The 111315-nt window shown below is 43.1% G+C and overlaps 2 protein-coding genes, 2 non-coding genes and 2 pseudogenes across 5 annotated transcripts; 1 reads left to right on the top strand and 5 right to left on the bottom strand.

The window, feature by feature from the left end:
- Window positions 1-5584: 5584 nt before the first annotated feature.
- trnar-ucu (transfer RNA arginine (anticodon UCU)) lies at window positions 5585-5670 on the bottom strand. Its single transcript is given in 2 exon segments — window positions 5585-5620; window positions 5634-5670. It is a non-coding gene; the product is annotated as a tRNA-Arg (tRNA).
- A 6177-nt stretch (window positions 5671-11847) lies between these two features.
- trnar-ucu (transfer RNA arginine (anticodon UCU)) lies at window positions 11848-11939 on the top strand. The gene is given in 2 exon segments: window positions 11848-11884; window positions 11904-11939. It is a non-coding gene; the product is annotated as a tRNA-Arg (tRNA).
- A 15158-nt stretch (window positions 11940-27097) lies between these two features.
- gpr171 (G protein-coupled receptor 171) lies at window positions 27098-34084 on the bottom strand. Of its 2 annotated transcripts, none has more exons than XM_030745098.1 (5): window positions 33951-34084; window positions 29281-29538; window positions 28722-28931; window positions 28205-28333; window positions 27098-27748 (listed from the first exon to the last, which is right to left on the bottom strand). In XM_030745098.1, exons 2-5 carry the CDS (start codon window positions 29446-29448, stop codon window positions 27221-27223), a joined length of 1035 nt encoding a protein of 344 aa, XP_030600958.1. In that variant the 5' UTR covers window positions 29449-29538; window positions 33951-34084; the 3' UTR covers window positions 27098-27220. The 2 variants fall into 2 exon arrangements, with proteins under 2 accessions (XP_030600958.1, XP_030600959.1); XM_030745099.1 differs by having other exon boundaries at window positions 28722-28928.
- Window positions 34085-43741: 9657 nt separating this feature from the next.
- Window positions 43742-44809, bottom strand: LOC115790095 (transmembrane protein 69-like; annotated as a pseudogene).
- Window positions 44731-59734, bottom strand: LOC115790094 (RAC-gamma serine/threonine-protein kinase-like). Its single transcript, XM_030743764.1, has 13 exons — window positions 59645-59734; window positions 58343-58403; window positions 57608-57736; window positions 57368-57473; window positions 56897-57047; window positions 53957-54025; window positions 53690-53812; window positions 50248-50376; window positions 49845-49953; window positions 49377-49470; window positions 48387-48474; window positions 44996-45098; window positions 44731-44895 (listed from the first exon to the last, which is right to left on the bottom strand). The coding sequence occupies exons 1-13, from the start codon at window positions 59732-59734 to the stop codon at window positions 44816-44818; spliced, it is 1332 nt and encodes a 443-aa protein (XP_030599624.1). The 3' UTR covers window positions 44731-44815.
- Window positions 59735-81373: 21639 nt separating this feature from the next.
- On the bottom strand, window positions 81374-93137 carry LOC115791086 (E3 ubiquitin-protein ligase Mdm2-like; annotated as a pseudogene).
- Between the last annotated feature and the right edge of the window lie 18178 nt (window positions 93138-111315).

Genomic DNA, 111315 nt, shown 5'->3' with positions numbered 1-111315 from the left:
AAGACAGGAGAGGATGGTATTCAGACAACGTCCCCAGCTGGATTTGAACCAGGAACCTCGCTGTGGTTACGTGGTGACGTCTGCCTGAAGGGGAAGCTCAGTCTTTACCTGCAGCCTCACTAGGTCATCATGGTGGCTCCTGAAGAACGATGTCTGTCAGGAGTGTTTGAGTTTCTTCTTGTTTTTTCAGATCTGTGATCACAGTTCGTCTCTTGGTTTCATGTCTTGGCAGCTTCCTGCATGCCGGATCAGCTAACAGCCTCGCATGAAGTCACCGGAGCTCGTGTGGATATTCCATCTCTAATAACCAACCACATTTCCACTGCTAATGACACGGCAGCAGCCATTTTGGCTCTGCGTGCCGTCTCATTACAGGCTGAGAAACCGATGGCGGCGTGGCGGCACGGCCGACCTGCATGTGTGTTTTAGCTTGTGTCTCAGTGTGTTTGTGTTTATGTGTCAGAGAGAACACAGACACATCAAGAGGAAGTGCGAGGTCAGAGGTCATTGGAGGAATGCTTATGTGTGTGTGCGTGTGTTTGTGGAGGACAGAGGGAGTTTTAGAGCAGGAAGGAGTATTAAAGGCTGCAGGTGGTTTTGGTAAGAAAGAGAGATGAATATTTTCTATCTCATCCTTCAAGATTTCACCCTTGTGATGATTTGAGCTTAAAATCTTTCTGTGAATGCTTTAGTGACATGGACACCACAGAATCTACACCCACAATTTCTTCTGTAACTGCCAACACCACTCGAGCAGGAAAGGCAAAAAAGTAGGGAGAAAAAAAAAAACCCCAATCCTGCGGAGATGATGGGATTTAGTCACGTGAAGAAAGAACATTTTTCACAGACTGTCTGCAGGTCTGTGAAAAACTGAGTCCACCCCTGATTCAGCAGCTCGTAGAACCTCCTTTAGCAGCAATAAGTTGTAGTGATGGTTCTCTGTGTGACTTTATCAGCCTCTCACTTCACTGAGGAGGAACTTTGGCTCTTCTTCGACTTCTTCTTCTTCTCTTCTTCACAGCATAGCTTCAGTTTCAGGTTTGCAGCTCTCTGAAGGTCCTCCACAGCATCTCAGTCAGGCTGAGGTCTGGACTCTGACTGGGCCGCTGCAGAACTTTGATTCTTTCCTTTTTTCAGCTGTTCTTTTGGAGATTTGCTGCTGTACTTGGGATCATTGTGCTGTTGATGACCCAGTTTGGTCCAAGCTTCAGCTGCGGGACAGATCGGCTCACATCTGACTAGAATACTTTGGTCTACAGAGGAGTTCATGATCCATTCAATGACTGTGTGGAGCCCAAATACCTCAGCCCCCCTCCACCGTGCCGACAGCTGGTCTGAGGTGTTTGTGCTGCTCTGCATTACAGACAAACATCTCCTCTTTGGTCTCGTCTGTCCAAAGGACTTTGTGCCAGAAGAGGTTTGTTCAGATGTAGCTTTCCCAGATTTCAAGATTTATTTATTTGTCACATACACGGTACAACTGGCAGTGAAATGCTTTAGTGACTGCTCCATCACACTAATTACAAAAACTACAAAGTAGTTGAAAATATATTATACAGAAATAGAATGTGTTTAAAGTAAGAGTATAGAAATATTAGAAAAATTTAACAATATAATTTAAAAGAGCAATTTAAATTAAGTAAACATTGAAGGCTTAACAATATAATTACAAAGGGCAATTTAAAATGAACTAGTGTGTAAAGCGACGGTAATGCAAAGACTGTGCAACATGATGCTACATAATGCTATACAGATGTGATAAATAATAAATACACAAGTACTAATCTATACATATACATACATATACACAGAAAAACAGTATACATGCATATACTTATATAACCATACATATGTCCACATATATACACATACATATACATACAAATCAGACGTTGTGTCAATTAGCCCTAAATGCTATGTTCGTTGAGGACTCGAATAGCTTGTGGGAAAAAGCTTCTTCTCATCCTCTCTGTTTTGGCTTTTAGAGTACGAAACCGCTTCCCAGATCGTAACAAAGAAAACAGTCCGTTACTGGGATGACTGGGGTCCTTTAATATCCTCCTGGCCCTTGTCCAGCACCGTTTCCTGTATATGGACTGCAGGTCAGGAAGCTCAGTCCGGATTATGCGCTCAGCTGAACGCACCACCCTTTGTAGAGCCTGCCTATCCTGCTTGGTGCTGTTTCCGAACCAGGTCGTGATGTTTCCCGTAATGATCGATTCAATGGTGCAGGTGTAGAAGTTACGAAGCACCTTGGATGATAGCTTGAAGTCCCTTAAGCGTCTAAGGTGATAAAGACGCTGACGGGCCTTCTTTGCCAATGCAGTGGTGTGGCAAGACCATGACAGGTCCTTCCTAACCTCAGCCATTCAGCCGTGTTCTTTTCAGGGAGGAGAGACTTTCTCCTGCTGCCCTTCCAAACAAGCCATACCTGTGCAGTCTGTATCTAGTTGTTCTAATCAAGTGCATTAGATCAGCAGCACCTGGCTGCTAGCAATAAGGGTAGACTCAGCTCTTCACAGGACTTTAGCTAGCTGCAGCTCAACTACATTTTGGTAGCAGATTTGTTGTTATTATGCTGATACTCAGGTACGCAGTATACTCCTGTGTTAGTACATTGTTCTTGACACACACTGTAAATTACAGTTTTTCTCAACCGCTTTGGTGCAGCTCTCACACCATAAAGGTCATTCTCCAAACAGTAACGCATTTCCTCGCCCACATCAGCCTTTCTCGTTGTTTTTGTGCACACTGCTATTGTGCATGCGTCACTACTAAAGATATTTATTATTGTGTTGTTGCACTTCTCATCTGAATCTCACAACTCATCAAAACAGTTTGTTCTTTTGTCAGTCACAGCTCTCGATGTCTCTTTTTCCTGAACACTGTCCAGCATTGCGTTCGTGTTTTCAGTGTCTTGAACTTCTTTCATGAAAGCGTGAGGCCGTCTGTCTCTGTCAGCAGCAGCAGTGAAGCCGTCCTTCCACTGAAAGCAAATACTAACACATGTTCTCAGAAGAGGTTTCATTGCAACAAAAAGAAATACATACTCCTGTCACAGGTGCACATCATGGCACTGCTGATTACCCACAAGCATATACTATGTACTCAGTGACCATGTTCTTAGGTACAGCTTCCTAGTACCGGGTTGGACCCCATTTTGCCTTCACAGCTGCCTTAATTCTTTGTGGCACAGATTCAACAAGGTGCTGAAAACATTCCTCAGAGATTTTGCTCCATACTGACACGACAGCATCACACAGTTGCTGCAGATTTGTCAGCTGCTCATCCAAATTTCAGCCTTCCACCACATCCCAACGGTGCTCTGCTGGACTGAGATCTGCTGACTGTGGAGGTCACTGGAGTACAGTGTTATTCCCATCTTCTGTTGTCCAGTTTTGCTGAGTGTGTGTGCTGTGTTGTGCATTCAGAGATGCTCTTCAGCATATCTTTTTTGTAACGAGTGGTTGATTGAGGTACCGTTGCCTTCCGATCAGCTCAAAGCAGTCTGGTCATTCTCCTCTGACCTCTGACCTCTGACATCAACAGGCCATGTTCACCTTGGGAACTGCTGCTCAGTGGCTATTTTCTGGTTTGGGGCCATCCTCTGTAAACCCTGTTGAAGGTTGTGTGGAGAAATCCCAGCAGATCATTAGAAACACTCAGACCAGCCTGTCCGGCATCCACAGTCAGAATCAATCACCTTTCTTCATGCTCTCAGCTTCATCTTCAGCAGGCTGTCTCGATCGTGTCTACGTGCTTAAATGCTTTGAGATGCTGACGTGTGACTGGCTGATTACATATTTCCAAAGCCAGTCAGGTTTTGATAAAAGTAAATAAAGCATTTGGTGTTGAAACAGTGGTGAAAGGTTTTAATTCACTCATCACAGAGTTGAAGTGATCGACCGACTTCACGTTTTGACTCGTGAGAAAGGTTTTGACAGCTGTAGTGTCTTTTGCACAGGTGAGTGTGTGTCATGGAAAACTGTTAACTGTGGTGAGAACGACGGTCCTGATGTGAGAATTGCACCAAAGCGATCGTGGAAAACTGTAATCGCAGCATTTTCACACAGATTATGAACAGAACCTTAATTTTGCATGAAGAAATGTTGATCAGCTCTTCAGACCTAAACACTCTGAACCACTGGAGCTCCTGGACCTGCGACCTCCGTGCCTGCCACACGTTACAGCTCACCTGTTGCTCACTGCAGATGTCGGATTGTTAACAACCTGATGTTTTCTCCCAGCAGTGACTGATGAGCTCCAGTTGATGTTTTTGGACCGTTTTCCTCATATTTGTTGGTGAAACAGCAGATTTTGTTCATTATATCTGAATTCTGCTCAGATCGTTTTATGGCCTTTAATTAGCAGAGGAGTGGAGAGGCTTTCTAACCCTGCTGCTTATTACAGACTCACACTGAACACATATGTGTGTGACTGTGGATTTGGCCTAATCTTTCAGCATCTTTGCCAATAAGCACTTACAGCTGTGGTATGTAGAGTCTGTGTCCTTGTGAGGACCAGGCTGACTTCAAGACCTTGGTTATGGAACAGTTTGTCACAGACGTTTGGAGGGCTGCTCGAGAGTTAAGGGGAGGTTCAGGTTAAGGTTTGTAATACAGTAAGGTACCTGGGAACACGTTATGTCAGTGTGGGTCCTCACAAAGACAGCAATACAAACATATATGTGTGTGCTTGTGACCTAAATGCTGGTTGCGTTGTGGTTGCTGGACCTCTTCGAGGGTGCGCGAGCCTCGACGCCACAAGCACACAAGCAGCGCCTCGGCCAAGAGAGAGAGACAGAGAGGGAGAAGATGGTCGCCAGGAAGAAAGAAGCTTTTCAGAGACTGTTTGCGTTGCTCACATGGGCGAAAAGAAAGAGAAAAGAAAGGAGAAGATAAGTGGCGGTGAGAGAAAAGGGCAAAAGTTAAAGACAATGTGGAATAGAGGATGAAAAAGCAAGAAGAGGAGGTGAAAGAACTAATGTGAGGAGAAGGGAAGGCAAAAACAGAGGAAAATGAAACAGGAGAGCAAGTTAGAGAAGAAGAAGAAAGCAAGAAAAAAAAACAAGCAAGTTTTCAGGGAAATGAAGACATAAATAAGGTAAACCAGAGGAACAAGTAAAAAAGTTTAATGTACATGTGAAGAAAGTGATTGATGGAGCTTCAATGATCAGGAAATATTTGCATGGCTGATTTATAACCTCATGTTTTAGACTGTGCTCGCTTTAGAATGCTTTCTTATTTTTTTCTCTCATGTAAACGACAGAAAAATTATTATTCAGAAACAATCTAAACTGACCCCACGCTGCACCCGCTGACATGAAGCTAAATGATTTTTTTAAGTGAAATGATTATAATCAGGACTCTACTGCAGTTTTTAGGTCAGCACGGGTGTGATAAATCATGTGTTTGTGAGGCTTGGTTATGCTTTTATTGATGCTTCAGCCCAGTCCTGGACCTGCTTCCTCTCTGCAGTGTTTATCTGCTCCCTTTGATTTTAAAAGGGTGACTCAACTTCATGCAGGACAACTGAGACTTCTCCCACTGAAGAAGTTAAACACACTTTGAATTCTTCAAGAGGTTGACTCTGGTGGGACTCGAACCCACAACCTTTGAATTACATCCTTCAGCTAGAAGTCCAACGCGCTGTCCATTGCGCCACAGAGCCGCACACTGCAATGTGTGTAGACAAAAATAATAACGTCGCAAAGAAAGTGCAGCTTTTCTTGCTTTCACTCACTGAAACTTTATTAGGTGCACTTCGATGGTACCAGGATGAACCCTCGTTTTCTTTCAGAACTGCTTTATTTCTTCATGGCACAGATTCAACAAAGTGCTGGAAACATTCCTCATGCTGATGTGACAGCATCACAGATCAGATGCATCCATGAATCTCCTGCTCCACCACATCCCAAAGGTGCTCCACTGGACTGAGATCTGGACAGCGGAGGCTGTTTGAGGACAGTCGTGTTCAAGGAACCAGTTTGAGATGATCTGAGAACTTGGTGCATTAAAGTTCTTTCACATAGAAAGTGGTATGTGCTGCGCTGACCACTAGGTTGAGCGATTGCAGCTGTGCACTCTGTCATCTTTTTGCACCTGTTCATGCTCTTTATGTGTACTACACTCCCTGCCATTCTTCATTTCTATTGGTCACATGAATGCACATCACACCAGAAGATCTCCAACAACAACATTCAGCCAATCAGCTTCAAGGTTCAATGTGGGGTAAATTCAGAGACACGCTCTTCTGCGTACTTTGGTTGTAATGAGTGGTTAGATTAGATTAGATTAAACTTTATTAATCCCTTTGGGAGGGTTCCATCAGGGAAATAAAGTTATCTGAGTTACTGTTGCCTTCTGATGAGCTTGAGCCATTCTGACCTCTGACATCAACAAAGCATTTTCTCCCAGCTGCTCACTGGATATTTTCCTTTTCTCGGACCATTCTCCTTAAACCCCAGAGATGGATGTGCGGGAAAATCCCAGCAGATCAGCAGTTTCTGAAATCCTCAGACCGGCTCGTCTGGTACCAACACGTCACCTTCAGAGCTCTTAAATCAGCTTTCTTCATCATTCTGATGCTCAGTTTGAACTTCAACAGGTCCTCTTGACCTTGTCTACATGCCTAAATGCACTGAGCTCCCTCCATATGATTGGCTAGTTAGATATTCGTATTAATGAGCATTAATTAATGAGTTGAAGAGGTGTACCTATAAGTATATTTAACCTCCTAACAGCCACCAGCAGCTCTCCAGTGACTATAGTTAGGGCCCGGTTTTCCCTTTCTTCTCCTCCATGTCCTGTCTTGCTTACATCATAATTTTGTTTTTAAGTCCAAAATTATTTCATCCTTATTAAGGAGGCGCATTTTAGAAAGTAGAAGATATTGGTTAACTAAGCCTCATACCTTTAGTTCCCCTGTTAAAAGCTTTTCTTTTTAGGTGTTCCAAAGAACCTGTAAACAGGGCTGAATGTTAACTTCTCTCTCTGTGTCTTTCTTGGCGTTTCTCTGTTCTAACCCATCTGTTTTTCTGCTTCCTGTCCCTCGCCTCTCCTCTCAGTCCTCTCTTGCTTATGTTAAAATTTTCTTTTCAAGCCCAAAATGATTTCTCTGTCCCTCATCCACTGATTTGGCTCCCAGCCTTTCTCCATCTTGCCTCAGCACAGCGGGCGTCCACCCTTCACCTCTGACCCTCTTTAATGTGTCAATGACCAGGAAGACGAGAGGAAGTGACCTCAACCCGCATGGTGTGAAACATGAGTGTTCAGCACCCTTAAAGGGTCACGTCTGGTGAGAAAAGTGGTTTGTTTCTATTTTTTGTTAAAGAGGCATTTGTTTCGAGTGCATAGCTCAGGCTGCAGTCTTCCTCAGATTTACCTTAAACAAACATAAGCAAAGACATGCATTTCTGGTTTGAGTCTGCACAAGAATTATTTTAAAAAGAAGTCATCTAGTTACCCTATCTGCAGTGATCAGATCTAAACACTGAATGGATCAAATAACAGTGCAGCACTCGTATTTAGATGGAAACATGTAATTAAATCAGTTTCAAGTCAGCCGAGCGTGCAAGACTTCAGGCTGCAGTGTCTGAACATCCTGGGCAGAAAACCCTGCAGTTCCTCTGCAGTCCAGCAGAGGCTCCGCAGTGAGTCAGTCCCATAGACTCCCATGTTAAAATGTTATGGAAGAAATAAACATGTTTACAGCCTGATACACAAACTGCTTTAGTCTCTATATATTATTTCCCCTTCATAACAGCTGTGCATGGGGAGGATGTTTTTATAACTGACATGTTTACATTGGATTAAAGATTAAAGTTTGCATTATTAGGGGCGTCACCTCTTTGATTGACAGGTGGATGGTGACACAGACGGCTGTAGCTGTTAGTTGTCTGCTAGGCTTTACCTCAGCTAACTGGAGTCCCTCAACTGGACCTGTGGACCTTGTTTGTGCTGTTGGAGTCTTTTGGAGCATTTTTAATGCAAATATCTGACCAATAATATGACTGCTGTGTGCTTCAGTGGACTAACAGACCGTCCAAGAAGGTTTGGTGAGTAAAATTCTAGGAGAGAGTTGAGGTGATTCAGGCATCTGTCCAGGAGGCCTCCTGGGTAGCTTCTGGATGAGGTGTTCTAGGCATGTCCTACTGGGAGGAGGCCCCTGGGCAGACCCAGAACAAGCTGGAGAGATAAAGTGTCTCAGGTGGCCTGGGAATGCCTCGGTGTTCCCCCGGACGAGCTGGAGGAGGTGGTTTGGGAGGTCAGGGCTTCTTTGCTTGTGCTGCTGCCCCCATGACCAGAAAATGGATCGATGGTTTGAACTTCTAATCTAACATCTCCTCCCAACAAAGATGGCAACAACAACAACAACAACAGCATCAAAATATTCGGGAGATATAAAAAATAAAAAAAGACAGAAACAGACTAAAATTTTAGTGTTCGTTGCCTCAAATGAAAAACAATGACAGCTGAGCTGAAGAATGAGCCTCACACTCTGCACAAACAGCCGGAGTTTATTTACGATCGTGGAACATTAGAGATTCTTAGAAGCTCCTGCAGTGGTTATTAATGCTATCACTAACCGCTAATCTGAGATAATCACAGCCTCTGCTTCCGAGCAATGCTCTTAGAACATAGGCACGTTAACTGCTCTGTTGTTGTGTGTGTGTGTGTGTGTGTGTGTGTGTGTGTGTGTGTGTGTGTGTGTGTGTGTGTGTGTGTGTGTGTGTGTGTGTGTGTGTGCAAAAGCAATTAGGTGGTTTTCGTTGAGTCAGTCTTGTTGTGTGTAATGTGTTCATACTCCAAAGTGTGACATCATGGTTGGGTATGTCTGTGTGTGTGTGTGTGTGTGTGTGTGTGTGCGCGCCCATCATATTGTAAGAACATAAATCTGGTTACACACACTCATATTTGTGGACAAAAAGCAAGTCCCCATAACGTAAATCATTTAATTTTATGGTGAAGGCTGGTATTTAAAATGAAGGTAAGGGTCAGAGTTATGGTTATGATTAATGCAAGTCTCCAGGAAATGAGTGGAAATACGACTGTTTATGATCATCTTGTGTTTATTCATGTCTCCTGTTTCAGCCTTGGGGGGGCACGCGCACACACACATAGATGCACACAAACCCAAAGCAGTGCCAGTCATCTGCAACAAGTGGTTCAACACAAAAATGAGGTAAAGCACACAAACATGTGGTGTGATGAGCGAGCGGTGCACCGAAGGATGTTCACATTCTAACGACCGCGTGGCAGCCGCGGCCTGGACCGTCCTCTGCGCTTCGTCCTGTTTGACTCTAATAGTAACCATAAGTTGCATTTTGCAGGTTGATTTTTGTCTGAATTCACATCTAATATTTCTTGGAAATTAGTGGTTTAAAAATAAATGCATCAGTTTATATGTTTTGTGAGATATAAAGGCTGAAATTCAGATGAAAGCCTGCAGTCTCATAGAGTGCACTGGACCAACAAGTAACCATCTCAGAAGTTATTCAAAGCTTTTGGCTCCAGCGGCAGACACTTGATGCTCCTGCTGTTTAGCCATGTTGAACTTCTTCAAGTTTCAGTTGTTGTGCCCCGATGTGCCAACTATATTAGTTAATTATGCACTGATGCATGCACACATTAAAGGTTTATGATTGGACACTTGAAGTTTGGTTCCTGCTGTTTAATAAGTAAAGTAAGTTCAGTTTCATGTGACCAAACAGACGTTATCAGCAGAAGAACTTCTCACTGTTTCTGTGGGGAGAAAATGGGGGTCTTGATGGCGCCTCACTCTGTCGGCCAGTTATCGCTGAATTTCCCAACAGCAGTTGCCTCACGGGGATTTATACTGGCAGGTAAAGACTCTTCAACATTGTGGCTTCAGTCCAAGCACAGAAGGGTGGCTTTAATGCAACACCCAGAAAGTTTAAAAGCTCTGAAGTATAAAGATAATGCTTTAAATACTGAGCTGTTTACTGGTTTACCGGCTCAGTTTGAGCCACCACAGGCAAACAAAAGCTGCTGTTTCAACTGAAAAAGGAAAGAAAAGGATGCAGCTTTTTTTAAGATATTCATTTATCTCCACTCGTGTCCCAACAAAGAAACAGCATCAAGAAGACATAAAAATAGAAAAGAAAAATATAGACATAAACATTTTCAGTGTTTGTTGCCTCAAAAAAGCCAATGACAGCAGCGTGACTTCAACACGTTTCCACACGAGTGAAGCTGAAGAAGAGAGGCGAACACGGCAGACTGAGGAGTTTCTGACTCAGGACTGAAACTGCTGTGAGACTTTCTGGGCTAAAGAATGAGCCTCACGCTCTGCGTAAACACCACAAACGTGGAACATTAGAGATTCTTAGAAATGTCTCTGATATTTATAATGTGTCATACATATTTTTGGTCCATTTACACAAAAATATCAGTGCTGTTACATCACTGAACAAACCTTTCACTGACTGCTAATCCGAGATAATCATAACCTGCTTCTGAGCAATGCGTGCGTGTGTGTGTGTGTGTGTGTGTGTGTGTGTGTGTGTGTGTGTGTGTGTGTGAGAGAGAGATGGTTTTTGTTGAGTCAGCCTTGTGTGTAATGAGTTCATATTCCAAAGTGTGAAGTCATTGTTGGCGGTGTGTGTGTGTGTGGGAACATAAATGTGGTTACACACATTCACAGCTGAGCACAGAAAGCCTGCAGTCTCTTTATCATAAATCATTTTAATTTACGGTGACGACTTGTATTTAAAGTTCAGGTGAGGCTCAGACTTACAGTGTGATTAATGCAAGTCTCCAGGACTCACAACTGTTTATGATCATCCTGTGCTTATTCATGTCTGCTGTTTCAGCCTTGGGGGCAAACACACATATAGACACACACACACACACACAAGCTCAGAGCAGTGCCAGCCATCCGCAACAAGAGATTCAACACAAAAATGTGATAAAGCACACACATTAGTGCTCCCTGCTTTATGTTTTGGAACCAGGCGTGATGAGCGAGGGGTGCATCTGTCTGAGAAGCAGAAGGATGCTGCACGCTCACAGGCCCACCCCAAATCATCCCTGCTTTCTCGACCTTTTTGATCCTAATAATGACCATAATTTCCAAAACTAATATCATGCTGTACTCAGTAACACAAATGTGGTTTATGCAGGAAAAATGAACAAAGTGGATGCTACCAAAGCAGACCCTCATTAATCCTACAACAAGCTCACCAGCAGCTTTGATAAAGCATTAATAATCCCAGGAATGACAACAGACTGTAAGGGACAAAAGAAAGTCGTGTTTAGGCATTAAAAGCTACTTGGACAGCTAATCCTGGCAGTTTAATAGTGTTGACCTTGGTCCTTACATGCATCGTGGGCCTCTGTGGTACAGTAGATAGTCCAGTGTTACAGTCATGACTAAAGGTTTTAGAAACTTTGTTGTTGTAGACTGTTTAAAGCACCTTGAGGTGACTGTTATTGTATTTTGGTGATATATAAATCAAATGTAATTGAATGTTCCTTTGGAGAACTGAAAAACCAGACAGTATGTTACCAGCAGAGTGGGTCCTTTCTGTGAGAAGTTTATTTGCCTCTTTGACTTTCACTTGCAGCTTCTGTTTAGGCACTAAATAAATGCTTGGGCCGGTTAAGGAAAAAATCCTGCTTTGGGATTAAATGCACTCCATCACAACAGTAACCCCGCAGGGTGAGAAGTGGGAGCTGCAGAACCGTCTCACTAAACCCAGAACCCGCTTCTCGATGCTGCGCTGCCGAAGGATCGCCTGAGAGTGACTGTGCAGCTCTGGCAGCCGGGCAGGAGCCAGGCGCAAAGAAACTCCTTCATCAGTCATCAGAGCCCTTTGCTGCCGGTGGCTCTGTGGCACAATGGATAGTGCGTTGGACTTCTAGGCTAATACAGGTGAAGCAATTCAAAGGTTGTGGGTTCAAGTCCCACCAGAGTCAGACTTTAGCACTCTCTGTGAGCAAAGACTTTAAGCTAAGGTTCCCTTGGCAACAGAACTAAACAGGTACCACCCCCCCCCCCCCCCCCCCCCCATAGATACAGAAATCCATCACAGTGAGGCTTTAAATAAAGGCTGTGTCAGCAATAATGACAGGAGGACGGTGTAATTAAACTTTCTTCCTCAGCACATTGATATGAAAAAATGAACAGTATCCAAGTTACCACTGTTACCACAGAGACAGTAATGACAGGCAGCCAGGTAAGCTGCAAGGTGATTGGCTGAAAGGATCAGACTGGTTTCTAATCACACATGTACAGATTATAGAGCAGCAGCAGCTAACGTGTCTCGGTGTTTGTGTCGATGCCTCAGTGCTGACTTTATAATGGGCGATGATCACAAAGTTCACACAGCACGATCAGCACTGTGACATAATAACACACAGGACTGATTTTTACTCACATTCACCTGAAGTCCAGTAGCCACACAGCCATTCAGCACAGGTCAGGGACGTGGTCCAAGTCTGCTGGCGGCTTTCTGTGTGAAAAAGATGCATTAGAGTCTTGTTAGTGGCGCTGTTTGTCATTCAGATTTTGATGTGTTGCCCCTCACTGCACCACTTCACCAATACTAAGCAGTTATGGGAGCTACCCACTGGGAAGAAGCCTGGGAACAATCCACCCTGCACAAACCCACTTAAAATATGTCAAAAAGACGATGTTGAAATGAGATGTAAACAATGCTGAGATTTGGTTTCAATTTAGCTGAAAAGATAAAATGATAAACGTCCATTTCAACACCCCAACAAACTCCTCTCAGGACCAGCAAAAGAATATTTCAGTGACCACGTGGAATATAATATGGATGTTGTGGCCGACAGCTTTAATAAATTCTTTGTAACTGATGGACGAGCTTTAGTCACTGATCCTGGGACAGCGGAGGGAAAACTGGATAGCCAAAAACCAACAACATGTGGCTGGGTTATTCATAAACATAAGAAAGGCATTAGATACAATAGATCATGATCTATTAATTAATTAAAAAAAACTAGAATGTTATGGTATTTGGTGGGGAGTTATTTAAAACAGGCAGCAGTTTGTGAAGCTGATTGATTGTTGCTCCTTATGTATGGACACTGGTTGTGGTGTACCTCAGGGGTCAGTGCTGGGACCCTAAATTGTTTAATTTATACATAAATGACATGTGTAATGTCTCCAAAGTGTTAAAAATTATGCTGTTTGCTGATGATACTTATATATTTTCTGCTCTTATTTATTGGATGAGATGAATTCTGAAATATTTAAATTGAAGACTTGGCCAAACAAATTATTATTAAATTTGAATAAAACTAGAAGTAAAGATTGAAATAAATGGGTTCATTACTGAAAGAGTCAATGAAACCAGATGGTAATAACAGATGAGAGACTCAGAAATCACACATTAAATATACTCATTCCAAAGTATCAAGAAGCACGGCAGCACTAAACAAGGCAAAGCAGGCATTAGATCATACATACCTCCATATTCTCAACTGTTCACTGAGTTCACTACGTTTCAGTCATTCTGCAGAGGTCTGGGGCAATAACTATCAACATTCACTTTTTATTCTTCAAAAAAAAAAAAAAAGCAGTTTGCATCATTCACAATGCAGGTCACAGGAATCACACAAACTCGCTGTTCTTACAGCGTCAAATACTAAAATCTGCAGAAGCTGTGGAGCAGTTTGAGCGTGGAGTTGAAGCAATGTCCAAACATAGAGCAGTTCAAGAAAAGGTCTAAAGACATGATGTCCATGAGATGCAAAGAAGAGGAACATGTTGAATTTCAGTGACTGTCTGTTTAATAAGTTGCTGCTTCATCCTTATTCAGATTTTACAGTTAACATTCCAAAACGCTGATGTGTGGAGGTAAAGTTATGGAGCTGCAAAAAATATGATGATAATTTGTATGTTATGTAAGGTATACAGTCTAACCCTAACCCTCTGTGTGCTGACCGGGCAGGCAGTATTCATCTTCATTACTGAGGTTCAAAATAATAAAGCTTATTAGTTATGGTGGTAAAATAAACCCTGCTGTCCACTTACAGTTTCTCTTCATCCACTTTTACCATCACTGAAGCTTTCAGCATCTCTGAAATACAGTTAATTAATGAGAATCCCAAAACCTCCATAAATCGAGGCCATGAGGCACCCTCCAGCCTGCACTTTAAGGATTTCAATAAAGCTAATTTAGTTTATTCATAGAGCACTTTTCTATGTTACAAAGTGCTTTTCACAGGGAAGCAAAAATAAGAAGAAGCACATTTTAATAAAGCAGAGTAACGTTCACGGTTTATCTCTGAGAGATTATGGCAGGAGGGGGAAAACAATCAGTTATGTTGTTTTTGAATGACAGTCAATAGTTCATCATTTGTCTCCTTTCCATTTTATAAAGGATGCTCAAACGCATCCTCCACTGAAAGGAGGTAATAAAGGAAGCATTGAAGGATCCTTGCTGTTTAGAGAATCTGTATTACGGCTGCCACACAGAAACTTCTGGGTCACTTCAGAAGAATCGAAGCTCTTCTCGTGCTGAGAAAGTGTCATAGACGGTAAAGATGGACGGTCACCTCGTTCCAAAGCCTCGAGATCACCATTTTTCCATTGCCACCTTCATGTTTTGAAACCAGATGTGATGAGTTGGGGGGGTGACTCATCAATCAGAAGTTCTTAGCTGGTGAGAATACCCCGGGCGAGCATCCTTTCCTAAACTTAAAAAGACCCAAATTAAGAGATGAACATCATATTTCCTTCAGTATGACCCAAAATATAAACTCATCAGGAAACTGTTTACAGAGATCAGGGCTGAGGGCTGTTTTCCCATAATCTTATATGGGACAGGAAGTCTTTCTGCAGCCACACCTACCACCCCCTAGAGGCCATCAGAAGGAATGCAGGTTTAATGCACTCTGCTTTGACTGTTCACAAGCTGCGTCCATCTTTTATAGTCTCTGAAAAGTGTCTGTTCTATAGCAGGAAGCAACAAAAAAAAACCCTAAAAAAGGAGTTCCAAGAAGCACGATTGTCCCCAGTTCCTGCAATGCTGACACAGAAGAAAGGACGCACTTCCTCCAGCAGTTACAAGAACTAAAGATCCCGCCGTCCAAAGTGCCCTGAGGTAAGTGAGTCCTTTCAATCACAGCAAACAGATCAGGAGCAAAAGCTTCTTAAAATACAGCAGGGTCGCTCATAAACGGGGCCACATGTACATCTCAGGACGATGACTAACAGCAGCAGCTATCTGTCTGTTACTCTGTCTGTGGTTTACTCAGACGACTGGGTACTCAAGACAAACACACACTCAAGCATTTTCCATTTCAGTGGTTTAATATTTCTCAGGCTTTTTATAGAAAACGACTGATTCGCTGTGAAGCCCTCTCATTCTCTCTCTTATCTCTCTGTCCTCTCCTCCAGCCTCCATCTCTTTCTCCTTCCTCCATCGACCCTCTGTCACCATTTTAAGCCCCACTTGGAATGATTTATATCAGAGAGGTGAGCTTGTTTTTGTGACATGTGAAATGTCACACTGAGTGATTTTTATTGCATGATTTTCTTTTCCCATGACAGGAAACAACAGCTACAAATGCCAACAAGTGTCTCGAACTCAACTTTCCTTTGGAAACAAGCACATTCTCTTCAAACCAATCTGCACAGCAAATGCAGATCTACAGTCAGCATCCAGACAGCCCTGACAAAACCTACCAGCTCCTCCAGAGATCATCACCAGACGAGTGTCTTTGATAACTGAACAGACCAGAAACAGCAGCCCAGGGGATCAAAGCCTGAGCTCAGAGTGAGTGCCTGCATGTCTCCTTCAGTCAATAAAGATCCACAAAGAGGGACTAAGCAGCAAACAGGGAGCTCCACAAATACATGCAAAGAAACACAATGAGAGACAAAATGAGACTTACTCAACTCTCAACTCAACTCAACTCAACTTTATTTATAAAGCACTTTAAAATCAATGCCATTTGCCAAAGTGCTGTACACAAGTAAGAGCAAACAGGTTTAAAACACATATATAAAAACTAAAACCACAATTAAAACAATAAAGAGTAAGTCAGCCTGCCTGATATGCAGAGGGAGATCATTCCACAGTTTTGGGGCAGCGACTGAAAAAGCACAGTCACCTCTCATCTTCCTGTTTGTCTTTGGGATAACCAACAGTGACAGATCAGCTGACCTGAGGGAGCGTGCAGGGACGTATAGGTGGAGAAGGTCAGACAGATATGGTGGGGCAAGGCCATGAAGACATTTAAAAACAAATAAAAGAATAAAAGATAAAAATGCTGCTCTAATAAAAGAAAAGGAGACTTAAAAGGTCCAGAACTATCACAATCACATCCCAACTGACCACAAAGTTCATAAAAATATCAAATATGCAAAGAACAAAGAAAAAGGCTGCAAAGAAAAATATGAAAAGCAAACAGCTTAAAACAGACTGAAAATAAACACAAATATGTAAATAAATGACAGCAAAGAGACTGAAAAGGATCTCAAAATAACCACAAACAGCTGCAAGACAACCTCAAAAAGCAACCACAAAGAGAGGACGGATACACACCCCAGGTCACTGAAAAGAGCCATAAAACAGCCCACCGAGGCCTTTGTGTGTGGATGTTCTCCCTGTGCCCTGGAAGGTCTTCAGACCCTGCAGTCTGAAGACACGTTAGCTTAACTGGTGATTCTAAGCTGGCCGTTTGCCCGGGCTGTGCTCCCTATAGGTCCATATTAGGGATTTCCTCTCTTACTGACATCAAACAGATCCAAGAGTAGAAAAACCTGAGGCCTGAGGCTCACAGGAATTACTGTGAGCTCATTATTAGAAACTTTTGCCACATTTAATATCAACATCCACCACTGGAACAGGAGACATATGACAGGAAAACTTTAATGAGGAGATACCATCAGTTTAAAAAATCACAGCAAGGCTGGCTGTAACCAGGAATCAATTTCATTGATACTCATTGATTACTATTTACATATTGATTCCAAATCAATTGTATATTGATTACTTTCACAATCAACATTATAATTTTTGACACCCTGGGCTGCGTAATACTTGGTGTATACAGTATTATGTGACATCCACTCTCAGGAGTCTTTAAACATTTCTGTGCTCAAATGTTCCTTCAGCCTTCAGATATCTGCTGATATCTGGGCTGTGGTCACACGGTGAGGTTTTAAAAACTGAGATTAAAGACGTGCCTCACATGAACAGTGCTGATAAAAAGCTGGAGAATGAAAACAACAACGAGATAAAGAAAAGCAAGCGTCTCATCGAGCTCAGGAGAAGGACCTGAAGCCCAGTCAGCAGTGCTGAACACGCAGACTGCTTATGTGTGGTGTATGGTTTCTCCTTCATATCTCTGCCATTGCAAGAATTTACAACTGTGATTTCCCAATCTGATGCTGTGATCATCTCAGGAGATAAAAATGCTGCTCTAATGTTTCCTCAAGATAACATAGTTTAAATATGAAATCATCAGCCTGATCCGGGGCTTGAGGATCATGAGCGCCGATTGATATCCAAGCACGAAAAACACACAAAGATGCTGTTTCATAAATAAGTGGAGGGGAAAGGGGGGGGGGGGGGTGAGTGTGTCAGTGCGTCTGGGGGGAGGGCTGAAACGCGACTGACCTCGAGTGAAAAATTGAAACCAGTTGTGTTTCTGTGTGTTTGTGATGTGATGTGAGAGGAGGTCTGTATTTTTTTAAAGCTGTTCCCACGACACCAAACGACCTCCGGCTCTCCCTCTCTCTCTCTCTATAAATGGCTCGTCTGGTGGCGTTTTGGTGACCAGTCGGACTTAAAAAGGACAGAGAGACGGAGAGGGAGCGAGGCAGGGGAAATACCAAGAAAAGCATAATGGGAAAAAAATATTCTGGGAATGAGAGCGAGGAGGCGAAAGCGGGTGTTCGACTGAATTTAAAGGAAGTGAGAACATAAACTTTCTTTCCAGAGAGTTCAGAATGATTTCAGTCTCATGTCTGTGGGCAGGCCTGCAGACAGGAGGGGGTTAGCTTAGCTAGCTTAGCATAAAGACTACTGTTGGGGTAAACAGCTGGCCTGCTTCTGTTCAACACCTGGAAAGGTTCCTCAACATGCTGGACCTGCTTTACTTTGTATGCTTTTGAAACACGTGTTGACTCAGACGTGTGTTTGTTCATTTGTGGCACATTTTAGCTGACAAACCAGAAGTTAAAGCCCCACACGTCTAAGACTTATCAGCCATCAACAAAACCACAAAAAAAATGTTTATAACATAATATGTGATAACTTGTTTCCTCAGTAGGAAAAATAGCATCTAAGTTCCCATGTATTCATGTATTCGTTCTCTACAAAAGCAGGCCAGTCATCTGATTGTTGAACATGTGATTATTATGCAGGAACCAAACTGTCTAAAGCAGTGTTTCTCAAACTGTGTGGCACGCCCCACTGGTGGAGCGCAGGGTCATGTCAGCTGGGCCGCAAACGACCTTGGAGAAAAGTCTCATCGAGCAAATGTTGAACATCGGATTCATTCTCGCAGCAGAACAAGGAAACGTTAGCACAGCGACCAGCGAAACTCTCCACCAAGGGGCATGACAACATTTCAACTGGCAAAGTGGGGCACGATGAAAAAGTATGAGAACCACTGGGCGTAGTCCTGTACTGGGAAACCAGCTGTTCACCCACATCTACTTAGAGCCTCTAAAAAACTTGAAAATAGAAAAAAAGGTATCTGAGCTACTGTACACCCAAAATGGACCAAACAGGTAGAAGTTGGTTTAACAAATGAAAACGGAAACAAGAAAAATGAGCAGATGGAGGCGATCCTTACCCACCTCTTTATGCAAACTGCCAGCTGATGGTTGCTGTGTTTGTTTTTGTTCTGTTTGTTAATATTAGACAAAATACTGAGTAAATACAGTTTTTAATGATGACTTTATTTATTAAGGAAACAAAGCCATCAATCCTAGCTGGCCCTGTGTGAAAAAGTAATTGCGCTTCTTGTTAAATCATGAATTTTTTTTCCAAATCTTTTGGAAAGCTGAGTTCAATTTAACTAGCTACACCCAGGCCTGATTACTGCCAGACATGATGAATCAAGAAATCACTTAAGTAGAGCCTGTCTGACAAAGTGAAGCAGGCTAAAATAGCTTAGAAAGCAACACATCATGCCACGATCCAAAGAAACTTGAGAAAAGATGAGGAGACATTTCTAAGGCTTCAGGACTCCAGAGAACCACAGTGAGAGCCATTATCCATTTGAAACAGTGGTGAACCTTCCCAGGGTTATTACCTCTACCAAAATTACTTCAACATTACATCAACGACTCATCCAGGAGGTCACAGAAGAACCCAGAACAACGTCTAAAGAACTGCAGGCCTCACTTGGCTTAGTTAAGGTCAGAGTTCATGATTCAACAATCAGAAACTTCTGCTGACCAAAAGGAACAGAAAGGCTCATCGCACATCTGCCAAAAAAAATATTGGGAAAATATTCTGTGGACTGACGAGACAGAAGCTGAACTTTCTGGAAGGTTTGAGTCCTGTCACATCTGCATGAACTAACACAGCATTTCATAAAAGAACATCACACCCACAGTCAAACATGGTGGTGGTGGTTTGATGGTCTGGGGCTGCTCTGCTGCTTCAGGGCGACCTGCCGTAACTGATGGAACCATGAATTCTGCTCTCCACCAGAAAATCTCAAAGGAGAACGTCCAGCCATCAGTTTGTGCCCTGAAGCTCAAGAGCACTCGGGTTATGCAGCAGGAAATGCTCTGATACACAGCAGCAAGTCCACCTCTGAAAGGCTCAAACAAAACGAAGGTTTTGGAGCGACCGAGTCAAAGTCTGGACTTACATCACACTGAGACGCTTTGACATGACTGTAAAATGGTCATTCATGCTGGAAAACCCTCCAATGTGGCTGAATTCAAACAACTGTGTAAAGAAGAGTGGGCCTAAGTTCCTCCACATGTGAAAGACTCATTGCCAGTTATTATGAACACTTACAGTTCTTGCTGCCAAGGGAGGCACAACCAGCTGTTAGGTTTAAGGGCCAATTACTTTCTCACACAGGGCCAGATAGGTCTGATGGCTTTGATCCCTGAATAAATGAAATCATCATTTAAAAGCTGCATTTTGTATTTATAGGTTATATTTGTCTAATGCTAAAATTTGGTTGATGATCTGAAACATGTAAGTGTGACAAATATGTGGAAAACTAGGAGATCCTGAAAGGGGCAAATACCTTTTCACAGCACTGTCTCATTACTGAAGAAAGGGGAAAAAAGCCTGACCATTAAAATCAAGTTGGCTTTGGTCCATCGAACATTTGTGCCCAGGGGTTTGTAACTGGATGATCCAGGCATGGCTAAATGCATGGAACAAAGATTTGGAAACTGAAATCTGACCACAGACCAAGTGTTACACACTGGATGAGACAAACAGCTTCAAACATTCCAGTAGAAAAAAATCTATTCTGAAGAGCAGGTTTGGATTTCAGTCTGAGTAGCTGATTAATGTGAATCATGCTGTAAATCACTGAGATTCAACTTTGCTTTGGTTCTTTTTCCCATCCAGGTCATCCTGGCTCTGTGCCAGTGCAGCTCAGCCTCTGGTTCTCCAAGTGGTACCAGTACACAGACAGCTGCGCACCAGTCATCACTCCTATTGTCCTTTTCATAAGTCCACCTGGAGTCCGCTTCAGGGGCACATTTGTAGAGCCATTCATGTCTTGGAGGACATGTGGACGTCCACTTTGAGCTTCACATTTACCCTGTGATTTTTTTTTACATCGTGCTTTTTGAGGTGTTTTAATACAATCATCTGACAAATAATTTGAATGTGTTACTTTGTTTTTACTGTACTTCTATTGATTTTTGTTTTTGTCAAGTACTGATGGATACATCTGTGGGGAGAAGCGTTCACCCAAGAGAAGAGCTTTTTCATTGAAATGGAGCAAATCTGGAAGATACTGCCCTGATCCTGCTGAGATACAGAGGGGTTTTCTCGGTTGCCGTGCTGGTGCAAAAGTGAGGGCTTGGAGGTGGAGATATAAGTCCTTTCTGCCAACGGTCATCATCGGAAACGTCAGTTCTCTGCCCAAGAAAAGTGATGAGCTGGAGATATTGGTGAAGACTCAGAAAGTATACCAGATGCTAAAGCAAGAAAAAAGGTGGGGGTCCGGCTTTGTTTGTGGCGGTGTAATCCTGCACATGTCACTGTCAGGTTATACTTATTCTTCTTATTCTTAGTTTTGGTGAGTGAAACTCGAGGATTTTATTAGTCTGTTATTTAGCACTAATTAGCAGGTAACTCTGTCTATAATCTTATTAGGGGATAATTCCACCCTCATGTGCAAATATGGTCACTTATGGCTCCAAACAAACATTATCCTTTAAAATGAGGAGTCCAGATGCAACCAGATGTTATTGTGGTGGCTGTGTCCATCGTTCATATACATTCTACTGTATCTAACAATTGTACTATTCCCACAGCGCACAACACCTCTCCTCCTCTGTCCTCCTCCCTGTTGCTCAGATGATGTCAGTGATGGGGGGGGTGACTGGTCTCTCTGTTTCAGAACAAAAACCCAGCTGATTCATCACACAACCTTCACCATATATGTGTGTGTGTGTGTGTTTAGCTCCATATCTGGGAAGTGAACTAATATCAGTCTTCAGGGTCTAATTTTAGAGCGGTGTGTGTTTTATTGCAACACCAAGGACGCAGTGAGCACACACAGCCTCCCTCTCACACTCACTCCAGATGTTTCCTATTGGGCAGGTCCAGGGAGACCGAAGCTGGGCTGCAGTCAGCCAGCTGGACCCAGAAAGCTACGACACCAAGAATCATCCGCGGGCTGATGATGCCAGCAGTTTCAGCGAGCAGCTCCGCCTCCATCACGGAGGAATATGGAGGAATTAGTTAGATGTTTGCCACCTTTGTGTGCCTAGCTTAGCTTAGACAAGGAGAAACTACAAACCTACAGTGAAGAGTAAACCTTAAAAAGCACAAATACCAAACAATGCCACAACATGTGACGCGTGGGTTTACCTACAATGCCTAAAAAAAAGAAAGCTTCCTCTGGTTATCAATGACATGGGTGATGTAATCTCCACATACAAAAGTGTTTGGTGCTTCTCCTATTTCCACCACACAGCCAAGCTGATAACCAGTGAAGGGACAGGAGCCTTTTAACTGTTTTGACACCATCTGGTCCTTGTAGTGCGCTTCATGTGGCCCTATGAGCTCAGCTATGTGCTCCAATAATTCACCACGGTCCCTGCAGTCCAGTCCTCTCCTTCACACTACCTTTCCTTTGCTCTTTTGTACCCACAGCACCTGTAGTGAGGCAGGTGTGGCTGAGACAAACACCTGCTGTCCATTCGTTTATTTTCCACAATATTTAAGGACCGGCACATCGTTCAGCTGCTTTCAGTGATGAGTTCCTCTGTGTTCGTCTGCTACCTTCATGCCCTCATACTCCATCGTCTCCTCTTTCGGGAACCTTTCGGTGCGTTGCCTACGATCAACTGCAAACCCCAAATTCTGGATTTTCTCACTCTTGGCATCATATTCTCCCTCTGCTGTATTCTGTACCCACTTACTTGCATGCCTGCCCACTCCTCCGTGCATGCTGCAGTTACCAGTTTAATTGTGCTGTCTGATTAAATAAACTGGTCTGGGTCGGCTCTCTGGTCCTTCTGTGTGACACATGAGACACGGCAGTTGTCCTTCTCGTGGGTGGTTTGCCAGCTATTTTTTACCTTTTAATATTTTTATATTTTTCTGACCTAATTAAAGCCCAGTGCTTATGCATATAGAAATGTGAAGCCTCCTTTTAAAACAAACTGGACTTTGGGTGGATGGACAAGAAACAGAAATGAGAATAAATGATTGTTATTTTATCAGATGAGAGTTTGGTTCTTATGTCTTACACTGAAGAGACTAAACATGACCAGAGAAGTTGGCACATGTGATAATTTTGCTATAATACGTGCATGAAAACGAGTCTCACTGCTCAAAGGTTCAGCTCAGCCTCCCTCTGAGGCCTCTCACCAACCAGGAGAAAACTGTGAGGTTTATTTCATTTAATGACCATCCCAACTGGCAGCAGCTGCAGCTCCAAGTGCAAACAGCAGGACGCTGTCATCAGGGCAGGTCCGCATCGTCACATACCCCGTTACCAAACCTCAGTGCAACTGTTTGCCCCAGTCTCAGTCCAAGTCCACACAGTGCATATTTCAAATAGTGGGGCAGGGAGGAGCGCGGTGCAACACATGGCTGTGCACACTCTGCTATGAGTTCATAATAAATAACCCTTTCAGCTTGGAGCCTCTGGATTTGGGTGAACTGCCTTCAGAAAGCTTTAAATTGATTCCTTTGACTCGACTGCAGGATCAAATATGAACAAAGGAGCTGCAGTTCCTCTAACAGCCACTTGAGACAGCAGCCGGCCAGTCCTCATGGAGGTTTATGTTAAAGTGTCCAACATTAGAGCTCTGGGCTGCACTTTCCCATACTGTCAAACTCAGTTCCAATCATTTTCTTGCTGCCTTCTGCAAATCAGTCAGCCTCGGTTCCCTGTGCTTTAAATCTCAGCTGTATTTCAGTCTTTCGTGTGACTCCAGGTGAGCCCCTTCCTGCTTCCTCTGACCTCTGCTCTGCTGCATTGCTTCATCACAGTCTAGTCACCAAATACTTTATTACTCAGACTCTGTACGCCAATTAATTATGTTCATTTTTTTTAGATGATCTCTCCTTATCAAACTACCATCGTCATAATGGAGACAGGGCTGCATCCATCCTGTCTCCATTATTCTTTCTGGTTGCCCTCAACACCAAGTGACAAGCAGCCCACGTTTGAGGTGACGCCTGCAGACGAGCCCACGCTGTCTGCGCAACCTTGACCTCTGACTTTTCCGTGATTCAAGAGAAATTTCAGAGGTGAAATCAGCTCATATTTTGTGACATTTTACAATGACATGGTTACTCAAGTGCTGAACTGGAAAAGCCTCAGCTGTTTCCAGAACGCTGACAAATCTCCCGCTGTGGCCTCTTCACCTCTATAACACCTGCAGCGATCCACACGAGCCAAACCTGGAAAACAAGGTCGCTGCCTTTGATTGGTGTTCGATGGGTGACACAGATTCAGCAATCTGTAAATTAATAAAGTTTAAATCAAATCAAATCAGATTAAATCTGGTGTATGCCAAGTGGCAGCAGCTTTTTAATCCCTTTGTTCAGGAATTTCCCAACTTTGGGATAAATAAAGTCCATCTGTTCATCATTTTTCTCTCCTGCTTATCGATTTCATGGTCAGAGGGCTGCTGGAGCCCATCCCAGCTGTTACTGGGAGAGAGGCGAGGTGCACCCTGGACAGGTCATCAGTCCATGACAGGGCCCATAGATGAAGGATGCAAAAAAAAAAAAAGCACCTTCCAAAACCTCAAAACAGGTATTTATTTGTTTTTTAAACAAAATTAGTTAATGAATTAAAGATGTAAATGGGAATAAAAGACAGCTGCAGTGCTGCAGAATTGTTGCTGGAGGCAGATAATATCAGCAATCATAACTTATTAAGAGGACTTTAACGGCGTGTTAACTCCCATGTATTACGTGTTTGTTTCAAGTATCAGCGTTACCCTCAGCATCTTAGTGCCAGGGCATTTAATGACGCCTCCGTGCAGCAGCTCAGCCCGCGTGTTTTCATGTGCTGCACGTCTTCTGTGTCTCCTGGGTATTTTCTGTGGTCGGGGGGGTTTACAGTTTAAATGACATGATCTGATTATGTTGTTCAGTTCGGTTCGTACGCTACGTCTCCCAACAGAAATGCAGAAGAGATTTCTCAGATAGAAGCTGAGTTTCTTTGTTCACAGGAGAACTTTCCGACTATAATTTGCATTGGCCAACATGAGGCATGTTTAACCATTATTACAAGCTGCTGTGGATAATTTCATACGTGCAGTCTAACAGTCAGAAGGTCAGGTCCTGGATCTGTATACACTCCATTAGGTCAGGAATGTGATTGGTTAAAGAAGCTCCAAACTTTCAGTAAAATGTCTCTTTAACATCACTGAATCATTTCATCGTCTTTTATCAAGAAAGTTGTTTCTATCCTCAGCTACATGTAACCTTTATTTGTTCAAAGAACACTAATTAGAGGCACTCACTGAAGAGAGGGCTGTATGTACCAATCAGCAACCTCGGGGCTGAAAAATGACATCAACACTGCAGTTCCTCTAATGTCCACTTGAGGCTCTAAAAGGGAGAAACTTTACAGCAGAAATAAACGTGTTCATCACCTCACATAACCGGAGCCCCAGGCCTGGTGTTGGAGCCTTTTGGAACATTTTAATGTAATTATCTGACCAATAGTGTGGCTGCTGCGCACTTCATTGGATGAACAGACCGTCCAAGAAGGCGGAGCTCCAGGTGACATTCTCTGATTTTATTTGGATGTCAGTGACTGATCAGCATTCACCTGTGTCTGTAAACACAGCTTGTTAGCCAGGCTAAGTTGCACGAGCACTCCCCCATCTCATCTCAAACCAGTTACTGTCACCGAGTCTGTGGCAGCAGCTCCAAACACTGAGGTTCATTCAAGTGACCTGAGTTAATACTTTAATACTTCCTTTAAGACTGTACTTTGGAGAGAGCCTGTTGTCATTCTACTTCACAGCATCTTTATTGTTATTCATGTGTAGCATAAATTTAAGCTAACGATTTAAAAAATGCCAGCGTGCTTAATTTTAACATTTTAGAGTCACTGCCTGCACGACTGAACTTCAGTGTGGAGATGAGCTCAACATTCAAGACTTTCTGATGGAGCTTTTCTGCTTATTTTGAGCCCCATATTTTAATTCCTCGACTCTCCTAGAGCAGATTTGCAGATTTACAGTTGAACATAATCCTGTTTATTGTGGTGCAGAGTTCAGTTCATCCCCTCATTTGAGTTCTTTCCCTTTCTGATTTGCTGTCCCCTACAAACAGAAGGTTTGAGCAGCAGGTGGGTGGGGCTTCTGTTCCTGAGATGACCATATTAGGGATATCCCCTCTCTACAACAACATACAGATCCAAAAGTGGAAGTCCAGGCTGAAGTTGGAGTTTTGGGCCCTTATTTCAAGCTTTGTTTGTGTTTAATGTGAATATCCACCACTGGAGCAGGATGAATATGACAGGAAATAAGGAAAACATAAGCAGTTCGCTTTAACTACCGCCCTCATGTTGTGGAGGGGCTCATCTCACCATCCTGCTGCCTGAAGTTTGGTGCATTTTTATCATCTTCTTCCTGTTGTCCTCTTCCTGAGAAACCAGCACTCTGACCTGACCTCTGTAAACTTTATGAGGTCAGTCACCCATCTCGGCTCTAAGCATTATCTAGTATTTGACCAGTGGCTACCGACTTGTGATTGATTGTGTCAGCCAGTGAGTTTGCAGTCCCAGATCCAGCTCGTCTTCATGGACGTGGGAAGGTTAAACTTTATTGTAACGTGTGGGAGAACAGCCTCACTGATCATTTCATCTATTTTGGACTGATTTTAGACACATAACTGCACCACTGTTGATCTGGAAGCTGAAGGAACATCTGGGCTCGAGGGGATCCGTTGGATTCATCATCATGGTGCGCCACAGCGTTGTGGCTTGTTTTCTGCTGTCCTTGTTGTTGTTGCATTCATCTTATATTTCATAATTCATGCACTCTGCTTCAAGAGAAACGAACAGTTTGTGCATGTCACGAATACACAATCTGTACTTACTAAATCCCACAATCTGAATTAATGTGTACTTTATAAATAAAGCTGTGTGCAGTACAGGGTACATGCAGTATAGGGAGGAGTGCGGGTAATGCTGGTCACTGCTGCCCTCTGCTGGTGACCCGCGGTGCTACACTGACGAGAGTCAATCAGATTCGTTTTCTTTGTTACATCTGAATCATCATGTGAGCTCAAAATTAAAAATATTCAGAAAGGTTGAAGAACCTTTAACAGCATCAGGCAGTTTGAATCAATCCTCCTGTTCGTCCTCATTTTATTAACAGACACAAAACAGCTGTGCAGGTAATAAACAAATAGTAAATAATAACTGATTAGCACAAGTTTAATGATAATGATCATCTTGAATCCTGTTGAGTCTTTGGTCCGTGTTTGTAGTTATTGAAGAGTCTATGAAGTCTATGAAGAGTCAGGCTAACAGTTTCCGTATACTACCAGTCACCTGGACCCTGTCAGGTGCCAGGTGTGCACTCAGTATGCGGCCTCCTGCTGTGCAGAGGCTGCTGGCTGCAGCCTTTCCTCCACCGCCTCTTCCTCTGCGGCACTGATGGCCTGGTTTCTGCTGCAGGGGAGCATCTTCCTGATGGTGTGCCTGAACGGGGCGCTGAGGTAGAAGAAGATGAGCGGGTCGAAGCACAGATGGAGCACGCTGAGCAGCAGCGTGGACTCCTTCCCCAGAAACAGCTGCTTTTTGGTTTCACAGTCCCTGATGACTTTGGTCTGGGCGAGCGTGTACGGGGTGCGGACGACGTGGTAGGGCACGAAGCTGAGTATGTAGGCCGATGCCACGGCCGCCACGCTAACCGCCACCCGCCTGGCGGTGGCCCAGAGTTTGGGGTCACTGCGGCTGCGCAGGAGCTTTTTGACAACCAGGCTGCTGGAGATGAGCACGGCGGCGGAGGCGTTGAGAAACAGAGCCGTGCAGAGGAAGACGGTGAGGGCGTGCCAGTGCAGGCTGATGTCCTGCTTCAGTGAGGAACAGCTGAGGTAGGACCGCGCCTGCAGGCAGCAGCAGAAAGGTTGGGGTGAGAACCCGGAGCAGAGCTTTGTGGCTCAGCCTCACAGAAGATATATCAGGCAAAGTTTTAAAAACTATAAAATAACCTATCATATACGTTCACAAACATATGTTTTACACTGGTTTATAGCTGGGGAAGTGTCATTGACATCAGCAGATTTGTTTCATGGTTTTGCTCATTTGCACTCATTCTGACTTGCTTTATGATAGCAATTACTATTATTGCATTAGTGTAACACAAAATTATGTCCTTGACTCACCTGCAGGCCTCACAAAAAGAGTTGGCCTGCAGGATGAACTTTGGTCACGCAGAATCCTGCTGAGCATGTTTGATTTAAGTTCCACCACTCAAGCTTGTTTCTGATTGGCAAAATTATAAGTAAACAAATGAATCATCCACTTCCACATTTGGACATTTGTCAGCAGTGTCACAGTACCTCGATCTGTTTGATGGGCAGAGCCATGTTGGGCACCATGATGAGCAGCAGCAGCAGCCAGACGACCAGCGACAGCAGCCGGGCGAAGCCGACCTCCTGCAGCCGCAGAGAGCGCACAGTGTGGCATTCCTGCAGGACGACACGCACATACTCGGTGATTGGTTCAGACATCCTGACTCACCCCAACCAGCCGTGGCAGATGGTGGAGGTTTCTTCCTGTTGGAAGGGAGTTTTTCCTTTCCACTGTCGCCAACTGTTTGCTCACAGGGGGTCATTTTGATTGTTGGGTTTTCTCTGTGTTATTGAAGGTTTTTTACCTTACACTGTAAAGTGCTTTGAGGCGACTGTCGTGATTTGGCTCGGTATAAATAAAACTGAATTGAACTGAGTCGCTGCGTCTCTGAAAATACTTCAGGTTCAATTCAATCTTCTCACCTTCTCCATAATAAACACTGACACATAAGAATGACATACAGTAGAAATGTCTGTTAACAGTTCAGAAGGCAGGAAATGCTACCTGCAGGTAGCGGTCAGTGATGATGAAGGCGAGGAAGGCGATGGATGCGTAGAGGCTGATGTAGATGGTGACGGCGCTGGCCTGGCAGTGAAACACCATGAGTTCCCACGGCGCCGCCCCGAGGTCCTTGATGATCTTGAAGGGCAGCGCGAGCAGCAGCAGCAGGTCGGCCACCAGCAGGTTAACCAGGTAGATGCTGGCGCTCTGCTGCTGAAGGGACACAAGCAAAAACATCTAAACAGGTAGACTGAGTCATATCATGAGCTTCTCTTCTGTATGTTAACAGTATGAGCAGAGCGACACTAAGAACACGTTTAAAAATCTAGTTTGCGGTCAAAGAGAAACTTAATGTGAGTCACGGGGTCAGAAAAATCTTCATTCCAGCTAATTTCACCGTAACTGACCACAATCCTCACATCACTTCTTCTCTTATCTGATATGTGCTCTTTTAGTATCTTTACATCATCACGTGACACCACAGCACATTCCACTTCGTCTCACTTCATCTTTTTATCTCACATTTCACTTCAAATATTCCCTCAGGTTATTTTGGGCCTACCTTGGCTTTGGGGCTGCGAATGAAGGCCCACGCTGACACCAGATTTCCAGGCAGGCTGATGATGAAGATGAGGATGTAGAGGACGGTGAAGGGTCCCATGTGGTCGTTGACGATGCAAAGCTTCTCCTCCCCGGCTCCACTGGAGCTGAGATTGGTGGAAGGAGTCATGCTGAGGCGATCTGGTGCCGGAAACAGGAAAACGAGCCGAATCGACAGATCCTCTCTGGATGCTCTGGTTTGTGCTGCTGAGGAGCGTCGCTGCAAAAATGTTGTGGAAACTAATTTGGGTCGTGCTCTTCTTATGCAGCGCTGAACACTCAGAAACCTTTACGTGCATGTCTGCACATTTGCAGCTGCGTGTTGTGTTTGGGTCAGAGCTGTATCAGACTGCTGAGGCTGATTTAGCAGAAAGTGGCCTGATGTTACTAAGAATACAGATGTTGGCGTAAGCAGGTTGTGTTATGCAGTCTTATCTGATCTTGATCGAAGCGTGTCAGTAATTTTCTGGTGTTTCTGTGTCACAGATCTCGTGGCGCTTGCATTAAAGATGTGTTTTTAACCAAAAATTGTGCCTACTCGTTTTTTTCCTTTGAAATAACTCGAGCAGAAATCCTGATGGTGTTACAGGATCTGGAAACTTTTTCAGTTTTATTTAAACAGACTGAAAGAGGGCCTGACACAAACACGCAGCAGCTGCAGTAAATTTCCTCTGAGTGGAAATCCATCGCCTACAATTATGGATTTACGTCAGTTAGTAAAATATAAATGTTGTCTTGAAATCAGAGAAATCACCAAGCATCTGGTTCACTTCAAATTTCTTCAAATCCTTTAAACCTTGAAAGTCCAGAAAACAAGCAGCAGCTGCTGAATCCTCCTGATGGGCCCACAAACCTGCTTTTATCTGCTAACAAACTCCTCGAACTAATCATTAAAATATTTTTATCGTGAATAGATTCATGTTCTCAGGTTTCTACGTCAGTGAGAGCACCTGAGAAAACGCAGATTTGATGAAAACAGACACAAACATCTAAATAACATTAAATCCAAACATCTGAAGCAGGAGCTGCCACAGCGATGTGAACCAGTTACGCACAGACGTGGACAAAAACCCTCCTGTTAAAGAAAGAAAAACCCACAAAGGTCACTGAAATAACCCGAAACTGACAAAAGCAATAAATAAAAATTTACTGAAAATTAACTCATGAAAATGAGACATCGTGAGCAAACTGCTCCAGCTGTCTCAGGTTTGAAGGGTGCCTTCTCCAGCCTGCATGTTTCAGCTGCTTCCACAGATGTTCAGCAGGATTTAGATCAGGGCTCATCTTCAGAACAGTCCAGTGTTTTGTTCTGTTTTAGTTGTGTTTGGGTCATTATCCTGTTGGAGGACCCATGACCTGCGACTGAGACAAAGCTCTCTCACACTGAGCAGCACGTTTCTCTCCAGAATGCCTTGATAGTCTTCAGGTTTCATTGAACCCGCACAGATTCAAGACACCCGGTGCCAGATGCAGCAAAGCAGCCCCAGAACATGACCGAGCCTCCTCCAGGTTTCACAGTAGGTCCAGTGTTCTTAACTTTGTGTGTCTGTGAACATAAAGCTGATGTGATTTACCAAAAAGCTCCAGTTTAGTCTCTTTCTCATCAGTTTTCTTCTTGAGCTCACGTCCACGGAGGTTGGCTTCAGTCCCGTGGACCTTAACCTTCTGAATAATCTGTGCAGCTGCAGTCACAGGAACATCCAGCTGCTTGGAGACGGTCTTGTAGCCTTTACACTTAACATGTTTGTTCACAATTGTCTGTCTCACGTCCTGAGAGAGCTCTCTGCTTAGCTTTCTTTGGTCCGTGTTCAGTGTGGTTCACACCATGATACCAAACAGCACAGTGATGACTTTCCACCTGTAAACAGGCACCGACAGTTTTGTCCACGTCTGTGTGTAACTGTAATGCAAACAGCTGCTTTCTGTTTACACCCTCTCATCTGTGCGGCGTTTCTCTTCGTGTGTTTTTAAAAGGAGCAGCAGAACCTGAGGTGAGAGACAGGAGATGGCTGAGCTGCTGTGCAGGATGTAAAATCAGCCCTGCGGTCACACACAAACCTGTGCAAAGCAGGAAGTCCTAAGTAAGAAGGTTGTCTATCATAGCAGCTCACAGTCATCTCTGACAAAAACACGATGATGGAGATTTTCTGATGATGCAAACTACCGCAGGTAGAGTTATCCTCTCTGGTTAATACTGGTGTCTCAGAGCAGGACAACAGACATGCTGCGTGTTTTACTGGTGAGAACATTTCTTATTCAGCCCATGGACAGTCAAGGGTTAAAAATCACCCCCCCAAAAAAATCAAATAAAACAATTAAACATCCAAACATCCAGAACTGATCTCAGTGAGATTTTACACTTCTGAGGACACAGAAGGTAAGGCCCCGTCCAGCCGTGAGGCGACCACTGCAGCGGCGAGCCGCCTCAGAAAAGGAGCAGATGCTATTAAACTGTTATTTCCATCTGCTTCCAGACAAAAACCCATATTTTATTTTTACAAATCCACCATTTTTTTTTTTTTTTTTTTTTTTTACCAAAGCTGATTTTGCCTAAAACATTAGCGTCCTGCATGCTGATTGGTTGGTTAAGGATTACAGACGTCCTCCCACCGTGGTTTCTAGTGCAGAGAAGCAGCTGGTTGTGGCGGTTGAGCCTGCTGCTACAAATTCTCTACAGCTGCTCGCATCATGCCCCAAATCAAAATGGAGGATGCCATAAAATGCCCTATGACGTCCTCATGAACACAGAATGGTGTTTTACTGCAACTGAAACAACAACAAAAACTCTTAAAATCAAACTTTGTCTACTGTTGTTACCCCTGCTATCTAAAACACGATGAAACTGTTGATCCCACAGGGTCACCTTCCTTCTGAGAGAGCTTCTGACTGTGGAACAGGAAGCTCTCAGAGTTCTCAGCCCAAACCAAGAAAATGTGGCTTCAGACACGTTCTGACTTCCCCTCTCTGCCTGTGGCTTCACCTGAAGACTTTAACATCTCACATGTACAGTTTCATTTTTTAAAGCCTCAGAAATGTCTCTGAGCAGCTGCTCGCTGTCCATATTTTCAGGATTATTATCAGCAGTGGATTAATCCACATTCTGTGAATATTTGTGGCAGGAGGACCACATGGGCAGGCCCGAGTGAAAATAAACTGCATCAGCATGAGCAGCAGTGGGGCTTAGTGGACCACAAACAGTCATGTTTCATCCAAATATGGACAATAAACCAGGAATCTTTAGGCAGGAGAAATCCTCTGTACTGAGTAACAGAAACCGGCTTCACAGAAAGTGACATCACGGGTTTAGCTTTCTTTGAAAACGAAGCAGAGGAGGTAGAAATGTCCAAACTGGTGTCCGGACCACGGCCTCAGACGCGTGAGGATACGAACACTGGAGGAGAGAACCACAGTTCCCAAGATGCATCTCAGCGTTCAGCACAGAAGATGTGGCATTATCAAGAAACTAAACATGCTGAGAAATCTGCAGAATAAATGTTCATATTTAGGAATAAATTCAGTGGCAAAAGCAACGTGTTTTTATTTTTTCCCTTGAACTTCAAAAAGGGACAGCCTGTATATAAAAGATGGACATGGCTACAATAGCAGGGATATCCATTGTCTGATAATGCTACTGTATGGTTGGTGAGTGGAGACTGCACGGGAGCATCACACAGACACAGATAGCTGCTAATGACTGCGCACTAATATCCCAATAAAATCTGAGAATTTCACTCCCGAAAACGTCTCGGACGGCCTGTTAGTCCAGTGAAGCCACAGCAGACATATTATTGGTCAGATAGTTGCATTAAAAAGGCTCCAACAGCACAAACGGGGTCCAGAGGTCCAGTTCAGGGACTCCAGTTAGCTGAGGTGAAGCCTGGAAGACAGCTAGCAGCTACAGCCACCTGTGTTGCCATCCACCTGTTAGTCAAATAGGCCACGCCTCTAATAATGCAAACTTTATTTAAACAGGTGAGTTATAGAAATATCCTCCCCCTGTACAGCTGTTATAAGGGGGAAATTACCACTTTGCTTCACAAAGCAGACGAGGATGATTGGTATCAGTATTTAGAAGCATCTTTCTTAAAGACAGCCAAAGGGACAAAAGGGGGGGGGGGGGGGGGGGGTGACATATTGAGGAGGCGAGGTCAGAAACTAAACCTACACACTGTGAAAGTCATGGAAAGATTACTAAATTAGTTTAATTGAGGTGACAGGTTAATCCAAAAACCCCCAAAGTCATGCAGCCCCAGTGCGAAAGGATGTAAAACCACCAGAAAGTCACAAAAACAACCATAAACATGTGAAATGAACAGACACAATCTAACCAAAGGAGAGGTGGGAGAAAAGACAGCGGGAAGAAAAGAAACACAAACTGATTATTTCAAACTGCTTTCTTAGTTCATTTCTGTCTGTTTCAGTGTGAGGAGCTGCGAGCCCTCATAAATCTGATCCCTGGAAAGGAGGAAAAGAGCAGTTCCTGCCAGTCTGTTATGAACCTGATCAGGATGATGTCTCATCTATTTAGGTAACACACAGACCATCTCCATACTGTCCCATGTTGGTCTGGTGATGAACACACAGCATCTTATATCATCATCATCTTTTCCATTTATGGAAGTAAAAACAAACCTCTGCCCTCGCGTCTTCTGTCGTCCCCTCACAGACTCTCGGACCACGTGTTGGATCCCAAAGAGACTGACCGGGGCCTCCGGCTTCTCCTCAGGTCCTCAGGGTGCGTTTGATTCGGTGTGTTAGTGCAGATCATGTGCTCAGGGCTGCGGAAGCTGCAGACAGATGGAAGGTGTTTTCCTGCCTGTTAGCAGCACATTGCTGTCGTCAGTGTGACCACAAGCCACACCTCCATGACACACACACACACACACACACACAAACACATATACATGTTGAAGGTGTTTCCAGCAACTGAGTTGTGAGTAATGTCTCTTTACAGTGAAACGCAGATATATTTAGAGACTTCTGGTTTATCTAGAGAGCCTGATATCGATCACGCTTATCAGCTTTTAGCACACGTGGAAAAAAAAAACTTTCACAGAAGAAAGGAATGAGAAGCTGATCTGCAGACAAAACATCATTACTTCACTTTAACAGTAAATGCTTTAGTGGACTAAAAGTATATTCTAAAAAAAACGCTAACACATCACAAACTTGGAGTTAAATTATTCATATTTGACTTGTTTATTGTCTGACATCACAGCAGAAACATCCCGGCAGGACGTCCACAGTTCAGTTTTAAACACAAAGAACGAGCTGCAGTTAGACCCACAGTGCAGATCTCATTGAACGTTCTCCTTCCCTAAACACACTTTTGCACAGATTGTGATGCTTATAGTCTGACCACAGGAAGTACAAGTTACACACAAGTACAGCACAGATGTAATTCATAAACACAGCAGTTCAAAATCACACAGGCAGACAGGGTTTCTGTTCAAGTTATTTAAACATTAATTAATTAATTAGCATGAACATTTAGGTCCAGCACATGAATGTGCAGGATATAGACGCGCAGGCTCATTTTCATCTGCAGCCCCTGCAGGTGTGCAGAAGTTAAAGACACGAGAAGTAAATTAAAGACGCAAAAGCATCAAAACATAGACAAGAGCAGGAAACATCTGAATGATAAGACAAAGATGTAGCCAAACAGCATATTAAGGAGTTAAGCTTGCAGGCAAAGACAAAAACATCAGAGTTCAGACTGAGTGTTTCAGGTTTGTGCTGCTGCATTAGAAAAGGCCGAGAGCCTCAAACCACTCTTTCACAGCTCCCCCAGAAAAAGGTCCGGACAGCACTGCAACACTGTCAAAATATCATTTTTAAATGTAGCTTTTTCAGAAACTTTGTTTATGCACATGCATGTAACTCTATGTACATGGATTATAAGAAAATGAATAATAACCATAATCCAGAGCTGAACAGCTCTGAAAATCCAAGTTTATTTTCTCCAAAACTCAACCATGAGCGAGCAGACCGGAGGCTGCATTCAGGACTTTCTCACACTGGTACATGGAGAACATGCAGTCTTGTATCACATTGTTTTGTTACAGTACAGTAACGCAGAAATGAGAAGTGCACACAGTTACACAGAACAGACATGAAGGCCAGGACTACACAGGTGAGGAGGATCAGGCAGAGAGGAAGCAAAATCTAAAGCCACACACACACACACACAGGAGAAAATTAACTACCAAAATAAAACAGGAAATAAAAACCAATAAAGGAACAGGTAAACACTCAGCTTTCTGTAAAAGTTACTGCGCAAAAGTGGGGACAGACTGTACCACAGCTGCCGGTAACACACACGCAGCTTACGTTACTGTGTTCTGTGGTTCTGCTTCTCAGAAAAGCCTCTAAGGTTCCCATAAAGACGTGTGTGTATGTGTGTGTGTGTGTGGGGGGGGGGGGGGGGGGGGGAGGAGACACAGGAAACAGACTCAAATCCTGCAGTGTGGACTCCAGCTTTCAGTACATGGGTCACCTGCTCAGCCAGGTGAGCACAGCAGCACTGGCTAATCAGAGTCTGACAGTCAGTTTGAAGAAGAGGAACAAAACAAGCCTGTCAGCAGCCAGCAAGGGCGGAAATATGGATGTCAAAAACTAGTGACACTGAATCTCCTTCATGCCAAAGGAATGAGCCACTGCAAACCCTCCATCACCTGCAGACAGAGCTTTGTGAGCAGATCTGAGACACCTGGTGTCATGTCGGGCTGTGTGGCTGGAGGGGTTGGACCCAAAATGCAGGACTCAGCAGGGGTTAACTTACAGTGGTTTATTATGATGAGACAGAAAACAAAAACAAACCTACACTGGGACCAGCGCTCGATCGAAACTGGGGAGGAACAGAGAGACACACAGAATAGGAAGCAATGATGACAACAGACAGATGAAAACTGAGGGCTTAAATACACAATAGGTAATCAGGGCAAGAGGAGACAGCAGGGCACAGCAGGTGAAGCAAATGAGACTAACAACATAGGGGAAGCAAAACTAAACACAAAGCACAGGGAACACAAGACTGGCAAAATAAAACAGGAAGTGACTAACCTAGGTACACTCAGACTACATACGGGGAACTGGCACACAGACATGGGACAGAGACGCAGACTAGTCACAACACGAGGAAAAACTCAACATGAAAACACAGGAGGTCAGGGCCAAGACAAAATGACAAAACAGACAAGACCATGAAGCAGGGGAGACAGAGACAAAGGGAACAAAAGAATAAAAAAAATGGGAAACAACAAAACTCAGGGAAAATAAAACTGAACACAAAACGCCGGGCAGACGGCCCAGGACCATGACACCTGGGGGCTTGAATGAGTTAACACCTGATAAACGTCTTTAATGTAGTTTTTTTTTTTTTTTGCCACATTGCATTTATTTATTTCATTGGTTTACTTATTTTCTCAAACGTATTGCCTTAAAATAGTAAATTTTAAAAAGGTAAATATAACATTATTTTTTATGATTAGATATGAATTTAATTCCTGTTCTACTTTGCCGTCACTAGATGGCGCTGAGGAGAAATGAGGCTACAGATAAAACCTTTCAGGGGGTTTTAAGCTGGTGCATCCAGGTTAGTGCCGTAGTTACCTGATAAGAGCGCAGTGAATCGGGGGGGAGGGGGGTGCTTAAATGTGTAGCACTGAATGAAAATCACGATGTGATAAATGAACTGTGAATAAATGAGACCTGTGAATTTAAAGAGATCATGGAAATAACACCTGAAGTGCTCACGCTGCTCTAAAACTGAGGTTTGACTGAGGACCACACATCTGTCACAGGCGTCTGTCACATGCTTCATTTTAGGAAACCGCACGTGTCCCACAGACTTTTCATGCCAGCAGCACAGTAACCTACAAACCATACAGACAAGCAAATATAGCCGTGGAACAAATAGGCCACCACACACCAACTCAACCATTAGTAAAACCAAAGCTGTCCTGATTTGAAAACATATAACAGTGATACCTGCTGCACACTGTAAAGCTTTATTCAAGCTGTGCATGATGCTGATACCAGGACAGCAGGTTCAGACTGTAAACTCAAGAGTTTCCATTTCCAGAAAGTACCGCGTGTGAACCACTGATACTATGATTCACCATGGCAACAGCCAGAAAAAGTGAAAAGTAAATGTGAAAGACAGATATCTCACTTTGATGTGAATTAAAGCCACCAACTCCACCGCTGACTGAGGCTGACTGAGAACGCTGAACACGGCCCACGAGGGACCACTTCAGAGTCAGCCCCCACCACCACCACCACAGGACATGAAATACAATCGAAGCATTGATTTCACATTTTATGTTAAATGTGGTTAAATTCTGGTTAAATGTGTTGCGTCATAAATGATCTCAGCAGTGCAGCTGATATTTATAATATCTTTGTGACTGAGCTGGTTCACAGTAATGCTGTGCTGAGACATGCATGTCTGCATTTACTGCAGAAGCAGTGAAAGCGACGCAGCTCCGGTCCTAAAGCCTCCTGATGATAATGTCACATCAGTCAGGCGTCTGCTCGGAGTCCCGGGCAGAGGTCGAGGGTCCCGATCCAGCTGTAGCCCTTCTGTCGAAACACTTCATAAATCAAGTTTTTAAAAGTGTTGCATGAATCCATCCACTTTTGTCTAATCCCCATGATTTTTGTTCTGCTTTCACTGCCTCCTCTTCAACCTTCCATCGCTCTTCTCTTTTGATTTAACTTCCTGTTATACCCCTGGGGTTATCTGAGTTCTTCCAGTACAGAAGGCCAAGTTAGGAAAAATCAAATAGTGACACGGAACAAAGAACGGTTTCTCTGAGCTTCGGCATTGTTCTCTTTCCTTCTTGTGTGAATAACACAAGTTATTAGAAATACACGTCCCTCTGCTGCTCAAAGCCACCTGTGGATTTACCTTCAGAGTTTAAGAGTTTTTGAACACTTGTCCACATTTGGGCGCATGGCCGTCAATCATCAATTCTTCACCCACTTATTTTCCAGCATCCTTCAAAGCAACCTCCCACTTCACCCAGCGGTGAGCTGTTACCTCGGCCCCCGGAAATCCCACATCTGCGAGCTCCACTGCCCCACTCGGCACCTCCTGCAAGGACAGCAAGGGAAGGAGGCAGAGGAAACACATGCACGTAACAGGAAACTGAATTGAAGAGGAAGTGTGAGACACTGGTATGTGAAGAAAGATGTGACGGGTACAACCGATTTACAGTTTCCTTAGAGAATCCCAGCCATTCAAGTATTTGTCAGCAATCTAGCAATTTAGTTACCGGGGGTGAAATATTAGTTGCACCTGATTTCCCTTCATCACCTGTACTCTGCAATAATCAGACGGTGGATGAACTGAGGGGTCGCACAAACGTAGAATAAATAAGGATTATTTTGAACTGGCAGTTATGCAAAGCTACTCAAGGTGAGTCCAGGAACAAAATCATGGAGCTGGAGTTGACCATAACAGGTTCCTAGTTTTCCTCTTTAGGACTCAGACTGCAGGCAGTACAGCCTCTGAGAGAATTTCATAAGAAACCTGTTTTTTCAACCTATCAGTAACATCTGAATCTTTTTGCACTGGCAGTTTTCAAAAGCACTTTATCTGACAAGCCTGGTTCAGCTTTTAATTGGAAAATAAAATGAACTTGGCTTAAAATCTGCACTACAGGCTCTTCAGCTCTGGCATCATTATGGTAAATTTTATTAAGGAAAAGAAAATGGCCAGAGCCCCCAGGAAAGTGAGGTTTGAGACTACTGCTTTAAATCTTTGCCTCCACTTTCAACGACCTCCATCAATTTGACCATAGATGGCCAAGTTATTGGAGCTGTGACCACATAGAGGAAATCTCCACAGAGCCACTGATAAGCTTGTCTATTCCTTGTTTATGTCTCCTTGATTCAAAGTCAAGAGTCCTACTTCCAGGTATGTTTGTGCATACTGGTCACTTCTGCCGGGTTTCTACGTGTTCACATCAGGCAAACGATTCTCTTGGATGGGCTTCGGACTGTTCAATAAAACACTTCCACGTCACAGATATACAAGACAAACATAAGCAAACCTTGTAACGTAAACCGCTGCACAGTATCGCACCACCATGCTGGGGCTCCAGGGACTGTAACATTCAGAGCATGCAACACTGAAGAAGGGGCCTCTGCAGAGTAACCACATCCTTTCAGGAAGTCCAGGGTCAGAGTTCGGGGTGAACGACCACTGAGGACGCAGAGAGAGGCTCAGCGTACTGTTGGCTGTGTGGGGAATAATAAGGAAAGCAACAAAGGGTTCTCCGCTATCCCTCTGATCTGTCCGGTGTTTCTGCTGCAGAACAAACAGAACGCATCTCCACTGGGGCCCCACAGCTGCATGGTTTCTCTCCACTGTGGATAAGCTGGTTTGTTTTTAAGCTTCCAGCCCAGGTGAAAGACTTTCCACACAGCTCACAGATGAACAGCCTCTCTTCAGTGTGGATGACTTGATGCCTTTTTAATGAACTCTTCTGAGTAAAACGCTTCCCACACTGATCACAGGTGTACACCCCCCCCTTCTGTGAGGTTTGTCAGCCTCCTGAGAGTGCTGACTTCTCGCTCCATGTTGGTCCTGCAGTGACAAACAGACAAACAGAGGCAGTGAGTGAAATGCAGTCGTAGAATAACCTGGACCTTCAAACTCCTCCATTAGTTGAATCAAAGCAGTCACTAAACATGTTGTAGGTGAGTTTCCACCACCATGTGACAGCAACACATTACAACCAACCAGAAAAAACAAAGGAAATATGACATTTAATGATATAATCAGGACAATCAACAGCTAACTTAAAAACATTAATGGGATGTCCTGATTTTGAAGAATTACAGCAGTAAGAAGCAAGAAGAAGAAAACATTCAGGACAGCTGCCCATCTTCCCAGGAGTGGACGTCCCAGCAAATTCAGAGAGCTCCATCTCAGACTCTACAGGGATCAGTCAGCATGTTAAGTGTTAAAGTTCACGACAGCACAATTAGAAAAAGACTGAACAATATGGCTTGTTTGGAAGGGTTTCCAGGAGAAAGCCTCTTCTCTCTAAAAAGAACACAGCAGCACAGTTTAGGTCTGCAAAGAAGTATCTGAACAAACCACAAGACTTCTGAAACAATGTCCTTTGGACAGACGAGACCAAACTCAGCATATGAGCACAAACACCTGATAGCAAACTGACAGCGGCGGAGGGGTGATGATCTGGGATTGTTCTGCAGCCACAGGACCTGGTCGACCATGAGCTCTACTGCATCCCAAAGTACTCTAGAGTCAAATGTGAGACCGTCTGACAGCTACAGCATGGCCCAAATTAGGTCATGCAGCAGGACAATGATCCCAAGCTCATCAGCAAATCTACAACAGAATCAAGTTGCTGCAACGGCCCAAAGTCCAGAACTCAACCTGACTGAAATGCTGTGGTGGGACCTTCAGAGAGCTGTGTATAAACAAATCCACAGCTCAATGAACTGAATGCAATAAAATGCAAATTCATTATTTAAAAATCATACAATGTGATTTTCTGGACTTTTTTTTTTAGATTCTGTCTCTCACAGTTGAAGTGTACCTACAATAAATCTTTGTAGGTAGGAAAACGTTCAAAATCAGCCGTGTATCAAATACTTATTTCTCCACTGTGTGTCTCATTAGTATTAAAAGATGAAAAGGACAGGAAATCATAGACTGTGACACATTTTTGACTCTATTGAAATAACAGACAGGGCCGAGCTGTGGCTTTTACTCAGGTTAGAAATGATGCCTGAAGTCAAACTCTGAGAACAAAACACAAATGTGATTCAGCTAACTCATCAACTGCCAAGTAAAATATTTTTTTTACAAAGCTGCGCAGTTTGGTTATTATTGCATGACATAGTTTATCTAAAGTAGCTGCGTTGCATCCAAAGACGAGGTTGTCTGAGCAGTACTCTTGTACTGAACACTGTGTTAATGTGTCACCACCTTTAATGACGCCATGTGAGAACGCTGATAGTTCCTGGTTGTTATTACTGCTGTTACCATCTTCGTAGTGGTATTAAAGAGTAGAATTTGTAGGTGTGATGATCTGAGGGGAGCTTTGTGGGACTTTTCTCACTAAAGGGAAGTGACAGCATCTCATTTCCTCTTCCTTTAATCTCTACCACACAGCAGAGACTGAACGCTGCTGCATTAGACAGCATAAAGGGGAAGTTTGATCGAGGTGCAGCACTGGCTTTTTTCATTGTAAACCCCCCAAAAATAACAGAAGTCAAAAAGACAGAAGCCACTCAGTGGAAGTAGAAACGAACTGATATTAATCAATTTTAACCACTCAAAACTCTTTAGACTACACATTTAGACTCTAGTGTTTTTTAGAGTTCACAAACTTAAAAATGTTTCCAAACTTTAAATATCTGTCCAACCTAGGCTCAGCAAACTGTGTGCGAGTCCACCTGCACAGCAGGAGGATCCAAACGGGTCAGGATCAGAGATTCAGGCCGGATAAGGTCCAGATCTAATAAACAAAATTGGGAAAAAAAGAAAAAAAGTCTCATCCTCCCAAACTGACCTGATTTATTTGAAACCTATAAAGCTGAGACATTCATTGTAACAGGTTTGCCTTATTGGTAAAACTTACAGACTTGGAAATCTGCTCTGCATGTTTTCACCTAAATATGAAACTATGACTGACCTCTGACCTTTAACAGTAACTCAGTGAAACATCTCTGCTGGGGCTGTCACAGAGCCGCCATCGATCAGTGAAGCTGATCTCAGATCAGATTAGGAACATTAAAGCAGTTTTTCTCTGAATCTCATTTTCATCCAGTTTGGGAAAAGTGGGCAAAGGGAAAGTTTGTCTCTCAGTGAAGTGGGTGTGGGTGTGAAAACAGCTGAAATCACAGCACGTTATTTTAACTCGTGTGACGTAAACTCACGAGCCACAATCACGCTTCAGTTCACCTCACCGCGGCAAACTTAGTGACTTTGCTGCAAGATTTTTCAAAGAAAACCTGCAGCAAACACCTCCCTCTGTACCCAGTTTACTTCCAGTGGTAGCACAGCTGTTATTACCCTGCCCCCGGAGGGCGAACGGGGTACTGCTTTTGGTGTGTTTGTTAACAATGTTACAGCAAAGCTACCAGTTCAATTCATACTGAATTTGCATGGAAGCTGGCCAGTGACCCCTAGACCACCTGATCCCCTGACATTTTTGCTATAAGGTCAAAGGTCATTGAAGAGGAAAAAAAAAAAGAAACGATGTGTGATAGGATGTTCAAATTCACACCATAGATGCATCTACTGAAACTCCCAGGTGAGTTTGAATCTCGGCGACCTTGACCTCAAAGTAAAGGTCAAAGGAGACTCATGGGCAGTAGGCCCTGTGTGTTTGAGGCAGGTGACTGCCCCTCCCTGAGCCTGGTTCTGCTGGAGGTTTCTTCCTGTTTAAAGGGAGTTTTTCCTTCCCACTGTCACCAAGTGCTGCTCATAGGGGGTCGTTTTGACTGTTGGGTCTTTACCTTACAGTATAAAGCATTTTGAGGTGACTGTTGTTGTGATTTGGTGCTGTGTAAAACTGATAAAACATGTCACATGTCCCTCTGATATTTAACCAAAAAGCACCTTTAAACAAAAAGTCCACGAAGCCGCCCGCTACATCTTTATGCTTTTTGTTGTTCTGGTATTATCAGCAATAATCAGACCAAAAGCTGAAGTCATAATGTTTCAAGTTCATGAAAGAAGTCCCATGTGTGGTGGGGGATCTTTTACAAAGAAATCTGAGGAGGAGAACAAAAACAATACTGACATCTGAGAGCGGGCCGACCTTTTAGGAAGGGCTTCATGTGCCTCACGGGATTTTTTTTTTATATCTGAGGACTTCAGCACCCATGTTCTCTCTCGCCTTTCTTTCCAGTATTTCTTTTAACAGGCGCTGGTGTTTACGTGGATACATTTAAATACAAATGTGAAAAAGATGAGTGCATTTCTTTTCAAACTGTAATAAAAGTTGATTTTATTTATTCAGCTCAGTCTTTTATTCCAGTGTTCACGCCTCTGGCCTTGTGTCTCATTTGACCGCTGAGGCTTTAAGCAGAGATGACTGCAGTTTAAATCTTATTCAATCATTTTTTTCCTGCTGATGTCAGTTCTCCCTGCTATAACTGTCTGATCCCAGCTATGTAAAAGTACAGTGGAGCTGCTGATTTGAAGTACAGAGTGTAAATGTTGCCTTAGAGGTATGTAATTCTCACTTAACAACTCAAAACTTAAAGTGGACAAACTGTTTGAACTTATTTATTATACTTAGTACTACTGAGTACTTATTTTAAATAAGTACTTTTTTCCATTTACTAAATGTTTTCATAAAACAAAGCTGAACATAAAAAATTTTTTTTTTAAAGTCTTGCACTTTGTTGCCAGAAATACAAATAAAACTGTCAGTACTGCTGTGTAGAGAAAAAAAAAATCCTTGACTTTGGCGCCTCCTAGTGGTTTTAAGACTCACTGACATACTTGTTTCTTCTCAGTAATATTCAGGTTCACATTTTCTATACAAAGAAGGTTTATGGGTTTATGTGGAAGACAAAACAGGAGGGAACACACTGTTTCCACATTACCAAAAAAAAAAAAACACCATCTTGAAGCCTGTTTCTGAAAGATGGGTACACACAAGTTTTTTTTTCCTGCTTTGCTTTAACAGTGGGTGACATGATATATAAGACATGCAAGTTCTAGAAACAGCACTCAGCATGACAGTACTCCGAGATAAACAACAGGATCAATACCAAGAAAAGCCTTTAAGCTGAAATAAAAATGTGGTGTAACCCAGGGACCTCCTGCCCGGCCAAATATCATCAATCTCAGGAAATGGTCTTCTCTGGGTAAGAACCATTTTTTACATGAGTGCCTACAAGAGAAAAAAAAAAGCAACAGTGGCCAGGACAGGGCTTTAAACCAGCTGGGGTGAGTGGGAAGCAGAGACAGATCATAATGCAGTGAGATTCCACTGGAACAATGCTGTGGCTCATCAGCACGGTCGCCCAGGCTATGAGGGGGGGGGGGGGGGGGGAACCACGCTGTCGGCCAGGTTTATCCAGTCAGGTCTGGCTGGGCTGCTGTCAGGAAGAGCGAATCCCCATCAGCCGGCGTACGCTAGCTGAGCACAAGCCAACTCTGGGCAGCAGCTCACAGTGACAGCCATAAACAGGCTGTATAGGGCAGGTTTGAGACCTATCCACAAGTCCTTCATGCCATAGCGCAACATATGAAGCTCTCTAGGAATAGCTTCAGGATGTGCTCGCTTCTTCAGCCTCACAGCAGAAGAGGGGAAGTGTCGACTCCTCACCAAAAAAGCAGCATCATGGATCTGGGTTCTCTGGAAGACGTCAGTCTTCTGAAAACTAAACACAGCGAGAGGTTTTATATGTCTGGTGCCCCTTTCTGTAGACCGGAGACTGGCTGATGAAGTTCAGCTGGTGGATACAGATCCACCACCAGAAGCTCCAGTCAGCTATCACTCCTTTATGCTAGCAGAATAGGAGAACTGGGAGAAACATGCTTCGTGGCTGGGGTCCTCACAGTCCAGACGGTTATCTGTGACAAGAAGTCAGAATAAGTCAGTGACAACGAAACCTGATACTGACTTTGAAAAGTGAAGGATCAGCGCTGACAGCTCCATCAAGAAGATGCTTACTCTTATCTGGGGGAGTGAGTGTGACCGTTTGGGCTGTGAACTCCTCTTCAAAGTAGCGGGTGTCTGTCTCTGACGTCACTTGCGGTTTGAAGAGTGGGGTCAGCTGTGGCAGGGATTGGAACAGGCATTCAGTCACTTGGTCACATGCTGGATTTATAAAATGCATGTAGAGAAGGGTCTGCAATGCAGGTGGCATAACTCGTGTCTCCACAAGGGGACGGATTAAGACCTTATCATGTAGCTCTTTTATCAAGGCATGGTGGAGGTGCATGGGCACTTCTGTCTTGGTACCTTAAGTCTGGGTTATTTCTATGGGAAGAAAATCATGGCAGACAGAAGGTGGTGCTTGGATCTGAAGATTGTGTGTTTAGGCCCAACAGTGACAGAGAGCAGTGTCCTCGATGTGGACGCTGGCATGTTTATATTTCTGCAAAACAAACCGATCCAGCGTTCGCTCTTCTTGGTGGCTCTGTCATGCTGGTCGCTGCCATGCTTAGATGGTTTTCTCATGCGTAATGCGATCGGCTAGAAAACGTGTTTTATCTTTTTGCTCTCTCTCGCCTCCACCAGCAAATTACTTTTCAGTGTGAGACTTTATAATTCTGAATGAACCATGAAAAATATTAGGTTTGTATACAGGAGGCAAACAACAGTACAGGGAGCCACGTTTGTGCAAAACATAAACATGGTCTGGTGTAGAACAGATGTGGGTTTTGACATGTTTTTTTATTTATTTCTAATTTTAGGCCGTGCGCTTCCACGTTAATCTTGATTGGCAGCGTCCATCAGGACGTTGAAAGGATCAGCGACAGAAAGCAGCAAAAGTCGCCTTTAGTTTATAGTTCAGTGGTTCCTGTTGGCTGGAACCAAAACTGCACCTGACTGACTGTCTCGCTCTCACACCATCACTGCTTCACTTGATCACCCCACACACACACACACACACACACACACACACACAGCGCTGCCCCGCCCCCTTGTCCTCTCAGCCACTCAGCTCATAAACAACCACAGTGATGGAGGACACACACCTGTTTATCTATACTGTGTATATATTCATAAAATAAAAGCTCAGGCTGAGTGTGTGTGTATGAGATCTCTCAAAAGTACGTCTCTCTTTTTTTCCTCGTTTTTTTCTCCCATGTCCTTTGCGGGTTTCTGTAAAAACACATCCTGGTGTTGAAAAATTCTGAAGATCTTGGTATCAAATATACTTTTTCCCATCTATTAAAACATTGTATTGTTGCACTAATAAAAATCCATCCATCCATCCATTGTCCTTTTCAATGGAGCCTATCCCAGCTGTCATAGGGTGAGAGGCAGGGTACACCCTGTAAATAACAGATATACCTGTATATTAGAATTTATAGAGTGCAATTAACTGATTTGAATTTTAATGTGAACGTGTACTGCACTGCATGTACACAACACCCAGCGTACGCATTTCAAATAGTAAGAAAATGTCGTCGGTCTGTGTAATTTGACCGCTGATGGCCGAGGCATCCACACCGCTGCACCATTGTGTGGTCTGCAGCGATGTGGCCTCCGGTCTGGCAGATCAGCTCAATTCTCTAAAACAGTCCATCATCGATTCACAAAATGACTCTACTGACGATATTAGACAGGAACAAGCTGTGAGTGCAGAGCAGCAGGTGTGGAAAGCAGCCAAAGCCGCCGGAGATAAATTCAGCAAGAAGCATATACTGTAGCGTCTGTTAAGATGAAGAAGATGGCGAGAGATTGCCAGCAAAAGTTGCCCTTTTAATAACAATTAAATGGTTGCTGTGTGACGCAACCAAAACAAAAACAACAACAAAACGGGACTCCCTCTGACTCTCGCTCTCACTCACTGCGCACACACATGTTCAAGGACCACCAACACGGTGGGAAATCACAGAACATCTGCACAGAACCATCTAACTTTAACAGAATCGCTACAATATGAAAGTCACTTTGCTAAAAACTGACTGCAGCTTCTACCGTGTGACAGAAATGTATGGATGGATGGATTTATATTAGTGCAACAATACAATGTTTTAATAGATAGGAAAAAGTATATTTCATACCAAGATCTACAGAATTTTTCAACACCAGCAAGGAACATGGGAAAAAAGAGAGAGATGTACTTTTGCCAGATCTCTTACACACACACACACTCAGCCTGAGCTTTTATTTTATGAACATATATATATGGTATAGATAAACAGGTGTGTGTCCTCCATCACTGTGGCTGTTTATGAGCTGAGTGGCTGAGAGGAGAAGGGGGCGGGGCAGTGCTGTGCGTGTGTATTGGAAAGGCTGTGGTCTGATAGGAGATCAATTAAATATCTTTTGGTCCAAAAATATCAAATCATTGACAAAATATCTAAAATGAAATTCATTCAGAGAAGTTCATTTCTCATATTTTAATGGTGCGTAAACATCGTTTGCAGTAACGCGTTTTCATATATTTAATATCAATTCAAGTTTTTTTTTCGTGTAACATGCGGTGCCACATGGTTCAGCAGCATTTAAAGTGCAGTTCATTACTGAGGAATGTGACTAACAGTTTCAAATGCCTTCGTTTAGACAGTTTTTGACACTGTCCTAAAATTTATTGATATCTGTGTCATGTCCTGGGCCGTTGGCCCAGCGTTTTGTGTTAATAGTTTATTTCCTGAGTTTGTCCTCCCTGTATGTTTGTCATGTTCCCAGTGTTGTGACTTGTCTGCGTGTTCCTTGGTTTATCACTTCCTGTTTTATTTTGCCAATGTGATTTCCTTGTGCTTTGTGTTTAGCTTTGCTTCCCCTGTGTAATTAGTTTCATTTGCCTCACCTGTTGTTCCCTGCTGTTTCCTCTTGCCCTGATTACCCATTGTGTATTTAAGCCCTCAGTTTTCATTTGTTCTCTGTCGCGTCGTTGATGTTGTGTGCCCGTGTGTTCCTGTGCTCCCTGTGGTTCCCCTTCGTCTCCCTTCTGAACGGTTTTTGTATTGTTTTTCCCTACATTAATAAATGCCTTTGAGTTATGCCCATCTCCGGAGTCCTGCATGTTTGTCCTTCCTCGTCCGTTTCCTCCCCGGCCATGACAATCTGAGTGTTTCTCAGTTTTAGACTAGTCGGTTAGTTAATTTTTTCCTTTTTTAGTCGACTAAGAAAATTAGTCGCCAAGAACATCTGTATCCGTAGTTGTTTAGTTTTTGTTTGGTTTGGCTTTTTATTTCTCTCATGTTATGTAGCTATGGAGCAAAATATGGACGCTACAAGAATGCCAGAATCCACAAACTCTAGTCAAAAACTCGATTCAGTTCAATTGCTTCTACGCTGTACCTGTGAAATGGTGAAATGAATGATTTGACTGTCTGATTATACGTGATGAGTTGAAAAAGAAGTTCAAAAAAGAAAGTCCTACCTTCCTCTGCTCCACATCCTGCCAGCTGATGGTCATGAAGAATTTGTGACTCATTATTTCTTTGGCATCATTGGGACTTCCTCCTAACCTGTCAGTCCAAACGAGATCATGTAACAGTCAGGAAGTTGGAAGTAAAATTTATTTATATAGTACTTTTCACATATAGAAATCCCAAAGTGCTTCACAATAAAAGACAAAAAACAAAAGTATAACATATCAGTATAACATATAAAGCAATAAAATACATCACAAAACAAGGTAATTAAAGGTTTGCCTGCATAAAAATGTATTCAGCTGCTTTTTAAAAGAGTCAATGGAGTCTGTACGGCTTCAAGTACAAGTACAACTTTGAAACCAGTAATCTGAGCTTTGAAATATTCCTTAAATGATAAAAAAATAAAAATCCAAACCAGCTGTTTAGTGACGCTCAAGGGACTCTGAACTGTCAAAAACGACACCTGAATTTCTGAGGCTTGATTGAACAGAAGCTGATATGTTGCCCGTTTTCTGAAATCATATGGTCTGGAGCATTAATCAATGTTTCTGTTTTATCAGTATTTAACTGGAGGAAACTGTCAATTAACCATTGCTTAACTTCTGTTAGACAATTACTTAAACAAGTAAGTAATGTAATTAAAATTGAGGAGCAGGCAGCAGTGAGGAGACCCTATGTGTACTGTGATGTGTCGTGAGCCATAATGGCTATGATGTAAAGGAAACACAGGGAGGGGCGGGACATCAGTTTTTGTTTAAGTTGTTTCCAAATCTTTGACACAAAAGGCAATTTGGAAACTGTTTGGAAGAGATGGATCAAAATTAGGTTTCTTTAAAATTAGCTCAACAACAGCTTGTTGAAAGAAGCTGGGAACTGCACCAGTATGAGGAGAAGTGATAATCATTTCCACTACACATGGAGTCAAACACACTAAAAAAAACTAGACTAGGCATTTCTTAAAGCAATCCACACAAAGGAGCTGTCTGGTCTAATACCTCTGCTTGGGGTCCTTCTTGAGCAGGCCAGCCAGCAGGGACTGGGCCTTGGGTGACAGGGGCCGGGGGAAGCGGACCTCCTTCGTGAGGATCAAGAATCAAGAATCAAGAATCAAGAATGCCTTTATTAGTCCCACAAATGGGGAAATTGCAGTTAACAGAACATCCATCCAAAACAAAAACATAACACAGACAGGGGGGGGGGGGACAGATGTCTGAGGTCATGCAACCGTTTCTCAACGGCGCTACCTTTAGCAGAAAGACAGAAAGAGATACACTGGGATAGTTAGGTTCAAAAAAATCATCTCATACTGTGTTCATAAAGAACACCTTACGAGGTTACAAAAAACACCTCAGCAAAAAGCATATTGCACATATAAAGCCGGGATAGCATTATGGTGGGTAGGGTCAGGGTCAGGAGGGGATGCAGACGGAGACGAGAGGGTGGGGGCATTGGCTCAAACAAACGCTCATGGTCTTGGTTATAGAAAGGCAAAAAGCCGCACATCATCTCATACATCACTACACCCAAAGCCCACCAATCCACCGCCTGGCCGTAGCCGTTTTCTTCTAGGACCTGAGGAAGGAGAGAGATTTCTCAACAGCAGTAAAAAGCAGCAGCTCTCATAGAATTTAGTGAAAATAATGGTAACTTTTTACAGGAATTTTTTTTTTTTTACAGACTTCCTAACAGTCATCCTTTCCAACACCAGCACACACACTATACAGAGACCAGAGCAACCTTTTGTCTTAAGTGTGTAAATTTGTTATGCATCTCCCCGTTTCACCTCGGGTCTGAGAATAAGGCAATTTCAATCCTCTGTACGTCCTGCACATATGAAATATTAACAATAAAAGAACTTTGATGTACCTCAGGAGCCAGATACTCAGGAGTTCCACAAAAGGTTTTCATCGTTGTACCTGCAGTAATGCCCTCTTTGCAAAGGACAAAATCAGTTATTTGAATGTGTCCGTCTTTGTCCAGCATCAGAATCTCCAGCTGAGACAGAAGAAAATTACATCACATCAGATTTTAGTTTAGTGATAAAATGTAATCATACACTGATGCCAATACTATAACTATCTCCAATCTCATTGTACATTCTGTATGATGACAATAAAGACATTCTATTATGTAAACAGATACAACAGAGTCCACACTTACTCCTCTATTTAAAAGACCCCCCCCCCAACAAACAATGTCTAGACCAGCGGCAACAAAAGTGAGCACTGCTTGTCATTTCCCCTCCAAAATGTCATGTGACTCGTTAGTGTTACTAAGTCTCAGGTGTGCACAGGGAGCAGGTGGGTTCAGTTTTGTAGTACAGCTCTCACACTCTCTCATACTGATCACTGAAAGTTTCAACATGGCAAAGAACTCTCTTAAAAGAGGAACTGTTGCTCTACATGAAGACTGTTATATAAGCTGCACACAAACTACTTTTCATTGTGTCAAAGTGTCATTTTGTCAGTGTTGTCCCATGAAAAGATATATTTAAATATCTGCAGACATGTGAGGGGTGTACTCACTTTTGTGATACACTGTAGCACCAAATCACAACAGTTGCCTCAAGGCGCTTTGAATTGTGGAGTAATGACCCTACAATAATTGTGACCGAGTGGATTAATGCAGCAACTCTCAACATGCAATCCTTCAGCGAACGGTTTTCCTGCTTTGGCAAATAAGTGGCGATTCGCCGACCACGTAACCTGCTCCGTCTGCAGCCTGGCTCTGTGGAGAAGTTCTCACTGGGATAGTGGTCCTCTTTGTAGCTGCTCAGCTATTTTTTCCTGTCATCTCTCTCGTTCTTCTCACGATGTTCTCCATGTTTAATGACACTTGAGATTAAACTCCTTCAGAATGGCAAGTTCTCTCTGGCATATAAGGCAGATCAATTTTCACCAAACTAAAGATAAATTGTTGTGTTCATCAGCTACTTTTATTTTACACGTGGAAATTTTCTGCTGCCTGTTCTTCTACTGCTGCTAATACGCCTTTTTCTTCTCCTGCTTCTTCGTGCTATCTGCCCTGATCTTACTTTGCACTTCCTTTGCAATTTTTTTTGCATTTAAAAAATAAATGTCTTTAATACATTTTTTAATCATTTCATTTGAATTACACAGGAAATGGTTGTCTTAATTGGTGAAAAAAACAAAATTAAAAGGATAACTTAAAGGGCCAAGCTGTTTTATATTATCGACATCAACTCGCGGGCCAGAAGCAGGGAGGGTGTGGGCCGGAAGTGGCCCACAGGCCGGGAGTTTGAGACCACTGCATTAAAGGAACACTTTTTAATCAGAGTATAGCATCAAGTCAATTAAACCTCTGGAATATTGATCTGATAAGTTAAGTAGCAGAGGGGGTTGTTAATCAAGAACTGCTTGTGTTAATGACACTAACAACAGGTGCAATAATAAGACAACCCCCCGAAACAGAAATGGTTTTACAGGCAGAGGCTAATGACATGTTTTCCCTCCTCATGTTTTCTGACATTTTTTTTTACTAGTTCTGCATTTGGCTCGGGTCAGTGTCACTGCTGGTAGCATAGCACGAAACCTGGACCCTACAGAGGCTGGACGGGTGGTCCAACTCCTCTAGGATTGCTCATCAATAGGTGCCTGTGGTGGTCTTACAGTGACAGGCTTGCTGTGTCTCCCAGCACAGTCTCAGAGCATGGAGGAGATTCCACGAGACAGGCAGTTACTCTAGGAGAGCCGGACAGGGCCGTAGAAGGTCCTTAACCCATCAGCAGGACCAGTATCTGCTCCTTTGTGCAGGAGGAGCAGGATGAGCACTGCAGAGCTACAAAATGACCTCCAGCAGCCACTGGTGGGAATGTCTCTGACCCAACAATCAGAAACAGACTTCATGAGGGTGGCCTGAGGGCCCGATGTCCTCTAGTGGGCCCTGTGCTCACTTCTTCGCACTGTGGAGCCTGTTTGGCATTTGAAATAGAATACCGGAACTGGCAGGTCCACCACTGGCACCCTGTGCTTTTCACAGATGACAGCAGGTTCATCCTGAGCACATGTTTGGTGGCGGGTCAGTGATGGTCTGGGAGGCATATCCATGGGGGGGACACACAGACCTGTACAGGCTAGGTAACAGCACCCTGACTCTCATTAGGTATTGGGATGAGATCCTTGGACCCACTGTCAGACCCTATGATAGTGCAGTGGATCCTGGGTTCCTCCTGGTGCAGGACAATGCCTACCTTCTTTTGGAGAGATTACGCAGTGTGACGACCCCTGCCTGTTTTCAGTCTTCAGGTGTTTCAGGTTTTTGATCTTCAGTGCCAACTGGGAACACCTGGAGAATGGGAATGGGAAGAACAAGATCCGGGCAATCAACACATACGCCCTGCCTGTCATCAGAGACACTACTGGGATAATAAGCTGGCCATAGGAGGAGATGAAGCCACTGATGTCAAGACAAGAAAGCGCCTGACCATGAACGGAGGGTTTCGCCCCAAATCAAGCACCCTGAGACTGGACACTAAGCGGAAGGACGGAAGTGAGCAAAGTAAGCTAAAGTGAGCGTTAAAACCACTGTCCAGGATGAAACGACAAAGATCCATGAGCACATCAGGAAGATGGCCACTGATCACACATTTAGTGAGTACCTCAGGCAGCAAAAACCCAAGAAAGAAAAGGAGCAAGAAGAGCAACCATGATGGAAGGACAGCCTGTACCACTGGCAGATAGAAGAAATGACTGATATCGAAAAATCCTAACAATGGCTGGACAAAGCTGGGCTGAAAGACAGCACAGAGGCACTAACCATGGCAGCACAGAAGCAAGCTCTAAGCACAAGATCGATAGAGGCTGGGGTGTACCACACAAGGTGCAGGCTGTGCAGAGATGTCCCTGAGACAATCCAGCACATAACAGCAGGGTGCAAGATCTGTCAGGGTGCTAGCTAGAAAAATGTCACAGGCTGGTGCGATCGTACGATCCCCTCTAGGTACTGAACAGCAGCAGTGACTCCCAATCTGGGAGAATGGCTTCAGCAGATTCCAGGAACAACTTCCAAGATCTCTGTTCAGAAGAGCGCAGTCCAAGGAACAGCTAAGACCCTTGAGCTCCCAGGCCTCTGGTAGAGGATTGGAGGACAAAGAGTGACCGCAGGGTGAGTGGGGAAGTGACTTTTTAAAATGCATACTGTATATCCTCAAATTAAAAAAATAACATTCACTTAAAAGCAGGTTGGCTGGGGTGTGTGATTATTGACAAATTAAGAGTCAGTTTATCCTTACTGTTGTCATCCTGGCACATGGAATATTTATGAAATGATGGGTATGTGTTGTATTCACCTTCAGATCACAATAAACAACATCACGTGAGTGGAGGTACTCGAGTGCTGACACAATCTCAGCCCCATAGAAGCGTGCCCGGTCTTCTGTGAACACTAGTTCACGTGAGAGGTGGAAGAAGAGCTGAAAGAAACAAGAGCAGGCAGAGTCAAACACTTACCTACTGTTACAGAAAATCTGCCTTTGTGTGAAGGTTTAACTGCTGGAACCGAGTGCATCCTGATGTGACTGATGTGTTGGATGTGGATGCGGGATATGGGGTCTCACCTCGCCTCCACTGGCATATTCCAATACAAAACAGAGCCGGTCAGGAGTTTGGAAGGCATATTTCAGTGTCTGCAAGAATGTTATCACAATGAAAATAAGGGTAATCTCTGATGAATATCAGTAAATCTCTTCAGCCAAACTTTATGCAACTATTAACCATCAGGAGCAAAGAAAACTGAAATCACTTGAATAGGAAGAGACCTGTGACTGGGTGCAACAATCTAGTATTCAAGGGGCCCCAAAAATCAATTAAAAGATTTAATTTGTCTGGTTTTTAGTTTACAGACTGCAACTCCAAGATAGTGTAGTGGGTTTACAGACTTTTGCAAAATGACTAATTTACAGTAGTAAAAATCACACTGAACAATTTAATAAGGCACTTAAAATGTCATTCATCTTTTTTTTTTTAAATCTGACCCAGACACCAAACCATGTATTTAAGATTGCTACAGAAAACAAAAGAGCTGCCTCTGAAATAACATTAATGCAAATTATCGTAGGTGCAGCCACCACTTTAAATCTCATGCTGTCAGTCCATGGTACGACACAGCAGAGGAGGATACAAAGTTAGAAAACTACTCTTAATTTCATAATCATCTGCCACAACCCATTGGGGATGAGGGGACAGAGACAGGGCAAAAGACATTATGTGGAAGAGAGCCAGAGATTATTGCTGACTAAATACAAATTAGTGTATAAAGAGGTGAATGAAAAGAAACACTCAGTGCATCATGGGAACCCCCCCAGCAGCCTAGGCCTATAGCAGTGTGACTAAGGGAGGGTTCAGGGGCACCTGATCCAGCCCTAACTATCAGCTTGATCATAAAGGAAAGTTTTAAGCCTAATCTTAAAAATAGAGAGGGTGTCTGTGTCCTGAATCCAAGCTGGGAGCTGGTTCCACAGAAGAGGGGCCTGAAAGCTGAAGGCTCTGCCTCCCATTCTACTCTTAAGTATCCTAGGAACCACAAGTAAGCCAGCAGTCTGAGAGTGAAGTGCTCTATTGGGGTGATACGGTACTATGAGGTCTTTGAGATAAGATGGGGCCTGATTATTCAAGACCTTGTATGTGAGGAGAAGGATTTTAAATTCTATTCTAAATTTAACAGGGAGCCAATGAAGAGAAGCCAATATGGGAGAAATCTGCTCTCTCTTTCTAGTCCCTGTCAGTACTCTAGCTGCAGCATTTTGGATCAGCTGAAGGCTTTTCAGGGAGCTTTTAGGACAGCCTGATAATAATGAATTACAATAGTCCAGCCTAGAAGTAATAAATGCACGAATTAGCTTTTCAGCATCACTCTGAGAAAGGATGTTTCTAATTTTACAGACACTGCACAAATGCAAGAAGGCAGTCCTACATAACTTAGTCAAAAAAGATTTCCCACAGTGTTACTGGAGGCCAAGGTAATGCCATCCAGAGTAAGTATCTTCGTTCAAGAGAGGTTAGATTTAAAGGGAAGGACTGCAAAACAAACTGAAGTATGCTGACTTTGTGTTATTCAAAGATTGTATGAAAATACTGCAGTTTAGCACGTAATAAACAGGTCAGTGTGCTGTACTGTATTTACAGTAAACCTCTGTGTTGGTGCACAGAGGCTGTGTTCACGGTCAGAGTTACAGGTTACATCAGTGCAGCAGAGATGAGTTTGAATCAAAGCTGCTGATGCTGAGATTCATTCACTGAATCCAACATTTCTACAGCCTGTATGCTGTCAGTGTAGGGGATGGAGATCAGCTCAGATAGCTGTGAAATACTGGGTTACATCTTTGTGAGTTCAGTTCATCCACACAGAGCAGTAAACCTCAGAGCAGCAGCAGCAGGTCAGCTGATCACAGCCTGCACACCAGCATCATTTATTGGAGCTCACAATAGAAAGCTGTGATTCTTCTCTCCATGCAGAGCCACTACAGCTGATCTTAGGGTTCCTCCACCTTCTGAATCCCACTGTAACCCCTGAGTATCCTCACGTTGGTGTTTAGGTGGAGGCACAGTCACCCTCTACTATGGAGGACACAGAGAACAGAGCTGTGTTTAAATTCCCTTTCACAGTTTGTGTCCTACAGAACAGATTCAAGCTGAGTGCATCCTGAATGACGTTTGCATTTTCATGTATTATTTTATATTATTACAATAACATATAATGAGGTTCAGTTAGCTTTACAGAAAAATAGCAGGTAGAAACGTCCTCCAAAGAGCTACTTTTACTTTCTTACTTTGAGTACATTTCAGAGCCTGTACTTTTTTACTTTTACTTGAGTAAAGAAGTTGAATCAGTACTTCGACTTTTACCAGAGTAGTTTTGTACTTCTACTTAAGTACAGAATGTCTGTACTTTTGCCACCTCATTATGAAATTAAACAAATATTGAAAAGACTCAAACTTTCAAACGTAGCCGTTTTCATCTGGAAACGTTCTCGTGTAATCGGGGCCTTAAACACAGCTTCTTCCACAGAGCCATAAAAGCTCTGCTCTAAGAGACTTGACACTTTGTATCTCACTGGACTTTGCACTTCACACTCTGCACCTTAACCGCATTCACACTTTATGGACATTTAGGCCAACAGTTATCTTATTTTTGTTGCTATTTACATTTATATTTGTTGCCATTTTCTTGTTTCTGATTTTGTTTCTTGTTCTTATTTACTGCTTGTGAAATTTATATCTTGTCCTCATTCATATGCTGCTGTGGAAAGAGGAAAGAGTTTACTGGGATTATACAGCAAGCAGACAAGCTAAGGGGCCACTGTCCCACACACTTCTTTCCTGTTTACGCAACATATTGCTGATCAAACACATTCATTTGAGATCAGCTGAAACTGGCCAATCAGGATTTTCATGGGCACTCCAAAACTCATAACATAGAAATGATTTAAAAAACTATGAAGGGCTCACACAAAGTAGCAGTTTGATGATTTTAGTATGGTATAAAGTTATTCCCTCACCACTTTGGTGCAGCTCTTGGCCATCGCCACCTCCATCTCCTCCGTGCTGCTTTGGCTCGGTGAGCCGAACACATCCATTGGTTCCTCTTCCTCCTGTTTCTGCATTTTCAGACTGTCCGCTACAGACTGGATCGCCTGCATCCACTCCTCTCTGAAATGTAAAAATACCACAAAATGTCAGTTTCTCAACCTGCGGCTTCATTAAATGGTATCTGGGAAACACCAGTCTCCAGGCTGGTGGCCTTCAGGGCAGTATTACGAAGAATAAAGCAAGACCGAAAAAAAATGAAGTTTGGTAAACGAACACAGAAACAGGACAAAGTTAGAAAAAGTGTCGTGAACAGATAAATCAAAGTTGTCTGACAAGTTTGAGGTGTTTGAATCAAATAAAGAAGTAAAATAAAATAAAGAAACCGCACGACAGCATTTGACAAGCACAGTAGAAATGTGATGTGACTTTGTTGTTCTTACCTCTCTTCGCTGCTTTCTACATGAAACATACGTTCTGTCGCAGCGGTGCGCTGCAGACAACGCATGATAAACGTGTTGGGCTGTTCGGTCTTCATTAACTGACACTCTGTAAAAAACACGATTATGACGCATGTTGACTGAAGCTGGTTGGAATAAAACTCCAAACGTACAACTGATGTCTTGAAAACAGAAAGTAGCACAGAGAGGGAAGGCTACTGTTCTTCATCTAAAAAGACTGACCTGCCACTGAGAAGGTGTTGAGCGGTGGAGGAGTCTGGTTATTTAAATCTGGCTTCTCTTTGTAACCAATGAAAGAGCCATCACTCTTTAAGATAAAATACCTGGGCCTCCATGTTTTGATGTATTCACCTGGGTCAAAAAGGACAAATTAAATCAACAGTGCAATTTTAAGATGAAGACGCATTTATTTTGTCACAATGGACAATTTTTTGTTGACTCACTATTATCGCGAGGGTTGTGTGTGAACACAAGAGGCTGCGAGAGCTGCATAAGAAAATAACGCACAAAGGACGTGAATCGAGCTATCTGCAGCAGCCTGCTCAGTTTCTATCTGAAAGGTATTTGGTAATTATTGTGTTGTAATATTCTGTAAATTTGTAATCTATAGTGTTCTAATTATTTTTTATGTTAACTTAGAAGTGCACATGACTTTAAGAATATTCGCCTAGGACCTCCGAAGTGGCAGGCGACCATGAGGTAACTTTTTGTTAAAGCACACGTGCTACTTGTGTGCTTAAAGCCTTTAAGTTTAATTTCTGTAGTTTTCACGGCGGTCAATAAACCAAGGCAAAGCTGCCTGTGCTGTCATCTCGGAGCTACAACGGTAGAAATTAATCAAATTGAGACTAATATTTTCCAGCCTTATACCGCAATACTAGGACTGTTTGTTTGTTTGTTTGTTTGCTTTTCTGGGTGGGGGTGGGGGGGCATTCCAGCGATTCTCATGATCCTTACCTCTTTTGTGAAGCCAACCCTCTCTCACTATACTGACTTCACTTATGGTAAAAGATGTGTCCTTTCAGTATGTTCAAGTCTCACTCAGTTACAACAGCACCTGCTGAATGAAACAAGCAGTGCAACAAAATTAGGACTGACATTAAATAGTTTCCAGAAAGAAACAGACTGCTGACATTCAGCCAACAGCTGACAAAAACTAACCTTAAAATAAAAGAACACTCATTTAAGATCTGGTAGTAACAATATCCACATACTGTCATCCCTGGAATGACCGATGCCCCATTTTCTCTGGAGGAAATATATCTGTGACTCCTCTAAAGCTCAGCTGAAAACACACTCAGCTGCTACACCCACAGCACTGATTCTTTCTCCTCTGTTTCCTTTGCGTCACTGTTAATCTGAATGGATGGTGTTGAAAACGGACATGCTGCTGTAGACACTCTATTAGAGGCTCTGTCAGTGTATCTGTTGTTTACATCCAAAGACAGAAGGATGTCCCCATTCATAGAAACAACATTCAAGCTTGATAAGAAATTATTGTATAGTCATTCTGTATTAATGCACTAATCATTTAAGCAATCATGATTGTCTCAACAAGTTTCTGTAGATGTGTACTATTAATGCCTGGAACAGATGACAGGCTGCTATTTTAACGGCAACATTTATAACAAAAACATGAAACATTCTAATTTTTAGAAAGCGATGGTCAATAACACCATCTATGACATATCCTGACCCCTTGCAGCTGGTATGAAGGCTGAGTGTACTCAGCTGCATCAACTCACTTTAGGATTTTATAATTAAGCATCACACAACACCAATAAGCGATTTTATGAGTTCAGCATGAAGCTGGAATTTTAAAGACTATTTTAAAAAGAACAAACAAACAAACAAACATGGGTTATTTGGCACATGAAAGTGGACAGGATGTCCAAGTACACTGCTGTACAACTCCAGGAACACCAAGTTTTATTTGTCCGCTAACTGGAAGAAGTTAAACCAGGCGCTACAAAAAGTGTGAAGTAAGGAAATATAATCTAATTAATAACACCAAGTTTACAAATTGAATCTATATGTACTGACACATGTCAACAATTTTCGAATTTCAAATACTTGTCAAAAGTAACTTTTCTAACATAACGCTTATTATCCAATATTAGGCTAGTACTTTACAGCTAAAGACAGTTGTTCGTTTACGGGAGTTTACCACAGAACTCTAAAGTAATTAATACTTGAAATATCAGGAATTCATTTTTTTTTATATTGTTCTTCCTTTTAGGAAATAACAGCTTACTTTGCCTTCTTATAGCTTTCTGGTGCAGCCTCGATAGCAACATGATCAACCATCAGTTTTGAGGGCGTTTTCAAGATGGCGCTCTGCATGCGCATTATGCTAGCGCCGCAGCTCGAACAGCTTCTACAGAGATTAGGAAGAAGAAATAACTTTCAGTCTTTTACTTAACACGATAACTAACAGGTCATCGTGACCCCACCTCTGCTAGCAGAATGAAACCTCAAGAGAAGAGGAAGAACGACTCCAAAAGTCTGCGAAGAATTTGCGCATCTACGTCGCTGAATGCGGTTTAATTCATGGTGCCTTTAGGCGCACCTCGTAAATTCAGCTATCTATACTTCAACAGACATAGATAATATAATTTAGTGTTACAGTCCTAATCATGAAATGCATTCCCAAAAATGTATCTAAAAACAAATATCATTTTCAGCACCTTATTCAACAAGATTCATGTTTAACACATCACTGAGACCCTTTTTGATAGTTTGCATATTCTCTTCAAACTAAAATGATTCGCAGCATAAGGGGCATATACGGGCATATTTACTTATTACCAAAAATATCATAACCAGGTTGTTGCAAGCACATGGCACCATGTTCATGCTCAAAGCTTACTTGTGGAAAGACAAGTTTCAAATGGTTAATGCAACATTTGGCTACTATTAGATAATTATTAGATAAGTCAAATGCAATTTGACACCTAGATACCACTGAGGTGCGGTGAAGTTTGTGATGGGTGAGGCACTGACTCGTCTGGAGTCGGATGTTCACATATATGAGCCCAAAATAGAAGCTTATATTTCAATTTGAATTATGCTAATGATTAATTATGCTTTAATCAACTCCATACTGTTCAACAATGATGGCAAGAAAAACTAAATATTGTCTCTCTTTTTAAATAAAAAAAAAAAGTTTTATCTTACCTTTATTCGAAGATGAAGTCCATGCGCCTATCCTTCTCCCTATGGGGCAGCACTGCCCCCTATCGGTGCGGCACGGTACTTTCTCCCTCACCCTGTGTATTTTCACCGTGCATTTATGACCGATCACAAAGAATAAACATGTCACACACGTTCATTCAGTATATTAGACAGACTGTGGAACATCAGCATGTGTAGCACCTGTGTAATCAATGCGCCAACCGCCTGCTTCATTAATTGTATGTGACACAGCGCCACCAGAGGTGAGCCACAGCACTGCACTGCCTCACCCCGCATTTCTTCCATGTGTTTGAACAGGTGATGCGTAAAATTGTTGAAATGATTCAGAAAACAGTTTTCTAAAACAGCCAAGTGGTCAAATGTATTTTCTCTTATCACTGTTAGTATTTGTCATGATGGCAGCTGAGGCACTGCCTCACCTGACTGCACGTCACTGCTGGATACAATAATATGTAGGTACATGGTTGTAGCTGCGTGAGAAGGATCCAATCAAACTGTTATCAACAATCAGCCTGATATTCCTGTTCACTTTATCCTCAAGTACATCTCTAGTTATTCTCGGGTGAAATGGCTGTAGGAATTTGAAATGGTTACATTCCAGAAATACGAATGTTGTCATAATCACTGCTGCATCAGCAGATATTCAAAAATATATAAAAAATGGAAATCAGTTTGTTTTCTGCATACACCACTATATACCCATTAAACATGTTCTCAGGTGCGTCTGAGATCATTTGCAAGGTGTTTGACTGCAGCATTTGGAAATTATGACCTTCCAAAATCACGATATCATCCACTTCTGTATAAGAAGGTATTTGAAAATCAATGAAAAATATAAATCAGTTTGTTTCTTTATAAACTCTCAGATATTCTTGTTCAGCATGTCTCTGGGTGCTTTTTTTGAGTATCTTACATCTTGTCTGACAGCTGCGGCCAGTTTAAGGTCAGAGGTCACTCTCTATTTGTCTCATCAGCCTTCCTGCCAGCTCACCAATAAATCTCTTTTTGGGTGTCGTGTTTGCAAACAATGTGTTCTTATATTTTTCCATGTCTTAGAATTTGCCATTTCTGTTGATTTTGGGACAAACCAGCTAATATGACAACAATAAAATGATAATAAAAGACCTATAAATTATTTGGTGTTTTAGCCTCTTTAATCGTCCTTAACTTGGTTATACAACAGCAGAATAATAAAAACAAATTAATGGAAGACAAAACTCTTTAGAATTAAGGCTCCAAATTTGATCTCATTACTGAAAACAGATGTTTTTTTCAGCAGTAGCAGCAGCAAGTGTGTTTTTTCCCAGTTACTGTATGCTTTTACTGTTAGTTTTTACTGCTTTTAATTCAGTATTATATTCAGCTGTCAGGAGCAATTCACTGTTAATCTAGTCTTTGCAAACACTCATAAGATTATTTACAGTAGCTTTCAGAAAATAATTATTTTTCTGGGTTTTCTGGGTTTTAAATTTAATGTGTTTTTCCAAGAAACCAGTTTAGACTGAAACCCAGCTGACCTGATGGCCTGATACAGTAGCTTCTGTCACGTCCTGGGCCGTTTGCCCAGCGTTTTGTGTTTAGTTTATTTCCTGAGCTTCTCCTCCCAGTATGTTTGTCTTGTTCCCCGTGTTGTGACTCGTCTGCGTGTTCCTTGGTTTATCACTTCCTGTTTTATTTTGTCAGTATGATTTCCCTGTGCTTCGTGTCTAGTTTTGCTTCCCCCCGTGTGATTAGTTTCATTTGCCTCACCTGTTGTTCCCTGCTGTTTCCTCTTGCCCTGATTACCCATTGTGTATTTAAGCCCTCAGTTTTCATTTGTTCTCTGTCGCGTCGTTGATGTTGTGTGCCCGTGTGTTCCTGTGCTCCCTGTGGTTCCCCTTCGTCTCCCTTCTGAACGGTTTTTGTATTGTTTTTCCCTACATTAATAAATGCCTTTAAGTTATGCCCATCTCCGGAGTCCTGCATGTTTGTCCTTCCTCGTCCGTTTCCTCCCCGGCCATGACAGAACGACGCGACCATACTAAAGACCTGGCTAGCTCCGGCTACTTCAACGGCACTCGTCTGGCGCTGGGGGGCCCAGCATTTCAGAACAGTGCCCGTCAGCGTCCTTCATCTGCGGCTCCGCTCACTGGCTTCCCCCTTCCACTGCAGTCGCGGCGGCCACGGAGGAGGGGGAGTTCCCGGCAGCATCGGTGGGGGGCCCCCCCAGACCCGAGCGGTATAACGCCGTGGATATTGTCACCGCGTCATGCGCAAACTACCGTCTCTGTGAGTAAGACTGACTCCAGTATCACAACCGTTTGGGATAAGGGGCTTTCTCACACCACCAGCTGCCAGCCAGATCTCTCTTGGCTACCCGCCGATGTAGAGATAATCGATTCTCCCCTGATGGTGGACATTTTGGAGGCAGAAACTCATGCATCTCGGCCCAACAGAACAAAACAACCCACTAACAAGGACAAACGTTCACAGGACCCCGCTGCTTTTCCCCTCCCTGAGGTGGCAAAGCAGACCATCATTCGGTGGGTGGACTCGTTGGTCTTTGAGCTGCTGTCTGACCCATGCGAGATTGAGCAAAAAGCTATCACAGCCAAACTGCAAGGGCTAGTGTGTGACCATCCTTGGCTGCTGGACTCTCTGCATGGGCTCGTGAAAGACTTTGTCATCACCACCCTTCATCCACAGCCAGCGCCACAGACCTCAGCTGTAGCTCCAGCCTTCTCGTCTCCCCAGTCAGCTGTAGCTCCAGCTCCTCCTCAGTCGCAGTGTTCCCAGTCAGCTGTAGCTCCAGCTCCTCCTCAGTCGCAGTGTTCCCAGTCAGCTGTAGCTCCAGCTCCTCCTCAGTCGCAGTGTTCCCAGTCAGCTGTAGCTCCAGCTCCTCCTCAGTCGCAGTGTTCCCAGTCAGCTGTAGCTCCAGCTCCTCCTCAGTCGCAGTGTTCCCAGTCAGCTGTAGCTCCAGCTCCTCCTCAGTCGCAGTCTCAGACCCCTCAGTTAGCTCCAGCTCCCTCTGCTCACCCTGCTCCCGCTCCCTTGGCTCCAGCTCCCCCTGCACCCTTACCTGTTCCGCGGGTGGGGGCAGCCACGGACGGGCTGACCTCTGCACCCGTACCTGTTCCGCGGGTGGGGGCAGCCACGGACGGGCTGACCTCTGCACCCGTACCTGTTCCGCGGGTGGGGGCAGCCACGGACGGGCTGACCTCTGCACCCGTACCTGTTCCGCGGGTGGGGGCAGCCACGGACGGGCTGACCTCTGCACCCGTTCCTGTTCCGCGGGTGGGGGCAGCCACGGACGGGCTGACCTCTGCACCCGTTCCTGTTCCGCGGGTGGGGGCAACCAGGTCCAAGCCTTCGCATCGGTTTTCAGCGTTAGCGGCAGCAGCAGGGTCTCCCTCAGCCTCAGCTCTCCCTAGCTCTCAGTCTGTCTCCACGCAGTCAGCTCTCTCTAGCTCTCAGTCAGTTTCCACGCAGTCAGCTCTCTCTAGCTCTCAGTCAGTTTCCACGCAGTCAGCTCTCTCTAGCTCTCAGTCAGTCTCCACGCAGTCAGTCTCCACGCAGCCAGCTCTCTCTAGCTCTCAGTCAGTCTCCACGCAGTCGGCTCTCCCTCAGTCTGCTCCCACGCAGCCAGCAGCTCTCCCTCGCCCTCAGTCAGCTCTAGCTCCAGTCGCTCTCCCTCGCCCTCAGTCAGCTCTAGCTCCAGTCGCTCTCCCTCGCCCTCAGTCAGCTCTAGCTCCAGTCGCTCTCCCTCGCCCTCAGTCAGCTCTAGCTCCAGTCGTCTCCCGGCCTGCTTCCACGCAGCCAGTCGTCTCCCGGCCTGCTTCCACGCAGCCAGTCGTCTCCCGGCCTGCTTCCACGCAGCCAGTCGTCTCCCGGCCTGCTTCCACGCAGCCAGCTTCCCCAGGGTCTGCTCCCACGCACTCAGCTTCCCCAGGGTCTGCTCCCACGCACTCAGCTTCCCCAGGGTCTGCTCCCACGCACTCAGCTTCCCCAGGGTCTGCTCCCACGCACTCAGCTTCCCCAGGGTCAGCTCCCACGCACTCAGCTTCCCCAGGGTCAGCTCCCACGCACTCAGCTTCCCCAGGGTCAGCTCCCACGCACTCAGCTTCCCCAGGGTCAGCTCCCACGCACTCAGCTTCTTTGTCTCAGCCCCGGTCTCTCCCGTCGACTGCTGTTGAGTCTCTGGTCTCTGAGTCAGAGTCCCAGTTAACTCCCATGTCGCCATCATCCTCACCATCAGACTCACCCGCACTATGCCTTGCAAAGCAGCCCCAGCCTGCGCATCCAGTGTTCGAGCATCCGGAGAGTCCTGCTCAGTCCGAGCCGCCAGAGTCCTCAGAGTGTTCCGCTCGGTCCGAGCCGCCAGGGGGTCCCGCTCGGTCCGAGCCTCCGGAGTCTTCGGAGTGTTCCGCTCGGTCCGAGCCGCCAGGGGGTCCCGCTCGGTCCGAGCCTCCGGAGTCTTCGGAGTGTTCCGCTCAGTCCGAGCCGCCAGGGGGTCCCGCTCGGTTCGGACCTTCCGAGTTTCCTGTGTCCTTGACCGCCCTGGGCTCAGGGGAGTCCGGGCATGTTGCGGCTCTGGTGAGTCGTCGTCGTCGCCGCCTCCGCCGGGAGCGCGGTCGGCCTCCGGTGTCTTCTCCTCGTCTCCGCCGCCGCCGCTGGGAGCGCGGTCGGCCTCCGGTGTCTTCTCCTCGTCTCCGCCGCCGCCGCTGGGAGCGCGGTCGGCCTCCGGTGACTCCTCCTCGTCTCCGCCGCCGCCGCTGGGAGCGCGGTCGGCCTCCGGTGACTCCCCCTCGTCGTCGCCGCCGCCGCTGGGAGCGCGGTCGGCCTCCGGTGACTCCCCCTCGTCGTCGCCGCCGCCGCTGGGAGCGCGGTCGGCCTCCGGTGACTCCCCCTCGTCGTCGCCGCCGCCGCTGGGAGCGCGGTCGGCCTCCGGTGACTCCCCCTCGTCGTCGCCGCCGCCGCTGGGAGCGCGGTCGGCCTCCGGTGACTCCCCCTCGTCGTCGCCGCCGCCGCTGGGAGCGCGGTCGGCCTCCGGTGACTCCCCCTCGTCGTCGCCGCCGCCGCTGGGAGCGCGGTCGGCCTCCGGTGACTCCCCCTCGTCGTCGCCGCCGCCGCTGGGAGCGCGGTCGGCCTCCGGTGACTCCCCCTCGTCGTCGCCGCCGCCGCTGGGAGCGCGGTCGGCCTCCGATGACTCCCCCTCGTCGCCGCCGCCGCTGGGAGCGCGGTCGGCCTCCAGTGATTCCTCCTCGTCCTCGTCGCCGCCGCCGCTGGGAGCGCGGTCGGCCTCCCTCGTTGGGACTTTGCTTTGTGGCCCCTTGGCCTCTGCGGCCTCCTGAACTGTGTGTTTTTTGTTTTGGCTTTCCCATTGACTCCCCTGGACTGTGGACTGTTTTTTCCCCTGCTGTTTTGTTTTGTTTTAGCTCCTGCTCTGTTCGTGGACTTTGACCCATGTGTTGGATTTTGGAGTTCCCCAGCTTTGTGCCGTCGCTTTTGTTTCATCCTGTTTTTGCTTCTCGTCCCCGTGTTTTGTTCTTGTTTGGACTGTGTTGCCTCTGCTCTGCCTCATTTTGATGCCCCATGTTGGACTGTCTCCGGCCTTGTGCCGTCGCCTTTTGTTCTGGTCCTGTGTTTTTGTTTTCTTCCTGTCCGGGTTTGATTTGTTTTGTTCACGCCCTGTGATTTCTGTTTTGCTCCCTGTCTTTCTTTTTGTTTCGGGCCCTCCCTCCTGGTCCCCCGCCTCCCGCCCTTGTCTGGTTTTGTTTTCTGGTTTTGGCCGTCGGGAGCCGGCCTTTAAGGGGGGGGTACTGTCACGTCCTGGGCCGTTTGCCCAGCGTTTTGTGTTTAGTTTATTTCCTGAGCTTCTCCTCCCAGTATGTTTGTCTTGTTCCCCGTGTTGTGACTCGTCTGCGTGTTCCTTGGTTTATCACTTCCTGTTTTATTTTGTCAGTATGATTTCCCTGTGCTTCGTGTCTAGTTTTGCTTCCCCCCGTGTGATTAGTTTCATTTGCCTCACCTGTTGTTCCCTGCTGTTTCCTCTTGCCCTGATTACCCATTGTGTATTTAAGCCCTCAGTTTTCATTTGTTCTCTGTCGCGTCGTTGATGTTGTGTGCCCGTGTGTTCCTGTGTGTTCCTGTGCTCCCTGTGGTTCCCCTTCGTCTCCCTTCTGAACGGTTTTTGTATTGTTTTTCCCTACATTAATAAATGCCTTTAAGTTATGCCCATCTCCGGAGTCCTGCATGTTTGTCCTTCCTCGTCCGTTTCCTCCCCGGCCATGACAGCTTCACTGCTGCAAGCTGCTGGTTTCCTGTGTGCTTCAATCTGATAGTTTACGCCTACATACTTTCAGTACTTCTAACTTTGACCTACTTAATATGTTACCAGATACAAATGTCAGATTAAAGCCTGACCCTTTGATCCTCAGTTGAAGGTATACTCTATACTGCCAAAAGCTGATCTGCCTTCACACACACATGAACCTGAGTAACATCTCATTCTTAATCCAGAGGGTTTAACATGATGTTGATCCACCCTTTGTGGCTGTAACAGCTTCAACTCTTCTGGGAAGGCTTTCCACAGGTTTGGGAATGTTTATGGGAATTTCTGACCATTCTTCCAGAAGCACATTTGTGAGGTCAGACACTGATGTTAGAGAGAAGGTCTGGTTCACAGTCTCCGCTCTAATCCATCCCAAAGGTGTTCTATCAGGCTGAGGTCAGGACTCAGCAGGCCAGTCAAGTTCTTCCACCCCAAACTGGCTCATCCATGTCTTTATGGAGCTGCTTTGTGCACTGGTGTGCAGTCATGTTGGAACAGGAAGGGGCCATCCCCAAACTGTTCCCACAAAGTTGGGAGCATGAAATTATCCAAAATGTGTTGGTATGCTGACGCATTAAGAGTTCCTTTCACTAAGGGGCCGAGCCCAACTCCTGAAAAACACCCCCACACCATAACCCCCCCCCTCCACAAAACAGTCAGACAGGTACCATTCCCCTGGCAACCACCAAACTCAGACTCCTCCATCAGGCTTGTCCAGCAGTGCTTCACACCACTGCATCCAGCTGCTCAGCCATGGAAACCCTTGATGAGTGCGTCCTCTGCCCACTATGTGCCTCAGCATCCACTGACCCCACTCTGTCACTTTACGTGACCTCCCACTTAATGACTCTTGTTCCCAATCACTTTCACTTTGTTATAATGCCACCAACAGCTGACTGTGATATATTTAGTAGTGAGGAAATTTCACAACTGGACTTGTTCCACAGGTGGCATCCTATCGCTGGAATTCACTGAAATTCAGCATCAAATGAGGGAATGACTTTTGAATGGATGGTGTCCATCCCAACAGCAGAGAAACCTGTGACTCAGTCTGTACCAAGCCAGCAAGCTGTTCTGGCAGGACGCCGTGGACTAACACCTTTTTTTCCTTCTTTAATTTGTCCCTAATCTCTACATAAAACTGGACCAGTTGAATTTACACACAACAAATCAGAGTGCCACACCGTCTTTATATGCTTGTACCATCCTTGAACAAGGTCAGGTTTTTGGTTGTTTTTGAAAAATAAATAAATAAAAATGAATTAATTAATAATTAAAAAAGAAGAACAACAAGGTCAGTTTAATAACAGTAATTAACTCTGAATGAAGCATGGGTTTGTGGGATGCTTTTTTTGACTGGCCTGCACAAAGCCCAGCGTATTACCACATATACAGACGAGGACATAAATGTTAGCTCCCCCTATAACTGATGCTTCAGCTTTAAATATGATCAGTCTGTCTTTAGTAGTTGGCTACAGGCTTTTAAGGTGGCAATAATGAAACCATTACTTAACAAGCCAGCACTTCATCCCAGCTGTCTTAGCTGATTACAGGCCAGTGCCAATTTTCAGTCATGTGTGTTCTACATTGTGACTGGTGGAGGTTTGAAGGAGTGTCTGCAGTTGTCTGTGACTCCAACAGATGGCACAATAACACTGTGAATGTAGCTCGTGGCTATTCTCTTCAAAGTCCTGCATCCATTCTGGCATTGCTCAAAAAATACTCATTCATAGCTCGATGAGTTGACTGAGGCCAAGCTGACCCCCCCATGGCAACACTGAGCTCAGACACCTCTGTGGGCAGCAAGGCCAGAGTGGAGCCCAAAGAGCCGAGGGTCCAGCTGGAGGACCTGAGGAGCCACTTACAGTGGAACTGACCGAGTCCCAGCAAATGTAGTGAAACATGAGAATTAGTTTGAAGATGAGATGGTTTGAAGAGTCTGAGGTCAGAGATGGAAAGCTGAAATTAGTCTTTGAGGCTGAATGAGGTTGCCATGATCTTTGGGTGCAGTAACCTGTCACTGTCACACACACCTGCACATTAAAGCAGACTCTTATCTTATGTACTTATCTTTTTATTTTATTTTATGTTTTACTTTGAAGCAGTTAGTCATGGATGTTGTTATCCCCTATAAAAATTAGATTTTTTTTTTTTTTCAATTTATGAGGAAAAACTGACAGGTCACATGACCATATTTTAAACCATTTTTATTTGCTAAAAATCTGGGAAAGCCTCAAAAAGAGCCTTGTGTCTTCCTGGGTCCCTGAACCCCAATGCGGGAATCACTGATCTCACAGTCAGGCCCTAAGAAACTAATCCATGGATGTAGGAGTCTACCACAGCTGGCAAGTTGTAGGCAGATGATCCAGCCCACAGTAGCAGAAGGTAAAATGCTAGTTGGTCAGCATATACTGAGAAGCTTAGCCAGGTATCCACCTGACATCACCTTTGTGAGGGATACATCATCAACAGGTGTGACGACCAGAGCTGTACGGCATAAAAACATAAAATCCGTTTCACCACACTTACATTCCAGATATCTGAAACTGATTTATGACTAGATGTATTAAGATATCTCTAATTACATTCTGACTAGTAGAAATGACGTCAGATTTACCACTGAGTTTGTCATGTCCTGGGCCGTTGGCCCAGCGTTTTGTGTTAGTTTATTTCCTGAGTGTGTCCTCCCAGTAGGTTGATGTCTTGTGTTTCCTAGTGTTGTGATATGTCTGCGTCTCTGTCCTGAGTCTGTGCCTGTTCCCCGTGTTTAGTCAGTATGTTCCTTGGTTTGTCACTTCCTGTTTATTTTGACAGTCTGGTTTTCCTGTGCTTTGTGTTCAGCTTTGCTTCCCCTGTGTAATTAGTTTAATTTGCCTCACCGGTTGTTCCCTGCTGTTTCCTCTTGCCCTGATTACCCAGTGTGTATTTAAGCCCTCAGTTTCCATGTGTTCCTTGTCGCGTCGTTGACGTTGTGTGCCCGTGTGTTCCTGTGTTCCCTGTGCCTGCCCTCCGTCTCCCTTCCGAGGTTTTTTTGGTATTTGTGTTCCCCCCTTACCTGAATAAACGCCCTTTTAAGTTCTGTTTACCTCTGGAGTCCTGAGTCCCCCGTTTCCTCCCCGGCCATGACAGAGTTGTATGGAGGCTTCAATTCAAGATACCTACAATGAATTATTGACTATCTGAACCATATTTCAGATATCTTCAATTAAATTATGACTAGTCATGAAGTAAATTCTGGATATCTCACTTTTTTGTTCTCACTAATCATAATTCTAATTCAGGATATCTTGAATGTATTTTTTCAACATTGCCAGTTGCATTTCTTCATTGCCTCAGAGAGGGCGCCACTGAGCCAGTAAACCTCCACATATTAGCATGTTGCAGTTATTATGGCACGTGGAATCACATACACACTGTTACACACCGACACCTGCACATGAATGGTGTTTCTTTCCATTAAATATTACATTCTATTATAAATTTTAACATTTTGTGAAGTTATTTTTTGTCATGTTTTCAGCATGTGTTCCACTAAAATTTTAATAACTCGAGAATGATCTCACCCAGACTCTTCAAATTCACACCATAGATGCATCCAGGAGCAGGACAGTCGACCTTCTTGCCTTCCAGCAAGAAGGTCCTGGGTTCAAACTGGACCTTTTTGTCTGCATGGGTTTCCTCCGGATACTCTGGTTTCCTCTCACAGTCCAAAGACATGCAGTTAGTGGGGATAGGTTAGATGGTGATTTCTAAATTGCCCATAGGTGTGAATGGTTGTCTGTCTCTCTGTGTTAGCCTGTCCAGAGCATACCCTCCCCATTACATCTGGGAGAGGCCCCAGTGCCCCTGCAACCCTGAGAAGGATAAGCAGAAGAAGATGGATGGATGAATGGATGGATGGATGGAGATGGAGTTGCATCCACTAAAAGTCTTGGATGAATCTGAATCTCGGCGACCTTGACCTGTTTCGGTCGGAGGTCAAGTTTTCTAAAACTCTGAATGCGATATCTCGATGTCCTTTAGGATTTTCAAGTCAACGCCATAGAGGCACACTGTTCAAGCTAGACCCATCAGACTTCACACACTTGTTCACTGACTTTGCTATAACAGCAAGTGCGTCATTTTAGTGCAATGGCAGTTGGTTGCTATGAAGACTTCATCCAAAGTGGTGTAGATCAGAAGCTTCAGGAGCCTAAGCAGATATAGGCCTAATATGTACCTGTGTCCAAAGTTCATGGACAGAGTTGAAGGAATCTAAATAATAAGAGTGTGCGCTGCTTAAGCCTTTAGGTTTCTGCGTGTTCATTTTATCGAACAGGAATGACACAAAACAGGAATATGGAGTCCAATTATTAAATTTAATAAAACCATTTCAAATAGTTCACAGATATCTGGGTCAGACTTCGTGCCATGAGATGGCATGAAGTACTGGCACATTCTAATTCAACTTACAGTTTCATATAATCACAGCTTATCAGTCTTGATTACATCATTTACAAAACAGAATGTGGAAAACAGAGAAATTCAACAACAGTATAATTTACTAATTTACTAACTAAGTGGATTCAATCCACCAAAAGTGAACCTGATTTAATGCACCTAGAGCTAAATGTCAGATTAAGCAAAAAGCTAATTTGAGCTTCTGTCTGTCTATGAGTGAGTGTGTGAGTGAGTGAGTGAGTGAGTCTAAGCTGCTTCTTCATTGCAAGTGTTTGTGTTTTGTTTTGCATCTCATTTTTCATCCAATTGTAAAGTTAACTTTTGTATTTTGGTCTCAAAGTCATCAAGAAATTATAACACCAATTAATGTCCTTAAATTAAAATTTGACACACCTTCGATGTGAGCTAGAGTGGAACAAAAAGAACACAAGAAAACAAAAACAAAATATGGGACGAATCTCAAAATATCTAAAAATAATCATTTTAAAGTTCTCTAATTTTAAACAGCTCTTGGATAAGTTTGTCTGTACCTGTAAAATTACTGTTCACTTCTGACTCCTTTGGCATGAAAATCTGGGAAAATAAAATATCTTAGAAGGATTAACAATCAAAATAATTTGAAAGTATTCTACTGGACTCAAAATTATATTTATTCTGTAAGGGTCTGTACCCAAAAAAAAAAAAAACATAATTATGGCAGACAAAATATGGCTTCATAAACCTCAGGTTACTAAATTGTGAAGGGGAGAAATGCATAATCTTGACCTAAAACATCAGCAGTTGTTACTAGTTCAGCAGTGAAATAGAGGCTTTAACTTTTTTTTTTTCAGTTTGTGTAATTCTATGCTTTTAAATCTAAACCCCTGCAGTGGGATTTTCACCACAAAACAAAAATAAAAATAAAAATGTTATGGACAAAGTCTTTAGTCAAAATGTAGATACTTTTAGGGTCAGAGGTCATACTCTCAACACCACTGCTTGTTGACCTTACATGCAGCTCACTGCAGGTTTGTCAGTCCGTCAGTCAGTCCAAACTGCAACAAACAAAAACAATGTTAATAAGGTACCAGCATTTATATTTTTTCTTTTTTTAGGGTTTTTATTTTTATTACAAAAACTTTTTTTCTCTTTATTCTTTATTTCTTCATTTCTCTGTATTCTTTTACTTTTTCTTTATTCTCTTTATTCTTTATCTTTTATCTTTTGAGGCTTTTAAAGGGTTTAAGTTGCTTTTATGGATTTCTGAGATAAAGGTTTGTGTAAAGAACCACAAAGTCCACCAGTGTTCACTCTATCAACTTCTCTACCGGGAGCCGTAAACGCGTCACTGTTTACGCCGCTCAACTTTCCAAAGGATATAAGTAAAAGACAAATGTTCTGCTTTAGATTTCAGAAAAACCAAACGCCCTCTAAACCTGAAAACCCCCTGAGAAGAGCACTTGTTCGGTCCACTGTTCACACAGCCTGTGGGCTTTCACCGTCAGACTCATTTTGCCTATATTTTTCTTTACTCTTTCAAACTCTTTTATTCTTTTCAACTCTTTAACTGTTTTACTCCTTCAAACTCTTACACCTGCCTGAAATGGCTGGAATTACACCTTCCTCCTGTCTTACCACCAGTGACCATTATAATTTGATACAATTCAATATGCAGATATTTAGAAAAGGTCTCTGCCAACCTTTAGGTGGAGATCTCCTGGTCACTGATAGAGTCTGGAAGTCGGTACTGACGCGCGGAACCTCAAAGCAAATGTAAATGATTGCTTTTCTAATCTGTGCTCTAGTTGTTACAGTTGCTAAAAGAAAATCAGTGGTGTGAAACTCTCCAGATGGCATATATAAAGTGGATTCCTTCAGCAGAAAGTCTATAGGTCACTCACACAGTACAGGCTCAACTTACTCTGCTAACCAATCAGTCTAGCTTGATAGCACCCCCCTCTGCTATGATGGAGGATAAAAATGTTCTGATGTTATGACAGCATAAAGCTAACACTCTGCCCCTGGTACACAGACAGCTTGTCAGAGGTTTGGTATCACCACAGGGGTTCATTTTTTCTTTTCTTGCACCAGAGACCAGTGATTGGTTGATGTGGTCACACAAACAAAAACTCAGGCAGACGCGTTAGAGTCAAAATGCACAAAAATTCCTTCACATGCATAAATCACACGGAGCTCCATAAAAGCCTGTCAACAAGAGCTGCCATACCTACACACCTGCAGACAGGAAAAAAAAAAAAAAGACTACATACATGAAGCACCCCCATTGTCAGCAAGAGCGAGACACCGAAGGCCTGTCTGGTCGTACGAGCTCTCTAAATAAGCACAAGCCCGGAGGCCACGACGCGCATCTTTCATCTGAGGAGGAAATGTTGCTGAGCGAGTACAGCGCAGAAACGCTTTTGTAGAAATGATTTGTTCTCTGCACAGCTGCTGAAGCCACACAGCTGCTCAGTCCTCAGCAGTGTCGATTCTGGCTCAATCTGGTACAAGAGAGACAAGAGCTGATTGCAGTTTATAGACAGAAGCCAGCTGGTTCGTGGAGAATCCACAGCGAGACGTACTGTAGACGGTTCACAGGAACGATATGACCATATAGCTTTATATTTAATGCAACTACTAACTCTGCCACAAATGGAGCATGGCACCTGTGGATGGAAGAAGTACCAAGATGGGCACATCTCATCAAGGAAAAGCTTGTTAACAAGCAATTTAGCCTTCAGTGTTTTTAAAGGGTACTTTGGTAACATTTTATTTTCTCCAGTATCAGTATTTCTTTCTCATACTGGCTTCTGTGCTTCTTCATGATTGCATGATGGCATTTTACAAAGGTGTTATTTTTCTTTTCCCACTTTGTTTTAATCATAATTACCTCAGGAGACATCGTGGAAAAAAGCCATGGTGTTTCTGAGCAAAAGAAAATCAGGAAGGAAATCATTTATTAGGTTGCATCATGAGTCATGAGCTGAATTGTCAAAACTGCAACACAGTGATGTCTGAACAGTGGCTATTATTACAGCCTTAACTAGCCTTAGCTAGCCAGTGAGAGGCAGCATTTAGCCTCAAAAGTGGAGCCAGACACAGTGACTGTATAGCAAATACTACTATACTCTACTGTATTACTCTGATGACTTTAACTGCTACAGTTCCATTTTGTGTTGTTCAACAATTAGATATGGCATATTAAAATAGAGTTCACAGGGCGCTCTCGGGCAGCGACATCAATCATTGAATGGATGGATAATTGCTTCACTGTGTTTTCCTTGTTTTGTGTTTTCTAGCTAAGATCCAAATGATTCTCCTTATCTGAAAGTTTTGCATTCACACTTATTATCGTCTAAAGAATGCATTAATAACCCGTGTTCAGCAGTCACTCTCTTTGGACTCATTTAAGCATGAAAAGAGTAATTAGGTTGACTATTTGTATAGTACTACAACCTTGGTGCAGTTTAGATAATTAAAGCTTTCACACACGAGTCTCGGCAAGAAGGATAAATCAGCTAAATAAGAAATCGCTGCTTATTCTCATTGCAAATCAAGTCAGGCAAACAAATTCAAATAGTCTTCTCATTCCCAGCTGATTGCTGGTAAAAAGAGATGATATTTCAATCTTACAATCAAAACACCAGGTTACATGAATCCTTCTTCGTATTATGCTTATCAAAATGGTAACTGCCGTGCTCCTTCAGCCAAAGCCACAACCTTTAAAGCTCCTCCTTTGCTCACCTGTCTTCAGTGGATTGAAAAAATAGTTTCTGATCCATGCAAGGGAGCATGCTCAGTGTGAGCGGGGACAAACTGTGGCTCATCAGCACCACAGTCGATGAGCAAACGGCTCGTGTTGTTACAGTAGCTGCAGGAAATGTCAACGGGGACACTGGGAAGCAGCACTGGGCTCTAGTGGTCCCACTAAATCCTTTCATCTGAGGCATCATTACGAGCCTGGATGTGTGTGCTTCTCTGAGGCTGTGTGGAGGATATGTTGTACAGTCCAAGTGAGTGTGCATGTGCTTGTCAGTGTGTTCATCTGTCTGACCGTGTACAGTTTGGTTTTGATTACTTTGTGTATAATATTATGTGCATGTGCTTGTGTCTAAGTGCGCCTGTGGGCCATTAAGCTTTCAGCATGGTGTGGACCTCACTGATGAGGATCACATCAAAGCAGCTCTTCGGTGCCCACACTGGAATAAAAGCAGGTGTGTGTGTGCAGGTGTGTCCGTATGAAGTCGCGCGGGCTTGAAGAGGCGATCGGCCGGTTTTGTTTTTCGTGGGATAATTGGCAGAACTTTTTTTTTTTTTTTTTTTTTGTTGATTCAACAGCTTTATTAACATTAAACATTAAAGACATGAAATTACACCATCTGAAGCACTTTGTGTAGATTAAATATCTTTTAAACACATAACTAGCAACTAACTAGTTATGATCTCTTTCTAAACATGGCCTCTTTTAAAATGTCCATCAGGGGCAACAAAATTACTTCAACTTATAATATCAGTTATCACTGAGGTTGAAATATTAAAAAACACCAAGGAACTGTCTTTTCAAATAAAAATGAAAATGCCTTTATACTCATGGCACAGTAAAGTTTAACCTAAAAAAAACACATTTCAGCACACAAGCCTTCATCAGGGACTGAAACAGAGTCCATGAACACACTGGATCTTTTCTTTTTTCTTTTTTGTAATTATACTTTTTATTAGTTTTCTGGGAAAAAGGTTTTACAGAGCATATATTCACAGTGTCAAAGTGTTACGTTCAGTACTTAAAAAAGTAACATAGAGATTTCTGTGCAACATATTAACATAGAACTGTTATAACTCTATTTCCCGGGGAAGAAGCCCAATGTTAATGGAATGAGGAAAGAAAGAGAAAATAATTTATGAAAGAAAGAAGAAAATAATAAAAATAAAAATAATAATAATAAAATAAATAAATAAAAATAATAAAAAATAAAAAATCCCTAAATAAATTTTGAAAGAAGTGTGTAAATACTTATTTAATACTATTTGAGTTTATTTATTGTCGGAGAGTAGATTGTCAGGAGGCCATGTCAAGCTTGATTTCTAAAAAATAAAATCGGGTCTTCTAGATTTTGCGTAGTCTACCCAGCTTTGCCAGCTGAAATTGAATTGCTCGGTCTTATGGTTGAGAGAAGCTGTTATTTTTTCCATTATATATATGCTAAATGTTATGTCCATCCAGTCATCTAGCGTTGGCTTATCCTGTGATAACCACTTTCTTGTGATGCTCTTTTTACTTGCTGTTAATAAGATGGTCATTAGATATTTTTCCCTTTTTGAGACTTCTTGAGGTATGTTACAAAAATACATGAGCTTGCTCTCTAAAGGAATGTGCTGTCTGAAAATATCCTGTAGGGCATTGTTTATTTCTTTCCAGTAGTCTTTAATAATTGGACAGTTCCAAAAAATATGGTAATGATTAGCGTTTCGGTTTCCACATTTCCTCCAACACGTAGGAGGGTTCCTATCATAATGGCATTTCTGTACGGGTGTAATAAAGAATCTTATGAGGTTTTTCCACCCCAATTCTTGCCATTGTAGGGATTTATTATATGTCCACTGATATTTCCATATTATTGTCCATTCTTCCTCAGTTATTGTTAAGTTGCCCTCTCTCTCCCACCTCGCTTTAATATACAGGGTCGAACTGTTTTTAAGAGCTAGTAGGTTTTTATAGATAAGTGAAATAGTTTTCTTCTTGATTTTTGAATTATAGGCTTTAATAAAAATTTCAATTAGATTTATATTTTTATCAGAGATTGGCTTCATTTTGGAATTTACAAAGTTTCTCATTTGTAAGTATCGGTAGAAATCCTGCTTATCCAGGTGATACTCTTTCTTAAGTGTTTCAAAATCCCTTAAAGTTTCGTTTTTCATTATTGTACAGAGAGCAGTAATCCCTTTGGATGTCCAATCCCTAAACCTGGTGTCGAGTTTGTTTGGTAGGAAGTCTGAATCATATGCGATCCATTTCAGGATTGTAATATCCTTCTCTAGTGTGTTTTCTTTTATGATGGTTTTCCATACTCTAAGGGTTGTTTTCATCCATTGGTTGTCTATACTATTAATAAAATTTTGTAAGTTTGCATCAGCCAGTGCCGCCTGTATGGGGGTGAATGACATTTTTGTTTCAATGTTTTTCCATTGAGCCTTATATTTTGGGTCACACCAGCATATCAGTGCTTTTGCTTGTGCAGCTAAATAATAGTCTCTAAGGGATGGTAGTCCCCAACCCCCCTTTTCCTTTTCCAGTTGTAATGTCTTGTATACAATTCTGGGTCTTTTACCCTGCCAGATATATCTTGAGAGCGACTTGTCCCACTCGTTAAAAAAATTCTGGTTAATTTCAATAGGTAGAGTTTGAAATAAATATAGCAGTCTGGGCAGTATGTTCATTTTAATTGAATTAATTCTGGAACTGAAACTTAGAAAGGGGGTAAGGTTCCATCTTGTAATATCCTCTTTAATTCTTTTTTGTATGGGAATAAAATTATATTCAAAAAGTTTTTGGAGGTCTTTTGGTATGATAATGCCCAGATATCTGAACTGTTCAGTATGCCAGGCAAAGGAATATGCTTTTTGGATTTCCTGTGGTGGGCTATAATTATAAGAAAGTAGCTGGGTTTTATTAATATTAATTTTATATCCTGATAGTTGACCAAATCGTTCAAGTGATTGCAGTAGAACTGGTAAGGAATAGGTTGGTTGATCTACATATATTAATATGTCATCTGCGTAACATGCCAGTTTGTGTTCCATCCCTCTAATATTTATTCCTTTAATATCCTTATTTTGTCTTATCGATTGGGCTAACGGTTCTAGGTATAGTGCAAAAAGCAACGGTGACCATGCACACCCCTGTCTTGACACTCTTTCTAGGGTAATTCTGTCAGATAAATGCCCATTAATTTTTATTCTAGCTGTGGAGTTGCTGTACAGGGCCTGTATTGTTTTTATAATTGTGTCATGTAATCCAAATTTATGTAGAACCCTGTATAGGAAATTCCAATCAACTGAGTCGAAAGCTTTTTCAGCGTCTACGCTGATCACAACTGCTTTTAGTTTTTTTTTTTTTGTATGTGGTCTATAACATGTAACGTCCTTCTTATATTGTCTTGTGTTTGACGTTGTCGTATAAATCCAGTTTGGTCGTTGTGTATCAGGGAGGGAAGAAGTTCTTCCATTCGTCTGGCCATAATGGAAGTAAAAAGTCGATAATCAATGTTTAAAACCGATATTGGTCGGTATGATCCACAATCCAGTTTATCTTTGCCTTCTTTATGTATTACTGAGATTATTCCCTCCTTCCAACTTGGTGGTGTTTGAGCATTTTTTAAGACCCAATTTAATGTGGGCAAGAGGATTGGGATCAACTCTCCCTGAAATTCCTTATAAAATTCTGCTGTGAAACCGTCTGACCCTGGTGATTTGCCTGATTTTAGTCTACTCATTGCATTTTTTAGTTCTATCTCTGTAATGTCTAAAGCCATGTTGTTTCTCTGTTCTTCATCCATAGATGGTAGCTCTAATGAATTCAGGTATTCATCAATTTGATCAGTGGTTCCTCTAGAGATTTTTGAATATAAGGTTTTATAGAATGTCTCGAATGCTTCCTGGATTTCATTTAATTTATTCTTTACCTCATTTGTTTTTGGGTTTCTGATTCTGTGGATTGTATTTTCTGCTGTTTTCTTTCTTAGTTTCCATGCTAACACCCTCATGGATTTGGATCCGCCGTCATAATGTCTGTGTTTAAGAAACATGAGGTTTTTCACAATTTCCTGTGTTGCCATGTCATTTATTTCATTTCTAGTTTTTTTTATTTGTTCTAATATATCTTGTGCTAGATTCTGCTTATGTTTTTGTTCTAAGCCTTCCAATTTTTTATGTAGTTCTTCTAATTTTTGGTTTCTTAATTTTTTCTTATGTGAAGATATTGCTATGATTTTTCCCCTTAGAACCACTTTGAGGGTGTCCCATAATATGGGAGGTGATACTTCTCCATTATCATTAAAATCTAAATAATTACTGATTTCTTCCCTTATTTGCTGTCTGAACCAGGGATCGTTAAGCAATCCCGAGTTTAGTTTCCATGTATTACTCCTTTTCTGTAGACCAAGGTCAACCGTTAAGTATACAGGTGTATGGTCACTTATATCTATTGTTCCAATCTCACATCTAACCATCTTGTCCTTGTCTTTTACAAATGTCAAAAAATAATCAATTCTTGTGTAGAGTGAATGGGGGGCCGAATAGTATGTGTAGTCCTTTTTATGGGGATAAAAATCCCTCCATATGTCTATCAGACCAACTTCCTCGAAAAGTATATTTATTTTTTTATGCTGGGGTTCTTTTTGGTAGGTTTTCTCCCTAGAGGAATCCATCTTTGGTTGCAGACGTATATTTAGGTCCCCTCCGCAGATTAAGACACCCTGTGTTTCTTTTACCATTATGTTAGTTATTTTCTTATAGAATTCAATATCGCTGCCTGGGGGGGCGTACACATTGAACAGAGTGATAGGATTTCCCTCCACCTTGCCTCTGACCAATACAAACCTGCCTTCCTTATCTGTTAGTTCGTATGATTTTTCAAATTGTATCTTATTTGAAATAAGAGTAGCCACTCCCCTTCTATGACCAGATTTATATGAGGAGAAGTATAGGTCGGTGAAGCCCATTCTTCTTAATTTTTCATGTTCACCTTTATTTAAGTGAGTTTCTTGCAAATACACTATGTGAGCCTGTTCTTTCTTCATTTTAGACAGGATTTTACTTCGTTTAACTGGGTTGAGCAGACCGTTAACATTGAAGGTAATTACCTTTATCTTATTGCTAGCCATATCTAGTTGTCTTGTATGTCTCCTTAAAGATTAGATAACGGATCCTGACAAATCCACTCTCCGTATGGTTGTGTGACAGTAGCTTAACCATAAAATTAAAAGAAAAAACCTTAAGTTCCAAGGCTGGGGTCCTAAACAAATGACCCTGAACTTGGCTAGGAGAACCGTCTAGCCATGGGGGAAAACCTCCCTTTATAAGGGGGGGAGGGCCCTCAACTTCGCTATGGTAGTTTTTGTCCATTATTTCTGTGTGCATTCCTCCTTAGCACCTTTGGTGTAGGTTGGGGATAAGTGATGTATCGAATGTCACAAGAATAATGTCCTTTAATATACAGTAATCAAACTAATTAAAAATAAAGAGAAAAAAAAATCCTATCTTAGACTTATATTGTTTTGATTACTCATGACATATTTGGCTTACCAATATTTATTATTGCTACTTAGAGTTCTTCTGGAGGGGAACTGGTATCTCTTCTGAACTCACGGAGTCTCTCCCTGATGTTCATCTCTCTTCCCTCTTTGGGTGTTTGCTGTTTCAAACCTATCTTCTTCCAGGCAGTGTAGGAGAGTTGCTCGACCAAACTTTCCTTAGGCTTGATCAGGGAGACAGGCAAACCACGTTCCTTCATGTCCTTCGTAGCCTCCGCCGCTGACTGATAAAGTTGTGTATCACCCTCGTAGAACACTCGCAGTTTAGCGGGGAATGGTGTCTGGAAGCGTATCTTTCTCTCCTTCAAGATCCGTTTTGCTTCGGAGTATTCTTTGCATTTCTGCAGCACTGTGGGAGAGTAGTCATGGTCAAAATATATCGGTTTCCCGTGCAAAAGCACTCCTTTCTTCCCCCAGGCTTTGTGGCAGAACTTTTTGAATGCGTATCATACATATATGAAACAAAATAACACAAAGGTCCACTCATTTAATAGAATGTGTTTCTCTTTGGAAAACAGGCAGAAAATGAGATGATGAGTGTTTGAAAGTAGAGGACGCACGCCAGGCTGTTCAGAGTCTGTCTATTGTTTCTCATAAGCCTCAAAAACTAACAGAAAAACTGTTGGGAGTCGTTACTAAAAAAAAAAAAGCAATTTCAAACACCTCATTTTAAAAGCTAATGCTTTACCTTCCTTAATTACTCCCTTAAAAAAACTAATTTGCTACTCTACTTGTTAAATTACTTATTGTGAACTGATTGGTGTTGTGGCTGTGGACGCTCACACCCATCTCCTGAATGGGGACTGCGAGGGGAGACGGGGAAGTCTCAGCTGAGGTAGGTGAGGATGACCGACTGGATGGGCAGCCTGCACACCGGACACGGCTTTTTCCTCTTCTTGAGCTTCCTGGCACAAACGTAGCAGCACATAAGATGCCCGGTCCGTCCGTGCACGATGCAGCCGTTCTTCGGCCGGGACTGGCAGATGAGACACGGGTCCAGGCATAAGTCCGGCAGCCGCCACTCTGCTGGCACGCTGGTAGGACGAGCAGCTGGAGATGGAGCAGACGGGAGAAGCACCAGAGAATTGACAGAGGATGAGTATGAGGTGGAGGGGGGCTGGGAATCAGGTGTCCAGAGCTTCTCCTGTGAGTAGGAGGAGGAGGACGAAGGCACGGCGCATGAGAGGAGATCCTGGGAGTTTGGTGCAGAGGAGGCGTGCAGAGGAGTGTTTAATCCTTCTCCATCTGGAACATCAAGTCCACTCTGCTCCATGTCAACACCTTCAGGACATTAGCAGACTGTGGTTATCAGAGAAAATCAAGCTGACAGCACGCTGCTAAAAGGCTGCTCTTATCTAGATTTTATAAACAAGAGGCAAAATAGATGGCACAGCTGAGGTTCCTCTAGTGGCCACTTGAGCCCGGTTCCAAAAAAAAAAAGTGAGTTACACAAACAGTTTTGTTTTCTATGGCTAACTCTTCCCTTCATCTAAACAGGTACAATTATTTGTATTTATAACTCATCCAGTTGGATATTGTGAGGGGCATGCTGACACTAGGGTCTCACCTCCACTAATCCGAGGTTTACCTCATGGTGCAGCGCTACAGTTCCAGTGAGCGAGGCTTCAAAACACGTTACAGCACTCATTTTGTGATCAGCCACTTGTTACAAAAAAGGTGTCAAATGTAGAGATGTGCACCGTAGATAAGGCATAATTACCTGGAGCTTCTTTGGCAGCTGATTGGCTGGCTCTCATTGTGGGCGGGGCTTTAGGACAGGAAGCGGCGCAGTCAATGGACGATTCAGTAGTCCAGCAGAGGAGACAATTTCTGTGCAGAGGAGGGTTCAACCCATCGCACTTTGCGCAGCGCCAGAAATCCTGAGAGGAAAACACTCGTTAGACCTGAACAACGCCGTTTGTTCAGTCTGTGTGTTTGTGCTGTGACTCACAGCTTCAGTAATCTCTGTGTCTTCATCAAAGGAGTCATCATCATCATCATCCACCTCGAACACGGTGACCTCGTATACCTGCAGCACGCAGGCAGGATGGCTGGTAAGTAACAGGGCTGCGTTCAGGTAATGTTTAGCTGCTGCTTTGCTCTATTAACAGTTTTTTTACCTCATCATCAGTAGCAGACAGAGAGTGGTCATCTTCACTATAATCACAACTATCTGTGGACTCCACTTCATATTCAACACTGAAGTTGTCACTGTCAGAGTCTGACGCTGTGACCCTGACCTCTGACCTCCCAGACTAAACACACAGAGTCCGTGTTACACACAACATGTCAACACAAGCTCATTAAAACACTGATTGTGTGTCGTGCTCACTGTGTTGTGGGAGTCAGAGGGTTGGCTGCTGCATCTGTCCTGCCCGCTCCCATGTCCTCCAATCGCATAGCAGGACGTCAGCGAGTAGCTGTCAGACCACCTCCTTTTCCCACCTTCCTCGTCCTCTTCTTCCTCATCAACGCCATCGTCTATGCTGTGGGAGGGACCTGCAGACATCAGGTAGGTGGAGTTTATCGTCATAGATCTGCTCAAACAGCTTGAATGCAGCTGTGGTGGCAACTCCTGAACCTGGCTCACTGCTCCTGCAGCTGCACCTCCTCCTGTCAGGCGACGAAGAGCGTCCCTCTGTTCCTGCCGCCTGAAAGCAGGAACACATTCAGATTTAAAACTCAGCTTTGCTGATTGTTAAACATTTAAACTCCTGCTGGACACCCAGAATCAGCACCAAGCTCCACTTTTAACATTTAGGGATTTTTAAATTTGCCTTACATTTGTTTATGATTATCATCCCTAGAAAAGTCCGGCTCAGCGCAAAGCATTAATAAAGAGTCTGAAATTAATGTCAATCTGTGTCCATGCGAGTCAACAGTTTTCAGGAGACTGGATTCACCTGATGAAATGATCTAAAAACTCTCGAACTCAAGTACGGGGTCTCAAACTCCCGGCCCACAAATTGATGTCAAAAGTATAATACAATTTGGCCCTTTGAGTTACTTTTTTAAAATTTCCCTTTTCCCTCCAATTAAGACCACCGTTTCTCACGTACTTTCAATCAGAGGTCCCCAGGTACCGGTCCGTGGGTCATTTGGTACCGGGCCGCACTGACAGAATAAATAACTTCAATTATTTCCGTTTTATTTATTATGAGGCTGAACGATGTTTTATTTTGAAAAATGGGCGGATTCTCTCCAGTACATCCATCCATGACTCACTCTTTACGCGGGTCACGACGCTCGGTCACGTGATACGTTACCGCTAAAATTAAACCCACGAGCTTCACTGGTTCCCCTGCCTGTCGAACAAACTAGGTCGGTTGGCCTAAAAGCGCTGTAGAAGAACTAGTCCATTTACTAGTTATATTTAGCAACACCGGGGATAGCAGTGTGGCAGACCCAGCCAAGCTGGCACTCTCCGGTGCTCGACACCGCGGCTCTGCAGCCACACCCATGTGAGGGATGTGTAGGGACTCTGACAGTGTATTGGTGTGTACCTCTGTCCCTCTGTCCATCGGGCTGCTACTGTGCGGCTCACTCAAACTTGTTGACTCTAAGGAAAGGATGTGGGGGTAATTGTCAGAATCACACCACGAGGATAGACATCTATATACAGGGTTCATAACTTTTTCCAGGACTAAATTCAAGCAATTTTCAAGGTTTTCCAGCACACTGACACTACAATACATATTTATACAAATACGTACATACTCAAAATAATTTCAGATTTTTTAATCACATTAAAAAGGTGGTATTATGCCATAAGTCACTTGACAGAAAACAATAACTACTGATAGTTAATTCTGGAAATGTTATTCTCCAGACTGTGAGTTTAAAACAGCTCTGACGTTGCTGCCACAGTGTAACTCGATCTAACACAACAACCTGAGCTGCCCATCAAAGTGACCAATCACATTAGGCAACATAAGCTCCACCCAAAGGGTGAAAATTAGTGGTGTGCGATACTGCAAATTTTGGTATCGATCTGATACCAAGTAAATACAGGGCCAGTATTGCCGATACCAATACTGATACTTTTAACTTAAAAAGGCTGCTTATGTAGGACACTGAAAATACCATTTGTGCAGTCAGCTATAGGCTGAAATTCCTGTCGGCTGGTATTCTTTTAATACATCATTAGCACCCCCCTTTGTGTATGTGTGCGCACATGTGCATACATGCCCGTATCCATGCATATGTGATACCCAGGCTCTGTCAAAGGGGTGGCACCAAATCAGCCAAGATGCACAGGAATGAAGGTCAAATACAAACTAGAGAGAATAAGAATGACAAGAGGAACAACACTGTCACCCCTTATGTGGCAGCTTGTCAGAGAAACTCAGAAGAATTTTCTCCAAGCATGACATCCCAGAATACTTCAAACCAAATCTAAGGCAAAAACGGTTCATCCCAAGGACAAACCCCCCAAACACAAGATCAGCAATGGAGTGTCTGCTGTCCAGCGCAGTGAAGAGTGCTCGGACCTCTACAGAAACCAAACAGCTTCACAAACGCACAACGTAGAAGAGCCACCTCAACGGGACAAGACTCAGCTGTACATCTGCATCTGAAGGTCAAAGGTCACTCTTTGAGGATGCCAACATTCACATTTGGACCAAGAAGACCGATGGTTTGAAAGAGGAGTAAAAGAAGCATCACTGTGAACAACCATCACTGAACAGAGGAGGTGGATTACATCACCAACTTCCCCCCCGTCTACAATGCAGTGCTGAGCTCCCTCCCCAGGCGCCTCAACCCCCACTCACACCTTTGTTCAGGTGACCTCAATAGGTCACATGAAACAAGGGGCAAAGTCCCAAATTGGTTTCACCTGAAACCACTGATTGTAATGACCCACGCTTCCTTTCACACATTGGCACATGTGATTATGCACATGAACAATAGAGGGCCATAACCACCTCCACGGGACTACGCCCACTGGGTTTAAATACCCGGGTCTCTCCACCTTTGGTGTGAGAACTGAAGAAGCCTTTTGGATAAAGAGGTGAAACATCTTCAAGAAGTCCAGTTTTTCAAGCTCCAGAGACATTTAAGACTTTCCCACTTTCCCCTTTTCTTCATAAGCGAACTATTCAATTTTTTGTTTTCAGTTTTTTTTTCAAAGTGGTTACAATTTAAAGCAGTTTCAAGCATTATATTCAAAATTCAAGCACTTTTCAAACCTTGAAAATATTAAAATCCAGCACCCGTACGAAACACTGCATATATGAACACGGCCTCTCAATATTTAAGATATATTCCTTTATAATACCTTGGTTCCTGACAGCCACCAGGTTCTTGGTGATCATTGCAAACAGAACCCTGAAACAGGAACACATCAAAAAATGCATCATTGAGTGAACGATGTGCTGCTGTTTCTGGTCCTACAGCTGCTTCTGGAGGATGTACTGACCCAGGTAGAACATCACCTGCAAAAACACAGAGAAAAACGCATCATGAGAGGAATACAAGCTGCACAGACAACAGCCAATCAGCTTCTCAGAGGCTGCACCCTCAGCACCAAAGTCCTTGGGAAACTTGGAGAAGTATACATGACATTTGATATTCTTATTATTATATTTTTAAAGAAACATTCACTTTCTTAAACATCAGGGTTTTCATCACCATCAAAAAACTGTAGTCAAATGAATGGAAGTTAACTAGAAAACAGTGTGTCCAGATATTCTTATTAATTACACATTTAATCACAGGGTTTTCCTGGTGCTGTACTTTTTCATTAAAGGCCAAAAGCCAGTTTTCTGCATTGGTAAATTGACTCTGCATTCTTACAGGTAAGAGCAGAGATCCTCAGGTTGACCTATAATCTCCAGCGACCACACAAAGTACCACATAGTACCAACGCACCAGCAAGACAGAGCAGCTTCATCACAATCCTGCTCCAATAACCACAACGAACTCTGCATTTCACTCTTTGAGGAAAACCAGTGGTACTGTTTTCCAATTTCACATTAACACTTACAAAATGTGTGTGTGTGTGTGTATGTATATATATATATATATATATATATATATATATATATATATACATACAGACACACAAACACAGCCTAGGACCCTTACTGGAGATATGCCCTGGTCAGGATTCAAACCCTCAACCTCCTGCTGTAAAGGCAGTAATGTTACCACTATGCCATTCCAGCTGCACAGGTGCTGGTCATAAAATTAGAATATATCATTCAAAAAGTGAAACTTGTATATTATTCATTATTCATTACACACAGACTGATATATTTCTTTTAATTTTGATGATTATAACTGACAACTAATGAAAACCCCAAATTCAGTATCTCAGAAAATTAGAATATTGTGAAAAGGTTCAATATTGAAGACACCTGGTGCCACACTAATCAGCTAATTAACTCCAAACACCTGCAAAGGCCTTTAAATGGTCTCTCAGTCTAGTTCTGTAGGCTACACAATCATGGGGAAGACTGCTGACTTGACAGTTGTCCAAAAGACGACCTCTGACACCTTGCAGAAGGAGGGCAAGACACAAAAGGTCATTGCTAAAGAGGCTGGTGTTCACAGAGCTCTGTGTCCAAGCACATTAATAGAGAGGTGAAGGGAAGGAAAAGATGTGGTAGAAAAAAGTGTACAACAATAGGGATAACTGCACCCTGGAGAGGGTTGTGGAACAAAACCCATTCAACAATGTGGGGAGATTCACAAAGAGTGGACTGCAGCTGGAGTCAGTGCTTCAAGAACCACCAGCACAGACGTATGCAGACATGGATTTCAGCTCTCGCAGTCCTCGTGTCGAGCCACTCTTAAACAAGAGACGGCGTCAGAAGCGTCTCGCCTGGACTAAAGACAAAAAGGACTGGACTGCTGCCGGACATTGCTGCAGTAATCCAGGCAAAAGGAGCCCCAACTAAGTACTGAGTGCTGTACATGCTCATACTTTTCATGTTCATACTTTTCAGTTGGCCAACATTTCTAAAAATCTTTTTTTGTATTGGTCTAATAAGTAATATTCTAATTTTCAGAGATACTGAATTTGGGGTTTTCATTAGTTCAGTTATAATCATCAAAATTAAAAGAAACAAACATTTGAAATATATCAGTCTGTGTGTAATGAATGAATATAATATACAAGTTTCACTGAAATGAATTAACTTTTTCATGATATTCTAATTTTTTTCTTTTCTTTCTTTCACATCGAAAGGAGCCAGTTGAGGTGGCTCGGGCATCTGATTAGGATGCCTCCTGGCCGCCTCCTGGGTGAGGTGTTCCGGGCATGTCCCACCGGGAAGAGGCCCCGTGGTAGACCCAGGACACGCTGGAGAGATTATGTATCTCGGCTGGCCTGGGAACGCCTTGGGGTCCCTCCGGATGAGCTGGAGGAGGTGGCTGGGGAGAGGGAAGCCTGGGCTTCTCTGCTTAGGCTTCTGCCCCCGCGACCCGGCCCCGGATAAGCGGAAGAAAATGGATGGATGGATGGATGATATTCTAATTTTATGACCAGCACCTGTATATATATCTCACTCATATTCTGAGGTTGGTTTGGTTGGCATGTGGGGTCTAGCCTTGGGACCCTTGCTGGAGGTATACCCTGGTCGGGATTCGAACCCCACCTCCTGCTCCAAAGACCACTACGCCGTTCCAGCTGCCAGCCTGAGTGACACAGAGGTTGTGAATATGGAAAAACTTGAGACACTGTATCAATCTAAGGACTCATCTATTTCAGCATAAATGAGGGAGGCCACAGAAACTCCTGCGGCTTGTATAATAATATTAATTTAAACAGATGACCTGGACAACTGCCTTGTTTTTGTACTCAAATATTACTTGTTCTATTTTGCTGTATAAAACAGACTGCTGTGCCAGTGCAGGGTGTTGTCTCACTCTATTATTGACACTACAACCTCTCACCTTATGCACCAGTTTAGCAGTGTCTCTGTAGCACTGTCTGTTGTTTCTGTATTTTATTAAGATTTAACAGAGCTCCTTTCTTTTGTGTAATATTTCCCTTACTGAGTAATTGTGATTTGTCATGTTGTATTTTACTTTATTTAAGCTGTTTTGTCACAGCTGTGTTTAATGTTTTTGCTGCTGTAACGCAGGAATTTTCCAACCTCGCTCGAGTCAGTATTTACAAAAGGCAACAAAAATATTCACCACTAGGTGGCAGTGTTTAATCACAAAGTGTTAAAATGCAGCATCTGGCCCTGTGTTTGAGATGTGGAGGCTGCAGCTGTTAGCAAAGAAGGCTCTGGGTTCAACCCTCCTGTGGAGTCTGTATGTTCTCTCACAGTCCAAACACAGGCATGTGAGCTTAACCGCTCATTTTAAATTAGCTGTAGTCATCTGCTGAGAGGGGGGAGAGAGGACAAAAGACATGCTGTGGAAGAGAGCCAGAGATTAATGCTGATTAAATGAAAATTGGTGTATTAAGAGGTGAATGAAAAGAAACACTTAGTGCATCATGTGAACCCCCCAGCAGCCTAGGCCTATAACAGCATAACTAAGGGCTGGTTCAGGGTCACCTGATCCAGCCCTAACTATAAGCTTGATCATAAAGGAAAGTTTTAAGCCTAATCTTAAAAATAGAGAGGGTGTCTGTCTCCTGAATCCAAGCTGGAAGCTGGTTCCACAGAAGAGGGGCCTGAAAGCTGAAGGCTGTGCCTCCCTGTGATAGACTGGCCTCTTATCCTGAGACACTCAGGACAGGCCCAGTAAAAAAAGAGGGCACAGATGGTCTGAGATGCCCCTTAACTGGCCGCACCAAAATCACCAAAAACGCCTGAAAAAGCATACCCAAATTAAATCAGCTGCTGTTCCCGAACTCTTTGGAGTACATGCAAAAGGTTGGTCTCTTTGTGAAGAAGACAAGCTATAGTTTTCATTATTAGAGTCAAAAATGCTGTAACTGTAATGAGTATGTAGCATGTATTAAGTTTGGAACACAGAAAAATTAGACAATTTTTGCCTCACCTGGATTTTTCCTGTTTGTTTTTATGTAACTACACACTGAGTGTAGAAGGTATGGACTGGAAAATATAATGAAGCTGTAGAATGAAATCTTTTTACCGTGTATTTCAAATTTTATCAAGATAGCACAAAAACCTACTGTTTTGTAAAGGTTTTTGTGTGTTGATCTCAGGCGTGGTCTCACATGTTAGCAGCCTTTGTTATACAAACTTCAAATGGCTGTAACTCCTCAATGCTTCAACATACAGTCATCAATGAGGCTCTAATCAAATACACTACCCTGAGGAAAGTAAACACTACATATACACATAAAATAAAAAACCACAATCCTCCCAATAGTCCTTCTCTGATACACAACTTACAACCCCCACCCCCACAAACAAAACGTACACAAAGCATAAAGCTTTTTGTACAACTTTAGACACTTACTGCTCAAAAAAGCTCTGAGCCATTGACCTCCTCATCCTGCTGTAATAAACGTTATAAAGACTCCATGAAAGTCTCATCGAGACCTGTAACAACCTTCCCTGCCCCCAACGCTGCTCTTGTAAATTTCCATATGTAAAGCACACGCACACAATATAAGTGGCGTAACAACAGCGTACGGTGATATTTTCTGTGTAATGGTGCATGTCAAGCTCACCATTACATACATATTTACATCTGAACGGCATATAATACGAGGACGAGCTGAGAATAAAACATAACACGTACCATGACTCGCCGGCAGAGTAACAGCTGTTTGTTCACCGGATTTTGCAGCGATAAAACCGGTCGAATCAGCAACGAAATCCTCTAATAAATAATAATCCAGTCTTGTGAGTCATTTAGTCATTTCTTTGAATAAATATAGTCTGTTTTTGATGCATTCTGATAATCCGTTGGTGAGAAAAAATATTGTAAACACTGTTTACGCAGGATGGCGCACACACTCTCAGTTCCTGCTCAGTTTCACGCACGAGGATGCACTGAATACGCAGGGAGTTTATGGACTCATGTGAAAACCCACCCCACAGTGCCATATACCCACGTGTCAGGAATTTTTTTGGCTATACATCTGTGGTTTCGGATTTTGGGTCAGCGTCAACCAATCAGAACGACTGGGGAACATTTGGGGGCATGTCCAGAGAAGTCACATGACGCTGTCTGCTTATTATTGGCTCTGGAAAACCCATAAATTCTGAGGGTCTAGTCTGTCATATAAAAGCATCGTAAGTGCAAACTGCAGCGTTACTGTAATGCTATGAGGCTTCAAATTCAGAAAGCCCTATAAACGGCCCGCGGGCGGGCCGCTGCCAGTTCACAGGTTAAAAGTTTGGAGTTTTTACGTTAAGTTGAGCCACGCTGAGCCAAAACATCAGCAGGTTCAATCATTCACGGCTGTCTGTGAATGCAGAGCCTGCAACAGTCCTCAACACTTCACAGACATGTCTGTTTACCTGAACACCACCTGATGATGCCCATCACACACATCACAGCCCATAGCCAGCCTGTGTCAGAGCCCCCCACCCACCCAGTGGACATGTCATACCTCTTTCATGGTGAAAACCTCTTTAGTGGCTCCAACATGCTGCAGCAAAGAGCAGAGTTCGGCCTTTGGTCTCACCTGAACGCACACAGAGGAAAACATTGAGTCACACAGTCAGTGAAGAGTTTAGAGCCGTGAAGAAGTCGGGAACTCGCCGCTCTCACCAGTTTGTCGTCATCATCCGCGGTCCAGGTGTTGGTCTTGCTGCCCACTGACATGGTAACCTGCTGCACACAAACACACAGCAGATTATTCCATATTACACAAACCAACGCAGGATTTTATTTTAAAAAGGCTTTTCCAAAGGCGGTGATTAATCATGTGAAATAATCTGAACTAAATACTGATTAAAATAAAGATTAGGAATTTTGGTGTAATCCCAACTGTCACTGTTTTAGCAGAATTTAAATATGCATAAATGAACAGCTTATAATCGGTGATGCATTATCAATGAGAGCACAACTTTAGAAGTTAGCAGGGTTCTTACACCTTTCCAGGCTCAAGTTCAAGCACTTTTAAGAATTTCCAAGGTCCATTTTTAAGATTTTCCAGGGTATTAGGAATCATTCACAATTATCAACATTTTCCAAAGTGTACAAAGAGTACTCTTTTTCAGACTCCCCCCCCACCCAAAAAAAAGAATTTCTCCTGATTCTTTTTTAATGTAACAGGAAGTATTAAAAACATCCTGGTGTTGAACAATTCTGGAAATCTTGGTATCAAATGTACTCTTTCCCATCTATTAAAACACTGTACTGCACTGCATGTACAAAAATGCACATGCCGCCATTTGTGCCAAAAAGTGATTTCCAGTATTTGCCAAAAAATTAATTGCTGGTATTTATATCGTTGTAAATGACTTGTTGACCTATGATCTGTCAAGCATACCTCAAACATTTTTTCCTCGCTATAAAAGTCCAAATTCACTCCTCATCAGGCAGACTTACTGTAATAATAATTTAATAAATGCAGATATTCCATTTACATTATTGTTTTTATGTTTACTTGCCTACTGTTGGTTTTAATAACCATCTCATTTCTTTTATGGACTTAACTATCAGTATGTGGGCACTGTTCCCTAATTAATTTAGTAATTCTCTTGCTTACTATTGATTTAGTTTTACGTGATCTACACGGCACACAGTCTGAGCCTCCATGTGGCAAAAAACGTGCTGTGTAAAAACAGGCAGACCACAGGGTTTTCCACTTGATATAAAAATAAAATGTGACTCAAATTGTTAACACAGTCCTAATACACATGAGAATATGAGGATAATAAGATGATTTAATCTTGGGAAATTATGCAGAATTTCATTTTAAAATGGCAGGGTTTTTATGTGAACTGCACACATACTGCAGGAAAGGTTCAACAAACATCCTTAGAAGGTCACTTTTATTTCAAAAGTTAGCCTGTGAGTCATCTTATTGCTGTTCCACTTCCCCATTTCTGTTGTTAAGAGCACATCACTAGTCTGAAACACTGACTCTGCAGACAAACATTATTTTTAGGGCGCTGCCGAAGCTGAACCTGTACCTGTGCGTCAGCTGCTGAAGGATAACACGTGTTTCGGCTTCACATAAACAGACCTGTGAACCTGTCTGAAGCCTCTGGATGCTTCATGTCCTCCTCATCATGGGAGTAGATATAATGAGTAGAAACTTCAAACGGACCGCAGACGTCAGAAGTTTGATTTAAAGGCTGAATGTGATTGTTTGTCTGCACGAAATGCTAATAAGCTAATGTAATAGCTGCTAAAGGAGACCAAAATCACACAAATCGACACTAATCATGCATTAGGTAAGAGCAACGTAATTTCATCATCATCTACCTGAACACTCGAATCCAATAATTTTCGCGGGAATAAGGGCTGCAGGGGAAACTTGGCATACACTTTAAAGGATCATTTAAGACACCTCAGAGACCTGAAACCTGCCGCAGGAGCTAGCTTTAAAGCTCAAAGGGTCATTTTACAGTGTTTTTATCTTACCGGGACTCCTCAAACGGACCGGGCTGCAAAAATGCGCCGTCCACGGAGCTACTTCTCAGTACCCGCCCCCGCGCTTCCGGCCGCGAATTGATGTCAAAATTTGGCCTTTGAAGTTACTTTTTTAAATTTCGCTTTCCCCTCCGATTAAGACAACCATTTCTCGTGTAATTTAAATCAGAGGTCCCCTGGTACCGGTCCGTAGGTTATTTGGTCCCAGGCTGCACTGAAACAATAAATATCTTACATTATTTCTGTTTTATTTGTTACCAGGCTGAACGACGTTTTATTTTGAAAAATGGGCGGAGTCACAAAACGCGCACCGGTACGCTGACAGTGATGTGGGAACAGTGATTGTTACCTTGGAAAGGTAATGACTGATTACTCCTTTAAAAAGTAACTTAGTTACTTTACTGATTTTAGAATTTTAGAAGTAACTAAGTTAGATTACAAGTTACTTTATTCGTTACATTCAACAGCTGCCTGGGTGTGTGTCTGGGTGTGTGCTTTATGTGTAATGTCTTTGCTTATATTGGTAAATAGAGTGCAGTCAACATGATTTATGAAGGGCTTATAGATAAAATGAAGGAATAACCTACCAATCCAGGGCTTTTTGGCCATGTAAAATATCTTTATAGAACTGTGATGTTATATTTGTTGTGATTTCTGCAGCCTTCTGAGCCTGATTTCTGTTTAAAAAGACATTTTTAATTTTTTTTAGGTCAACAAGTCACTGACAGCCATGTAAATACAGGCAATCATTTTTTTACAAACACCAAAAATCACTTTTTGGCACAACATTGGCAGCATTGGGTGCTGGGGGGCTCCTGCATTAGCTGCGGTTCTGCTTCACCACCTGGTGGGACTCGCTCTGTAAGTGTGACTGTGCCGTGCTGCGACTTCAAATGTTTCTTCAAATCTGACGTACATGTAGTGTTTTTGAAGCTAGATAACACTTTGTTGCAGCACAGAGTGCACAACTAACCTTGATGTTGTCATCTTCAGCTGACACAAACTCACAATAGTGTCTGTATTTCAGCTAGAAAACGCGCATCTCTCTCCTCCCTCCAATGTTTATGTTTGTGTCACTGTGTGCTGTTATTGTTCTCATGCTGAAAACGGGATGCAATTGTCGCATCAGCCAGATGTAACTCCCTGAGACGCAAGAAGAACGCACAAATGTATCTTTGCACTGAGGAAAATGACAAAAATAGTAATGCACAGTGACTGGATAAGTAACTATAATCTGATTACTGGACTGCAAATAAGTAACTATAATCTGATTACTGGACTGCAAATAAGTAACTATAATCTGATTACTGGACTGCAAATAGTAACATGTTAGATTATTCATTAACAACAAAAAGTAGTCAGATCACTGCCTGGGAACAGTAAAATAACAGACACAGCTACACGCTGCTCTGGGTCTGTGGGCTCTCTGAAATTATTCTCTGCCTCCTCAGATGTGATCCCCAACTCTGCCAACAAGACCTCAAACTGTCCCCTGACATCCTGATGATTTATCCGCAAAAACGCAATGTATCCGTGTATAAACGGCCTTAATGAACAAGGCTGGTTGACCCACATAACGCTTGTATAAAGCACTTTGAGTGCTCTTACATGCGCTCTTCTGGACAGAGATCTCGGATGTTGTTCCAGGAATCTGCTGGAGCCATTCTCCCAGTTTGGGGGTCACTGCCCCGAGTGTTCCTATTACCACGGGAACCACTGTTACCTTCATCTTCCTCATCCTTTCTAGCTCTTCTCTGAGCCCTTGGTATTCATCCAGCTTCTCGTGTTCCTTCTCAGTGTTGCTGTCACTTGGTATTGCAGTGTCTATCACTACAGCCATCTTCCTTTGTTTGTCCACCACTATGATGTCTGGTTGGTTAGCCATCATAAGTTTGTCTGTCTGTATCTGGAAGTCCCACAGGGTCTTAGCTCAGTCATTCTCAACCATCTGAGGGTTTATACCATTTTGACCTCGGGACTTCCAGGTCATACTCGGCACAGATGTTCCTGTATACTATGCCGGCCACTTGGTTATGGTGTTCCATGTTGCCCTGCTGCTAGCATCTTGCACCCTGCTGTTATGTGCTGGATTGTCTCAGGGGCATTTCTGCACAACCTGCCCTGGGGTCTTGGCCTGGTGTGGTAGACCCCAGCCTCTATTGTCTGTGCTCAGAGCTTGTGCCTGTGCTGGCCATTGATTAGTGCCTCTGGGCTGTCTGTCTGTCCAGCCTTGTCCATTGGTAGGATTTCTCTATATCAGCCACTTCTTCTCTCTGCTGGTGGTACATGCCGTGCAGAGGCCTGTCCTTCCATGATGGTTCCTGTTCTTCCTCCTCTTCTTTCTCTGGTTTCTGCTGCCTGAGGTACTCACTAAACACATGACATTTTGTGACCATCTTGCTGATGTATTCATGAATCTTCATTGTTTCATCTAGGATAGTGATTCTGACACTCACTAGTCCTCTGCCGCCTTCCTTCTGCTTAGCGTGCAGTCTCAGGGTGCTGGATTTGGGGTGAAACCCTCCATGCATGGTTAGGAGCTTTCTTGTCTTGACATCAGTGGCTTCATCTCCTCCTTTGGCCAGCTTATTATCCCAGCAGGATATATATATATATATATATATATATATATATATATATATATATATATATATATATATATATATATAGAGAGAGAGAGAGAGAGAGAGAGAGAGAGATACACACATATATATATATATATACACACACACACACACACACACTCTTACACTTTCAGGTCTCTCCAGAGATGTTCAATTGGGTTTAGGTCAGGGCTCTGGCTGAGTGGTCACAGAGTTGATGTGAAGCCACTCCTTTGTTACTTTAGCTGTGTGCTTAGGGTCATTGTCTTGTTGGAAGGTGAACCTTCAGCCCAGTCTGAGGTCCTGAGCACTCTGAAAGAGGTTTTCTTCCAGGATATCTCTGTACATGGCCACATTCATCTTTCCTTCAATTGCAAACAGTCGTCCTGTCCCTGCAGCTGAAAAAACACCCCATAGCATGATGCTGCCCCCACCATGTTTCACTGTTGGGAATGTACAGGGCAGGTGATGAGCAGTGCCTGGTCTGCCATAAAGCCTCGACTGGTGGTGGGCTGCAGTGATAGTTGACTTTGTGGAACTTTCTCCCATCTCCTTACTGCATCTCTGGAGCTCAGCCACAGTGATCGTTGGTTCTTCTTTACCTCTCTCATCAAGGCTCTTCTCCCACGATTGCGCAATTTGAGTGGACCACCAGGTCTAGGAAGTGTGTAAATATATATAGTATTTTTTTATTTTTTGCCACAGCAGCTTTTGTTAGCAGTGGAGAGAGACAGGAAGTGGGAGGAAGATACAAATTGGCGACAGGCCGAGACTCGAACCCGTGCCGCCCACACCGCAATGCGCGGCATACGCGTGTGGTCGCCGGCTTCACCACTAAGCCACCCAGGCGCCCATATATTTGGTATTTTAATGTGATAGGAGGTATTAAAAACACATCCTTGGTATCAAATATACTCTCTCTTATCTTTTAAAACATTGTATTGTTTCACTAATAAAAATCCATCCATCCATTCTCTTCCACTTATCCAGAGGGCTGGAGCCTATCCCAGCTGTCATAGGGTGAGAGGCAGGGTACACCCTGTAATGAACAGAGATACCTATATGTTAGAATTTGTAGGGTGCAAAAAACTGATTTTAATGTGAATGTGTACTGTACTGCATGTATGTGAAATGTACACACACGCCACATGTGTACACAGTGGCAGTGGAGCCATTTGAATATCTTGTGCCAAAAAGTGATTTCCAGTATTTGCCCATAAAATTATTGCTGGTATTTATATTGTTGTAAATGACTTGTTGACCTATGATCTGTCAAGCATATCTCAAACATCATCTCTTATGAATGATATCAATTCATTTTGAATCACAAAGAACATTCCTGTCACATGGTAGAAGCTGCAGTCAGTTTTTGGCAAAGTGACTTTCATATATTCTTTATTAATGATGGTAAAAACTATCAGTGACTTTAAAAATGTCTTTTTTCCTGAGAGATCTGGCCAAGAAGGCTGCAGAAACTGCAACAAATATAACTTTACAGTTCTATATAGAGTAGCCAAAAAGGATCGGATTGATTATTCTTGTTGTTATTAATCTGTCTCTCCCCTTAAAGCAGATGACCCCCCCTCCCTGAGCCTGGTTCTGCTGGAGGTTTCTTCCTGTTAAAAGGGAGTTTTTCCTTCCCACCGTTGCCAAGTGCTGCTCACAGGGGGTCGTTTGATTGTTGGGTTTTTCTGTCTTATACTCCAGGGTCTTTACCTTGTAGTATAATGCACCTTGAGAACTCTTCTTTTGAATTGGTTCTATATAAATAAAATTGAGTTTAATTGAGATTAAATTGAATATAATTTCTAACCAAACCTAAAATCATCTAATCCCACTCAAACAGCCATGCATTTTCTTTCCAAGTGATGGAGAATCCTGTTCATTTGACTAATACTATAATGTAAAATGTATTAATAGTTTGTCTCCATCACAAACATAAATTTGCACAAATGCCAAGTTGGCTTTTTTTTCTTTTTTTCTGTCATTACTTGTCCAGGTCTGAATGTAAGATAACCTATCAATATTTTGGATTGGCAAAATCTCCAGTGATGTGATGTAAAAAAGCAATACTTCAAAATAAAAAGCTACTAAAGTTAATATATTGTTTCTGTCCATGTCTCCTCCTGTGCTGTTTTCCTGAAGTGCCCTTCAGCAGGACATTGAACTTGTTGTAATCTTTATGATGACATGCATACATATATGTACCTATATACACGTGTCTCTCTCTTACATACCAGTTTTTTCAATCAAAACTTGCTGCAATCACACTAAATGAAGTCATGGGGAAGAATCGTCAGTACCTTATGATCATTTATTACCCCAGTTGGGTCGGGCACAGTGAGATTCTCCTCAAAACTGGGCTGCTCTTAAAACATTCAAAAGTAGAGCCTTGAGTTTTGTGTCCATCACTTAAATCTTTCTGGTCAGTAAGAGCAGGAACCACTTTGAGTGTTCTTAGGATTTTATAACAGGCTTTGAAACTTTAGGGAACTACAGGACAAGGAAAGGAAAGATCGCAGTAAAGGTTCATTGAAAACATCACTGTGACCAGTTAGACGTTCAAGTCAGACTTCTCAAAGTGGCTGTGTGTATTCACGTGTGAATATTCTCATTGATAAGGCCTGGTTTAAAAATAAAAAGTATTAAAACAAAAAGCTTTGTGTCCATGGCACCTAAAATTAGTGTGGAGGGCTTTCAAAGTGAGGTCAGTAATTTTCCTTGGAGGTCAGCCTCTATAAAGCCCTGCTCCTTCTTCCTTGGTGTTGTGACTAAATCAGCCTCTGATTTTTACTGCTGTGTCTTGAAACAGTCGAGCAAACAACAATCAAATTAGAAACAGACTTTCACTTTCAGTGCTTGCAGTCCCACACTAGCAGAAATTACACTTTTAGGGGAATGATGCACATCCTGTTTTGTTCCAGCTTTGCAATATGTGACCATTATACCACCCCTGCTTCAATGCAAAAATTAGTGCCATCTAAATAAAAGACAAAAAAATCCTAGAAATATTCCCACCAAGTGTCAAATGCATGCCTCTGAGCATCAAGCAACAGGCCCGGATGGGATCCCCGGCAGGGTGCTCAAAGACTGTGCTCGCTGAGATATTCACAGAAATCTTCAATCTCTAGCTGGTGCACGCTGTTGTTCCAGCCTGCCTCAAAACAACAACCATCATCCAGGTGCCCAAGCAGATCAATATCAGTTGCCTTAATGACTACAGACCAGTTGCCCTGACGCCCATCATCTCAAAGTGCTTTGAAAGATGGTTCTGCTGCACATTAAGTCCTCCCTCTCTTCTCTCCTAGATCAGCATCAGTATACCTACAAGTCAAATAGATCCACCGAAAATGCCATAAACTCCATCCCACACACAACCTTAACCCACCTGGAGTCGACGGTGACATACAGTGGCTTGCAAAAATATTCATACCCCTTTAACTTTTCTATATTTTGTGACATTACAACCACAAACATAAATATATTTCACTGGAATTTAATGTGAAAGTCCAACACAAAGTGGTTACAATTGTGAAGTGGAAAGAAAATTATATATGATTCAAAACTTTTTTACAAATAAAAAAGTGATAAGTGCGGGGTGCAAAAGTATTGAGCCCCGTTTTCTCTGAGTGCAACCAGTTGCATTCAGAAGTTGCCTCATGACTGGTAATGACTAAAAAGCGTCTACCTGTGTGTAATCTAATCTCAGTACAAATACAGCTGCTCCGTGACGGCCTCAGAGGTTGGTTAAGAGAATATTGGGGAGTAAACAGCATCATGAAGTCCAAAGAACACAGCAGACAGGTCAGGAATAAGGTTGTGGAGAAGTTTAAAGCAGACTTAGGCTATAAAAAGATTTCCCAAGCTTTGAACATCTCACGGAGCTCTGTTCAATCCATTATCTGGAAATGGAAAGAGTACGGCACAACTGTAATCCTACCAAGACAAGGCCGTCCACCTAAACTTACAGGCCGAACAAGGAGAGCACTGATCAGAGATGCAGCCAAGAGGCCCATGGTGACTCTGGATGAAATGCAGAGATCCACAGCTCAGGTGGGGGAATCTGTCCACAGGACAACTATTAGTGGTGCACTGCACAAATGTGGTCTTTATGGAAGAGTGGCAAGAAGAAAGCCATTGTTAAAAGAAAACCATAAAAAGTCCCATTTGTAGTTTGCCAGAAGCTGTTGGAGACACAGCAAACATGTGGAACAAGGTGCTTTGGTCAGATGAGACCAAAATTGAACTTTTTGGCCAGAATCCAAAACGCTACGTGTGGCGGAGAATTAACACTGCACATCACTCTGAACACACCATCCTCACTGTCAAATATGGTGGTGGCAGCATCAGGCTCTGGGGCTGCTTCTCTTCAGCAGGGACAGGGAAGTTGGTCAGAGTTGATGGGAAGATGGATGGAGCCAAATACAGGGCAATCTTAAAGGAAAACCTTTTGGAGTCTGCAAAAGACTTGAGACTGGGGCAGAGGTTCACCTTCCAGCAGGACAACGACCCTAAACATAAAGCCAGGGCTACAATGGAACGGTTTCAAACCAAACATTCATGTGTTAGAACGGCCCAGTCAGAGTCCAGACCTAAACCCAATCCAGAATTTGTGGCAAGATCTGAAAACTGCTGTTCACAAACACTCTCCATCTAATCTGACTGAGCTTGAGCTGTTTTGCAAAGAAGAATGGGCAAAAATTTCAGTCACTAGATGTGCAAAGCTGGTGGAGACATACCCTAAAAGACTTGCAGCTGTAACTGCAGCAAAAGGTGGTTCCACAAAGTATTGACTCAGGGGGGCTCAATACTTTTGCACACCGCACTTTTCAGTTTTTTATTTGTAAAAAATGTTTTGAATCATGTATAATTTTCTTTCCACTTCACAATTGTAACCACTTTGTGTTGGTCTTTCACATCAAATTCCAGTGAAATATATTTATGTTTGTGGTTGTAATGTGACAAAATATGGAAAAGTTCAAGGGGTATGAATACTTTTGCAAGCCACTGTACATGTCAGTGTACCCAAATTGAGTGTATCACAGTACAGATATCTTGGGATCTTAATAGATACATCTCCTCCTTTTACTCCTCATAGAGGAGTCATAGAGAGCCTACATGCTGTGGACACTGTGTATCATGGAGCATTAAGACTTCTCAGCTCTTACTCATCACTGTTTACTGTATGAGTGTGTTGGCTGGTCCTCCCTTCATGTCCGCAGATTCAAACATCGGTGTGTTCTTATCTTCCCTCTTATCTTCAGACCCACTTGCAACAGAAGAGTTCAGGTCCTTACACTCTGAGTCTGTCTGTTGTCTGTTGCCAAGGTCAGGACTGAGACGGATAAAAAAAAAAAAAGCGTTCCAGTTTGCTGCTCCTTCTACATGGAGTGAATTACAAAGCGACCTTAAACTTAAGGAACTGGTCTCAATACATGAGTTCAAGGCACTTTTCAATAATCTGCAAGTGACTACACTGAGTTGTAGAAGTTTGATTTTAATGACATGCTTTTTATACCTAATTATCCTGTGTTTAACCTTATCCTGTTGACTTGTATGGCTGCGTTCTGTTTAAAATTCTATTAATTGTGATTTTAATCTTGATGTGTTTTTGCTGGTTAAATCAAAATTAAAAAATGAAAAATGTGGTAATAACTAAATGTGGCCAGCAGGTGTCACTATGGAGATGAGTTTCAGATTCTTTTTGAAACTTCGAAAAGCTTCGCTTTGCCATCACTACCAAAACCTCACACTGAGGCCAATGTCATGCTTATGTCACAAGATGTGATGTCATGGTTCAGAGGTTGCTCAGCAGAGGATGACATGTTTGCTCAGATTTAAAAGGCATTGGTCAGTGGGAAGATGTCAGAATGAGCCCATGAAAACTTAATGTTACCTTTTTACAGAAGCTATGAATGTTGCCATAAGATGGAGTCAGTTTGCTATCAGTCTGCCACTGAATGAGGTCAAGTTGGCAATCACGTACAATCACAGCAAATACAGCAATTAGCTGTAATAAATTGTCAAAAATCATGACATATCTGTTGCCATCTATGTAGACAGAAAATCACATTTAACAGAAATTTACTTTTATCATATTTCTGCTCAGCAACATTCTTGTTCTATGGGAATATAACCAGAATCTAACCAGCTGGGAGCCGGTTGTGTCCACTGCACTCGAGTTGTGCTCAGTGACAGAGTCTCATTCAGACTGATGGCAGCATGTTGGCCATCTGTTTGCATTTATCAGTTAGCAATTATTTGCAAACCTTTGACGCTCTCTTCAAGAGTGATTGCAGCGAGTCCAACTCAGACTGCAACTGTTTGCAGAAAGGTTGTTTCCTATCAGGCAACCCGTCCAATCACCTTGCGATCAAAAGTGGTCACGAGTGTGCAACACCATCGATCGCTGAGCAACCATTTAGTCACCGCAAGCTGCGATCGGTCATAGAATGTGAAAAAATTCAATACAATCACCAGACAGACGGCAAGTTTTTTTTTGTAGATGCAAGAAGGGGGCTGTCCTATTTTCACTTGTGTGACTGAGCCATCAGCTTGCTCTGAATTAGGAGGCAGCTTTGTTGAGCTCAGTGTGTCCAGTGTGAGACGCTTTTTTGGCTGAGCTGGTTTAATGTAAGTTTGCTCGACTGCCGTTGTCTCAGGATGGTGCTGTGTGAGATGAGCCCTGCTGTCCGCAGTATTCCCAGAGTATTCCCAGAATACGATGCTGTACCATTTTCTTCCCCCACCCCTACATGTGCATATACATTTTCTTTTGTCTATTTATGAGCTTGTTTCCCAACAATTTTAATGGACACAAAGAAATGATACAGCACAGTTTGAGATTTTAATGTTTTAGTATCAACATTTATTTGGAACTGACCCACAAATTTAGTTGTCACTTTGTGTTCTTCTGTAACCCTTAAAGTTTGTAACCCTTTAACCTTTTTTCTTAACCTAGAAGTAAAAAGGAAGCTCTAAGCTTACAGAAGTGATCTTATTGACATTGTGATATATATTGATATTGACTATTGATATGAGAACAAAAGAAACTATTGTGACACTGCCCCCAACACACACACACACACACACACCCATCACCCAGCCCACTGTGAAATACAGCCATCAGCACAATATTGGGATTTTGTGTTTTCATTCTACCCACAAATCCTCTCTCTCCTCATCATGCACCGTCAGTGCAGTCACATGTGCCAGGTCACACTGTTACAAATTACCCTGAATTTATTGCTCTGTTGTGTGTCCACTAACGATGCAGACTCTGCAGACTCAGTGCTGAGAGGATCAATTCTTCAATCAGCATGTTATTAGCACAGAGCATGAGCACAGTCCCTCAAGTCCAGAGACAAACTACACAGCACCTATCAGAGAGCTATCGGTCTCTAGTGGAGAACAGAGGGAACTGCAAGATTCGACTGCGCTCCCGATCCTGGTAACTGTACAACACAAAGCATTCGTTAACTCACATGTTGCTTCAGTAATCTGATAATACAATCCTGTGAGTCTTCATGAACACTTTGACCCTAAGATCCCTCGTGTGCTTTAGTGTTTCTATCTTTTCCTTTAACATGTGATGCAGGGAGCGCACGAGCGCAATCCCCACTACCAAAAATTATGCAGTCGTACTTCCCACTGAGGTTTCTGTGTAAATGTCCCATAAACAGCAGGAGAAAGGCTGTAGGTTCAAATCCTCAGACAGTCAAACATCACACTCATGTCACAGATACGACGTCCACACAAGTACAGGTCGCAGATAAGGAAAGTTTCTTCATGTTTCAGAGGTCTCTCAGTGGAGGATGGCGTTTCCTCAGATTCATAAAGGTACTGGTCGGTGTGAAGATGTGAAAATGACTGCTGCGAATTTTCCCATTAAAACGTAATAAATGTCAGCATTTTTTTTTTTACAAAATATTTTTTTTTTCTTAATTTAAACATTTATTTTTGAATTAATAGAACATAAAGCCTAACGCCATGCCAGCTTCTAGCTTTTTTCCACTGTGTGTAGAACAAACCTGATGACACAGAAAGCTTAAAGCCAAACCAAACACATCCAACCCTTTTTCCCCAAGACTGGCAAAAGTGACGCCAACTGAGCCCAAAGACAGCTGTGTGTGGTTATCACAATAAACATAACATTTTTTCTCAGTATTTTTTGATTTTATAAATTGGTTTGTGTGTTAGTGAATTAATAATAAACTGTAACAGGCTCACGAATGTTAACAGAGTTAAAATAGTCACAGCTCCATCTAAACAGAGAACAGGAACACGAGCAGGTACTGCAGCAACACTTCAAAATAAATGAGAAGAGAAAGCTGATGTCAGTGTGGGTTACTGATCTAGGAGCAGCTCAGCCTGTCTCAGTGAGTGCTGAAGTGCAGCTTCATCAGGGAGAGAGGTCTCCCGCCTGGAGAACTGGTGCCAGGAGAACCACCTCCTGCTCAACGTCAGCAAAACAAAGGAACTGATCGTGGACTTCAGCAGGAAGCAGCAGAGGGACTACCATCCACTTGTCATCAGTGGTGCTGAGGTGGAAAGAGTGGACACCTTCAAATACCTGGGAGTGACCATCTCACAGGACCTGTCCTGGACTCATCACATAAACATCACTGTGAAGAAGGCCAGACAGCGTCTCTACCTCCTCAGGCGGCTGAGAGACTTCAAGCTCCCACTCAAGGTGCTCAGGAACTTTTACACCTGCACCATCGAGAGCATCATGCGTGGGAGCATCACCACCTGGATGGGAAACTGCACCAAGCAGGACTTCATGGCCCTAAAAAGGGTGGTTCGTTCAGCTGAACGGACCATCAGAACCACCCTCCCCAACCTGCAGGACATTTACACCAAGCAGTGCAGGCTGAGGGCCATGAAGATCCTAAAACAGCCCAGCCACCCCGGACACTCTCTCTTCTCCCTGCTCCCATCAGGCCGGCGTTACCGCTGCCTGAGGACTAAGACTGAAAGGTTGAAGAAGAGTTTTTACCCACAAGCCATCCGTCTGCTCAACTCTGAGCCCTAACTGGACCATTATTGCACAGTGTAAATATTATAATTTAAAAAGTGTGTATAGTGTATAGTATATAGAGTATAGTGTATAGTGTGAATTACTTTTTTAAAATTTTTATTCTTCTTATTTATATGTGTGTGTATATAAGGTTGCAGGTACAAAATACATTTCACTGTGCATTGTACTGTGTATAACTGTGCATGTGACAAATAAACACTATCCTATCCTATCCTATCCTATCACAGACACAGCATCATCTCCATCTCCATCATTTCCATCTCCATCTCCATCATCAGCAGCAGCAGCAGCAGCATCTCCTGCAGTTTATCTTCTCACCAGCAGAGGGCAACTAATCAGCTTCAGTGGAGCACCAAACTCCTTCACAGTTAATGTCCACTACATGTTAGTTATATTAGAGCTTTGCTGATTTTGATCAATAATCCGTCTTTAAACATCATTACCAATGTTTGTCCAGTTAGATCAATGACAAACTAGTCACATGTGACACTATTAAAGATGTTTGCAGCCCTTCAATGATCCTGTAATCAGCTCTAAATGTTCACGTGATCAAAACATTGATGAGAAGAAGCTGAACTTTACATAGAATGGATTTTTCTTCTCTTCATCACTCACAGCCATCTGCAGCCACTCTGAAATTTCACACTCACTAAAATGTCTTTGCATTTCAGATCCCTGCTGTTCCCCCACTTGTTCTGTAGGTGGCCTTAGTGTGTTTCCCATCGTTCCCAGTCAGATTTCGTCCTCCAGCAGAACAGCCATTCCCCGATCTTTCATCACTTCCGGTGATGGTTGTAAATTGTCCCTAAAAAGCAGACACAGTGATTTGCAGTCACTTGCATCCATATTTCAGGTCAAATCCTGCAGAGACAACAGATCAAAGCTGAAACTGGAAACTTTCCTGTTTTTAAACACACATTTGAAATTTGATGCCAGTGAGACATTTGAAATGAGCAGGGGCAGGAAAGGCTCCAAATCATCTCCAGCTGATCAGGACTCCCAGCGTGTCATTACAGAGGACGCGCACACATCAACAGACTCGCACTGAAGTTTCCTCCAGATTTGAGCTCAAATGCAGGAAAATGTTTCAGTAACACAGCGTATCATTGAATCTGAGCACTGAAGCTCAAAGCAACAATAAGAGCAGGTTGATGAAGCTGGAACTGAACCTGCAACCTTCCATTTCCACTTTCTCACTGAGCCTACTGAGGTATTCAGCTGCTCTGCACCACCAGCATCCACCACATCATTGTGGAGGTGTGACTGTGTTAGTGACAGCAACTATTAAAAACTGCGTTTCTACAAACAAGAAGCTGAAAGCTGGATTTGAACCTGCAACCTCTCTATTTGGATCCACACACTGAAGCCTGGGAGCTGTCCAGCAGCTGCTCCCCTGATAATGAATCTGACTGAAGGAGGCACCAAATAAAAGGTGCAAATGTTCCCAATGAGAAAGAAAAGAAATGCAAAACTCACTGAAATCAAAGGAGCAAAAACCAAAAACATCCTTCCATCCATCCAACCATTCTCTTCCACTTATCCTGTTCAGGGTCACGGGGGGGCTGGAGCCTATCCCAGCTGACATAGGGCGAGAGGCAGGGTACACCCTGTACAGGTCGCCAGCCTGTCGCAGGGCCAACACAATGGGGCAAAAATGCCAAAAAGAAACAAACATAAAGGCTGTTGGATGCAAATGAAGGCGAGTCCACATGAATTTGCTCCATTTGATAGAAACATGAAACTGTGCTTGTTTCTTTCTGCTGACAGCTTTAACACACTCACATTCAGACCTCTGAAAGCACAAAAAAAGAGCAGAGCAAGCTGCATTTACACTAAATCATCATAATTTCTGCTTCAACAACTTGAAGTTGTTTCTCATGTTAGACAAAGCAACAGTCTTTCTATCAGAGCTGCATTCGAATTCTCATTAGTAGCAAGTTTGTGAGGCACATTTACACTAAGGGATCATTCACAATTAGTGACATTTTCCAAAGCGTACAAACTGTACGACGGGGGGAGGGGGTTAACATCTAACATACGCTATTCAAATAGTTAGAAAATGTCAGTCAGAATTATGTAATTTGAGCACTGCCACCTGTCCGCCAATGCCTGAGGCATCCATTCTCATTCACTTGTACACCACTGCACCATTGCATGGTCTGCAGGATATGGCCTCCGGTCTGGCGGATCAGTTCAAAAGCCTCTTTGAATTCTTTAAAATAAGCCATTCACAAAAAGACTCTACTGACCATATTAGACAGGAACAAGCTGTGAGTGCAGCACAGCAGGTGTGGAAAGCAGCCAAAGCCGCCAGAGATAAATTCAACAAGAAGCGGAAGCATTGTTCCAAAAATAAACAGTGAACTGCAGAAAACGATAATAGATTTGGCCTATTTTAATCTATGCTGGCCTGTATATTTGTGCGCAATCTGGTGATTGGCGGCTGGCAAAGAGAGGTCCGGGCAATGCCACAGCGAACGAAGAGATGCAGTACGAGCGCTGTATGTACACAAAACACAGCGACAGTGATTTCCAATTTTTTAAAATGTTTTATCGTAATTGTATCGTATATCGGTAAATAGACTGTGGTGCACAGGATTTATGAAGGGCTTATATATAAAAAGAAGAAATTATTTGGTTTGCAAATATATTTATGACTGCATTATTGTATCTACATTATAATTCAGTTCAATTCAATTTTATTTATATAGCGCCAAATCTCAACAGTCGCCTCAAGGTGCTTTATATTGTAGGTAAAGACCCTACAATAATACAGAGGAAACCCAACAGTCAAAATGACCCCCTACGAGCAGCACGTGGTGACAGTGAGAAGGAAAAACTCCTTTTTAACAGGAAGAAACCTCCAACAGAACCAGGCTCAGGGAGGGGGGGGTCATCTGCTGTGAGGGGAGAGAGAGATTAATAACAACAAGAATAATCAATCCGGTCCTTTTTGGCTACTCTATATAGAACTGTAAAGTTATATTTGTTGCAGTTTCTGCAGCCTTCTTGGCCAGATCTCTCAGGAAAAAAGACATTTTTAAAGTCACTGATAGTTTTTACCATCATTAATAAAGAATATATGAAAGTCACTTTGCCAAAAACTGACTGCAGCTTCTACCATGTGACAGGAATGTTCTTTGTGATTCAAAATGAATTGATATCATTCATAAGAGATGATGTTTGAGATATGCTTGACAGATCATAGGTCAACAAGTCATTTACAACAATATAAATACCAGCAATAATTTTATGGGCAAATACTGGAAATCACTTTTTGGCACAAGATATTCAAATGGCTCCACTGCCACTGTGTACACATGTGGCGTGTGTGTACATTTCACATACATGCAGTACAGTACACATTCACATTAAAATCAGTTTTTTGCACCCTACAAATTCTAACATATAGGTATCTCTGTTCATTACAGGGTGTACCCTGCCTCTCACCCTATGACAGCTGGGATAGGCTCCAGCCCTCTGGATAAGTGGAAGAGAATGGATGGATGGATTTTTATTAGTGAAACAATACAATGTTTTAAAAGATAAGAGAGAGTATATTTGATACCAAGGATGTGTTTTTAATACCTCCTATCACATTAAAATACCAAATATATGGGCGCCTGGGTGGCTTAGTGGTGAAGCCGGCGACCACACGCGTATGCCGCGCATTGCAGTGTGGGCGGCACGGGTTCGAGTCTCGGCCTGTCGCCAATTTGTATCTTCCTCCCACTTCCTGTCTCTCTCCACTGCTAACAAAAGCTGCTGTGGCAAAAAATAAAAAAATACTATATATATTTACACACTTCCTAGACCTGGCCGTCCACTCAAATTGCGCAATCGTGGGAGAAGAGCCTTGATGAGAGAGGTAAAGAAGAACCAACGATCACTGTGGCTGAGCTCCAGAGATGCAGTAAGGAGATGGGAGAAAGTTACACAAAGTCAACTATCACTGCAGCCCACCACCAGTCGAGGCTTTATGGCAGACCAGGCACTGCTCATCACCTGCCCTGTACATTCCCAACAGTGAAACATGGTGGGGGCAGCATCATGCTATGGGGTGTTTTTTCAGCTGCAGGGACAAGACGACTGTTTGCAATTGAAGGAAAGATGAATGTGGCCATGTACAGAGATATCCTGGAAGAAAACCTCTTTCAGAGTGCTCAGGACCTCAGACTGGGCTGAAGGTTCACCTTCCAACAAGACAATGACCCTAAGCACACAGCTAAAGTAACAAAGGAGTGGCTTCACATCAACTCTGTGACCACTCAGCCAGAGCCCTGACCTAAACCCAATTGAACATCTCTGGAGAGACCTGAAAGTGTAAGAGTGTGTGTGTGTGTGTGTGTATATATATATATATGTGTGTATCTCTCTCTCTCTCTCTCTCTCTCTATATATATATATATATATATATATATATATATCCTGCTGGGATAATAAGCTGGCCAAAGGAGGAGATGAAGCCACTGATGTCAAGACAAGAAAGCTCCTAACCATGCATGGAGGGTTTCACCCCAAATCCAGCACCCTGAGACTGCACGCTAAGCAGAAGGAAGGCGGCAGAGGACTAGTGAGTGTCAGAATCACTATCCTAGATGAAACAATGAAGATTCATGAATACATCAGCAAGATGGTCACAAAATGTCATGTGTTTAGTGAGTACCTCAGGCAGCAGAAACCAGAGAAAGAAGAGGAGGAAGAACAGGAACCATCATGGAAGGACAGGCCTCTGCACGGCATGTACCACCAGCAGAGAGAAGAAGTGGCTGATATAGAGAAATCCTACCAATGGACAAGGCTGGACAGACAGACAGCCCAGAGGCACTAATCATGGCAGCACAGGAACAAGCTCTGAGCACAAGATCAATAGAGGCTGGGGTCTACCACACAAGGCAAGACCCCAGGTGCAGGTTGTGCAGAAATGCCCCTGAGACAATCCAGCACATAACAGCAGGGTGCAAGATGCTAGCAGGCAGGGCAAACATGAAACACCATAACCAAGTGGCCGGCATAGTATACAGGAACATCTGTGCCGAGTATGACCTGGAAGTCCCGAGGTCAAAATGGTATAAACCCTCAGATGGTTGAGAATGACTGAGCTAAGACCCTGTGGGACTTCCAGATACAGACAGACAAACTTATGATGGCTAACCAACCAGACATCATAGTGGTGGACAAACAAAGGAAGATGGCTGTAGTGATAGACAGTGCAATACCAAGTGACAGCAACACCGAGAAGGAACACGAGAAGCTGGATGAATACCAAGGGCTCAGAGAAGAGCTAGAAAGGATGAGGAAGATGAAGGTAACAGTGGTTCCCGTGGTAATAGGAACACTCGGGGCAGTGACCCCCAAACTGGGAGAATGGCTCCAGCAGATTCCTGGAACAACATCCGAGATCTCTGTCCAGAAGAGCGCATGTAAGAGCACTCAAAGTGCTTTATACAAGCGTTATGTGGGTCAACCAGCCTTGTTCATTAAGGCCTTTATACACCGGATACATTGCGTTTTTGCGGATAAATCATCAGGATGTCAGGGGACAGTTTGAGGTCTTGTTGGCAGAGTTGGGATCACATCTGAGGAGGCAGAGAATAATTTCAGAGAGCCCACAGACCCAGAGCAGCGTGTAGCTGTGTCTGTTATTTTACTGTTCCCAGGCAGTGATCTGACTACTTTTTGTTGTTAATGAATAATCTAACATGTTACTATTTGCAGTCCAGTAATCAGATTATAGTTACTTATTTGCAGTCCAGTAATCAGATTATAGTTACTTATCCAGTCACTGTGCATTACTATTTTTGTCATTTTCCTCAGTGCAAAGATACATTTGTGCGTTCTTCTTGCGTCTCAGGGAGTTACATCTGGCCGATGCGACAAATGCATCCCGTTTTCAGCATGAGAACAATAACAGCACACAGTGACACAAACATAAACATTGGAGGGAGGAGAGAGATGCGCGTTTTCTAGCTGAAATACAGACACTATTGTGAGTTTGTGTCAGCTGAAGATGACAACATCAAGGTTAGTTGTGCACTCTGTGCTGCAACAAAGTGTTATCTAGCTTCAAAAACACTACATGTACGTCAGATTTGAAGAAACATTTGAAGTCGCAGCACGGCACAGTCACACTTACAGAGCGAGTCCCACCAGGTGGTGAAGCAGAACTGCAGCTAATGCAGGAGCCCCCCAGCACCCAATGCTGCCAATGTTGTGCCAAAAAGTGATTTTTGGTGTTTGTAAAAAAATGATTGCCTGTATTTACACGGCTGTCAGTGACTTGTTGACCTAAAAAAAATTAAAAATGTCTTTTTAAACAGAAATCAGGCTCAGAAGGCTGCAGAAATCACAACAAATATAACATCACAGTTCTATAAAGATATTTTACATGGCCAAAAAGCCCTGGATTGGTAGGTTATTCCTTCATTTTATCTATAAGCCCTTCATAAATCATGTTGACTGCACTCTATTTACCAATATAAGCAAAGACATTACACATAAAGCACACACCCAGACACACACCCAGGCAGCTGTTGAATGTAACTAATAAAGTAACTTGTAATCTAACTTAG

This window comes from Archocentrus centrarchus, chromosome 13 (genome assembly GCF_007364275.1).
Source record: "Archocentrus centrarchus isolate MPI-CPG fArcCen1 chromosome 13, fArcCen1, whole genome shotgun sequence".
Classification (NCBI taxonomy): domain Eukaryota; kingdom Metazoa; phylum Chordata; class Actinopteri; order Cichliformes; family Cichlidae; genus Archocentrus; species Archocentrus centrarchus.
Note: the sequence above shows the minus strand (reverse complement) of the source record. Positions and strands in the feature narration are given on the sequence as shown.

Excerpts from the sequence above, each read along its gene's own strand:
- gpr171 (XM_030745098.1), bottom strand. The coding sequence starts at position 29,448 with ATGACTCCTTCCACCAATCTCAGCTCCAGTGGAGCCGGGGAGGAGAAG. Across the intron at positions 28,932-29,280 it reads TTCGCAGCCCCAAAGCCAAG|CAGCAGAGCGCCAGCATCTA; the intron begins GTAGGCCCAAAA and ends GTGTCCCTTCAG. Across the intron at positions 28,334-28,721 it reads TCACTGACCGCTACCTGCAG|GAATGCCACACTGTGCGCTC; the intron begins GTAGCATTTCCT and ends GTCGTCCTGCAG.
- LOC115790094 (XM_030743764.1), bottom strand. The coding sequence starts at position 59,734 with ATGCGCATGCAGAGCGCCATCTTGAAAACGCCCTCAAAACTGATGGTT. Across the intron at positions 50,377-53,689 it reads TTGTTTATTGTGATCTGAAG|CTGGAGATTCTGATGCTGGA; the intron begins GTGAATACAACA and ends CTTCTGTCTCAG. Across the intron at positions 49,954-50,247 it reads CTGAGTATCTGGCTCCTGAG|GTCCTAGAAGAAAACGGCTA; the intron begins GTACATCAAAGT and ends CTCCTTCCTCAG.